This window comes from Natator depressus, chromosome 2, assembly GCF_965152275.1.
Source record: "Natator depressus isolate rNatDep1 chromosome 2, rNatDep2.hap1, whole genome shotgun sequence".
Lineage (NCBI taxonomy): Eukaryota > Metazoa > Chordata > Testudines > Cheloniidae > Natator > Natator depressus.
In genome coordinates, this window is record NC_134235.1 from 75265953 (window position 1) to 75410131 (window position 144179).

A 144179-nucleotide genomic window follows, 5' to 3' on the forward strand; every position below is an offset into this window, starting at 1 on the left:
CAATTTCCCTATTTAAAAAATTAACAATGTAATCACTCTCTTTAAAAATAACTTCACTTAGGCTTTTTTTCAGCTAACCAAAATATTTTGCTGTTTTAGTTAAAATTGTTGCCTACGTTCAAACATAATTGTTTTGGATACTTTAAGTTTTCAGTGAGAAACCTCACCACTGGATGAGGTTCAGCTTTCTCACCAAAGTGGCATGACGCAGCTTGCTGTGCTGAACTCATCATAAACTATACCCCTGAGTGCAACATTCTTACAGCTGGTGTACTACATCTTTACATATCAGTGGGATATATTTGCATCCAGAATATACAGAAGTTTACAAGGTAACATAAGCATATCTAAATGTTTCAAGGAATTAGATATTTAAAAAAGAAACATTTAGTTTTAGCACTTGTAGGCCACATCTACGTTGGAAGCCACTGGTGGTGGCATGTAGGGTATGTGTAGCGACACGCCACAGTGAAAAGCAGATTGCATTCACAATGTGGTGTGTAGCTATATGGTTCCAGAAGTGAGGAGGCAGTGGGACACTACATTGCTAAAAACAGCAGTGTAGACAGGGGAGGCACTGCTTCAGTGTGTAGAGAGCCATGTAGGGTCCATAACTTAAGGGTTCAGACATGTCTTTACTCTCCTCACTTAAGCAGTCTCTCACTGTTTACACTGCTATTTATACCTGTGCTGGGTGTGTGTGCAGTGTATGTACTCTATGTGCCACTGTAAGGCATGTGCAGTATAGACATACGCTTAGTTTTAACAATAGTAGGGTTGTGTGACCCACCGTTATAGCTTTGCACAATCTATCAGATTCACCAGGGTCCATATCCCTTAGGTTCATTTGGAGTTTGGGTCTCTCATGCACCTGAAAATCTTTATGTGAACCCCAAGCAAAGTTATCAGAAAATCTTCAATTTTATAACATAGTTTCCAAGTTTGTTTTTCCAGTCTGGCTCTACAAAAAGTTCTGCGCACACCAGATCTAGGGCACATACACTTTGATTTGTCTTCTGTGGGAAAAGCCAGCAAACCTCCCTGAGCAGCTCCCAGCTCTGCAGCTGCTGAGGCCCAACTGAATTAGGAGTGGGATTGCTGAATCTGCCCTATGGGGTTGCTGAATAATGCTTATGTGGTACTTTAACCCTGCCTGCTACCCAAATGTGGAATCCACAGGCTAGATCCTCCTGTCACTTATATTGGTGTAAAACAGGAGCTGCTCCACTGAACTCAATAGATTGGCACCTGTGTAAAACCAGTGTAAGTGAGAAGAGAATCAAGCCTTGTGACTCCATCTGAGATTTGTTAGGCAGGCCCTGAGGAAGATTTAAAATAAGTCTTTTCAGCAATGTCAGAAATAACTCTGAAAAAAGAAAAGGAGTACTTGTGGCACCTTAGAGACTAACCAATTTATTTGAGCATAAGCTTTTGTGAGCTACAGCTCACTTCATCAGATGCATACTGTGGAAGTGTAGACTTTCCACAGTATGCATCCGATGAAGTGAGCTGTAGCTCACGAAAGCTTATGCTCAAATAAATTGGTTAGTCTCTAAGGTGCCACAAGTACTCCTTTTCTTTTTGCGAATACAGACTAAAACGGCTGTTACTCTGAAACCAGAAATAACTCTGATTTCCTTTTTTCTCTTCTATCTGGTATAGGAAAGAAACACCCTTTCCATTCTTACCATAAAGATGCCTTCCTCATAGCTTTATAAGCACCCACCCTCCACCCTCAGGATGCCATTTTGATGTCAGAACCCTTCCAAAGAAGATGGACTGGATGGCTTCTCTTTAGCGACTGTTAATACCACTCCTTAACTGGCAGGAGATGTTAGCTATTGGATTAAGTGCCGGCACTCCCTTCTCCCCAGGGGCTGAGCACTCAGTCATCCAAACACTCCCAGCTAAGGGAACAATAGATCCTGAGTAGGCACAGAACAGCACAAACACAGAGCAGGCCCAGCCTGCTCTTCTACTCTCCATTTTACCTTTCATCTTCACTTTAAATTTCTTTTCCAGTTTTCCTATGGGAAATGCTATCCTTGCAAGGCCCACAAGCATATTTTGACTCACAATGTTCATAGATTCACAGATTTGAAGGACAGAAGGGACCAGTGTGACCATTTAGTCAAAAATATTCCTAGAGCATTTATTTTAGGAAAAACATGCAATCTTGATTTAAAAATAATCAGTAATGAGAATCCACCATGATCGTTGGTAAGTTGTTCCAATGGCTAATTACTACTTTCACTGTTAAAAATGTATGCCTTATTTTCAGTTTGAATTTGTCTAACTTCAGATTCCAGCTATTGGAACGAGTTATAGCTTTCTCTGCTAGATTGAAGAGCCCATTATTAAATAATCAAGTCAAACCTTAATCTTCTCTTTGTTAAGCTAAATAAATTGAGCTCCAGTCTATCACTATAAGGCATGTTTTCTAATCTTTTAATCATTCTTGTGGCTTTTGCCAAACCCTCAGCAATTTATCAGCATCCTTCTTGAATTGTGGACATTAGAACTGGACACAGCATTCTAGCAGTAATCACACCAGTGCCAAATACAGAGGTAAAATACATTCCTCTATATTCCTACTCAAGAGCCTCCTGTTTATGTATTCCAGGATTTCATTAGCCCTTTCGGCCACCCTGCTGCACTGGCAGGTCATGTTCCACTGATTATGCATGATTATTCAGAGTCACTGCTTTCCAGAACAAAGTTCCCCATTGTGTAAGTATGACATACATTCTTTGTTCCTAGGTGTACACATTTACATTTATCCCTGCTCAAACATATATTGTTCGCTTTATGCTCAGTTCACCAAACGATCCAGATTGCTCTGTATCAGTGACCTGCCCTCCTCATTAGTTAGCACTCCACCAATTCTTGTGTCATCTGCAAACTTTATTACCGATGGTTTTATTTTTTTTTCCCACAGTGTACCATCTATCTCTATGATGAGAGGCTTGATGGAATGGTGCGTCTCTAAATGCTGTAAACATGGCAGAAGACCTTCCTAAAGCCATTGGATGAAGCACATGGGAGGAGGACAGGAAAATGTGAGGACCATACATGTGAAGATATTGCTAGATGTGGATAAGCAATGTGAGGAGCATGAATTGACATCAACAATCAAATAAAGTTGATAATATTTAAACCTAGACCATCCCTAACTGTTGTTTGTCCAACCTGTTCTTAAAAGCCTCTGATTATGGGAATTCCACATCCTCCCTTAGAAACCTATCCCAGAGCTTAACTACCCTAATATTAGTTACATCCAATGCATCCGATGAAGTGAGCTGTAGCTCACGAAAGCTTATGCTCAAATAAATTTGTTAGTCTTTAAGGTGCCACATGTCCTCCTTTTCTTTTTTATTAGTTACAAAGTTTTTCCAAATATCTAACCTAAATCTCCTTTGCTGCACATTAAGCTCATTATTTCAGAGGACATGGAGAACAACTGATCACAGTCTTCTTTAAGAGCCCTTAAAATATGTGAAAACTGCTATTAGGTCTTCCCTCAATCTTCTTTTCTCAAGATGGTCATGGTCATTTTTTAAACTTTTCCTTATAAGTTAGGTTTTCTAAACTTTTGATCATTATTGTTGCTCTCCCATGGACTCACTCCAATTTGTTCACATCTTTCCTAAAGTGTGGTGCTCAGAATTGGACACAGTACTCCAGATGAGGCCTCACCAGTGCCGAGTACAGCAGGACAATTACCTCCTGTGTCTTACATACAACACTCCTATTAATACACCCTAGAATGATATTAGCCTTTTTTCCAGTTGGATCACATTGTTGATTTATCATCAATCTGTGATCCACCCCCAGATCCTTTTCAGCAGTACTAACACCTAGCCAGTTATTCCCCATTTTGTATTTGGGCATTTGATTCCTTTCTTCCGAAGTCTAGTTTCTCATCTCTATTGAATTTAATCTTGTTGATTTTAGATCAGTTCTCCAATCTGTCAAGGTCATTTTGACTTCTAATCCTGTCCTCCAAAGTACTTGCAATTCCTCCCAGCTTGGAGTCATCCACAAATTTTATATGCATGCTCTTAGTCCATTTCCCAAACCATTAATGAAAATATTAAATAGTACCGGATATAAGACTGACCCCTGCAGAAACTAGATAAATTCATGGAGGATAGGTCCATCGGTGGCTATGAGCCAGGATGAGCAGAGATGGTGTCCCTAGCCTCAGTTTGCCAAAAGCTGGGCATGAGTGACAGGGAATGGATCACTTGATGATTACCTGTTCTGTTCATTCCCTCTGGGGCACCTGGCAATTGGCCACTGTCAGAAGACAGGATACTGGGCTAGATGGACCTTTGGTCTGACCCAGTATGGCCATTCTATGTTCTTATGACCTCACGGGATACATCCTCCCAGTCTGACAGCAAACCATCTGTGTGTGGTCTTTCAACCAGTTGCACACCTATCTTATGGTAATTTCATCTAGACCACCTTTCCCTAGTTTGCTTATGAGACTCTCATGTGAAACTGTGTTAAAAGCCTTACTAAAATCAATATTAAAGTATTTGGCCAGATCCTCAGCTGGTATCATAGAATCATAGAATATCAGGGTTGGAAGGGACCTCAGGAGGTCATCTAGTCCAACCCCCTGCTCAAAGCAGGACCAATCCCCAATTAAATCATCCCAGCCAGGGCTTTGTCAAGCCTGACCTTAAAAACTTCTAAGGAAGGAGATTCTACCACCTCCCTAGGTAACGCATTCCAGTGTTTCACCACCCTCCTAGTGAAAAAGTTTTTCCTAATATCCAACCTAAACCTCCCCCACTGCAACTTGAGACCATTACTCCTTGTCCTGTCATCTTCTACCACTGAGAATAGTCTAGAACCATCCTCTTTGGAACCACCTCTCAGGTAGTTGAAAGCAGCTATCAAATCGCCCCTCATTCTTCTCTTCTGCAGACTAAACAATCCCAGTTCCCTCAGCCTCTCCTCATAAGTCATGTGTTCCAGACCCCTAATCATTTTTGTTGCCCTTCGCTGGACTCTCTCCAATTTATCCACATCCTTCTTGTAGTGTGGGGCCCAAAACTGGACACAGTACTCCAGATGAGGCCTCACCAATGTCGAATAGAGGGGAACGATCACGTCCCTCGATCTGCTCGCTATGCCCCTACTTATACATCCCAAAATGCCATTGGCCTTCTTGGCAACAAGGGCACACTGCTGACTCATATCCAGCTTCTCGTCCACTGTAACCCCTAGGTCCTTTTCCGCAGAACTGCTGCCTAGCCATTCGGTCCCTAGTCTGTAGCTGTGCATTGGGTTCTTCCGTCCTAAGTGCAGGACCCTGCACTTATCCTTATTGAACCTCATCAGGTTTCTTTTGGCCCAATCCTCCAATTTGTCTAGGTCCCTCTGTATCCTATCTCTGCCCTCCAACGTATCTACCACTCCTCCCAGTTTAGTATCATCCGCAAATTTGCTAAGAGTGCAATCCACACCATCCTCCAGATCATTTATGAAGATATTGAACAAAACCGGCCCCAGGACCGACCCCTGGGGCACTCCACTTGACACTGGCTGCCAACTAGACATGGAGCCATTGATCACTAAATTGGTCTAACTCCATTGTTTCATTTTCATAGCATTTGACTAAATTAACATTATAAATTCTACTAAGAATGCAAGTTTAAAAATACCTAATAACATTTTCAAATATTTATGAATTAATTTGACTGAGATGCTAGCAAGAATTACTTCTCCTTTTATGGGTATTAGCAACTATGTTTCCATTTCTATTCTATACATCTATCTCCACAGAACTGACTTGAACGCTACTTTCAAATAAAAGCACACAACAATAAAGTAAACTAGCCAGTTAGGCTACATACAGTACAATCAATGCTGCAGTAATTTTGCCCTGTCAGTTCAAACAAGCTTAATTGAAAAGGGAAGATCTTCCATTTAACTGCATAATTTAGAAACTCCCCACTCCAGAGAGTTAAAACACATTGTGGGAGGGAAGATGATGTAACATACCTGAGCTGTACCATACACTAGTACTAGCCCTGCTGCTTCACCTTTGTACTTCAGGAACCTCTAATTACAGAGTTGTAAGTCACAAACTGTGCCAATATTGTAAAATGTTTTCCTAATGTGTTCTTTAATGTTTCTCTTTGTTTTCCTGTTATGATAAAGAAATGGTTTCAGGTAGCCAACTGCAGTCTATACAATAGATTGGCTATGTAGTCAAAGCTAACTTCCTTTGTATCTCTGATTGCCCTGTCATTAGCACATTGTCACAGTGGTCCCTCATGCTCAACTGGAAAGCCAGGATAAATGTGCCCTCCTCTAAGTTCCATTCCTGATGCTGCTCCATTTAGTAATCCACCTGCTGTTGCTTTCAAAGCCATTTGGATAGCAACTTCCACCTGAGGGATGGCCAAATGTACCAACCCTCTGAGCCACATACGATAATCTTCCGAAATTAAAGAGCTGGGTGCATCTGCCGGGGCTCAGGGCTTCAGCCTTGTGGCAGGGTGATGGGTCATGGGGGTTCTCTCCTGCGGGGAGGGATTTTTGGGGGGCTGCAGCCCCGTGGTAGGCACCTGCCAGGGCTCGGGGCTTCTGCCCTGCAGGGAAGGGGGTTTCCTGGCAGGTGCGCCCCATGGGGCTGAAGTGCCAAGCCCTGGCAGGTGCCTACCACGGGGCTAAAGCCCCAAGCCTTGGCATGCACCTTCTGTGGGGCTGAAGCCCCAAGACACCTATCCCCACTGGGCAGAAGCCCTTAGCCCCACCCTCCGCTACAGGGCAGAAGCCCCGAGCTCCCCTGCCCAGTCTGGTAGGTGGAGATTGCGGAGCGCAGGAGTATTGGGCGCTCTGCAAGCTGCACTTTAACTGTAAAAGAGCTGTGATATGGCCAATGATGCATCTTATATTACAATCAGAAGGTAATATTCTTATGCTTTATGTAATGAACATTCAAATGTGTTATGTCTGTATATAATTTGCTAAAGTTTAAGCACGATTTTAATGAGGCGGTCATTTTGGTAACTTTTTTTTAACATTGTGCAAGACCATAATAATGTAGAAATGATAAATATTTTTTAATATCATCCACTTTAAAACACTACAATAGAGTAGGAAATCCACACCCTGTTTTTTACAATTTTAAAATAACGTTAGTGAAAAGAGAGATACTGAAGAAGAGCTGTTTATAAAAAAGGGTATAGATTCACTAGATTAAAAAGTATTTCAGCAATACAAACATCTTTCATGATAATCTCAGAAAACATCTAAATAATAAAAGTTAAAAATGTGCTGAAACTAATGTGCATGCATAAACATGTCTTTGCTTATGAACTGAATAAACTTAATGAACATGGCAAGGGAGTTAGTTATAAAATGAATTCACAACCACACCTATCTCTGAAAGGCTTGTAAAGGTAAATGACAAGAAAGAAATCCACTGGAACAGGAAATAGAATATCTATGACTATAAACTATTTACAATGACATTAATAAAAGGATGGGAGGACCACCTTTTCTTACAAAATTAGAATCAGACCAATGAAGTGATTAAACATACAAATATTTCTTCATTTGTTAATTTCTGTTTGTCACTCATGGAGTCTTTAAATTTCTCCTGGCTGTTGCAGATGTCCTGGCTCCGAATAACACCTGTAAATAAAGACTTTTGCAGTCTTGCAGAACCAGTTAAATTTTGAGGATTCTATGCTTGTGTGATGGAATGAGCAACACAACCAAGTCTATATTTCTGTGATAATGACTTGTTTTTTATGAAAAATTCTCATGAGCTTCAATTGAGGTTGAAGCTGACGTCAGTAGGAACTGTGGGTCCTTAACACCTGAGAAAAATCAGACCCCTTATATAGGTGCCTAAATATGGATTTAGATTCCCAATTTTAGGCAGCTGAGTTTGAATATTTTGCCCTAATTGTCACACAACTCACAAAAGTCTTAGAATAGTACATCTACAGTTACCTTTATCAACCAAACTCAAAGAATTAAATCAGGTTCATTTGACAAAATCTGTAGTCCATAAAACCAAATTGACTGGCATTATCTTCATATTCTTTATCAATTAATTACTGTATCACCTTTTCCACTATTTGTTTGGGATTGATGTCAGGCTAACTAGCCTACAGTTATCTTGGTCATGCCACTTGTCCATTTTGAATATTGGCATAACATTAGCACTCTTCCAGTCTTCTGGAATTTAGGACAAGATGCAACATAGGAGTGTAAGTAACAGTTGGAAGGAATGGAGGAGGGCAGAAAAGGGAAACAATATTAAGAATATGAATTCTCAGTGGCCACTATGTGCACAGCTAGATGATTCACATAAATTTATTTTTCAAAAAATCAATCAATCAATCATCAGGTATTAGTTAAGAAAAGATAATCAAAAGTCTTTAGTAGGCATCTGCCTAGCTATTGGGGCAGCGGTGCTCAATAATTTTCGCAGGGGGGCCACTCTACCCATTTTGGTAAATCATCATGGGTTGCACATTTCTATTACATTAATTGAGAGGTGTGGGTTCTGGGAGGGAGTTTGAGTGCAGGAGGGGGTTCTGGCCTGGGGCAGGGGGTTGGAGTAAGGGAGCAGGTGTGAGGGGCAGGCTTTGGCCAGAAGGCGCTTACCACAGAGGCGTGTGAGGTGCAGGCTCTGGCCCGGCCAGCGGCACAGCAAGGCGCTCAGGCAGGCTGTCTGCCGTGGCCCCACACCACTCCTGGAAGCGGCCGGCTGCTGCTGGTATGTCTCTTTGTGCCCCTTGGGGGGAGGGGAGCAGCGGGTCTCCGTGCGCTGCCCGCGCCCACAAGCACCACCCCTGCAGCTCCCATTGGGCAGTTTCCAGCCAATGGGAGCTGTAAGGACAGTGTTGGGGGTCGGGGCAGCACACGGAGCCACCTCCCACCCACACCAGGGGTGTGCAGAGACATGCCAGCAGCAGCTGGCCACTTCCGGGAGTGGCATGGGGCCATGGCATGCAGGCAGCCTGCCCAAGCGCCCTGCTGCACTGCGGGACTTTTAGCGGCCCAGAGATCATGAGGCGGCAGCCAAAGAGCCTGGTGGGCTGGACAGAAATGTTAGATGGGCCGGATCTGGCCCACGGGCCCTATTTTGCCCACCCCTGTATTAGGGGATGGCAATCTCCCATAAGAATCATAACAGAAACAGCTCACAATGGACATTCTTAACTCTAGACATGAAACCCCCTTTTTTTTAAATAGTGTGTTGGACTATTAAAGCCAAAATTTCTGTTCCACTATGTAACCAATATGGGTAACAGATAGAGACAGCTTACGTAGCAACTAAGGTCAAATTCAGACCTCAAATTCAGTCCTCATTCAATCTTATTGAAAGGATAGGATTGCACAGGTGTCAGTGAGGACATACTCTGGCTTCGAATGTAAACTATGTGTAAACTTACCTGGTACTGATCCTGTCAAGGTTCCTCCCCCACTCTGAACTCTAGGGTACAGATGTGGGGACCTGCATGAAAAACCTCCTAAGCTTATCTTTACCAGCTTAGGTCAAAACTTCCCCAAGGTACAAAATATTCCACCCTTTGTCCTTGGATTGGCCGCTACCACCACCAAACAAATACTGGTTACTGGGGAAGAGCTGTTTGGACACGTCTTTCCCCCCAAAATACTTCCCAAAACCTTGCACCCCACTTTCTGGACAAGGTTTGGTAAAAAGCCTCACCAATTTGCCTAGGTGACTACAGACCCAGACCCTTGGATCCTAAGAACAATGAACAATCCTCCCAACACTTGCACCCCCCCTTTCCTGGGAAATGTTGGATAAAAAGCCTCACCAATTTGCATAGGTGACCACAGACCCAAACCCTTGGATCTGAGAACAATGAAAAAGCATTCAGTTTTCTTACAAGAAGACTTTTAATAAAAATAGAAGTAATTAGAAATAAGAAATCCCCCCTGTAAAATCAGGATGGTAGATACCTTACAGGGTAATTAGATTCAAAACATAGAGAACCCCTCTAGGCAAAACCTTAAGTTACAAAAAAGATACACAGACAGAAATAGTTATTCTATTCAGCACAATTCTTTTCTCAGCCATTTAAAGAAATCATAATCTAACACGTACCTAGCTAGATTACTTACTGAAAGTTCTAAGACTCCATTCCTGATCTATCCCCGGCAAAGACAGAATATAGACAGAGACACAGACCCTTTGTTTCTCTCCCTCCTCCCAGCTTTTGAAAGTATCTTGTCTCCTCATTGGTCATTTTGGTCAGGTGCCAGCGAGGTTACCTTTAGCTTCTTAACCCTTTACAGGTGAGAGGAGATTTCCTCTGGCCAGGAGGGATTTTAAAGGGGTTTACCCTTCCCTTTATATTTATGACAGATCCAGATCACAGCTGGCCCTGGTGAGCACTGCGGTGTGATTGGACTGGTACTCCAGCTGTTGTATTTGGCATTTGGACTGGCAGAGGTTTAGATTCATAGACTCCATCCCTATGAGGAATAAGCATTGGTCATCAGTGTAAGCACAATGCAACCACTGTTGCGTGGGAGGAAAACTCCAGATACTACAGTGTTGGGAGCCACGTATGTAGCTAGATAGATATACACTGAAAGGACCTTAAAATTTCATGTTAACTCCTGCTCCGGAGCTGAGTGGTCACGAGATCTCAGTAGTAGAGAGCTGCTTTGAGCCAGGATTAGGTGCTTAAAAGAAGATACATCAACTGCGTGTTTTTCCTAAACCAACCAAGATGAGCAGTTCCTTTTGTTTAAAATGAAACAAGCCCTCTAACATTTTAATCCTTTTTTCTCTTCACTGACCACAGTGAATTGAGATGAATCCAAATATAAATAATATTCTAAAGAGGAGCCTAAAAGGACTTAATCTGGAAGTAGAACTTGTACATTTCTTTATCGCTACCATGCAGAAAACATTAATTCTTGATAAATCAGAGAGAACCAGATCACTTTTAAAATATTTCTTTCAGAACAAAACACAGTATTTTGACTGAGATTACTGCATTTCGTCAAATTAAATCTGCTTTAAAATAGTAGATTTTAAAATATTAATCTCTTAACCCCTTCCCCCAAAACTTAGAAAGATGGGCTTCTGCATCAGGTGCAGCCAGTTCAGTTAATTGGCCTCTCAGGCCATATGAGAGTCAGGATGGGGAATATTCCCCATGCCATGGACCCACCATCAACATGTTTTTCAACAGAAACAAATAGACAGATTCTGCTTTCAGCCACACCACTGAAATCAATGGAGCTATTCCACACTTACACGGCTATAATTTAGGAGTAGGATCTGACCTTGAAGTAATATCTACATTTATTTTTGCAAATCATTTCCCACCTTTGCTACCATCATTCCAACTCCTCATAAAGAAGTAAGGGTGAAGATACCATTATAGACAGGACACCAAGCAGTCATTTGTATTTTTAACACGGTGTTGCTTCACCTGGTCTAGACAACATGATTAATATGCTGAATGCCACTTGTCTACACTAGACTTTTACCAATGAAGCTGAACCAATGATGGTAACAATGGTACATTTTATAAAAATAAGTCTAGATAAACCATAGACTCCAAAAGACAAAAGTAGAAATAAATAATTTCAATATTTTGTGGCACATGCACAAAGGTCAGTGAAATGAATGGCATGTCGCACTTTTTTTTTTTAGGTTATATCATATCATTTACAAACAATTAGGATTATGTACCACCCTGAGTAACAAATAGCATGACTCTGTTTCAGAAGCAAAATTTCAGAATTTTGATTTCAAAATCGTTGGATCTGTCTCATCCTCTACCTTCTGTTGACTTCAACTGTGCTTCTTAACCTGCAAGAGACACCACTTGGCAATATCTCCTTCACTCCCCACATCCTACTGCACACAGATCTCTCCCATTCTCATGCCATTCAAAACACCCTCAGTTGCTCCCTTTCAAACTACTTTTACTTCATTTCAGAGTTCAACAGGTTTGTTCCTGGATTGGATGGCCTATTAGAGCATACTTTCTTCTGGGACTTCCCTATCAGACACACCCTCATATGCAGATACTTATATGGTGGGGAAGACCAAGGAAAACCTGAGTTTTGTACTGATTGTCCAGTATGAGGCAAGGGGAGAGACTGGAACTTGTTAGGCTTCATGAAGAAATCTTGCCAAAGCTGAAACATTGATTGCAGTGCAATGTGCTCCTGAGGCAGGGCTGTGACCATTCCAATTTATCACATTCATTGGTGGTGTGAAAACAAAGGTTCGTCCTACATACAATGCAATTTAATTTTTTGACATCCTAGTGTTAGTTTAACATTATTTGAGGATCACATTACTGTGCTATCCTCCTTCCTTTTTCTTTATGTTGTTTCCAGATATGATTAAGTCCAACCACCAAGACCAATGCATATGACTAATTGGTACTTTGATAAATGGCACCATCCTTTCCACTAGATATAGTAATAATTTCATAATCTGTTTGAAAGACTTACTCCTTGTGACTGCAATCCAGTCTAGCATCTTTCTGAACTTCTCCTTTCTTGGTGTATAATGCTCACTATGGCCAAGTGTAATACTTCCTAAATAAAATCAAATTGCTTTTCACCTTCCTTATAATAAAACTGAGGTTCTGAACACATACTTCATTGTTTGATCCATGGCTCTATTTATTAATGATCATGACTGGAATCTTTAATAGTTATTGGCCAAGAAAGGGAAAAGATATATAGTGAGGTCTCATAAATGTTCTTACAATAAACAGTAAGGTTTAAATCATCCCTTCACATAGAAGTACTCATGGGACAGAAAAACATACTTGGGCAACTATGCATGGTTTACCTTTCTGTCATGGCATTCCAAAATACATTATCCACTTTGGTGAAGGGTTGTGACTTGTTTCCTTGCTAAGCAACATTGTGAATGCTTTAGAATAACAGCCGTGTTAGTCTGTATTCGCAAAAAGAAAAGGAGTACTTGTGGCACCTTACAGACTAACCAATTTATTTGAGCATGAGCTTTCGTGAGCTACAGCTCACTTCATGAAGTGAGCTGTAGCTCACGAAAGCTCATGCTCAAATAAATTGGTTAGTCTGTAAGGTGCCACAAGTACTCCTTTTCTTATTGTGAGTGCTGTTTTTCTTGCTTTAACTCATCTGTACCAAAGTATTAAATTCCCTTATGATTGTAAAGTTCTTCCACCCTTTTAGAAAAAGCAATTATCTTTGCACTTGATGCTTTCCAGAGGGAGAGAGCATGAATAACATCTCCATGATTCAATGATATGTATGTAGAAGACTGGTATATTTTCCCTGCAGACTGATCTGAAAGGTAATGTAATGCAACAGAAACTCACCCAAACACCTCTTACCAGAAAATCTGAAGTTTGATTATGTCTCCAGACATGCAACATTCGCATTAAAAAGTCCTCCATTTATCTGATTAAATTTCATTCTATTCATAAAACTGGAGTTCTTCTTCAGTTGCTTTGAGGACTGTATAAGACACCAAGCTTTCTATACCAAATTGCCTTTTTAACCTATGCTATGATCCAGCATCTTTTCCTTCTTTATGGTTTTGCTATAACCTTCTCACATGTCCTGATATGATCATCACCTTGATCAACTGGTCCGTCAGCCTTCACAGAGAGAGCGCTGATCACAACACATCATTCATGTTCTTCTAGGCAGTCCTTCAGCCACTCACTGGTTAGGCAGTCAGTAGCACTGGACAGCTGATTGGCATAGCACACCACAACCCAGAACCCCTGAGTGATCTGCCAACCTTAGCCTTCCAAGTAGTTAGGATTACAGGCAAGCGCTACTGCTCCCACTTCCTGATTTGATACCCAGATTAATAAAATAACCAATTTGAGTTTTAGTGTTTAAAATTAAATCCTCTATCAACTTTACACTTCTATGCCAGCCTGTCAATGCCATAATTTCTTCTTTCTACCACTCCTTATATTATTATTCTATGTTAGTTAATATCCTATACTTGGTATAACCAAAGTAAAAGCATTCTAACAGAACTTTGTCACAAGATGAATGTTTCCTGCTTGAAAATATATTACCTAACATTTACTATACTTGTATGAATAAGATGGAAATTATTATCCTGGGAAAATGTCCTGTACTACAAACATTATCTCTTAATTATATATTCAACTTCCTATTAATTGTACATATTGCTCAACTTCAATGGGTTTAAAGATAGATAGATAGATAGATAGAAAGTTTCACCCATAAATGGATTCCCAACTTAATTTTTGCACTGCAGACAACCAAAGAAAGCTCAAGGTCTGATTCCCCTCTTAATTACATGAGCTGTGCACTGGTATAAATTCAGGGGAATAACTCCTGCTTTACATCAGGTTAAGGGAAAGGAGACTCAGTGTTTTGGTCCTCTCGTATGTTAAAGATGTAAATGTGGAACAGAACAAAAAGTGTAGTGGTATAACTACAAGACTCTAAAAATTCTTACAAAAATGTCAACAGTTTATAGCTGATTCCAGCTGATGTGTTAATTAGGGACACACCCAGACACACAATGTCATCCATCAGTGAATCGGAGAGAATATGGAAATAAACATGGAACGGCGGGAAAGAGAAGAAAGGAAAGAAGAGAGAGAGTCAAACAGGAATTATTTGTTGTCAATGAAAATTAACAGATTTACTGCACAAACAGTACAGAAATATTTATTTCATCACAGTAATAGCATTGCGTTCATGCTACTCCAGCACGAACTAACTAATTAACTAACATCAGGCCATTAAGTCTACTAACCTGGCTACAAAGCCCCTTTTTTTCAGCTGAATTACTTCTGCCTAGGGTTTTAAATCCCCTAATTTCAGGATCTTAGGAGACCATCTAGGTTGTTTCTCTGTAGTCAGGTCTTCTTTAGGGAGGATACCTATGGTTATAATTCTGGGATGAAATCTTGGTATTTTGCCATTGACTTCAATGGGGCCAGGTCTTTGCACCTGGAGTCATCCAGCATTCTAACCACAGAGACCCAGCTAATGAGGACTATAACTATAGAGTTGTAAAAGCGGCAAAGAGTCCTATGGCACCTTATAGATTAACAGACGTATTGGAGCATAAGCTTTCGTGGGTGAATACCCACATCGTTGGATGCATGTGACATAGAGTTGTAGTTTATAGCATGATCCTCACCCAGGTGTGGTCACCGGTTTGGAACTGGCAACACTGGCCAGTGCTCCAGCCATCTCTCTGGCCACATGGGCCTGAATGCATTAATCGGGAAGCAACAAACAGGGCCAGAACATCCCCAGCCAGTGAGCAAGCAACAAGCTAGGCACCCAGATAAGGGCCAGCAGGTCAGCCACAACAGGAAGCAACCAAATTCCCTTACTAGCCCAGGTAAATAGCAGCCAGCACCATGGACTAGCCACCCAACCACTGCCCTGCACCCAGTCCAGGACAAGAAGCCACCATTAACAGAGCCTCAAGGAGCTGCAAGAGTAACCTGAACACCAAGCCAGGGATATATCAGAGCCAACCAGGAATATAGCAATTCCTATGTTTCTAAGGACTTTTCCACTCTGTAGCCTTGTCAAGCTTAAATTTTGGTGAGCAGAACATATGCTAATGTTTATGAAAATAAATTAATGCATAATCATCAAATATGCAAACCAGGGCATTAATTCTATTGTGTGACATCTCCAAATTGCTGGAACTTCATCTTTCACTGGTATATATATTTTAGCACTTGATCAGGGAGAGAGACCTACAAAGTACAAGGGGGAAAATATCTATATAACATTTTAAATGAATAAAATGTTGCATTCATCAAATGACACACCTAATCACTGTTCAAATATTTGTAAAATCGGTCAAAATTGTAGTGAAGTATCACTTGAGGGTCAAAAGCAGAGAAGCGTATTGTGACTTAGGCTTCCATCTGCTTCTACTTGTATATCCTTTTCAAAACATTATCTGCCCAATCATGATCTAAAAAAGAAAGAAACACATATTGGTGAAATCCTTCATCCACAATTCCTGTAGTTAAGGCTGCAAGATGGTTTCCCTTATGTCCCTTATAATATACTATTTTCACAGTGTTTTCACTGTTTCATAATAACTTTTAGAATAATTACCAAGGAGGCTGACATTTGCTGTTTCTTCTCTGCCCAAAGGTGATGATTATTTTGTTTTAAGTGTTGGAGTAAAATCCTTTCAATCCTTATTCAGTTATTGGAGAGGGGGAATTGTACATGCATTTTTAGACATGGCCACAGGAAAAATGGCTAGACTTTGAAACTTTGCAGATACATAGAGCCTAATCCTACCCCCATTGAACTCAATGGGAATTAAGGTTTTAGAGTAGCAGCTGTGTTAGTCTGTATCCACAAAAAGAACAGGAGCAGGTTTGGGATCATGGCACACACCAAGGAACATGCTTTTTTCTTAGGTAAAAAAATTATTTTGATTTAAGAAAGTGAGGAGTATTGGAAAACTGCATACTGAGTTAGGAACAATATTGGTATGTACTAATATCTAGAGGTGAAAACTTAAGTATAGACACAGTTAAAAAAGCAAGTTTGTAAAAATTATTCCTTATTAAACAATAGAACTACTCCCATGTGTGTTCTGAATCACAGCTGTTTACTTAAGTGATAACAAAAAGGTTTCATTAATTTTTTCTCTTGTTGGGACTACAAAGCCAATGCAATACAGAGTAGAAACTAACAACTGTTCACTGAACACTCGCTTGCTGTCAATAGTTCTAGTAATGACATTATTGTCATCTTAGGGCTGTTACCTCTCCACCAACCTGACTAGAAGAAAAGTGCTGCATAATTCCATACAGTAGAAGAGGAATGTTAAAAGGGATAAACAGAAAGTGTTTCATTATGAAGGACTGTTGGTTCTTTAACGGGGTGCAACAGCTCGCTCTCTCACACATACACAAACACCATTTTTAGAAGGATTTAACTAGGTCAGAAGTATTTAAAATGCAGGAAAACATTTTCGTGTGATGTCTCTTTAAAAAGAAATGGGGAAAGTATATTAGCCCAAAAGGTTCTGGAAGGCTGAACAGACAGCTATCCTGAGAGGAAGAGAAACAGTAGTATGGCTTAAAGTGAGGTGTTTATTCTTGAGCCCTATACCTTGAGAGCAGCTAATACAAGGAAAACAGCCCTTTGATATTCTGGGAATAAACATTTGTGATAGAGCAAGGAGGAGTAATACTTCAGGAACTGCCAGAGAAACAAGGCCCTGTGAGCAGATGAGAAACTCAGCGTTCATACCTAGAGAGAGGAAGTGTCTGATTGGGGAAGCCCTACTCAGTGACTGAAAAAAGGGACACAAAATTAACAAGTCCGGGTCAATTTATAATTATTTTGGTATAATCTTCAGTAATATGATATGATTATAATGAAAGTCAGTGAGGTTCATGGGATTTACAAGTCTAAATTAGAACAGAATTTGGTCATTTATATTTGAGATAGAATTAGTTTGGGGAATAGTATTTTACTGAAATACATATGAAATTGTTATAAGGATTAGAGATAGAGTAGAGTAGAGTTAACCTACTGTGTATATTTTAAAACAGGGACTACAATAAAAATACTGGTCCAGCCACCTTCTACAATGTATATACTACAAGGAAGAAAACTCTGTGAATTTTCTTTTCCAGGTTACCTCCACATTTTCCTGCTAATGGAGTGGGGTTTACAGCCACACACATATATAGGGCAGAAGCAACTCACAGTTGTGTCACTCATTTCTTTAATGAGTATCAACAGTAACAGCCTGCCCTTCCTACCCTCTATCTAACCTGACAAAATATTATACGCAAGAGAAACAAGATAGAGTTTCAGTGTTGATCTGATGTGAATAAAGAGGTAGATTGTGCCAAACCAACCTGATCTCCTTCTTTGAGAAAGTAACAGATTTTTTAGACAAAGGAAACGCAGTGGATCTAATTTACCTAGATTTCAGTAAGGCGTTTGATACCGTGCCACATGGGTAATTATTAGTTAAATTGGAAAAGATGGGGATCAATATGAAAACTGAAAGGTGGATAAGGATATGGTTAACAGGGAGATTACAGCGGGTCCTACTGAAAGGTGAACTGTCAGGCTGGAGGGAGGTTACCAGTGGAGTTCCTCAGGGATCAGTTTTGGGACCAATCTTATTTAATCTTTTTATTACTGACCTCGGCACAAAAAGTGGAAGTGTGCTAATAAAGTTTGCAGATGATACAAAGCTGGGAGGTATTGCCAATTTAGAGAGAGACCGGGATATCATACAGGAAGATTTGGATGACCTTGTAAACTGGAGTAATAGTAATAGGATGAAATTTAATAGCGAGAAGTGCAAGGTCATGCATTTAGGGATTAATAACAAGAATTTTAGTTATAAGCTGGGGACGCATCAATTAGAAGTAACAGAGGAGGAGAAGGACCTTGGAGTATTGGTTGATCACAGGATGATTTTGAGCCGCCAATGTGATATGGCCGTGAAAAAAGCTAATGCGGTCTTGGGATGCATCAGGAGAGGTATTTCCAGTAGAGATAAGGAGGTTTTAGTACCATTATACAAGGCACTGGTGAGACCTCATCTGGAATACTGTGTGCAGTTCTGGTCTCCCATGTTTAAGAAGGATGAATTCAAACTGGAACAGGTACAGAGAAGGGCTACTAGGATGATCCGAGGAATGGAAAACCTGTCTTATGAAAGGAGACTCAAGGAGTTTGGCTTGTTTAGCCTAACTAAAAGAAGGTTGAGGGGAGATATGATTGCTCTCTATAAATATATCAGAGGGATAAATACTGGAGAGGGAGAGGAATTATTTAAGCTCAGTACCAATGTGGACACAAGAACAAATGGATATAAACTGGTCACTGGAAAGTTTAGACTTGAAATTAGACGACGGTTTCTAACCATCAGAGAAGTGAAGTTTTGGAATAGCCTTCCAAGGGAAGCAGTGGGGACAAAAGACCGATCTGGCTTTAAGATTAAAATCGATAAATTTATGGAGGAGATGGTATGATGGGATAACATGGTTCTGGTAATTAATTGATCCTTAAATATTCATGGTAAATAGGCCCAATGGCCTGTGATGGGATGTTAGATGAGGTGGGATCTGAGTTACTAAAGAAAATTCTTTTCTGGGTATCTGGCTGGTGAATCTTGCCCATATGCTCAGGATTTAACTGATCACCATATTTGGGGTCGGGAAGGAATTTTCCTTCAGGGCAGATTGGAAGAGGCCCTGGAGGTTTTTCACCTTCCTCGGTAGCATGGGGCACGGGTCACTTGCTGGAGGATTCTCTGCTCCTTGAAGTCTTTAAATCACGATTTGAGGACTTCGATAGTTCAGAGATAGGTGAGAAGTTTTTCGCAGGAGTGGGTGGGTGAGATTCTGTGGCCTGCGTTGTGCAAGAGGTCGGACTAGATGATCATAATGGTCCCTTCTGACCTTAATATCTATGAATCTATAAATCTTAAGAGTAATAAATGCAGCATACAAAAGAAATGTTTAGTGAATAATACTGTCACAATTGCAATCACATCAGTCCTTCCCATATAAATTTAATGCCGAAACATATGCAAACTAAAAATTCTACCATTATGAAGTCTGTAACAGAGTGATTTGGATGAAGTTATAATTTAATTCTGCTATTTTATTCTTTTTAAAAAAATAATTACCTTTTAACAATAATTGTCTCAGAATACATGAGTAAAAAAATACATACGTGTATCACTGCACTAAATCCAGACTTTCAAGTATGATTCATTGAGCACAAAAAGTTTAAATCTCCAAGAGTCATAATACATCCAATACAGTAATAACTGAAGATTTCGTTCTTGTTAATACCATTAATTATCATAGCCATCTTTTGTCCTTGCCTATCCATGCAGCGGCTCCTCAATTATTCTCCTTTTACACCATTCTCATGGGTGCACCGATGGCATGCCAAAAAATGAAGCATGGGGAGGCGACGAGAACAATACATATGTGTATCACAGCACTAAATCCAGACTTTCAAGTATGATTCATTGAGCACAAAAAGTTTAAATCTCCAAGAGTCATAATACATCCAATACAGTAATAACTGAAGATTTCGTTCTTGTTAATACCATTAATTATCATAGCCATCTTTTGTCCTTGCCTATCCATGCAGCGGCTCCTCAATTATTCTCCTTTTACACCATTCTCATGGGTGCACCGATGGCATGCCAAAAAATGAAGCATGGGGAGGCGACGAGAACACCAGAGGCAGAAATTGCATAGAGTCTGATATCTTATGCCAAGAAGTTCTTTTGAAATCTTATACGGTAGCTGTAGTGAAAGCAAAGCACGCTTCTTCTCATCCACTAGAATGTCCATGTAAACTTGACCAGAGAACTTGTTCCAAGTGGTAGTCAGCTTGGCAAACCTATGCTATTTCTGCTCAGAAGCAGAACTGAGTGTTTCTCACAGAAAGGAACAGGAATTCAATATGATTCTAGAGGTGCTAAAAGGCCTGCATGGTGGCCTTCATTCCTTAGGTCTAGGAAAATCAAGTATGGAACTATCAGATCTGTTGTTGGGTGAGACTGGTAGTGTCAGGATGTCAACTTTTCTGGGCTGAGTGTGTTAGGCCCAGGCTCAAAAAGATAGGTTTTTATGATGTTATTTAATCACTTACCACCATGTCTTTAATCCTCCTGTTCTTTGAATCAGGTTATTGACAAAATTGTGATGAGGCAGATTTAATATAATTTGAAGTGATAAAAATTCTCTTTCATTCTGGCTTTTGGCCTGAGCATGGCAGAGAGACTTGGCTAGTTTTGCTGGTTGATGATTTCCTTCTAACAATGGACTCATATCTCGAAGAATAAGAAGATACATCTACATACTCAAATGAGATTATACAGTGCTATTGTCTTTCTGACACTACTGTACGCCTTGGAAATGTGGCTGATGGTGGAAGTACTCAACAGGAAATGAAAATATTTCACCAACTTTATTTAATAAGAATCTTGGGAATCCATTGGCGAGATCATCTAACCAATACAAAACTGCTGCACCAACGGGTCAGCAGACTCAATAATCAGATAGCGACGACTATGGTGGTTTGGTCATGTCATCAGGCTACCCTGTGGAAGAAGCAGAAGGTGTCTTAGATTAGATTCCCGCTGGGAAGAGGGAAAGAGAAGGGACTTATTATAGAAGGAACTAAAAGAATGCTGCCATCATGGAGATGAAGTAAAATGGAGTTAGACAGCGATGGAAAAATTGGGTTGCCTCATGTGTCACTAGGCCCAGGAAATTCTAAATCTAAGTAAGTCATATCCAGTTGCTGATTCTTTTAAATGTGTAACTCAGCTCATATGCTTGCTACAAGATGGAGGTGATGCACGTGGCTAGAGGAAGTAGTAAGGAGTTATGGTGGGAATGGAATCTGTTCCAATATTTAGGGGGCCCACTCATCCTTTATCCAAAAGACTCATAATTTAGGGGTGCTTTCCAATCTCTGATTGTTTGGATTCTCAGGTGGCATTAGCAGCTAAAAATGTTTTTTTAAAAAAATACCCGATAAGGCAATTCCAATAATGTATTTCTGACAAAGACCATTCTGTAGTTCCTCATGCCCTTTTAGCCTCCAGATTGGATTACAGCAATGTCCTGTACATAGGCTACCTTTGACAACTGCTCAGAGGCTACAGCTAGTACAGAATAAAGTTCTCATCTGTTTGATGAAGAGCGCTATAGCAAATTAATTTCTGGATAGAACTGACTTTCTGTTTACTTCCAGGTCATATACATCTGTAAAGCCCTAAATAGTGAGGTGCTGACTACCTGAAAAATTGTCTCTCTACTGTATCTGCCACAAGTCAGCATGGGAACTTCTGGTTTCTAGGAATGGGGACAGAGATTTCCAGATGAGGGTCCTTCACTCTGGTATTCACTTCTCCCACTAGTCTAGTAGATTCCAAGTCAGCTGGCTTTCAAAGCATAGTGTAAGATCCATCCATCTTTTTTCTCAGGTTTTGCCTGAAAGGAGCATTTTTGGAGGTAGTATATTGTTCAGTAATGAATAAGGTTCTTCCAGCATTGAAATTGTTGAACAATTTCCACACTGTATGCTATATTCTTCAAGCAATTCAAATATTGTACAGAACCCAGAATCATGTTATAAAGAATGGGTTTCAAATACTGGAAATAAAATAATTTTGATAATAAAGATGTATTCCTTTAAAATACATCTTCTTTAGTTGTTTTAAGTTCTGAAAATATGTATTTTAAATTGTATTGGTAAAAAGACTCAGAGACTTTAAGGCCAGAAGGGTCAATCATGATAATTTAATTTGACCTCCTGCACATTGCAGGCCATAGACTCTCACCCACCCACTACTGTAACAGACACATAACCTCTGTCTGAGTTACTGAAGTCCTCAAATCATGATTTAGACTTCAAGTTACAGAGAAACCACCATTTACACTCATTTAAACCTGCAAGTGACATTATCTATTATTTGAATGACTAGGCACAATGAAGCATGCATCTGTAATGATCTCATAATTCAAAGAGGTTGGGTGAAAATCAGGTTTTGCCATGACAAAAAGTATATTAATGCCTGACATAATACACCTTTTGTCTTGGCAGATGGTGATTTTCATATGAAAATGTTGAGCTAAATCACTAGGTAAAAACAAGAAAAGCTAGTTAAAGTATGCTTGGGTGTACCATTTTATTTAGGGAAGAGACTGATAAAACTTCTAAAAAAATTATTAAACAAACTTTTTAATGAGAATAATTTTAGACATTTAGACAATTAGACATTTTATTTAGACTTTCTGGATGTTTTAGGTGGTTTCTTATGACAAAAAGAAAACATACTGTAAAAGCCATATTCTGCAGTCTTACACAGTCCAAATGTCAACTGGGAATGAGTAAAGTCTGAAGGATTTAAACATTTTTTTAATAGTTATTCTCACAATTAAGACAAGCTGCATATCATTCCCTCTGATGGATTACTAAAGGCAGAGTTTGAAGAGTTATTAGTTTCTTAGGGCCAGTCTCATTTATTTATTATATACCCTTCAGAACTGAGTGCGTGATCTAAATTAATAACATTCACCACATTAGACTCCCCTCAACACATAGAACAGTTAATAGTCTAATGCTTGGCAAAAGTATGTCTTGACCCATATTTTGAAGTTCACTAAATATAGCCTCTGGTGGACCACCAAGGGAATCAGAGTAATAGCCGTGTTAGTCTGTATTCGCAAAAGGAAAAGGAGGACTTGTGGCACCTTAGAGACTAACCAATTTATTTGAGCATGAGCTTTCGTGAGCTACAGCTCACTTCATCAGATGCATACTGTGGAAATTGCAGAAGACATTATATACACAGACACCATGAAACAATACCTCCTCCCACCCCACTCTCCTGCTGGTAATAGCTTATCTAAAGTGATCATCAAGTTGGGCCATTTCCAGCACAAATCCAGGTTTTCTCACCCTCCGCCCCCCCACAGACAAACTCACTCTCTTGCTGGTAATAGCCCATCCAATCCAATAGCCCATCTGCTTCCTGTAGCTGAAAAAGACATGAATGATTGTAGCAAGTTCTACCTGAACACAGAAAGGCAGATGTTCTGAATTTTCCTATTGCTCTGCAGTTGGAATCGTCATTGATATTAATGAAAGTTTTGCAAAACTCTATAGTGACTCTAAGTGAACTAACACAATTACTCTTCTTTCTATTGCCATAATTTTTAGTACATGCTTTTGGTTACAGTTTGCAAGACAAGAAATATCTTAAAATGGTATTAAAACTGTAGTTAATGAAATTTTATTCTAAACTATTGCCCAAACTTAGTGGTTTTAGTTTATTTTAATACAAGTGTCATATCTGAATTTTTGTTTTGATGACAAAATAAACACATACCAGAACAATTCCACTTTTGGACTACTTACTACAGTGATTAGTAAAAGACATTTGAGGAAGTTGTTGTTTGTTTCTTCTAATTTTCTTTAAGAACGTAATGAAAATATACATTAATCCATATATACACTCAAACAAATTCTATAAATCTATTACTGAATCTATACTTAAGGGTACACCTTAAACAACTGTTTTGTTTTCAGGATACTGTTGCTGTAGGGTACACCTGGTATAATAATTTTCTCTCTTTCTTTCTTTCTATTCAAACATCAAGGAATATGTTTTCAGTGAAGGGATGCATCAGAACCTTCTTAAAGCTTTTGTAGAAACTGGAATGGGCAGATTTTTGGTGGGGGGGGGGAATGAGGAGGAGAAAACTGAATAAAATGTAGTAAGAGAAGCAGGCTCCACCTTAGAGGAAAGAAATAGGGGACAGGCAGCAAGCAGAAGTTTAAAATGTGTGAGAAGAACCATGGATGAATTAAAGAGAAGTGAAAGTGAGCAGAAGAAATAAAAATAAAAGAAAATAAGAAACCATTAGAGCCAGGAATAAATTGAGATTATATCCACCTGTAGATATAAATGAGCTCCTAGTTACCTCATGTAGTGCTGAGCATATGAAGGGCATGGTTTACCTGTTTGTGAAATATGAAAATATTTTTCTTCACCAACCCCAATGGAATTTTCTGTTTAAAATTTTTATCTGAGTCCAGTTGGCAAATAGATTTTGGAACAATGAAACAGACCTATTACTTTGCTGGCTCCCAGGAATACTGGCCTGCCAGGAGAAAGCAACCACCAGAAGCCCATAATGATCTGTAGAAATGGAGACCAGTAAAAGTAGTACAATAAAGTATACTGGGATTTCAATTAGGGGAGTATATTCTTATCTTAAAGACAGTACTTTGTTAGCTTTGGTGAAGGGTAAATACATTCAGAGTACAATTCTACAAGAACTGAAATATTTATGTAAATGTGATATGAGAGTTCAGGTTTTTAGCCACTCCTTCAGAATAAGGAGTTTGAATCACCCAACTCTTAACTATACCGCGATGGATTTCTCCAGGCAAATATGCTGACACATAGCTAAGGATTCAAAAGGGCAAAAACTTATTGTTGTGCATAATGCTTACTAATATGAGCAGTCTGATTCACTTGGAGCATTACATTTGAAAATGTGTCATAAGCGGGTCCAAACTGTAGCCATAACCTGGCATTTTACCATGTCTGCAACTCTTTTTGAAATGAATTAAAGTTGTGTAATTTTGATGGTAGGCCATGACCCATTAATATTTTGAAGGTTAGCATGGTACTGTAACTCATTCTAATATAATTACTATGGGACAATTGTGATTTTGCCACAAGCCCTATGTATGGGGCAACACACAGCTATGCTGCCCCAGGAGCTGACACAATCTGTTTCCCTGCTCCAGGGGGTATGTAACCTGTGGCAGCCCTATACCCAGTGCAGTACATACTCCCTCGTGTAATGTGTTGGCTAGTGCAGGGGGATGGAGTATTCCCTGTTCCTGGTCATCCACTCTCCACCCAAATTCAGATATTATGAGGCATGCAATGGTCCCAAGAAAGCATCTCGTCTCTCCATGCTGCCATTCACAGTATGGATAGATGGCACAGAATAGTAAAGAGAGCTTGATGCCGCCATGGGAATTGGCAGGGTGTGTTTATTAAGCAAAAAGGGGGAAAGCTCCCAGTTCCCAAATGTTAACACCCGAATTCCAGTTTCCCGGCGCACATATCTGACAGAAAATATTTCATTAGCAATATCATTAAATACAGAAAAATCAGTAATGAAAATGTATGGTACAGATGACTTCTTTCCTGCTAAGGGGCGTATTCTACAAGCCTGTGCAGAAATCCCATATGTCAGACTTATAATGTACAAGGTGAGGGATAATCAGGGCTTTAACTGAAAGGACAAACTGGAAGCAAAGTAGAGTGAAAGATGGTTAGGCTTGGTCTACACAAGGCACTTATGTCGAAATAACTACATCACTCGGGGTGTGGAAAATCCACACCCTTGAGCGACGTAGTTAGCAACCTAAACCCTGGTGTAGACAGTGGTATGTCAACAGCAGAAATTCTTCTGTAGGCGTAGGTAGCATCTTCACCAAGTGTCACAGCAGTGCAGTAAATGTAGATAAGCCCCTAGGTTCAACAGGACACTACCATGTTAAAAAAGTTTTAGTGAACTTTTTTCAATTAATTTATACCCAGTAGCTCTTTAGAAGATAAATGGAATGTATTTAAAAATAATAATTTACTTTTCACTATTTAAGTAGTTTGTTTACTTTTTGTACCTCACTCAGTTTGGACAACAAAATAAAAAACTCATCTTCACCTTTATTTCTGTTCAGGTTCATTTTCTGTTTAACATTGCAATATTCAGTTTGTGGGGGGAATTTTTTTTTAAACCACTGTCCATTTGAATATTTAAAACCATCACAGAATACTCAGCAATGCCAACTGTTGCTTTTTCTTCACACCCCAGGCTCTGTGAGCTGTAGCTCACAAAAGCTTATGCTCAAATAAATTGGTTAGTCTCTAAGGTGCCACAAGTACTCCTTTTCTTTTTGCGAATACAGACTAACACGGCTGCTACTCTGAAACCTGTAATTAAGTGAGAATCTCAAGTTTGTATGTTTGTTTTTTTAAAGAGAAAAAGAAATCCCGACAGCTCGGTTGCTTGAAAATGTGAACTCTAAATGAAATAAAAATCAGAAGCGACCCCCCCCCCCAAAAAAAGACACCCCCACAAACGTTTTTTTTAAAAAAAATCTCATCATTTTAAAGCTCGCCTTGTGACTTGCGAGGCTTGCTGTGGGAGGTTTAGGGCTGACAACAGCGGCTCAAGCGCTGATCTGCGAACGCCCCCAGGCTTTTCTCTGCAGCGCAGTTGCGGACTTTGTCAACTTCACCAAGCTCACCTGCGAAGCCGCTTCGCACATCCCTGCCTCTCCTTCCCCTCGCAACTAACCCAGAGCCCCCGGCCCCCGCCTTCTCGGCTCCGGCTGCCCACTCGGGCAGCGCCCTTGCCTGCTCCGCAGCGTGCCCGGGGCGGATTTAACTCGCTCTCTAGGGAAATGAATCCAGGGGGCCCCCACCTGGGCAGGGGAAGGCGGAAGGGCGCTGCCAGCGGGGAGGTCGGCGGCCCAAGGGCGCCACCGCCGAGACTGCCCCCAGCCAAGGGGGCGGAAGCCGCAGCCGCCCAGGCAAGCGGGGCTCAGGTGTGGCTGGCGCCGCCCTCTTCGTGCGCCGCTACGCCCAGCGCCGGGGTAGGGCGGGTTCCCCGGCGGGCGGAGGAGGGGAAGCAGCGCCTGGCCCGACCTGGCCGGCGGAGGAAGGGGGCTGGCCGAGAAGGGAGTTTCCTGGCCCAGGCGAGGAGCGGAGCAAACAACTCAAGTCCTTGCGAGGAGCCGCACGGCGCGTCTGCCGCTGCGCCTCGCCCCACCCGCCCCGAAGGAAAAGAGGGAAAAGAAAGTAGCCACCTCCTGCCTCCGCCTTCCCGCTCGCCACCGCACCGGCAGCAGCCTTGCCCCCTGCTCCTTCGCGGGCGCCCTCAGCCAGCGCCTCCGCCGCCCCCAGCCGCCCGGAGATGGCCCCCGCCGCAGCCCGCCAGGGGGGCTCGCTCTGCAGAACCGCCTGTCGCCAGCTCCTCTTCGGCCTCTTGGTGAGTGTGGCCAGCGCTCCCCACCCCGCCGGGGGCGCCGAGCGGCGCCGCGCCTCTTATCCCGGTCCCGCGGTGTGTTCTGCGGACTGGTTCCCGCCGCCGCCGCCGAGAAGACCTTGGCGCCGTCCGCGCAGGATACCGGCCGTAGTCGTTACCGGCAAGGTTTTGGCGAGACTGTCAGCGGCGGCGCGGGGACAGCCGTTGTCTGTGCCAGGGCTAGGTCGGTGGGAGTTGTGCGCGTTCGGAGCAGTTTGTCCCCAGAAGTGGGTTGATTTGGCTTGTCTAGATCAGTCGGAGCAGCCCCTTATTTCTAGTTAGAAGAAACCAAATGTAGTGGGCGTTAGTGAAATGTTAAGACAGTGTGGTGTGCCTGCTAATTATTGATTATTTTTCACTTAAAAACTTTAAAAAAAAGTGCATCTAAACCAAAGTTTCAAAGTCTAGATTCGGAGAGAACCATTTTTCTCCTTTTTTTTTAATTAAAAAAAATCTTTTCTGAAATTTATTTGAACCTTCTTGGGTCCTAGTTGTCAGTGAAGGCTTGTTGAAATTCGTTCCTGGCTTCTCTCTTTTTTTTTTTTAATTTTTTTAGGTAGGGCTTAATAACCGTTTCCCCTTTTACATTAACTTTTTTAAATTAAAGTGTCCGAAGGCACCATTCCATGCCCTGGAAGGACTATCATGTTGTATGGTGAAAAGTATATGTGCCTTTCTAGTATGGAATCCTTAAGTACATGAACTTCAGAAAGGGAAGACTAGATGAGTCAGAAAAATTAAATTGACTTTGGTGCTTTGTCACCTACATTTATAGATCTGTTTAGTCCAACTGCCCAAAATGGTGCTTGGGTGTTTTTTGTTTTGTTTTTTTTGTTTTTTTAAGTGGTGTTCCTTGATTAGGGCTGTGAGACTAGACATGCTTTGAGCAGGGGATTGGACTAGATGCCCTCCTGAGGTCTCTTCCAACCCTAATATTCTATATTCTACTGGTTATTACAGAAGTAAAGGATAATCATTAATACGGATATGTATTATTAGTCAATAAATCAGGTATGAAAAGGAAAGAGTCTTTGTGTCTATATGCTGTATTTCTAAAAATCAAATTCAGTTGTTCATTTGAAGCCAAATCATGCTCTCACAAGTACTCCTATTTACTTCAAAGGGTCCATGCATTGGAGGGTGAACGGCTTTTGGCCCATTTAAATGCAGGGTAACAAATATATTTATTTATACCCATATATAATTATCAGCCGTGACCAATTCTATTTGCCTTCAGGAAAAAAACTCTTTAATGGGTGAGTAAAGTAACATTAGCTTGGCCACCCCCAACTCCCCACTATCATAATCAGACTAAAGAATAGTTTGTCCCTGCATAAGTAAATTTTCAATACTATTGCCAGGCTAAATGGATTATTTTTATATGTAATGCACTCAGTCTTGGATTGTGTCTGGGCAGGTAAGTTTTCGTGAGAATTTTCCATTTACTTACTCTTACTGTAATCTCGATGAGTGGAGGGGGAAAAGCCATGCTAATCGTACTTTACTCACCAATCCAATTAAAGAAAGCAAAATTCCCCTGCCTTCTCTTGCACTCTCCCAACCCCCGCAACAAACAAACAAAACTCAACATAACAAACACTTCTTATATAATGCAAGTTTAGGCATCTGTGTCATATGTACACTCAAAGCATATTGAACCCTTTTATATGTACCAACAGGTCTATTCTTATCTTGTCTCTGTATATATTACTTCATAACTCTTCATGTTAATATCAGACTAAACTCATTGGTTAATGTTTTGAAATTACATTTCATTGGCCTAGAAAAACTCCTAAACTATGCCTGATTATGTTGTGTATTATTTAAAAAAAAAAAAAAAAGCAACTTTTTTTTTTCCCCCACAGAAGAGAGAGGGAAGTTTTGTAAGGATTAATTACTATTACAAATAGCCCAAATGTTAGCTGGGAAATGAATAGAGATTTCAGTTATATGGTTGAGATTCATGAAAGGATGTTAACAACAGAAATAATTTAAATAGGAAAAGCATCTTTTACTGATGCATATATGATATTTTAATTATCTTAAATGCTGTGGTTATCCAGTGTTTCAAAATTAATCAGTTTGAAATTCTAGCCAATCATGATTTTAAAAGACTGTTTGCTTTTTAAAGAATAAAAAATGTATGAGCTAATTTTCACAGGAAAAGCAACTCCTTTCACTTTTCAATTTGCTGTTCTCTTTTTTTTTTTTTTTTTTAATAGTACCTTCAATATCTGGCTAAAAGTTTTCACAAAATAAGGTGTCTCATCTGTTGTTGACTATTAAATTTGTTTTTTTCCTATAAATTGTTTGTTGAGAAGTACTCCCATTCTGTGTGTGCATGTGCACAAAAATCCCTTCTTGATTTTCTGTATTGCATAGTTTGAGTGGCTCTATAACTTTAGATTAGAATATAAATTCATTGAATAAAACCTTGGATAGACACATGGTCTGAGCTCAGGCTGGGAACTAGGAGCCACTCTATGCCTCCACTTAATTTTATAAAATGTGGTGGTTATTTACCAGCTACAGATGGGTGTTCTGAAGTTTGAAGCCCCAATTCTGTAATGCGATATATGTAAGTTGACAGACCTCTGCCCATATTTTAATCAGATACAATTGAAGGATTTGGGGCTTAAGTAGTTGGTTAGTAAAGCACTTTTGAAGATACAAATTAATAAGTATTGTGCCAAGTATTATGACATAAATAAAATATTTGTTCCTTTAAACATTACAAATCAATGCAACCATATGGAAATAAACTTCATGAATTGTTGAGTCTTAATTCTTAGCACACTTCATCCATGGAGCCCAAAGTACTCTTTAAAGAAAGATAAATTTTTATTTTCCCACTTCAAAATGTGGTAAAGTGGGAGGCTGAGTGTAATCCTGACCCTGTTGAAGTCAATAGGAGTTCTGCCATTGACGTCAATGGGCCTAGCATTTCAATCACAGGTTAAATGTCTTTGCCGAAGTAACACAAGTCATAGTGAGAGTCAAGAACAGAACCTGCATCTTCTGAGATCTAACCCTGTACATTATGCCACAGTGCTTTCCTGTCATTTGTAATAAATGATACTTTCTAGGTTGTTTCACTGGACTGTTTAAAAAACAAAACACCTCCCTTTATGTCTCAGTACTCACCTATTTTGGTGACTGATTTCAATTTACGTAATACACATTTCAACTCTACATGTTTGGTGTTTTTTAACATGACTAAAAATCTAGCTACTATATACTTTTTATGCCATGATTTCAAACAATGTTTAAAAATACTTTCACAGCAAGGGTGACTATTCTCTCTTGTTTTCTTTCCTTTTTAGGTATTGAGTTTATTTTGTGAAGCTTGCAAGAAAGTCACTTTTAATGTTCCTTCTAAATTAGAGGCTGGAACATTAGTTGGCAGAGGTGAGAAGCTTCAAGATGCCCTTCAAAACTCTACATCATCATTTCACCATTTCTGTAACTGCTTTTACAATGAAGGGGAGATACTGATTTATTTTGTAATACAATTTATTGCAGTTGGGACAACACCTAGTTAGTTAAATTCAGCTGCATATTGGATTAGCCTTTTACTGAAGGATTTGCTGTGTTTTTTGTTATACATTTTAACGCTGCTTATCGGCAGTGTGTGCATTTTGATTCTTGTTATAACCAATTACTAGCAGATTGAGTGATTGATTCAAGGCAGAAGTTTTGGCCAGCATTTTCAAACTTAGATACCTAAAGATAGTATCTAAATATGTGGTCTAATCCTTGCAAGTGCTGAACGCTCACAGCTTACATAGAAGGGATACATTTTCTATAGCTAGGGCCCTACCAAATTCACGGCCATAAAAAACATGTCTCAGACTGTGAAATCTGGTCTTTTATGTGCTTTTACCCTATACTGTACAGATTTCATGGAGGAGACCAGTGTTTCTCAAACTGGGGGTCCTGACCTAAAATGGAGTTGCAGGGGGGTCATAGTATTGTCTCCCTTACTTCTGTGCTGTCTTCAGAGCTGGGCAGCTGGAGAGTGGCGGCTGCTGACCGAGGGCCCAGCTCTGCAGGCAGCAGCACAGAAGTAAGGGTGGCAATACCATACCATGCCATTCTTTTTTCTGCGCTGCTGCTGGCAGCGGCTCTGCCTTCAGAGCTGGACTCCTGAACAGCAACCACCACTCTCTAGTCGTCCAGCTCTGCAGGCAGCGCCGCTGCCAGCAGCAGTGCAGAAGTAAGGGTAGCAGTAGTGCAACCCCTCCCCCTCAGCCCTACAATAACCTTGAGACCCCCTCCCCCCCCCCCCCCCCCACACATACACACTCTCCTTTTTGGGTCAGGACCCCTACAATTACAACACCATGAAATTTCAGATTTAAATAGATGAAATCATGAAAACTTACGACTTTTAAAATCCTATGACAGTGAAATGGACCGTGCATTTGGTAGAGCCCTATAGTATTTAACTTGGGTTGTTTTTAAAAAAAAAAAACAACCAAAAACAGATTTTTCCTGTGTCACTGACATATAAGCAGTGAATTCACATATGGCCAAATCCTCAGCTGTGGCTATGAAGTATTTAGTACAGTATTCAGGAGAGAAGTTCCTCAATCCTCGGGCTGTTCTGGACTGGGTTGAGCAGCCCACATTTGAGCAATTTGACGGGGATTAGGGAAGTCCAGACAACACCCTCTTTTTCCAGATTAGTCTCCTGTGGCAGCATCTGGGAAGGGTGTGATGTAGGAGTTGCTACAGATACTCTGTGCCACCTGAGGATCTTCCTACACAATGGAGATCCTCTGAGAGCTGAATCTGAGGCTGTCTTATACCAGTATTGGCACAGTTTTGGAGCATGGTCCAGGGTAGTGGCCCTAGTCTCTACTGAAGGAACAGCAGATTTTTATCCCATCACAGTCTGAGAGTTTATTAATCAAGACTACCTTTAAAGTGAGGGTGAATATAAAGGACATGCAATGGAGAAGCTAACCTTAATGTCATTTTTTTTATAATGAAAATCTATGCAGCTGATCATTGTGTATATTGTATGAGGGAGATGGGTATGTATCTTATTTTAACTTGAATGAATATGAAAGTAATTCATTTAATTTCACTTTATTGAAGAAGAATATTTCAAAAAGTTTTAACCATACAGGAAGAATGGAAGAATTTTATACAATGCATCTATTTGTTTGTCTGCAAACATTTATCCATGCCATTGTAGCCTGAATGCTGTTCCAACATTTTATTGAGAAAGGATGCCTTTTTTGTTGTAATACAACTGGTGACTCATAGCACAATAGTAAAATAAGCAAGGATTTTCCCCACAATTGCTAAGTTCTGTATGATTTTAATATCCTACAGGATATAACAATACACTGAGCTGTTCAGTACTAGGAATAATGCTGACTTACCTTGCCTCAGAAGTAGAATTCATATTCAAGTGCTCACTTATGGGAAAGCAGTGCCATAAGCAGACTATTCTCTGAAGAAAAATTCCATGGTGTCTTGAATGCTGACCAATAAGGGGTGATATTTGCTGAAATGCTCTATAATAATGTTTGAACATTCAACAGTAAGGCAGGCTGATTTTAAGAAGAGAAAGGAACACTGTCAAATTACCCCTTCAGTTGTTATACTTAGGAAACACTGAGATGGAATCTGTTTTAATGAATAAGTTTGTCTGCCGTCATCTGCCCATACTGGAAAAAAATCCTGGTCCCTTTGAAGTGTGTCAGAATCTTGCCGGTGACTTCAATGGAGAAAAGATTTCGCCCACTGTTTTGTAGCAGAATTATTTATGTACATGGGTGATGGCACTCTTTTAGGAAAGGTAAGCACTTTGGGGGGCAAAAAATACACAAGAAGAATTATGACTTTGGGAAATATTAGTCACCAAATTAAACTTGTTTTTGCCCCCATTCTGACAGTGCCTGTATAAAGTACTCACTATGGCCACGTATCCTTTGGCAAATGGCTTAATGTGCTTAATGGATGGATGGATGTGCAACATGAATGTAAACTTGTTCAGAAGCTGGGCTCCATATTCTTAAATAAAAGTAGTCTGATCTTTAGAGGTGCTAAGGACATGGACTTGAAATCGGGCCACCTTTTACATAGGTGCATAAATATAAACCAAACTTTAGGCATGTAAGTTTAAAAGCATTTGTCTTGTTGTGACGTGAGAGAATCTCTGAAATTTCTTTCTGACAGTAAATCTGAGAGAGTGCCTTAAGTCTGCAGAACATATCAGTTCAAGCGATCCTGACTTTAGAATTCTAGAAGATGGTTCTGTGTATACAACAAATATCATTTCTTTATCTTCTGAAGAAAAGACTTTTACTATATTACTCAAGGACATTCAAAGACATGAAGAAAAGAAGATACATGTCAATTTGCTAGCTCATCAAGAAAAGGTAGGCTCATAATTGCTACAGACATTTTACTCTTTATTTTTTGGAAACTGTCTTTTTACAGTTTGGCTTCTCATTGTATAAAAGTTGTTGTTTATAACTCTTAAAATGATCAGGCATAGCTATTGTATAGTAGATTGTGTACTTCTAATTTAGCAATACCTAATAAGTGCATAGGTTTTAAATTTTCAGGACTCCTTCTTGAGCTGGCAAAGCCTGGAAATTATGACCTTCATCAAGGGCGTTAAGATTTTATAAAAGCAAATTTTAAGCAATTAAAAAACTTCATGAGCACTGTATATTGATAGGAAGTATTAAAATAATGAGTGTTGCACAGGGCTGAAGAATTCTCAAGACACCAGGATTAAGTGGAATGGTGAAAAAGAGGATTTAAAAGAGCAAAAACTGGTCCTTAAGATTTGGAGGGAGTTCTGAAAAATCTGAGGGGGAAAAATGAGGGGAAGCAAACAAACAAGAATATAAACCTTAAGAAATTATGGGTTGATCTTTTACTTAATGATTTCTTTTGGTCTTCTAAATGCAGACACATAAGACAAGACATACTAGAGATACAGTCCTCAGGCGAACCAAAAGAAGGTGGGCTCCTATCCCATCCTCTATGATGGAGAACTCTCTTGGACCTTTTCCAATGCAAATTCAACAGGTACATTTTATACACCAGCTATTTTTATAATGTAAGTTACTTTCCTATCTGACCAGTACAAAATACTGTAAGCCATTGCCTTTGGATTCAGATGGCATCTTAGCAAAAAAGTGAAGAAAACCAACTAAATTATTGTTTTAGAAAAGCAACGGTAACTTTTAACGGTAATCCTTAGTAACTGCTTTTCAGGAAAAATATCATAAGATACACATAGGAAGTCTGAGGCAGAGGTAAGTCTAGAACACAACTTCTGAATCCCAGTCCTATTTCTCAGAACTTTTTCGTCTCATTCTTTGTCTATACTGGGGTCCCATAGAACAAATAATATGATCATGTCACTGAAGACTGTACCATGCATATACATAAAGAGCTAAATTAAGGGTGCACAGGCAGTTACCCAGTCTGTAAAGGAGAGAGAATGCTACTTGCATGCCTAGTAAAGTAGAAGTGTGAGGTTACGCTCAATAATAAAGGCTGTGAATTGTGCATAGTTATTAACATCAGCCTTGCCCAGCACTACTTCACTGAGGCGAAAGAGGAGAGATCTTGCTGCTGTGTTTATGTTCTGTCTGGAGCACTAGCTCTCTGCCTGCTATGTAGGAGACAGGGTGGGGCCTGAAAACATGTTCATTGCAGTTGCCATGGAGATCTGTGGGGCTGGAGCATGCTTATTGCATTTCTGGAGATTTTAGCAGCATTCCTCTAAAAAGCTCTACTTATGTGTAAATACAACTATTCAGAGGCTTATAACTGGGTGAAATCTGGGTGGATTTTTATGAGGACAAGGAAAAAAGGCATCTCCCTGACCCCAGTGCTATCCCCTTGTCAAATATCAAGTCCCTGCTCCAAAGAAAGAAGGTTCTAGATTTCTTGAAAGAAATTTTAGTAAGAACTAACAATGGCAAAAAAACCCACAAACCACTTCCAGTCGTTAATGGCTGAACCAGTTTTGCCTAAAAAGTCAATCTCAGACATAGAAAATGTTAACCAGAATGGTTGAGTGATTGAAAATAGGGGTTTCTAATGAAAAGCGTTAAGCAACCTTTGCTACACCTGGCAGCTCTGTCTCTAATGATGCTGAGACTAAATATATTTTACTCACATCTTCCCCTTCCCCATGCACTCTACTCCAAGATGGATTTTCTTCCATTGGTATTTGTGAAGGATTAGCAGCCTTTCTCACAAGTGCATTTACTATAAAGGTACTTAAGATTGGCACAGAGCAGACCATTTTTCTGTTCTGTTTAAAAGTTTGAGCTGCTGTAATACCTGAACCTAAGAATAGGATTTTATACATCCTTTCTGAAGTGTGACACTATTTTCTATCCCACACTTACAATAATTCAGAAAACACAGAAATAGAAAGATATTTAATGATGAATTATTTTGTCTGTGTTTAACAAATTACTCTTTATAGGTCCAGTCTGACACAGCCCAAAACTATACCATTTATTACTCTGCAAGTGGTCCTGGAATTGATAAAGATCCAAAGGGTTTGTTTTATATAGAGAGAGAAACTGGGAATATTTTTGCTACTGGCCCAGTAGACCGTGAACAATATCCAAGCTTTAAGGTAAGGGCCTAAATTGTCTACACAATTAAATGTATTAGTATTTTCATTCTATTGCTAAAGTACTTCACTGGTGTGTTCTAACAGGAATGGGAGGAAAATGCGTTTGTGCTCAGACAACTATCCCAAATAGTGTCCATGATATTTACAGGGCAGAAATTGGTGGTGGGAGTGAAGGAAGATCTAGTTTTACAAGACTTTTTTTCTTTTCTGGTGAAAAAGTCCATGTAAAATTAAAATGAGACAAAAAGATAATCATCAAGACAGCTGTATTAGTTCCGCAGCATTTGCTTGTTCTGTTCAGTTTTAATGTTTGTTAAATGGTAAACTGCTCTCTCTGCTGGCTGAGAGGTGTAAGGAGGTGGCAGAAGTGGATAGCTCTGCTTCCAATGGACTGTTGGGAACATGAATATTCCATTGTTTTCCTACACAATAGGGAAATAGTAAAATTAAGACAGTCTAATAATTCCACTGCACATTAGATTGGTTTGTTCATTCTGCTTCTCTCCAGTTTTTCTAAGTGAATATGCTTCCTCCTTTCTCTTAGGCAGTTGGTTAGCCAGTCTTATGCCTTAACTGAAAAGAAAGCAAATAAGAAACACATGGTCAATTATGTCTACTACCATTGCTTCTTCACTTTCTGCACCTCAAACACACGTAATTAGAAGAGTATCAAAGACTCTTGCTATGTTTGGACACCATTTGCCTATATAGTACTGAAAACATGTTGTTTTTACTTGCCTGACTGTATAGTTTTGCTTGTTTCTACCTGAGACAACAAAGTGTTGCCTCTGCTGTTTTTGGCAATGTGTGCTGCTGTGGCACACTCTGGCACACCACCAGTGTGGCATGCTAATGTCAGCCAACGTTTCTTCGTAGGGTGAGGAGGGAGGTATGCCAGAAGGTGAACTTATGGAATTACATAATGTCTCTCCACCTCAGGAATTTGTAGAGAACTGCCAAGTATGTCTGACTTTGACAGTGAGGAGGAAAGTGTCAGACAAGGCAGCTTCAGATTGCCCACCAAGGAGAATATAGAAATAACATTAAGTGTGGAAAGTCTACAAAAAGTGCTGCTGCTACCCGCAGAGGCAGAGGGAACGCACCTTTCAGTAAAACTGAAGCAATCATTCTGTAGCTTGTTGTTCTTGCATCTACGTCTACATAGTCCCCACACACAAAATTGCTGGTATTGCACTGGTTGCTCACTCTTTGTTTCCACTTTAGCCAAAAGCTGCATTCTGCTCAAGTGAGCACCACTAAGTGTGACACTTGGATACAAGATGGGTTGGTTAAGGATGGTCTCTTTGTGACTGACAGTGGGTCAAATGTAAGTTCTTACTCAGTGTATTCAAATCCCAGGATGGAAATCTTTCACGAGTAACTGTGGAAAATAATGCAAATGGTTGTCTTGGGGGCTGGGAAGCAGTTAAATGCATTACTTCTACTACTGCCAGCCTGTAACATCAATCATCTCCTCTTGCATCTGACTGAAGACAAATTTGTTACTGAAATTGGGTCTAGCTCTAGCATGTTGTCCTGAAGCAGAAACCATTAATAACAAAAGGAAAAGAAACCCGGTGGACCAATGGCTAGAAAGAGCTCAGCTTTGTCCTCCGTGGTCAACAAGGAAAGATTAGTATATGCAAATAGCTGCAAAATATCTATTGCAGGCATTAGCCATTCACTTCTATTATGTTCTTTCTGCTTATGAAAAGGGTATATTTGACATACTGTGCTTTGCAGAAATTATTCTGTAGATCATGTTATCCACTGGGCTGAAAAGGAATATTGCACCCTGTTCTAGAACAGTGGGCAACTAAGGTTTTCTCTTTTTTTTTTTTTTTTTTTTTTTTTTTTTTTTATTTTATAGATAATTTGCTTTGCAACCACTGCAGATGGATATTCACCAGAGAAACCACTGCTGCATACAATCAGAATAGAAGATGATAATGATAATGCCCCATGCTTTACACAGGACCTTTTTGAGTTTGTTGTTCCTGAACATTGCAAACCTGGTAAGCATAATTTTATGATTTTTTTTTTAAGCACTATGATTTTTGATCAATAAATATCTAAAATGCTATCATCTTCCAACAGTGACATACCACAGTGAGTGTGTATAATTCTGATGTTTGATCAGTTTTTCAGTAGGAATAACTAATCAATATTTTTATATTGAAACCTACATTTCCAAAGCACTTCCAATTTATTTCAAATTTGCACATGCTCCAATTTGCATGCAATATCCACACCTGTATACGCATGCCAGATAGTTAGTTAGCCAGCCATGTACACATGGACAAATTTATATGCACACTCAAATCAGCAGGCCTTTGGGAAAAGTGGCTTTACTGAGTGTGCTATGGTACTTCATGAAAGGAGGATTTTCATATACTAGAAGTTAAAATAGAGCATAGTCTTGGAAAAAAAGATTCTGTGCACTCAGTACGAGAAGTATATCTAATGTGATACTAGTTCAGACCAATGGCCCTTAGCTTTATATCCAGTCATCCGACAGTGGCAAGTGCTAGATGCTTTAGAGGGAATGAACAGAACAGGGAAATTATCAAGTGATCCATCCCATCATCCAGTCCCAACCTCTGCATCCCTGACCATCTTGGCTAGTAGCCATTGATGGTCCTATCTTCCACAAATCTGTCTAATTCTTTTTTGAACCCAGTTATACTTCTGGCTTTCACAAAATGCCCTGGCAAGCTGTTCCATTCCCCTAATCATTTTTGTTGCCCATCTCTGTATGTTTTTATATATGTAAATAAATTTGGCAACCAGCAGAAAATATTCAAGGTATGGACGTACCATGGACAGTGGCATTATATTTTCTGTCTTATGATCAATCCCTTTCCTAATGGTTCCTAATAGCACTTTTTTGACAGCTGCTCCACATTGAGCAGATGTTTTTAGAGAACGATCTATGGTGACGCCAAGATAACTTTTACCACTCCAGGAGGAGAACTTTAAACCCATCGTTTTGTATGTATTAAATGGCATGTTTTCCAGTATGCATTACTTTGCACATTTCAACATTGAATTTCATCTGTCGTTTTGTTGCCCAGGCACCGAGTTTTGTGAGATCCCTTTGTAACACTTAATTAAGTCCAAAGCTGACAGTTCTCTGGAGTAGTTTTGTATCATCTGCAAACTTTGCCACCTCACTGTTTACCCTTTTTCCCAGATAATTTATGACTATGTTGAACATCACTGGTTCCAGTACAGATCCTTGGGAGAACCAGCTATTTACTTGTCTTCACTCTCAAAACTGGCTGTTTATTCCTACCCCTTGTTTCTTGTCGTTCAACCAGTTACTGATCCAGGAGAGGACTTTCCCTCTAATCCCATGACTGCTTAGTTTGCTTCAGAGCCTGTGGTGAGGAACCTTGCTAAAGGCTTTCTGAAAGTCCAAGTACACTATATCCACCGGATCACCTGTGTCCATGTTTGTTGACCCCCACAAAAAACTCTAATAGATTAGTGAGGCATGATTTCCCTTTACAAAAGCTGTGTTGACTCTTCCCCAACAAATTGTGTTCATCTGTATCTGATGATTGCTCTTTACTATAGTTTAAACCAATTTGCCTGCTACTGAAGTTTGGCTTATAGGCCTGTAATTGCCAGGATCACCTTTGGAGCTTCTTTAAAAATGGTAAAAAGAAAAGGAGTACTTGTGGCACCTTAGAGACTAACCAATTTATTTGAGCATAAGCTTTCGTGAGCTACAGCTCACTTCATTGGATGCATAAAGTGGAAAGTACAGTGAGGAGATTTTATATATACACACAGACCATGAAAAAATATACATTATAAGGAGAGTGATCACTTAAGATGAGCTATTACCAGCAGGAGAGTGGGGTGGGGGGTGAAGTGATAATCAAGGTGGGCCATTTCCAGGAGTTAACAAGAACGTCTGAGGAAAGTGGGGGGAGGAATAGTTTCACTTAGTATAATGACTCAACCGCTCCCAGTCTCTATTCAAGCCTAAGTTAATTGTATCCAATTTGCAAATGAATTCCAATTCAACAGTCTCTCGCTGGAGTCTGGTTTTGAAGTATTTTTGTTGAAGGATACTCACTTTGAGATCAGAAATCGAGTGACCAGAGAGATTGAAGTGTTCTCCGACTGGTTTATGAATGTTATAATTCTTGACATCTGATTTGTGTCAATTTATTCTTTTACGTAGAGACTGTCCAGTTTGCCCAATGTACATGGCAAGAGGGGCATTGCTGGCACATGATGGCATATATCACATTGGTAGAAGTGCAGGTGAACGAGCCTCTGATAGTGTGGCTGATGTGATTAGGCCCTATGATGATGTCCCCTGAATAGATGTGTGGGCACAGTTGGCAACGGGTTTTGTTGCAAGGATAGGTTCCTGGGTTAGTGGTTCTGTTGTGTGATGTGTGTGGTTGCTGGTGAGTATTTGCTTCAGGTTGGGGGGCTGTCTGTAGGCAAGGACTGGCCTGTCTCCCAAGATTTGTGAGAGTGATGGGTCATCCTTCAGGATAGGTTGTAGATCCTTGATAATGCGTTGGAGAGGTTTTAGTTGGGGGCTGAAGGTGACGGCTAGTGGCGTTCTGTTATTTTCTTTGTTGGGCCTGTTCTGTAGTAGGTGACTTCTGGGTACTCTTCTGGCTCTGTGAATCTGTTACTTCACTTCAACAGGTGGGTATTGTAGTTGTAAGAATGCTTGATAGAGATCTTGTAGATGTTTGTCTCTGTCTGAGGGGTTGGAGCAAATGCGGTTGTATCGTAGAGCTTGGCTGTAGCCAACGGATCGTGTGGTGTGGTCTGGATGAAAGCTGGAGGCATGTAGGTAGGCATAGTGGTCAGTAGGTTTCCGGTATAGGGTGGTGTTTATGTGACCATCGCTTATTAGCACTGTAGTGTCCAGGAAGTGGATCTCTTGTGTGGACTGGTCCAGGCTGAGGTTGATGGTGGACCCATGGAAAAGAAGCCCTTGAGGAATTCCACCATGACTTCAACAATTTCCCCCCCACTGTTCCTCAGACGTTCTTGTTAACTGCTGGAAATGGCCCACCTTGATTATCACTTCACCCCCCACCCCACTCTCCTGCTGGTAATAGCTCATCTTAAATGATCACTCTCCTTATAATGTATATTTTTTTCATGGTCTGTGTGTATATATAAAATCTCCTCACTGTACTTTCCACTTTATGCATCCGATGAAGTGAGCTGTAGCTCACGAAAGCTTATGCTCAAATTGGTTAGTCTCTAAGGTGCCACAAGTACTCCTTTTTCTTTTTGCGAATATAGACTAACACGGCTGCTACTCTGAAACCTTTAAAATTGGTGTTACATTTAGCTACGCTTCCAGTCATCTAGTACAGAGACTGATTGATTTAAGTGATAACTTATGTATCACAGTTGGTAGTTTTTGCAATTTCATATTTGAGTTCCTTCAGAACTCTTGGGTGAATATCATCTGTCCTGGTGATTTCTTATTATTTAATCAGTTTGTTCCAAAATCTTCTCTATTGACACCTCAATGTGGGACAGCTTCTTATATTTGTTACTTAAAAAGAATGGCTCACATTCTCTGCAGTGAAGACCAATGGAAAGAATTCTCTGCAATGGCCTTGTCTTGCTAGAGTGCATCTTTAGCACATCAATCATCTAGTGGCCCCATTGGTTGATTGGCAGGCTTCCTGCTTCTGATGTACTTGAATGTTTTTGGTTCGTTCATTCGTTTTTGGTGTCTTTTTTTTCTTTTTTTTTTTTTGCCTACCTGATTTTCCTCTTACACTTGCTGAAGTTTATGGTCTTTTCTATTTTCCTCAGTGGAATTTAACTTTCAATTTTTAAAGGATGTCTTTTTTGTTTGTTTGTAACTGCTACTCTTACTCTGTTTAGCCCTGGTGGTATATTTTTGGTCCTCCTTACTGTTCTTTATTTGTAGTTCACATTTTAAAACCACCACAATAGAGGTTCAAACTAAAAGTTTCCATGTAGGTTGCAGGCCTTTCACTCTTGTGACTGTTCCTTTTAATTTCTGTTTAACTAGCTTCCTCGTTTTTGTGTAGCTCCCCTTTTTGAAGTTAAAAGCTGCTGTGGTGGGTTTCTTTGGTATTTTCTGGCCTACAAGGATGTTAAATGTAATTACATTATGGTCACTATTACTGAGCGTTTCAACTATATTCACTTCTTGGACAAGATCCTGTGCACCACTTAGGACTAAATCAAGAGTTGCCTTTCTTTTTGTGGGCCCCAGGGCTAGCTGTTCCAAGAAGCAAAATGGTGTCTAGAAACTTCATCTCTGCATCCTATCTTGAGGTGATGTGTACCTAGTCAATATGAGGATAGTTTAAGCCCCTATTATTATTGAGGGTGGTGGTGGTGGGGGGGGTTGTTTGTGGGGGTTGTTCTTTTTTTTTTTTTGGTTTTGTAGCTTCTCTAATCTCTCTGAACATTTCAGTCATTGTCACCATTCTGGTCAGATGGGTGGTAGTATATTCCTACTGCTAGAGTCTTCTTATTCAGGCATGGAATTTCTATTCATGGAGATTCTATGGTACATAGTTATATCAATATCCTCACTTAATACCAGACACTCAAGTTCACCCATCTTAGTATTTAGACTTCTAGCATTTGTGTACAAGCACTTATAAAATTTGTCCGTATTTAGTTGTCTGCCTTCATGTGATGTAATTGAATGGGACTCTTTTTTTTTTTTTTGACTGCTTCTTTTCTACCTGTATTTTGTCAACTTCTGTCCTGTCTTCTTTACCAGAATATAGAAAATTCCCTTTAATAAATCCTGCCCTAAGAGACATCTGTCTGAATCATGTGCTCCTCTGCACCGCTCAGCTTTTCCCCAGCCCTTAGCTTAAAAACTGTGCACGTATTTTATGTAAATAGGGCCTTTTAGCCATAATGTGCAAAGATAATTGCTCAAAAACTAAAGAATTGTGAAATACCACCTTTGTTCCTATCACAGGGTCAATGTTTGGAATTGACAATGCAGGTTTACTTTGAAAGCCACAAGTATAAACTTTTGGCCTTGTGTTTTGAAAATTCATTTTGTGGTATCTCCAACTCTTATAGAGACCATTCAATTCATGGGGCGGGGGAATGATGATTTTAAGCAGAAATGTGGAACTGATTTACTAAACTTGATCCACAAATTTGAGCCCTGGATCCTACAAACACTTGGGAGCATGGTTAACTTTAAGCCTGGGAATAGTCATATTGACTTCATTGTGACTAACGTTTAGCCAACATATAAAGACACTGATAACTCAGATTCTTCACCCACAATTCATTTTGAGTATGCAAAATAAGAGTTGTAAACTTTCTTATAGCATTTTTTTCTTCATATTGGTTGATTCTCAGTCCAAGTATTATTGTCCACATTATATCTGATTTAGAAGTGGGTTTTAAAGTCACTTCTGGGCTGAATACCTAGAATGAAGTGCAAGATATATACAAAAATACTTAAATATAGAATGAACACACACAGGAGTACAAAATATATACATTAAACACTGACCATATTTGCCAGAATAATAGATATAGGATCCCTTTTTGCCCTGGGCTGTCTTCTCTCATCCTAAAAAACAAAGCAAAATACATTCTACATTATGCTGCCATTATAGCATAAGATCTATTGATCTTTCTTACCTGTCCTCCTTTTGAAGGGGCAAAATTTTACCCTTAGTTACTGTTAGGTGTGTGTTTTCTTTCTCTCTCTCTCTCACAGAAGTTACATAAAGGCCATGCATCCACAGGGCATGTTCCTTCTCCCACCAACATCCATAGTAACACTTCTGTTGCCTTCAGTGGGAGGAGAATTGGAGCCAAACACGAAGGCAATATTCACTGTTAGTGTAACTTCAGTGGAAGTTACTCTGGGGGTGAATTTGTGAAAATTGCTGTTTTCTTGAACAGGAAAGTAAGGGTTAGATTCTGACACCTGTATTCACAATTTAGGATCTCACTGTGTTAGATTATTTAAGGCCCAGTCATAAGGAGAGCAGGGACCTAATTATCTGCAACAGTCTACTTCAAGCGAATGGACAGGAAGGGACAAGGAATGGAAAGAACCCTGGCTCTGCCGCCTCTCCTTTTCCTTACTGGCCAGGAGCACAGGGTAGGGGTGTAAATTGCTTCACAAAAAGGGGATGAATTAACTTACTCTCTGCCCAGAATAATAGTGGGGAAGGGGTGGAGTTGTGACTGAGTCATGTTTCATTCTCCACTCTGCTCCTGAGGCAGTGCAGCTTCCTCTATTCTTACATCAGGCAGATTTATGGGGTTACAGTCTAGACCTTCGAATATCAGCAGGACTGTGCATGGAGTACAGTGCTACTCATTGTATCAGAATTTAATCCTCAGTAAATGGATAAATCAAATTACAGTATTCCATGGGAGAAATAATTTGGATATATTTAAAGCTTTTCAGGAATGTTTGTGTTTGGGCTGTTCAGATACAAATCATTCATTGAAATCTGATCCTTTGTATTTCTGTTAAAGACCCTATTTACCTATTTTTTGTGTCTTCTCTGTCTGACGGCAATCATCAATAGAGATTTAAAAATAATTAGGCAAATGCTCAGAAATAGAAAATACGAATTTACACTTTTTACTAGGTTTTCAATATGATTCAGGTCTTGTTTTTTATAGTAAACAGATGTGGTCAAGCTTCTCCCTACTGGATGCTTGCCACACTGCTGGGAGGGTATCCAAATGTTGAATCTCATGTGCCCCCTACTGTGCTGGTGCTGGGGAGAGTTTAGGTATCGTCCTGGGCTTTGGACCTCTCGGCATGCACTCTCAGATATAGACCTTTTTGTGTCTGATACCTCTCTTGGCAGTCCAGTTGCCTCGGCCTGAAACTAGTGCTCTGTCTTCCAACCGTCACTAGTGGCTCAGGCACATTTCCCAGAATTCCACCGAAGGGGTGAGCATTCTGGTTTACAGTTTACGACTTCAGGGATATGTGATAGTCAAAACAGACTGACAGCCTTTGCACAGATTTCTAAACGTTATTACTCTTTCTATATAGCCTGGGAGAGATACACAAATTTAGACAAAATACAGTAGAACCCCATTTAATTGAGCATCCGTTACCTGGTTCTCCTTATTAACTGAGTCACACAGGGCTGTCATCCACCCCAGGCAGCTGGGACTCGCACTGTTGTCTACCCTAGGATGACAGCAGAAGCCCTGGCCATCCATTCTCCTGTTTATCTGGATTTTTGGTTATCCGATCTGGCCCCGGTTCCAGTTAGATAATTGGGTTCCCACTGTAATAAACATTTGTATGCATTTTTCCTTGCCTCAGTTTCCTTACTACTCTGGTGAGTGCTTTGGCTTTGGGCAGAATATTCTACGGAGTCTAGGATCCTTCCTCTTCCTTCCCCCTCCCCTCCACTTTCCTGCACATGGCTTCTCATCCAGAATATGGAGTCTCTGGTCTCTTCTCCTTTGTCCCTGCTCTCCCTTTGATAGGTGACTCCCTGATCAGCCTCCAATGACCACAGACTTGATTAAAGCAGTTGTCCAGGGTAGGAACTAGCCTATTGTCTAGAAGGCTTCCTTTTGATTAGTGGACCATATAGACTTAATGTGTCTCTGTTTTAGCCCTATACCACTACCCCCCCTTGGAATTCCAGCCCAACATGGAGGTAAAAGTATAAAAGAGAAGGCAAATAAGCAACACATTCAAAATGAAGTCTGTAGCTGGATAAAGATGCACGCGCACACACACACAATAGAAATAGTACACGGATTCCCCCAACTTGTCATGTCATGTTGCTTCTTTACATTTGTGTGTTTCTATCTTATGTACAAATAAGTACCAAATAATTAATTTGAAACTGTTACTTGGGGGATTTTTGGAATTTAAAATTGATAATGTTGTGTATATACAGGTACTGTAGTTGGAAAAGTCATTGCAGAAGACAGAGATGAACCTTATACTCTGCACACTACCCTGAGATATCAAATTGTATCAGAACAACCGCCATTACCCAAAATGTTTTCTGTTCACCGTGAATCAGGTGTAATTACCACACTAACATCACAACTGGATAGAGAGGTAACCTTTATCTACAGCATTATATTTAGCTTCACTTCACAATTCTGTGAGCAGATATATACAGAGAAGTATGCAAGATTTTAATGAGACTAGAGAGGCACCATATATGGTTTCAAATGGTCTCTAATGATTTAGAAGCGAGACTCTCCCATAACTTGGGGAAAACACAGATGAACTGGAATCTGAACTCTTTTCTGCTTCCCTGACCCAATGTGAGAGTGTCAGTTTTGCTTTTCTGCTCCAATCTCTGAAGTACCTTGTCAGCATCACTTGACTGTGCTACTTGCAAATGGAGCAGCGGGTTCCTAGGCAAGCAACAAAGAGTGAAGAAACAGAGCAGTGGGGCTTAGGAGTGGACTATATTAAAGAAGGCTGCAACATCCATACAGAGGGATATTGTGAAATAGCTATGCCCATCAATTTTCCCGGTGTAGACAAAGCCTTAGAAAAAGAATAATGTTGAGATTGTGGGTATTGTGAATGAGAAATATTGGGGTGATGGCCATGTAAAGTGAATCTTGAGAGTAGAGTACCATCACTTATTTCCTACAGATGAATTTGAAGAGTTTATGAAGCAAAGTTATCCCCTCTTCCCAATAAACCAAATTTAGCCCAGCAATTCTAGGGAGCCCTAATCTACCAGAGCCACTCTCTCTCAGGTGGTGTTCGGCATCTTCCTGCTGTGACTCAAATTATTGTCCAGTTGAATGCTTTTTTCCCCTCCCCTCAATGATCCTATCTGGATGTGTAAGAAGACCCAGGAAGAGACAGCATAGTATATGGGAAACTTTCGCACTACCACCCTACAATAGTGTATCAGACTATGTAGAACTCCTTGCTGCTTTTCCCAGCAGACAGGTGTGTGTGTGATGGGGAAGGCCTGGCTGCCACCTCTGTGTGTGTGTGTGTGTGTGTGTGTGTGTAGGGAAGAGGAGACAATTGTGAGTGTAGGACATTATAGAGATCCTTCTCTGGCGTTCAACATGACTAATAGGTTTCTAGTAAAACTTTCTGAGCTCTGTGTGCTGCTTAGCCGCTGAAAAATATTTTACTTGTGTGTTTCACTGTTTTTTCTATTAAAAAAGCTGGTTGTCTTATTTCTTTTATCCTAGAAAATAATTACATGTTTAACATATCTTTAGAAAGAAGGGGGAGGGAAGTAAAGCATTTAATTCTACAATAAAAGTGACATACTATTACATGAATGTGAAAGTTTTATCTGTAACCATTTTTTTTATGTTTGTTTTTCAGATAATAGACAAACATATAGTGCTAATTGAAGTACGAGATATGGCAGGTCAGCCTTTCGGTTTGTGCAATACGGGAACAGTTGTCATTAACGTTGGAGATATAAATGACCATGCCCCATATTGTGGCCATTCATCTGTAAGTGTGTTTGTTATTATGCTGCTGTCACAATTGTGGGGTTGATTGCACCTCTGTCCCTTTCTGGATTCTGAGTGCACCCCTTGAGGGGTTAGGCCTCATACCCTTACCTGTTTTGGAGTGGAATCTTGCAATTTTCCCCACTCTTAGAGCAGAATCTGGTACAATACCCTGTCTTTGCCAACAGGCCCGATGAGAGTTCAGGCACCTGCTTGATCCTTTCTTCGAACAGCCTGTTGATCAGTGATGTATGTTGACCAACAGCCTTTTTACAAGAAGTATATTCATTAGCAAATGGAACAAAGCATTAGATAAAACTGTTTCAAAACAATAAATAGTATACATGCATATTTACTCTCCTCTAATCTTATGCTTCATTACAAACTAAATTTAGATGGGTTTTTCTATGGAATTACAGGAAAAGAACAGACCCAATATACATTTTTTCCAAGGAAACCAAGTTGCTCTTAGGATCCAGTCGGGACCCTGCTTGTTTCTCCGAGAGTGACTCTCCCAGACTGTTTATCCCTTTCCCTGGTCTCCAAATACCATATTTCTCAACTATCTTTATTACAGGGCCTAGATGGGAAGTCTTTTTTTTTTTTTATCATCTCTGACTGGATTCTCCCAGTCATCCAAGCAGACCATCTAAGGGCTTGCCTACATAGGAAGTTATACTGGTATAAGGAAAAGAGCGAATTTAAGCTGCTATAATTATACTGGTATAACTCCTCACAAAGGACACTCTTATTCTGGTACAAGAGGGCCTTTTTCTGGTTTATCTCATGTCACTTTGGTAGCAGTTTAAACTATAAAGCTGCTGTAGTGAGGTTTTATGTTTTTGTTTGTTCTCTAAGCAATGCATTAAGTATTCCTTTTTCGGGAAGGTGAAATTCTCTGGTTGAAATCTTATTTCCATTGACTTCACTTGGGCCAAGATTTCATCCAGAGAATTTCACCTACAATCACAGAAAGGGATGCTTAATGTTTCACTTATAGAAAAACAAATAAACCCAAGAACCAAAACCTCATGACCAAAGCTTTACACTGGCCATTGGATTTAAGGCCTTGCATTTAAACACAATATAACTTTCTTTCCTGAACTATGTAATACTGTATTTTATATTTATTTAATTTAAACAATAGATCATATTTTATTTCAGTATGAAACAAAAGTACAGGAAAACCAAGTGAATGTGGAAATAATGAGAATTCCTTGTTTGGACAAGGATGAGCCTAACTCACCTGCCTGGAACTGTAGATTCAGCATTGTAAAAGGAAATGAAGATAATCATTTTGCTATTACAACAGATGGAAGAACAAATGAAGGGGTATTATGTGTTGTTAAGGTAAGCAAAGATGAAAACATCAGCCAAAAGTCTGGGTTGTTTTTTTTTTTTAAAAAAACAAATCTAGTTTTCACTTTTTTGTTGTAGCTATAAATTCTGGTTAGTTAATAACACTTAATTATCTGTTGGATTTTGGCTCTGCTTCCTTCCCAAATTGAACAAACAAATTCACCTGATATTTCTCTCGGGGGTAGAATTTTTCTGGAAAATGTGTAGCAAATTGGACAACATGTTTAGTGAGATTTGATAAAATGTTTAGATGTATTTCCTTTTTTTTTGAGTTTTCCTAATGTGTTTTGGGGAGGGAGTGGAGTAATTCATTTTAATTCTGTAATAGCTAGGCCAAAATTCCACATTTTGGCTTAATCTAGTTTTGACAAGGAATGGTGCCTTTCACTAATTGAAACAGGACTACATCAGCATGAACTAAGTACCTTTTTTAGTTCACACCTGCAGGGTCTACATGGAGCAGTTAGAGCACAATGCTTGTGAGTGCCCTGCAATTCACATCCTGCCCCCCACCCCTATAGTCCAGATTGTGGTGTCATGTAGACAAGCCTGTAAAGTGTACATTGAGACTAAGTACCTAAAGAATGTATAATACTAATGTATAGGTTTGCAGGTTCACATCCAGTTTTCTTAAGTGCTGATCTTTCTTCCATATAAGTCAATGGGGGCTAGCTCAAGTTCTTAAGAGGTTCTCCTTTAAAAGATCATATAGTTTAATGGATTAAGTGAGGGCTTAAAACCAGGCAGTCCTGAGTTCTTATACTATCTCTGCCAATGACTACCCTTAATAACAACACTTCGGTCTTATCTAGCATAGTTCTTTACAAATGTTTCACTACAGTTCATAAAATTACTGTGAAGGAAGGAAATATTATCCTCCCATATTTTACAAATGGGAAACAGAAGCTTACGGAGTTTAAGTAACCCATTCAAAGCAGTCACTTAACCTTTGTTTCTTAACTATCTGTGTAATTTGGAGTGTGTAGGTAAATGATTCTTGCCTTTCTACCTCTCTGTGGCTGTATACACCTTAGTTCCTGTATATGCTTAGGTCTGTAAAATAATCTCTATAGGTATTATTTTACAGATAGGCAATACGAGACAAAGGGAGGATCACAGTTTCTCCCAGGCAAGACCCTTAACCTCTCTATCTCTCTGTATCTGGAAAATGTAAAGCTCTTATTACGTGCAGATAACTATGGGTATGGCTAGCTTTCTGCTTAAAATGACACTTTTGAAATACACAGCACGCTGCTATGACCAAAGTGCACCAACTCACTTGAAATTTCTCAAAGTAGTAGACTGTTACCTTCTACTCGCTGGCCCACACATGTTAACAATTCTGCTACAGCTAGTGAGGATTCTGTTTTAGCTTAAGAGTTAACACTATGCTTTCCTCATAATGTCCATACTTGCTGTATGGAACATGGCTTCATCATATTTGTCCTCTTAAAGAGGAGAATTTTATATTGGAAAGTGTGAGGTAATCAAAGCATTTCAAGAATGTGTGTTTTTTTTAATCAGTGTTTATCAGTATTTCTGCATGTGTAAAAGCAACCTGATATCTCTATTAGTGTTTATAAATGGGAGGCTTACAAGGTGAGAAATCCGCCATTAAAGACAGCCTAGATGCCATGTACAAAAAAAAAAAAAAACTTGTCATGCCAGCTGCACTATAGGTTCAGAGGCTCTTACTGTTGTTGAATTCTCACTAAGCACCTATATGCATTTCTAATAGGAAAAGATTCTTGACTTGTGGCAACAGACAGGAAAGGTAGCAAGTATTCTAGGAAGAAAGTCAGGGCATGTCTACGCTTCAGCGGCATAGCTATGATGCAGCAGCTATGCCACCATAGCGTAGACGCTTTGTACATCAATGAAAGGTGTGTTTCTACCAATGTAGGTAATCCACCCCTTCAAGAGGCTAGGTCGATGGAAGAATTCTTTGGAATTAAGTCAACCTAAACACAGCACTCAGGGTGCAAAATTGTCCACAGCCCTGAGTGGTATAGCTAGGGCAATCTAATTGTTAAACGTAGACCAACCAGGCCTCGGTTACAGAAATAAACATACTTAGTTTTCAACGTAGCCCTTGAGGTGGAGAGAAACCCAATAGAGTTACAAATATAACCTTGTTTTTTGGTGCTGCTTATGCCATGCTAGGGATGCCACTTCTTTTTCTTAAATAAGCTGGTATTTAGCACTTCCTGAAAATCAAGCCCTTTTAAGGTTTCTCAGGTGGGACACCCAAGAATTGAGCACCCAGAATAATTAGTCCTTTTCTAAAATCATGACCATGTATGACTTGGTCTCTTTTTTTATTATTAAAAACTGTGATGAGAAAATTTATAGCAGGTTTTGGTTAATTTAATAGACCTAAATTTATTTTACAGGGATTGGACTACGAAACCGCCAATCTGAGGATGCTTGAGATTACTGTAGTTAATGAGATACCTTATGCAGTAGTACCATATTCAAGTGCACTTCCCCAGGGCATCTGTACTGTTAGAGTTATCGTACTAGATGTTGATGAGGGACCAGTATTCAAACCTTGTTTGTTAAATATAAGAATTGACGGATGCGGGACAGTTGGAACAGTGGTTGGCAAATACCTAGCAGAGGATCCAGAAACAGGAAATAGTGAAGGCATAAGGTATAAATAATTTTATTATGCTAGTTTATTAAATGTACAACATTTTGGGGGATATGGGGAGATAAGCATTGTACAATTATTTTTTAAACATTTTTATTTTTACTAGCTATCGGATAGCATCTGGCCAATGCAGCTGGATCACCATTGATGAAAACTCAGGCGAGCTCAGAACTACTACACTTTTTGACAAAGATATGGCAGTCAGGCAGTGCAATATTACTGTCCTTGCAACAGACCGAAGTGAGTACAAATGTTATATGTATAATCTATTTGGTGTATAAATGAATCGCACATGCTCGTGTGCGCACACAAATATTCACGGAACTGTGTCACATTAAACTATTTTTCCTCTAAACCTGCAGTTGATTGTAATGGAGACAGGCTTTTTACCATTGCATTTTTTTTGGGAGCGGTAATTCCCGTTCTCCAATAGGAGGAAAAGAATAACAATTGTTCACAGGGACTGGGAGTAGCTGTTCTAGTTTGAGCAACTGCATACAGCTTTCAGGGCCAGATTTTCAAAAGTATTCATCACTTACAATTGGGGCCAGATTTCCACAAGAGCTCAGTTCTCATTTAAAATGCTTTGATATTTTATTTTGAAATATATTAAATCTGATACTTTCATTGGTGAACACTTTTTTTTCTTTTGATTTTGTTTCCTTCTCTATTCCCAAATAACCCTCCTCCCCACCAATCCCCTTGATGGTACAACAGACAGCCATGAGGTTGGCTGGAGGGGGCAGGGTGGAATCAGGATGTCATTCTGTAAATACAAAATCCCTGTAAAGCTTATTTTTAATCTTCTGTTTGATCCCTTGCAGTCTATCTAGGAAGCATATAAATTAAGAGCACTTTTAAGAGTAATTTTGCTTTATGTCCCCCCCCCCCCCACCCCCCAATAATATATTTGTTTTCTCTTCTCCAGTACCCTACTTAAGGCTAGATTCTCCAACGTTTCTCACAATAAGTAGTACTTACTCAGATTAGTAGTCCCTATTTTATCTGGGATTACTCAGACAGATAAGTACTACTCATCATCATGCTTAAGGGTTGCTGAATCAGGTTCTCACTCTAAAACTGATTTTGGTGTTGAAAATTAACATTAAATTAAAAGATTACATGTTCTCTGTTTCTGATTACACAATTTATGTGTACTCATCTGTATCCTTTTGTTATCCTAGGAAAAGACATCATTGAGATAAGCTAATGAAGTACCCTTTTTGTTTCCCAAATGCTTGGTGTAGCTAGTAGAAAAGGAGGACTTGTGGCACCTTAGAGACTAACACATTTATTTGAGCATTAGCTTTCGTGAGCTACAGCTCACTTGATCCTCAAGGTAAATTTAGTGATTGCAGCCCAAAGACTTAAATATTTTGGTGTGACAATATGAGTACTATTAGAGGCATTAGAACATGCATTTCATATTGAAAGCAAAAATGCATGGAACACGGTGTCAGGATCTAGCCCTTATCTGTTAAAATCTGAATGGGAATAAATTTAAAGTTCTTCAAATTACTTTGTAAGCAGAACCTCTACTTAAAAAGTTTAACTAACTTTGATGCAATTGGATTACTCAAATTTTACAATATAAGTTGCTAACTGTAAATGCAGTATATAACAGTGAGCAGATATATCTATAAAAGGAAGCAGTAAGAAATAATTTGACTTCAGCATATGTAAGTCCTAGTCATTTCTGTGGAGGTTACTAGATAACTTCAGGTGTTGACAGTGGGTCAGTTCAGCTAAGAGGAGGATTTTACTGGTGTTGGTGGCTGTTGTCATAGGTCTGTTGTATGGTGATGTGGCATTGCTGCATCCCATCACTGAAAGATGATGCAAGGGAAAGAGGAGGGACAATAGAAGAATTGTATGTGAAAGGAATTCACATTCCCAAGCAGGACCATAGCCAGCCAAACAAAGTGTGTATACATCAGCATGTGGAACTGTTTGACCCCTGCATCCTGGTGCACCAGTCTCCCACTTTTGTAAATACCATCGTTTAGGTTTGATCAGGATGGAGAATCTGTAATGATGTAAAAACAGATATTGGAGACTGGGGACAAAGGCAGAATTCTTTCCTACATGATTTTGAAATACGCTGTGGAATAGCCTGCATTTTTAAAGATCTCATGACGATTCGAGACAGGGATTTATCATACAATCTATTATGAATGATTCCTCTGTCTTTCTTCCCTAAAGTGGAGATAAAGCTCCCAGTTGTAGGTCTCCCTGCTCCTTGCAGCTTTGTTTTTGGAAAGATGGGTGTGGGGGCAGCAAGAGGCAGATTTTTCTTTAGAGGAGCTGAGTAAGAGAATACCAATTGGAACACCTTTTCCCCTCCTATCAGATGCTGCTATACCTGCTCCCAGAAATACTGGGTCGTCTTCCCCCCCACCCCCTCACCCAGCAAGGCATCAGCTTCTGATTTCATTTCACAGTCCTCTGGCTATTGAGCCCTTGCATCAGCAGCCAAGGGGAAATCAGTGCTCCTATAAGCTAGGGGAGAGGTTGGGAAACTCCCTCTCTGCTTTTACTTTTAAATCCTGGGTACTAGCTTGGATCAGATGAAACCACAGAGTTTTAAAACTTGGAGAGCATTAAAAGTTAAACAGCACTGAAATTATTATTTCTGTCTCCTAGGTGGTAAAACAGGTACTGGAACGGTGTTGGCTACTGTAGATGCTTGCAACAGATATTACCCCATCTTGACTCCAAGAGACTTTATAATATGCAGAGACCGAAAACCAGTTTGTATTACTGCAGTCAATCCTAATGAGTATCCCTATTCTGCACCTTTTAGATTTGATATTTCTGACAGGAGTGTGGGTTCAGGATGGCAAACAACACAACATGATGGTATGCAATATTGTGTATTCTTTTTAAAAACAAGAATATTAATAGTATTAATTGCCAGATTTATTGTATCTTTTTCATTAAGCAGACTTGTGCTACTTTTTTGTATTTTTTGACATACTTACAATAAGTATTTGGAGATTATTCATAGCATACCAGAGTTGCAGAAAGCATGCAAACATTCAGGAAGTAGCAAAACAAGAAAGAAACCAGAATGATCAAATAGAAAGGTAGTTTTTTTAACCTAAAAGATATCCTTCAGAAAATGGAAGTCCGAGCAATAAAAAGGAACAATGCAGGCAAAAAGTATGTAAGTTAGGAGGACTAAAAGCAATTTTGAAACTACTCCAAACTAGGGCCAGATTCAAGTTTCCTTTGTAACCCCCTAAACAGAACCCTCTATACAGTCCAGCATTGCCCCTGACGTGCAGCCCAGTGCTGCCCTCTTGCACAGTCCCCATCTGAGGGTACCTGGAATAGAAAAGAGATAGAGAGGAGCTCCAGAGAGCTCTGTACTCCAGCTATTCTGGCTTTGGAGTAGCCCATTTGCAACAGTGGGGAAACACCTGTAAGTTACAGCAGATACAGGGGCTGCTCTAACTACTCTGAGAGCCACGCTGGCACCTTGACCAACCCAGAAATAGGAAGGTGCAGAGGTGGATGGTGTCTTCTGAGAGGCACAGCACAGAATCTGAATCCCACTCTTTTCAGATAATAAAGATGAGATTAAAGTGTCAAAAGAGGAGGTGATGGAATAAACTGAAAAACACAACAACAAAAGTCACCAGAAACGGATGGTTTTTAAGAATGACATGGCCAAGCTGCTAACACAAATATACACTATCTCTTTAAAATGAACGGTTATGCTGGACGATTAGAAGGTACAGCATGTTATACTGGAACTAGTCAAAAACAGATGGGAAAAAATTGCAGACCTGTGTTTTTGCCCTGATTATTTCCTGTATTTCAACATCTGTAAGATCCAGCCTTTTTTCTCTCTCTCCCCCCCCCCCCCCGACATCTATAATTCTTGTTCAGGCCCTCACCACATTCTTTCTTAAGTACTACAACCTCCTCCTCTCCAGTCTTCACAAATGTCACATTGCCCTACTTATATGCATTCAAAATGCTGTCCCAATGATCATTTTCCTAGTTTGTCATTTCAGCCATTCCCCCCTCTTCCCCTTTTCTCATCTCTCTCCTTCTCCAGTAAGTCAGACACAAAAATTACTTGTCTTCACTTAAGACCTTTTACTTTAGATCCTTTCTGGTCTATCTCACCCTACCTATAAATCTTATTCATTTATTGAGATGTCTCTTTCTGCCTCCATTCTCCCAATAAGGAAGCGTTGCCCATTTTTGTCAGATTTTCCAACAAACACATTTGTGGATTTGGAATTAATTGAGAAACTTAACAGTAGCAAGTCACCGGGACCAGAAGGCATTCACCCAAGAGTTCTGAAAGAACTCAACTGTGAAATTGCGGAACTATTAACTATGGTTTGTAACCTGTCCTTTAAATCAGTTACTGTACCCAGTGACTGGAAGGTAGCTAATGTAACGCCAATATTTAAGAAGAGGTGATCCTAGAGGTGATCCTGGCAATTACAGACCGGTAAGTCTAATGTCAGTACCGGGCAAATTAGTTGAAACAACAGTAAAGAATAAAATTGTCAGACACATAGAAGAACATAAATTGTTGCGCAAAAGTCAACATTGTTTCTGTAAAGGGAGATCATGTCTTACTAATCGTAGAATATCAGGGTTGGGAGGGACCTCAGGAGGTCATTTAGTCCAACCCCCTGCTCAAAGCAGGACCAATCCCCAATTTTTGCCCCAGATCCCTAAATGGCCCCCTCAAGGATTGACCTCACAACGCTGGGTTTAGGAGGCCAATGCTCAAACCACTGAGCTGTCCCTCCCACCTAATCTATTAAAGTTCTTTGAGGGGGTCAACAAACCTGTGGACAAGGGGGATCCAGTTCATATAGTGTACTTAGATTTCCAGAAAGCCTTTGACAAGTCCATCACCAAAGGCTCTTACGTAAATTAAGTTGTCATGGGATAAGAGGGAAGATCCTTTCATGGATTGAGAACTGGTTAAAAGACAGGGAACAAAAGGTAGGAATAAATGGTAAATTTTCAGAATGGAGAGGGGTAACTAGTGGTGTTTCCCAAGGGTCAGTTCTAGGACCAATCCTATTCAGCCTATTCATAAATGATCTGGGGAAAGGGGTAAACAGTGAGGTGGCAAAGTTTGCAGATGATACTAAACTGCTCAAGATAGTTAAGACCAAAGCAGACTGAAGAACTTCAAAAAGATCTCTCAAAAAAGTGATTGGGCAACAAAATGGCAAATGAATTTTAATGTGGATAAATGTAAAGTAATACACATTTGGAAAAAATAACCCCAGCTATATATACAATATGATGGGGGCTAATTTAGCTACAACTAATCAGGAGAAAGATCTTGGAGTCATGCGTGGATCATTCTCTGAAGATGTCCGTGCAGTGGCAGTCAAAGCAAACGGGATGTTAGGAATCATTTAAAAAAGGGATGGAGAATATCTTATTGCCCTTATATAAATCCATGGTATGCCCACATCTTGAATACTCCGTACAGATGTGGTCCCCTCATCTCAAAAAAGATATATTGGCATTAGAAAAGGTTCAGAAAAGGGCAACTAAAATGATTAAGGGTTTGGAACGGGTCCCATATGAGGAGAGATTAAAGAGGCTAGGACTTTTCAGCTTGGAAAAGAGGAGACTAAGGGGGGATATGATAGAGGTATATAAAATCATGAGTAGTGTGGAGAAGGTGAATAAGGAAAAGTTATTTACTTGTTCCCATAATATAAGAACTAGGGGCCACCAAATTAATGGGTAGCACGCTTAAAACAAATAAAAGGAAGTTCTTCTTCACTCAGCGCACAGTCAACCTGTGGAACTCCTTGCCTGAGGAGGTTGTGAAGGCTAGGACTATAGCAGGGTTTAAAAGAGAACTGGATAAATTCATGGAGGTTAAGTCCATTAATGACTATTAGCCAGGATGGTAAGAAATGGTGTCCCTATCCTCTGTTTGTCAGAGAGTGGAGATGGATTGCAGGAGGGAGATCACTAGATCGTTACCTGTTAGGTTCACTCCCTCTGGGGCACCTGGCATTGGCCACTGTCAGTAGACAGGATACTGGGCTGGATGGACCTTTGGTCTGACCCAGTATGGCCATTCTTATGTTCTTTCTCCAGTGCCTACAAGGAACTCCCCGTAAACATTCTCAAAGCCATTTCACGTTTCCTCCTTCAAACTCTCCTGTACCATGATAACTACAAAAATTTGACTGTGGTTAGGCACACCTTTTGATGTTGTTCCCAATCATCGCATTGTTACCTTGAGGGGCATCAAATTTAAAACTAACAACTTTGTATTGTGTGTGTGTATATTTCCTTTTAACATGTGAAACTCACTGCCACAAGGTATTAATGAGACCAAGAGCTTGGAGGGATTAAAAAGTGATTAGAAATTTATATTAAAAAAAAAATTCAGAGTTTCATTAGACAAACTGAAATATTTTAGAAGGGATATACATTTTCATGTCTCGGGGTAAAGCCATCCAGTAACCGATGGGAGTTAGGAAGAAACTTCTCTAGTGGGCATCTTCCTCGTTGTTGTCCAATATTGGTTTCTTGCATCTTGTTGTAAGGCACGTAAGACATCTTTCTGTAAGACCACTCATTACCAGAAAAAAGATACTGAACTAGGACAGCTCATCTGATTGATTGTGGCAGTTCCCATGTTAAGGAATGGAGGAAGAATTAATTAGCTTCTGTTTCTTTAATAGAAAAAGACAACAGAATGTTGCACAGGAGCACAGGCTGGCATCTTCACTATGAAAACAAATATCATTTTAAATCGGTAAAACTGAAAACAAACAGTAACAAAACCTACCAAAGTTTCATACTAGGGACCTTCAGAAGAGGACAATTCAGCTCTCACTTTTCATTTTCTGTTCTTAATCATCAACAAAGTATACTTAGAGAAGGGGTGTAAATCTTAGAAATATTTTTTGTTGTCCATGTCAGTGATAAAACTTAACTGTATGGTACAGCACAGAATAACTGCTTTCCTATCCACTAACTGAAAGCTAGAGAATTAAGCTCCGATCCTGCAGTGAGGTTTCTGTGGGCAGACCCTTACCCCTGTACAGTGTCTCACCTACTTCATTTAATACACCAGTGGCTTCAGCGGGACTTTATGTATTTAGGTGATATAGTCCACCCACATGGATTCCTTTGCAGGGCTGGAGCCTTTAGAAATTTCTTTTGCATCAGTTACAAAGAAAAGGTAACAATTGTTTTAACAGTCAACATTAGATTTGTTTTGTCTTTTTTGCAGCTAAATCTATGTATCTTTCACCAAAGAATGGTATTCCATTTGGAATGTATACAATTCCTATCAGCGTGAAGGATAATGCAGGAAGACAAGGAACAAGTGTGGTTACAGTTAACTATTGTGATTGTATTACTCCAAGTGATTGTGGTGTTATCCGACAAAGGGCACCAGCTGTTACTCTTGGTGTATGGGCCATCCTTGCAATGATTCTGGGATCACTATTACTGCTATGTAAGTGTGTTGGTACTTTTATATGAAATGCAAAATATTATCTTTTTAAAATTAGATTCTAGAGTCTGTTTCAAAATTGATACTGCCTCTTCTATTAAGATTCTTACATAGCCTGCGTCACCATAGTATCTGAGCAACTTCCAGAACGGTGTTAAATGATGTGACTAATATTTGTCATTTGTGGTTCTTTTCTTTTCTTCCCTCGGGGGGGAGTTAATGTTGGGATTTTGTATAGTTATTTTTAGGGCTGTCAAGCAATTAAAAAAATTAATCACGATTAATCACGCTGTTAATAGAATACCATTTATTTAAATATTTTTGGATGTTTTTCTATGTTTTCAAATATATTGATTTAATTACAAAACAGGATACAAAGTGTACAGTGCTCACTTTATATTTTTTATTACAAATATTTGCACTGTAATAAACCAAAAGAAATAGTATTTTTCAATTCCCTCATTACAAGTGCTGTAGTGCACTCTCTCTTGATCATGAAAGTTGAACTTGTGGGAGATAGTGTTGCCTCCTTCTTGTTTACAATGTCACGTGAAAGTCAGAAAAGGCATTCGCATGGCACAGTTGTAGCCAGTGTCGCAAGATATTTACGTGCCAGATGCACTAAAGATTCATATGTCCCTTCTTGTTTCAACCACCATTCCGAGGACATGCGTCGATGTTATCCAGCAGAACCTATGATAAGCAATCCAAAGCAGTGCGGACTGGCGCATGTTCATTTTCATCATCTGAGTCAGATGCCACCAGCAGATGGTTGATTTTCTTTTTTGGTGGTTTGGGTTCTGTAGTTTCCTCATCAGAGTGTTGCTCTTTTAAGACTTCTAAGACCATGCTCCACACCTTGTCCTGCTCAGATTTTGGAAGGCACTTCAGATTCTTAAACCTTGGGTCGAGTGCTGTAGCTATTTTTAGAAATTTCACATTGGTAACTTCTTTGAGTTTTATGAAATCTGAAGCGAAAGTGTTCTTAAAACAAACAACATGTGCTGGGTCATCATCCAAGACTGCTATAACATGAAATATATGGCAGAATGCGGGTAAAACAGAGCAGGAGACATACAGTTCTCCTCCCAGGAGTTCAGTCACAAATTTAATTAACACATTACTTTTTTAACTAGCGTCATCAGGATGGAAGCATGTTCTCTGGAATGGTGGCTGAAGCATGAAGGGGCATTCAAATGTTTAGCATATGTGACATGTAAATACCTTGCAGTGCTGGCTACAAAAGTGTAATGCAAATGCCTGGTCTCACTTTCAGGTGATATTGTAAATAAGAAGCGGGCAGCATTATCTCCTGTAAACAAACTTGTTTCTTAGCAATTGGCTGAACAAGAAGTAGGACCGAGTGGACTTGTAGGCTCTAAAATTTTACTTTGTTTTGTTTTTGAGTGCAGTTATGTAACCAAAAAATCTACATTTGTAAGCTGCACTTTCATGATAAAGAGAGTGCACTACAGGACTTGTATGAGATGAACTGAAAAGTAGTATTTCTTTTAGCATTTTTACAGTGTAAACATTTGTAATAAAAATAATATAAAGTGAGAACTGTACACTCTATATACTGTTATTGAAATCAATATATTTGAAAATGTAGAAAAACATCCACAAATATTTAATAAATTTCAATTGGTATTCTATTGTTTAACAGTGCGATTGAAGCTGCGATTAATCGTGATTGATTTTTTTTGAGTTAATCGTGTGATTTAAGTGCAATTAATCGACAGCCCTAGTTTTTGCACACCAGAATATTTAGAGGTTTCAAATTTGCCAGTCACTAATCACACTTAGTATTTTATCAATACGGGACTGTGCACATATTCCTCTCAGACATATACAAAAATCCAGTACCTTATACTCAAGATGCTTTTTCATTTTATTTTCCCTTATGTAGTAATCCTGATTACACTTTGTGGCTGTTATGGCACGGGGGCAGTGAGTAAACATGTGACTGATGATTTAGCTAATCAGAACTTAATTATATCAAACACAGAAGCACCAGGAGAAGAGGTGATGGTGAGTTGTGTGTGTATTTATTTAACTGTAGGAACATGTAATGAAGATATTGTAGTTAACACAGTATGACATGGAGACGCTTTGCAAATTTGTGAATCAGCGAGTAGGTGAAATAATAAAAAGCTAGGATAATGCATTAGTAAATGTATTGTTCATTTGAAAAGCATTGGTTTAATTTTTAAATAGAGGGATGGGTTAAATAGGAAAAGGAGCAGGGGGTTCAACTCTTGATGAGGTGGGGGGTGTAGCAGAGGGAGACCCGGACAGGCTGTGAGGACATGGACAGAAGAGTCTCATAACTAGGACACACTCTCCTCCATAACCTGGAATTAAATCCAGAAATCCTGAGTCCTTACACATTCCCCTGCTGTAAGCAAGTATATGAGAAATGCACTGGCAAATTCTCCCTCTCCCCCACCTTTGGTGGCTGGTCCGTACAGGGGATAACGGCGTGTAACTATCAGTTACTCTGTCAGCTCAGATGGTTAAAAGAACATTAAAGTTGTAAAATCAAGCACTCAAGTTTGGAAATGCCAGAATTGCAAGGGGAACATTCATTTGGCAAAATGGCAAAGTCACTAAACACCTGAAGCGTCTCAAAGCTGGGCTCATGCTGCTGTAGCAGCACGGCTACCACCATGGGAACACCTAGCAGCTGCCAGAGCAGTTGTGCCATTGGAGATAGGAAAAAAGAGCCAAGTCTCATCCCTGACCTGACACCATTTCAGTAATCTGCAACACCCGCACTTTCCAGGAGGCCGGGAGGGGAGGGGCGCAGAGAGGAGAAGAAAAACCTGACCCGGTTCTCCTCTTCCCGCTCCAGAAAAAATCAAAAACAAACCCTAAACTGCCATGGCTTAGCCTAGTTCCCCTTCTTGGGACACTATGCAGGGAAGGAGCTCCCCAAACTGATTGTGTGAGTGGAGGGATGAGGTGGAAGGGAGGTGAACTGAGCCAGGGCTCTCCACATCCAGCCACCCTCAGACTCAGTCTATCCCCCTCTGTGGAATAACAGTCTTCTGCTGCTACCTAATGTTTGCTCAAGTAATATCAGTCCATGCTGAAGGCTCTGGATTCAAATCATAATCATGCATTATTAGGGTGTATGGGGAGGTGTTACAGTAGCAGTTTTTTCCTATTAAAAATTTAATGACATTAAAAATGTTAAAATGTTACTTAGGTTTCAAAAAGTTAGGAAATGTCAGATTTATGATTGCCTGTGTAACTTTAAATTGGCCTCCTTGTGCCTAGGCATTGCAAAAGTCTTTAATTATGTGATCATATACAATTTTTTTCTACAGGACTCCAGCCTCATTCAGTGCAAAGACTGAAATGCCCAAGGGAACAGAATGAAGGTTGCACAAGCAACTATAAATTTGGCTTTGCAACTTTTTAGTGCTTGACTTTACAACCTAAATAACATTATTTTATTTATGTATATTTTATTTATGTAACTTTATAGTATACTAGCAAATGATCTATAATATGAAAGTATCTGAGTGCTTTTTGCTTCCCAAAGTAGGCCTTGTAAGAGGGGCTCTAAATTATGTGCATATAAAGGCCATCAACTGCCCATGATTTATGCACAAACTTCTTTTAGACATCAGTGAGAGTGCTGAGCATGGATTCAGTACAATACTGTATGCACACAGAATGAGACATTTCAGTTTAAGCACTGACCGTTTCCAAGTCTTGTATCCTTTTGAAGTGATATGTCCAAAAGCAAAGGTGATAAAGAAAAGGAATATTTCTTTGTTAGAAAAATTTACACCTGGAGTATTTTGGTAAGATTTTTCCCCCCCCCCACCCCCACTATTATCTTTGCTTTTAGGATCCAAATATAATTCCTCTACAACCTGCAACTGTAAATTCTTGTGAGCAAGGGGTTGGCATAGGCACAATAAGACATGAAGTAAAAACTGGGGTACAGAGTTTTGAAATGTCCAAAGGAGGACATCAGACCGTGGAATCAGTCAGGGAATATGGACAGTCCACGATGGAACAAGGCAGATACTCATGCTCAGAATGGCAGAATTTCATGCATTCTCGTCTAGGTGAAGTAAGTATTTTTAATATTTGTCTCCGGTATCCTGCTGTTTGAAATTACGACAGTTCCCATTCCTCCCCCCCATCCCCACCCCCGATGATTGTTAGACCACTTTTTGAGCAAAACGAAGACAATCATTTAACTATCTCCAATTACCTCCAAAGAGAAACACACCAAAACGGTTTTTAAGCAGAACTATTACTTTCCATTTAGAATGAGACTGCTGTGTGTGTGTGTGTGTGCACAGATGTACATGCTTTTGGTCTAACTGTCCATTGTACTGATTTTATCTAAATGCTTCCAAGTGATAAAATTTAAGGCCTGATGTACGTGCTGGATGTGGTGCACGTATTGCTGTGCAGCATTAGAAAATGTAGGTACACCATGAACTGAAAACCCAAGTTTTATTTATAGGGCCCTACCAGTTTCCCGGCTGTGAAAAATGTGTCACAGATGCTGAAATAAGCCCTTCCCTGTGACTCTGATCTTTCCATGCTACTGGGAGTGCCCAGGCTGGGGAGTGACAGGACTTGTCCATCCCCTGCATGGCTGCTCAGGGAAGGGGGAAATGAGATCAGACCCACCTCCTGGGTACCTTTTGGGTTGGGACCCCCATGGTTACAACACCATGAAATTTCAGATGTAAACATCTGAAAACATAAAATTGACCAATTTTAAAATTCTCTGGCTGTGAAATTGATCAAAATGGACTGTGAATTTGGTAGGGCCGTATTTGTGTAAATCATGCTTTTAATCTTGTTTTCAAATGGATTTAATTGTTTAACAGGTTTCTTCACATTTTATTATGTGTGTGATCACTAGAAAATGATTTTTGTTAAATACTTATTTTATAGTATGAATGATATAGACCAATCATGTGCATTTTTTGTATGTAGGAACCCATTAGAGGACACACTCTGATTAAAAATTAAACAATGAAAGGTAAATCAAAAATTATTTTTATGCCATATGTTTAGGATAACAGTTTAAGAAAACTAATAGTATGTTTTTTCTTTTTATGCAGAAGGTGTATATGTGCAGACAGGATGAAGAAAATAAGCATTCTGAAGACTATGTCCTTCCATATAACTATGAAGGAAGAGGATCATTGGCTGGTTCTGTAGGCTGCTGCAGTGATCAGCAAGAAGAGGAGGTGCTTGACTTTTTAGATCAGCTGGAACCCAAGTTTAGGACATTAGCAGAAACATGTGTAAAGAGATAAATGTGCCTGTCAGAGTACTGAAATCTGTAAATAAATGGTATTGTCGTGCTTCTCAGAGGATAGATATTTTTAAACTTGAATGTAGCCGATTCTGTGTGTTTTTTTTTCTTCCTTCTTGCTAAGGGAAGTGGCTTACAAAATATATTTAGGGTTGTTATAAGGATGTAAATCCTGCATTAATTCAGCAGTATATAATAGATTTTTGACCTGTACTCATTACCTATGCTTTAAAGTTTATATCTTAGGTGTTTCTTTTAAAATGATGTGAATACAATAATATTGCGTTCTACTTAGCATTATATTTTCTATTGTGTTTACTTTTAATACAAGACATAGTGTATTCCTTATTTTAAGTATTAACCTTCAAATTTTTTCTTCTGTTTGGCTTGAGAGGTGGAAAGCTTTATTTCATTCATCCTTTTTCTTAGGAAAAAATAGTGTATATCAAAATAACTAGTTTCAATGTCTTAGCTGTACAAATTGAGATCCAAGACTAATTTTACAAGTAAAATTTCAGACTAAGATACTAGAGGATTACATTGGAAGAAATTTTGTTGGATGGAAAACAAAAAAAAAAAAAAATGAAAAACCAGTATGTACTGTATATATGTTACAATATTCAAAAATATATTTCCTCCTATTGGACTAATGCCCACCAAATGTACTATCCCAAGGGATGTAGATAAGTATTGTATGTAAGCACTTTAAGTAATATACTTGGAGATCATGAATTCAGCATATAGGGATAACTATTGTAATGCAAATGAAGTACAATAGACACCATATCTTGAACTCCAAGAGTATAACTTATCGTCTTGTTCTAGATATAATTTGTTCCTCAGCTGTTTGAGCTTCAGTACAACCACATCAGAGATGGTGAATATTTCCTAAAGTTTTATACAATGTGGCTACTCATGCCTACTGTAAAATTCAGGTTAGGTCTGTGTTGCTGGAGAAAAAAGGACCCCAAGGCAAAGGAGGCAGTGACAGCTTTATTTTTAATCGTATTATGGAATCAGTCATTTCTTTCTGTGAGCAGAACTGACAAAATATAGCATAAAACTGGACACAGACGGCATTGACGAATTTTTCTTTAAAAAAAATTCAAGTATGATGCCCACTGTTGTGGACGGTAAATATCCTACTATTTATTAATATGAGGAGTTTACAAATATAGACCCCTTAGGAAAATGAACAAGTATATTGCACAAGCATAATTAAAGTTGACCTATTAATATACTTTTACACTGTTTATAAGATTGTGACCTCATGATTGTGATAGTAAGATATAAACCACCAGTTCCTGAATTCAGTAAGTCTTCAGCTGGTTAATATTTGCTATCCTGGGTAAATTATTCATCTTTTCTGTGCTCCCAAGATTGTTTTGTGCATTAAATAAATTTCCCTTCTATTTTTTAAAAAAAAAGAGAAACTTAAGGGTCTTCTGTTTTTGTTTGGTTTTTTTTTTCCCTAATGCTGCTTTTAGGAATTGCTCTGTAAACACGTGCCTTAGGATGGAAATTGTTTTTAACCTGTATTATATTATTTTTTTTTTTTTAAACAAGTTATCCATGACAAAGGGTCATGTTGCTCTGAGTCTGTATGGAGAACTGCCATTGATGACCATGAGAATTCCACACATGAATTCAAGTCAGTGCAAAACCCTAATTGTCTAAAGAATTGCAAAAGGTAGATACAAAGCTTTACACTTAAAGTAATATTTTATCTATCAGACTGTAAGTAGACTTCAGAATATTTCCAAAAGACCTAATTGTGATAGTCTTCACAAAGATGAAAATGTTCAAGGTATTCTAGATTATCAGTAGTGTGTCTGTCAGTGCAGCTGAACTTACACTGAGCAATGTCTGCTGCCAACACTAAAGGCAAGACTATCACTGACATCAAAGATTTTAATAAGATCGAAGGTATTCTGAACTAATCTTGTTACAGTAAAAGTAAATCCTGATGGCATTGCTACTCACCCACACCAGTGAGTTTCTTTGTATATTAAGGGCCAGGTCTTCAGCCAGTATAAATTTGGCATATCTCTATTGATGCAAATGGAGCTCTGAGCCTCACACCAACTGAAGATGAGGCCCTAAGGGACTTAGTATTAGCCTCTCTGTTTTCATATACAGTATCTTCAATGTTAGGTGTAGATATTTTAAGATGACTTGATTTCCTCCCCCCTTTAGAATCTTTTTTGTAGCTATAAGAAACCTTTGACTCATGAGGGTCCATGGTAAATGTAACCACAAACAAAAATCCCAACCCACCAGTCTTTTATAAACACTGGATATAAAAAGTAAAATTCCAGAACTATGTTTTCATTATTCAAGAAGACACCAGAACAGTACTCTGTTTAAAAATCAGGGTCCAAAAATATTCATCCTTGGTGTGACTTAACTGAGTGTATTGGAGCCAAAAGCATGTTACCAATCTAATTTACATTCACCATTTATCCTGTTTGATTATTTTGTACATTTTTACTCAGCTTGGACAATTCAATTAAAATGAGTCAGTTTCACTTGTACATTGCTGCATGCATTGCTTGAATAGCAGGTGAATGTTTAAATCCAAATAAACCATTTTCCATTGACATTACTATTCATTTTTGTCAAGTATTTTTGTTACTACCAAGCCTAAATGGTGCCATCGCTACCTAGTAGTGTTCCCATTACATTTGGTAACCTTATGCTAAAAAAGGTAATAGCCTACACTAGGAAAATAATATTAAAATAGATTGTCTAATCTAATTTGAGAATTTGTATAAACCGTAAGATTTATAAATCTTAAAACACTTAACTATTAAAAAAAAATTGCACTAAGCGCACATTATTTGAAAATGTATACTTCACTGATTGTTACTGTCTTGGATGACTTGTTCTCTCCAACTAGGTAATTTCAAAAACTGTCTAGTTGTGTAAACATTATCTTGTTTAATGTCGTCATTTTTTAAAAAAATTGTACAACAGTGAGTAATAAAATGGATTTTTGGAAAATAAAAAGACTGCAAAAGTAGTTCATTTCTTGTATACAAGAAAAAGAACAGATGTAGACCTGAAGTTGCTATAGATTTTAAGCCTTGTCCACACTCTGAACTAAGGACAGTGTTGCTAGAACCTTTTCTGTAACCACTGTGTCCAAGTGATATTTTTCCTGCGGAGATCTGCTCTAGTCAAACAATGCTATTTACTACTCCCTGGGATATTCTGTGCTAGATGTTTTTTTCTTTTTTATAATTGTGACAAATAATTTCCCACAACTGTGAAATTAAATTGATGACAGTAGATGTTGAGATTCAAAAAGTTAAAGCTTTGTAACTGTTCAAACACAAATTGTCAGCATCATGTAAACATATACACAGTCAACAGACTTAAAGGTCTCAAGCAACTTTTTTCTTAATTCTGTGAATTTTGATGATTATCGATAGAAATATTTTTTAATCAGGTGTGTGTATGGGTAAATTGACATTTACTGATAAAAATCTAATCCTTCCAAGTATCTGTAGCATAGATTGTGCTAGCCTGTAATATGGTCGTGTGTGGGAGGGGGGAATGAAACTCAGTTCACACTCATAAGGGAAGTGGAGATAGCAGCATGCCAGCAGCAACTGTATTTAAACATGGTGGTTGTTAGTACTACACTCCAAGGCTGTACGCATTTATACAGTAGGTGACTTCATATGTGAACAGGCTATTGATTGCTGAAAGTATCAGATGGTACATAACACCTGATCATCCATAACCATTCTCACTAAAATCATTTAATTTCATTTTTCTTCATTTCATTTTTTCCCACATATCCTTTGAGAATATCTCTTTGCACTTACCTTGTTTAATTAGAATATATTATATAAAACAAAAAATTAAAGGTCAAAATATGACTCAGAGCCCCTGGCTTGGGAAGAGCACCAACTGCTCTAATGGCAGTGGAAGGATACATTACAGTTATGTCTATGTAAGGCATAATACCCTAGGGATATTTTTAAGTAAGTGTGGCCTGCCCTACTCCCAGTACTCACCTTCTAGTACTTACCTCTCCCCACCTCTGTAGAGATAAGGTCCCGGCCACACTACTCTACTCATGTAGGCCCTCTCTGGAACGGTGATTTCTGCTGGCAACACTAGCTGGCCCATTCCGGGCACTCCTGATTGGAGCACACGCATTATGGCATGGATATGCTGGGTGGAGGGGACTCTCCACATCTTCTCTTGCACCTGCACAAAACCAGATATAATTTGGCTTTAAATTTACAATTTGGGTCATATGCCGTTCATTTGAGGGAACTGAGCAGTGGCAACGCTACAGCCTGGACTAGACAGAAAAAACTGCACAAGGAGCTTGTAATTCATATTCTAGAATTGTAACATAGCTAGACATTTTGCCGGAAACATAACTCATTTTAAAAGGGGAGGAGGAACACGTGAAGAGAGAAAGAAGAACTGGTTTGATTTGATTTTAATAGGGCAAGCCATTGACCACAGTCCGATAGTTCAAATGAAGTTGTTTTTGCTAGAAAGATAAGAGATAATTTAATTTGTCAACAAAGCCAGAGTAGGCTTTGTAGTAAAATAAACTACAGTTTGATTACATGTTGCTGTTACAAATTTCACTTTGATTTGATTTCGGAGGGAGATATTTTCAGTCCAATATTTTGTTATAGCTCTGCAGTTGCAAACATAGCTGCTGCTACCAGAACCAGCCAGTTTAATTCACACGCAGGAAGCATTAAAACATATTTTTATATAAACTATACAGACAGACTTGGTTGACTTAAAAAAATCCATTTGAAAAATGCCTTGAACACAAAACACCCTGTTGCTTTTTCTAAAGCAGGGTCTTACAAATGCATACAGAATCTGCTAGCTTTCTTACTCTGGATCCACTGTCAGGTCTGGAGCTGAGCTAGATGTGGTAAACATCAAGTCTGAGCAGGTTGAGAACCTGTGTACTCTTTGCTGACACAGTTGATTTAGAATCTAGGGCACCTGATAGCATCACACTGGGAAGAAAGAGTTCCCATTAAGAGTTGTGGGGATGAAGGCAGAGCACTCATATCAGAACTGGGTGGCCCAAATTTAGATAACACAGTAATGAGCAAGTGTTGCTCAAAGCACTGTAAAGTCAGCTTTAGACAAGCCATGTTGTGTATCCACTAGCTACAGCTCTGAGCGTGAGAGTCTCATAAAAAGTCTTTTAAAATATCCAAATTTATTTTTAAAATGTTTTCAGATTTGATTATCTAAATCAAAAAAAGACAATGGCAACTTTGCTGAGGCCTCTGAAAAAGCATTTTCCATCTCCAATTAAGTCTTTCTGCTTCCTTTGACTTAAATGAGACTTGGATCAATCCCCCATACCAGACAAACAGAAATAGGGTAAAGGCTTTGAGAACGGAACTGGGACTGAGCAGAGCGTGGCTCTATCATAATCTTCCTTTATGTGCTAATATCTGTAGCACCTGCCAAAGTAAAGGAAGCACTCAAAAAGTGCAACGATGAGTGAGGAAGGGGAATCTCAGAGGATGGCTTTCTGCGTTTAAGTTCACCAGTGAATGCACAGAAATCAGATTTATCTCTACTTGTTTCTCAGTCTCCATTTCAGAGTCATGCAACCTGTTTCAAAAAGTGATTTGAGATTCCAGCATCAGTACATGATGATTTCTGCTTGATGAGATTCAACACTTGTCCTGAACATTGTTTTGCTGCTACAGGGAAGCCGCCTCTTGCTGTCCAAACATGTTTTACTAACATGATTTAACTGGCTCTATTCAGAATGGTTATACTACTAAAATTCCTAAGGAACAGTGATTGCAAAATTTCTTTCAACATGACTAATTCACGAACAAGATAGAACATAAATGTAATAGAACAAACTAGGGATACATTGCGCAACTGATGTTGACTATTGTCATGTGTTAATTAATTAATTTAAAGTAATTACAAGGGTGGTTAGCCAAGACAGAGAAGAATAAAGAGGGAGAGATGAGATTGTTTGAGACGAAACATGCCAATCAAGAAATATGCAGGAAAGCTGAACTAGCCTGCACACATCGTGGTGAAGGCTTCCTCACGCAAACACTCAGTAAGAGGCAAATTGACAGTGTTTCCCGAAATAAGTAAGTTTTGAGAGGATAGGAGGGACTGAATTATTCAATGCCACTCTCTCGGTCAATTCACTTAAAAGCTCTCTCTCTCTTTGATTAAATAAACGTGTTTTATCTTTTATTCTAAAACAATCTATTACTGTGTTCGACTTGAAGTGATTATTAATGCCAGTTAAAGCAAGAAGTTGTGCTTTTGTCTCTTTATAGGAGCAATGGACCTTAATACTCCTCTGAATATTCCAGGAGGGGGTTGGGCATTTCAAGGAAGATAGTTTTGGGAAAATTTGGGACTGGGGGTGTGTTGGGATCACTTGGCCAGTAGTAACTCAGGCTGGTGGAGATGAGAGTGTTACTGTAGCTTCTGGCATCAGCGTTGCTGCACGATGGCTGCTCAACACACAGACATTGAGTGCGTGCTTGCGTGCTAGCTGGGAACATCCAGACAGGGAGCTACAGCAGCAGAGCACTGTAAGGCACTCAGAGTTACAGGACAAGCAGTGACACAACCTCTCACTGATTTGAATTGCACCCTGGCATGTAACCGTATCAGTCCAGTTCCGAATAGAAAATAGCCATACAATAACACCACACTGTGGGTAGCTTTGTTGACAGTTCCAGCCCAGAACCCAAGCACTGAATGTACATAGAGACAGCATTACCTTCACACCCTAAAAGTAGTTCTTTCAGATTGGGGCTGAGCCACATTTGTGGGATGAGATAGCATGGCTTATCTTCCCTGACAGCCTGAGCTGTACCTGTTCTGTGGAGAAATACTAGATTAATTTCATCTTCAGGGCTGTCAGTCAACGCCTTTACATAAGCCCATACAAATTTAAAAGAACGAAAACATGGAGCAATAGAGTGCCTGCATGTAGTTCCCTTTTACACTGTCACTGATTTGTTATCTATTCATTCACTCTAAGTAAGAATAAATCTGTAGCTCATGACTGATACAATTCCCATATTCAAAACAAGAGATATTCTTACATTACTGTTTTAGTATAAAAACATAAGAATGACCATACTGGGTCAAACCAATGGTCGATATAGCCCAGTATCCTGTCATCCGACAGTGGCCAATGCCAGGTGCCCCAGAGGGAATCATCAAGTGATCCATCCCCTGTCACCCATTCCCAGCTTCTGGCAAACAGAGGCTAGGGACACCATCCCTGCCCAACCTGACTAATAGCCATTGATGGACCTATTCTCCATGTACTTATCTAGTTTGTTTTTGTAACCCTGTTATAGTCTTGGCCTTCACAACATCCTCTGGCAAAGAGTTGCACAGGTTGACTGTGTGTTGTGGGAAGAAATACTTCCTTTGTTCGCTTTTTATACTTAAAACAATGCTTGATTATATACACATGTATGGCTATGGGATTATTTGTTTATTATTTCCCTCAAGGAAAGACCTAACATTTCTTGTAGGGCTTTAAAAAAAGAAAGACAGAAAAGGCAAAAAGAGAAAAGAAAAAGAAGGGAGAAAGAAAAGGAGCAAAGAGAAAAGGAAAGAAAAAAAGAAGCGAGAAAAGAGATATGAAATGGGTAGTTTAAACCTCTTCTTTGAGAGCTTGTTGCCTACTCTGAAATTGTTTCAGGTAGCTCAGGACAGATTTATATTAAAGATAATCAAAACTGGAAGTCAATTGACGGGGGCTCTGAGACTTGGTGCCATAAGTTTTCTTTGCAGTATAATATCCCCTTAGGAACCTTATTTTTATACACACACACACACACACACACACACTAGACACTCGTTAGGAGCAACATATCAGTGCCCTTTTGCTATGTTGCTCCTAAGAGGTGTCGCTGTTATGCGGAATCTTGTCTGATCAAAGGTATATGAAGCTTTTAAGGGCATTTCAGAAGGGGTGGGGCAGCCATGTTGGGGGGGGGTAGGAGGGGATGGTGGACCCCCAAGTTTGGGGGGAATGGGGAACCTTAAGTTTGGTAGGAGAGGCCCCAGGCCACAAAATGCCTGAGCAAGCCCGACTGCCAGGGACAAGCTGAGGATGCTCCCACTGGCAGGGTCATGCTCCACTCTGGTGAGGGATGGATGGATGGCTGGGGAAGGCACCATGCACAGCATCCAGTGGAGAGGGCGGGTGGCTTCTAGCACAGACAGTGGAGACAGGAGGAGGGAAGGGGGACAGGTCAGTGCCCTGAGGAGGGGGGTTCCCCGACCTCTCCCCCTCCACTGAAAAAGAGCACACCCACACCCCGCCCCTGGCAACCGAGATGGACGGGGCACTCAGTGCATGGTGGGAGTCCCTGATACTCCCCACTGCAAAATAGCAACCCCCACCCTGCTGCCTGTAAGCCAGACACCAATGAAGGGAGGAGGAAACCTTCCAGCTGCACCTCTGCTGCTTCCCCTACCCCAACATCTCCCTCCCCCCGAGAAAAATCCCTCTCTTCCAGACCCTCCCCTCAAAATTCCCCCTTCACAAGATCTTCCCACAGGTTCTGTCAGGCAGGGCAAGTGGATGGGGCTGTGTGCCCTGGAGATGTGTTGAAGATCCAGGAAGGGAGTGGAAAGACGCTGTTGCAGAGGGCAACGGTCCTACATGCCCCCCTCCAGTATCTACCTCTGGCTATGATGTCACAAATGTTGCTCTTATGTGGCAGCTTTGTTGTTGTTACCGAGTGGACAATTCATGGTAGGGGAAAGTGTTTCCAGGGGAAATGTTGCTTAAGGGTATCATTATGTATAAATGATCTGAAAAAAAGGGGGTAAACAGTGAGGTGGAAAAATTTGAAGATGATACAAAATTGTTCAAGTTAGTTAAGTCCAAAACAGACAGTGAAGAGTTACAAAGGGACTTCACAAGACTGGGTGACTGGGCAACAATATGGCAGATGAAATTCAGTGTTGATGAATGCCAAGAAATGCACATTGGAAAACATAATCCCAACTCCACATACAAAATGATGGGTCTAAATTAGCTGTTGCCACTCAGGAAAGAGATCTTGGAGTCATTGTGGATAGTTCTCTGAAAACATCCACACGACGTGCAGCAGCAGCTAAAAAAGCAAACAGAATGTTAGGAACCATTAGGAAAGGGATAGATAATAAGACAGAAAATATCATAATGCCACAATATAAATCTACGGTACATCAACAACTTGAATACTGCGTGCATTTCTGGTCACCTCATCTCAAAAAAGATATATTAGAAATGGAAAAGGTTCAGAAAAGGGCAACAAAAATTATTATGGGGGTGGAACAGCTTCTATATAAGGAGAGATTAAAAAGACTGGGACTTTCAGCTTGGAAGAGAGATGACTAAGAGAGGATATGATAAAGGTAAATAAAATTGTGACCAGTGTGAAGAAAGTGAATCAGAAGTTTTATTTAGTCCTTCCCATAACACAAGCAATAGGGAGCATCCAATTATTTTAAAAGGCAGCAGGTTTAAAACAAACAAAAGGAAGTACATCCTCACACAATGCACAGTCAGTCAACCTGTGGAACTCGTTGGCAGTGGATGTTGTGAAGGCCAAAACTATAAAGAAAAAAGAACTAGATAAATTCATGGAGGCTAGGTCCATCAATGGCTACTAGCCAAGATGTACAGGGATGCAACCCCATGCTCTGACTGTCCTTAGCTTCTGATTTCCAGAAGCTGGGAATGAGTGACAGGGAATGGATGATTGCCTGTTCTGTTCATTCCCTCTGGGGCACCTGGCATTGGCCACAGTCAGAAGGCAGGATACTGGGCTAGATGGAGCATTGGTCTGACCCAGTATGGCCGTTCTTACGTATGTTCTTACCCATCTCTCCCCATACACTGCACAGGGAGCCTAGGTACCTAGCTCAGGTGTGGATCATAGTGTTGTTCCTTTGATTTTCTATGCACCTCAGCGTTAGGTGCTGTGATGCTCAGTGTTGCAATGCCTAAGTCCCTTCATGGATCCCCCCTTTCTGCCTTTACCTTATATACTCAGAGAGGCACAATCTTACCCTTAATTTGTATTCAACTTACATGGCAAACACACATGCTGGGTTTTCATAAATGATAATTACATACATATCCAGTTATTGCAAAAAGGCTTAAATCAATATTGACAAACTGCACGGTTCTTATTTTACTTTCATGTTATTTTTCTCCAAAGGCAAGGATTTTCCCCCCTCCACATCAGTTGGATTCATTTATACTTTTTTCCTTTTCTAATATTTATATACGGTAACTGTGAGCCTTCATGGTATTAATTTTCATAATTACGTGGCTTTCAAACAACTCCATTAATGTTTTAATTATTAAATGTTCTCACAAGTCAATTACAAAGTTGATTTTTTTCCCGAAATTCACTTCTCAATTAATTAACTGAGAAAATTTTATGTGCAGCAACTGAACCAACTGAATTTGTTTTAAAGAAGAAAAACATCCATTATTAAGAATAAAAAAACTCTACTACCATAAAGACAACACAATAACCATAATACATAACTAGGGGAACATCAAAGGCTCATATCAATTAAGGCTTGAGAAGAAGCTAGCGTCTCCATAAGCAACATCCATTGAATCTACATGAAGAACTCCTGCTGAAGGCTAGATGGAGAGCTTAAAAGATCATAATACCACTTCCTTTATTTATATTTATGCAAGTGCTAAACCCGGTGTCTATCTATACGCTCTAGGCATCCTTGAGTGAGCTTAAAATATATCACAATCTCTGAGTGCAACAGTACAATTTAATATAACCCACCACTAATAAGTCACACAACCAAGGACCTCAACTCCCCTTCCCCTTTCCACAATTCCCAACTCACACAATCCTCACCACTCTACCCTAAATTTTCAAATGTTTGGGGAGGACGTATGACTATCTCAGTATGCCTTGAAGATCCCCAGATTCAGGCAATTTCAGACCAGTGGGAAATGAGGTATTCTAACCCTAAAGGGTCTCTCACGGAGAACACCTGACCACCAGTCCCTTCTCCTTTGTAATAATGGGGCTCCACCCTGAGTACCTCTGTTGATCTCAACTCTGCTAAGATGGTGTGATAAATGAAGTGGGAGGTAGCTCCCTTTGATGGACACCCAGCCAGCCAGCTAGCTGTAAAATCCCTCTTGGTAGCGGTTCTCCGCTTGCTTTACCTGTAAAGGGTTAAAAAGTCCCCCAGGTTTAAAAAAAAAAAAAGAAAGTGGGCACCTGACCAAAAGAGCCAATGGGAAGGCTAGAACTTTTTAAAATTGGAAAAGAAGCTGTTCCTTTGTTGTCTGTTGTTCTCTCTAGGCTGCAGGGACATGGAGCAGCAATGCTATAAGCAGGAATGCTGTGTAAGGTTTGAACCAGGTATGAAAAATTATTTTCCATACCTAGCAGGATTCATTGGGACAGTGAATGTTTAGATAGATGCGATCAGGTTATTTCTTTATTTTGGCTTGTGGAGCTCCTCTGTGTTAACCCCGGATGCTTTTGTTTGCTTGTAACCTTTAAGCTGAACCCCCAAGAAAGTTATTTTGGGAGCTTAATTTTTTGGAATTGCTCTTTTAAAATCTAGCAAAAGCCTAAGTTCCAGATGTATTTTCTTCCTTTTTGCTTTTAATAAAATGTACATTTTTAAGAACAGGATTGCATTTTTGGTGTCCTAAGAGGTTTGTGCATATGCTGTTGGATTAGCTGGCGGCAACAGCTAAATTCCTTTGTTTTCTTTCTCAGCTCTTCCCCAGAGGGAGGGTGGGTTGAAAGGACTTGAGGGTTCCCCACAGGGAGGAATTCCCAAGTGCTCCTTCCTGGGTCCTGGCTGCATTTGGGTGGTGGCAGCATTTACCAAGCCAAAGTCATAGAAAAGCTGTAACCTTCGGAGTTTAATACAAGCCTGGAGTGGCCAGTATTAAGTTTTAGAATCCTTGCGGGCCCCCACCTTCTGCACTCGAAGTGCCAGAGTGGGGATTCAGCTGTGACAGATGCCATGGGGCAAGAGGTAGTCTCCCAGATCATTAGGTTCTAAGCCATTCAGGTTTTATATGTCAAAGCCCACACCTAAAACTTTGTCCTGAAACCCATAGGCAGCTAGTGTAGAACAGGGATCACAGGTTTGATGAGCTCACAACAAGTTCAACAGAGATATGCAGTGTCAAACCAGATAACATGTAGGTGTGCAAAGGCGTGGAGGGGGCAGAACACTTGCCTTGAGGGCTGAACAGAATGATAAGTCCTGTAAGTGCAAAGTTTGCCCCCCGGGGTACATGGTGTCACAAAAACTGGGGCAGGAGGCAATAGAGAGAGAGCCCTGAGAGAAAGGAGAAGGGAGTCATGGTGGAACGTTGATATCAAGCCAAGGGCTTACTGGAATTCAAAGAGACCATCCATTTAGATGGGAACCTTCACATTTACATTAAAATAGCCTATAGAAAATGTAGAAGGGATAAACCCCTCATGTTCCAGACTATAAGCCAAATTCTAACTGACATGTGCTGGAGAGAAACTTCTCCTATTGGCAAATTATGCCACAACTGACCATGGGAGGCGTGTGTGTGTGTGTGTGTGGGGGAGTTCTACATCTTCCCCTAAAGCAGGGGTGGCCAACCTGTGGCTCCGGCTCTTCAGAAGTTAATATGCGGCTCCTTGTAGAAGCACCGACTCCAGGGCTGGAGCTACAGGCACCAACTTTCCAATCTGCCAGGGAGGGGAGTGCTCATTGCTCAACCCCTGGCTCTGCCACAGACCCTGCCCCGACTCCACCCCTTCCCGTCTCCTCCCCTGAGCTTGCCATGCCCTCACTCTCCCCTCCCCCCAGAGCCTCCTGCATGCCATGAAACTGCTGATCGGGAGGTGTGGGGAGGGATGGGGAGGTGCTGATAGGCGGGACTGCCGGTGGGTGGGAGGCGCTGGGAGCAGGGGGAGAGGGGAGCTCGTGGGGGGCTGCTGACGTATTACTGTGGCTCTTTGGCAATGTACATTGGTAAATTCTGGCTCCTTCTCAGGCTCAGGTTGGCAACCCCTGCCCTAAAGTATCTGATACTGGTCACTTTTGGAAATGTGATCCTGGAACCAGTCTAAATGATCATTCCATTGTTAACTGCATACAATGCTAGAACTACAAAATTAATGAAGGAAATGCAGTAGTTAAAATATAACTGGTAAAACATTTGATACACAGTTTAAGGTAACAAAGGTGCATGGCACTTCAGAGATATGTAAAACTGTCTAAAGGCGAGATTAGACACACTACAGCAAGTGATCACAACAGACAAATGTGATTTTGGTGTTGATGGAGAAGGGCAACAATTAGAGATCATGTGATTTGTTTTATGTCATACAATGGTCACCATTAAAAAGTCAACTCTTTCAAACAGTTAGCATGCAACAATTTCCTGAGATACCACAGTTATTTGCTATTGTAAGTAAATGGGAAAAGTTCAGTATTTCAGTTTTCACTGTATGGTAACTGTTGTCATAAACTGGGAAAAGCCTGGCTCCTAGCTTGCCTCTTTGCACTGCTCTGGCAGTGCAAAAGGGCCATAAAACCAGCCCACCCAGTTGAGGATTCCCCTGGCATGGGGGATCCCCAAATAGCAAAGGCTGGCATAGTTGTTCTATGTCCTCCATCTTTCACAGCCTCCACCATATTGAGGTGGATGTTCCTAGACCAGTGGTTTTCAACTTTTTTTTTTCATTTCAGGACCCCTAAAAATTTCAAATTTAAAAAATTTGAAAAAAACCCCTTTAAAAATCTTAGATATAGTCTGTGGACGGCCAGGAATCCACAGACCACAGGTTGAAAACCACTGTTCTATGGGAATAACAACCTTTCGTGAACCCCTTAGACATAGTTTGCGGAACCCCAAGGGTCCATGGACCACAGGTTGAAAAACACTGTGCTAGAACATCTCTGCTATGGATCTCTCTATAGCAGCAGAGGGAAAATTAGCACAATCACTAGCCCAGGGGGACTCCTGGTTGCCACCTTAAAATTAAAAAAAGACTGGCTGTTGGAATGGGTAGCAGGATAAAGGTTTACATGAAGAAGAAATGGCATACAGATGGTGTTGCCTGATCTTTTGATTGTGTATAAATTATATTAATTATTTAATAATTCTTATTAACACTCTGAGGTTTGATAGGTTCTTGTTCCATGATCAGGCCCATTATTATTAGAATTACTGTTCAGCTGGGAACCCCAACATGCGTGGTTGCAACACTCAGACTTAGGACACACCTTCTGTATTTGTAATAGTTTTACTAATATAGTTAGCAAAGTGACAAACGCTCCAACCCAGCAAGGCAGATAGAGATAATAGAGAGTGTGCATCAGAGCATCCGTGTACTCACACAATCCCTTGCAAAGCAACCTGAAGTGTTAGCCATTACCATCAGTATCATCCTCGTCACCATAACCCTGGCTTTTCCCAAGAGCTACATCTCCCAAGGCACACATGCCGGGATAAAACTTTTATAACGTGTAATGTCAATGCCATTATGCCTATTGCATATTCAGTAAAGGGTTTCATCCCCTTTTCCTTATTTGTAGTTCCTCACTCTATTAATGTTGTTATGCCCTTCTCCCACGAGCTACTACTCCTTTTATCTTAGGTTCATTAACATATGTGTCTATTAGCTACCATGGTATCCTTGTGGCTGGACATCTACTGATGTTCCTAACTTGAAAATATCTTAAGCTGGTATAAACTGGTATCCTGTGGTTATATGTCAGCAGTTTCATCATTACAGCATTTCTTGATATCTTATGATCTAGGGTTACTCCTGGTAAACTGCTTATGCTAAGGCTTTTTGGGACTTACGCCTTGGTTAGCTAAGGCTTGTAGGCTCATTGCATTACTACCTGTGCCTTACCTATAGGCTAAAAAGGGAGTGGGGTGTAGCTGAAACCCATGGAGGGGAGGTGGGAGAAGAGTAGCATTGTGTACATCCTAGTGGGGGACAGGACCTGCTAAGACTTCATATCATTTGGTTATATAGCTAAGCTTTTGAATGTTTATCTATGTTAAAATGAAGCTGAGCATTTCTTGTTTTGCTCTGCCTTTGTCTCCTTACTGTCTTACTATGTTTTTAATGTTCTCCTTCATCATATGGTTGTGATGCATTGCTAAATTTAATTACAGCCAGTCATTTGCAGGTTCAAAACAGCTGACCCAAAGATGGAGAGATATTATGCTGTTCTGGAGATAATTGAGGACCCACAAAGCCTGGGCAATATTTGGTAATTGTGGTTAGTATTATACTATCGCCACTTAGAGGCAATCTAAAATTCATAAACTTGGTATTCAAGGAAAAGACACGGTTTAATGGTATCTTAGAGAGTCAGGCACTTTTAGTCAATGAGCAGGTAATGTAGACTAAACTTCAACCATAAAAATAGCAATTAGCATAGTTTCAAAACTAAAATACGATAGACATTTGAGAGCTCACTAAAAATAAGAGTTGATTTACCTGCTTAGAATGACAATAACAAATTGATCCCATACTGAAATTGTAATATTTTAACAGGCTTGAGTGATGATCTATTTCACAATGCAATTACAATATGGCACATTCATTCAGCAAAGGCAGTACAACACAGCTTGCCATCAATCTGTACTATCACAACGTGTAGTATGCAGCACGGATTGGCCACAGGATGGCAGTACACAACGTAAAACTGAAAGGTTCCAATTTCTTGCCCAAATTAAACTCAGATCCGAGAGTGCAGCCTCAAATCTTGCAGAAAGATGGAACTTATAGGAAGTAATGTGGTGATTTGTGAACTGCAAGTCTGAAATTCTTTTACAAATCACTGATGGGCCGAGTAAAACTGAAAAAAGACCTGTAAAATATCTAGACAGGCTGATTGGTCACTGCCTATTTAAACTGTAACTTCAGCTTTACAATGGTATGGTTTTAGTAGACTTGCTGCCTAATATATACTCCTGCTGCTCACTCAGCCACAGATTAGAGGAAAGGGAGAAGAGCAGAGGGCCTGAAGAGATACAAGGGCATAGAGCTAGAAAAGATGCAGGGATTAAAAACCAGGACACGGAGACAGGCAAAGAGAGAGGGGTGCGAAGGGACAAGGAGGAAGACTAGGGCAGAGACAAAGGCACATGGGTTTCTCTGGTCAGGCTTTCATCACCACCTCTCCCCTCACGTGATTCTCCATGCCTACCCTGTTTTCCAGGGCAGCTGCTCTTCCAGCTGGGCTGGATGTTTCCTGACCATTTCCCCCCATGCCCACACTGACGGTTCCTTCTGCTGGCATTTCTTAAGATGCTCCCTCACTCTCTGCAGCTGTGTCTGTCACACTGAGATCTCTGACCAGGGTCCCCACTTCCTTTTCAACACATTCCCTGCTTCATTGACCTGGCTTCCTCCAGACCCCAGTGAGTGGCATTCCCTCTTCTACCACTTTCAGAGATAGCAGGCCCATGAAGAGAGAGATCTGGCCTGGGAAGGAGGATAGGTGTGGCTTGTGCTGAGAAACCACAGGCTGCCTATTGCAAAGAAAGGCTGGCAAAGGGAGCCTAGCAGCAGAGAGCAGGAAATAGGCAACCAGAGAAGACTACCCCTGGTCAGAGTGAGAGTTGGAAATGAATGGTGCTGCTATGAAAATAGTTCTATAACTTGGAGGTGGGGAATCTCTCTGGGAAAAGTGCTTCCCATCTTCCCATTATTGTTATTTGGGGGAAGTTTCTCTCTGCATTTAGCAGAGGAAGAGGAGGAACTGTGATGTCCTGTACTCCCTTCTGCTTTAACCCCTCGTCAGATATGTGATCAAACCATTCCACCCCCAGATTTGTCTGCCAGGCAGAACATTCAGAATCAATTTGTCTTGTTTACAGAGTTTGTCCATATGGCCTGATTAATAGGAGCAGCCTTTTTCATTTCATAGCTTATGGTGCCATCAAGTGGCTATTTCATGAGTTCACTCATTTTGAGCCACAGAAAGTTTTTCAGAGATTTCCCAGTTTCTCCCTCTTTCTCCTATTTACTGTGGGCCAGATAGTGCCTGCCCATGAGAAGATGTTCCAGTCATTTGACTTGTCTACATAGCACATTACTCTGCACTAGCTTGGGTTTATATTCTAGTGCACACAAGTGTGTTGCACACTAACTGGCCCATGTGGACCCTGCTGGAACACACTAAAAGTTCCCTAGTACACATTGACATCATACTGGTTCAAACAGTGTTCACCAGGGAACTTTTAGCGCACACCTCAGGAGTCCACACAGACCAGTTAACGCAGGACACACTCATGCATGCCAGAATTTACACCCCTCTGGAACAGACTAACACACTGTGTAGACAAGCCCACTAAGTTTCCTTCAAATTCTTTATTGGGTGGGAAGACAGAATCTGCACATTTCCTGCAGAAGCAGCAGGCAATACAGCCCCCAAGCCTTGTAAATCCCTAGGATCCTTGTAGGCCTCTGGGAGTCACTGAAGGCACAGAGTCATCTGTGACAGGCAGTAGTCCTATGCCTCCATACCAGTTCTGGAACCACTTGCAGCCCTCTGACACTCCCAGCTTCACTGGAAGGGGGGTTTCTTACTCTGGTTACTAGAGGTTAAAGCAAGGAGGAGTGCAGGAAAGAGCAAAACTCTTCCCCACCAACCAGAGGGAGAATTTTCCCTTATCTCCCTGGCTTCAGTAAACACAACTGCTCTTCCTCCCTGATGCAGGGAGAGCTTCCATTCCTGTTTCAATTTTTAACCACTGCTGCTCCATGCCACCAGGATTCAGATCTGAAGGAGATTTCCACTGTGGAGAGGAGAGACATGGAAAAAGTACCCTAGTTTTGTATTACCTTTTTAGCTGAGTTCTCACTGGGGATTTATTCCCAAATGCAAAGACATGGACTCAGAGAGCATGTACACCTATGGCTCTGAAGCAGGGATGGCTGGTGCCCCAGTGGCAGCTGACCCACACCTCCAGGTGGAAGTGCAATCACGTACAGTGTTTCATGTACCACATGCTGGGTTAACATGAGAGGACTGTCTGCTTGTAAAACTAAACTAGCTCTTTATTATTAGAACTATTTACAGAGATGCTCCAGCTACAACTAGCATTCTTCCATCCTGCAACCCCTGCTCCTCCTTTCAAGCTCCTCACAGATTGTTACATACAGCGTCTGAGCAAACCATACTGAAAACAATGGAAAGACTCCCATTAACTTAGTAGGCTCTTAGATAATGTCCACAGCAGTTCTTCTCTGCACACAAATATAAGAAATGAATTCCCTCTTTGACAGTCAGATAACAGTAATTGCTGTTTCTATTTAAGAAAATAATTACTACCAATGGTGATGTAAAGCTTACTGAGTAATCTCTCATCAACTGCCTTGATTGTCCCAAAAGCTTTAAGTGTTCATGATTATTAACGTGCAGAGAAATCAGTAGGAAAAACCTGTCAAATTCAAAACAAACAGCAGCCACATGGCAGTGAAAGGTTAAAACACTTGGCAGAAAACTTCATGCATGATTTATTTCGTACAGATGGGATCGACAGAGGTACTTAGGCCCTTAAGTTGCATTTTTAGGCACCAGCACAATCCAAAAAACTCTCACTCAGCTGCCGCCTAAACCTGTAGGCTTAAACTAACGAAGCACCTGAGTTTTGCAGTAGAAGTTCCTTATGTATCTTGTTTCTGTCTCTTAGCATGCACATTGCAGCCTACCTGTAGGCACCTACTATGCCCCAGAGTGATTCACAAACTGGGGGGAGAGAGACAGATGTTGCACGTGGGACACTATCTGCCAGGCATGCTCAGAGGTTGCCTAACTCCCCAAAAACATCCAGGCAGGGATAAAGGTCTTCCTTCTAATCACTAGGCTAAAGGTTATGGTATTCAGCCAAGATGTGGGAGACCCTCAGTTCAAGTCTCAACTCTTACTCATAAGGAGAAGGGATTTGAACAGGAATCTATCACTGCTCATGTTGAGTGCCCTCATGACTGGGCTATAGAGTCATTCTCTTCCTCTAGTCCCATTAATATCTAATTATTGAATTAAAGTAGTACAGCTTCAACAGGAGAGTGTGGGGAAGAATATTCCATAGCCTATTGGCTAGGGCACACTTGAGAGGTGAATCCTGTTCAAATCCCTTCTCTCCCTCCGGAGGAGGGGGGACTTGAATCAGGGGCCTTACACATCCCAGGTGACTATCCTAACCCACTAGGTTCAAAGTTATAAGGGAGTTTTTCCTACTCCCCCTGCCCCTGTTCTTTTGTGCTGAGTTAGGCGTCCTCTAAGCAGGCCCCGCACGTGACTTAGGCAGCTGAATGTCTATAGTCCCCTGGTTTGTGAATCACATGCAGCTATACGGACCCTGGACTTCAGAAAAGCAGACTTAGACTCCCTTAGGGAACTGATGGGCAGGATCCCCTGGGAGGCTAATATGAGGGGGCAAGGATTCCAGGAGATCTGGCTGTATTTTAAAGAAGCCTTGTTGAGGGCGCAGGAACAAACCATCCCGAAGTGCAGAAAGAATAGCAAATATGGCAGGCGACCAGCTTGGCTTAACAGAGAAATCTTGGGTGAGCTTAAACTCAAAAAGGAAGCTTACAAGAAGTGGAAATTTGGACAGATGACTAGGGAGGAGTATAAAAATATTGCTAGAGCATGCAGGGGAGTAATCAGGAAGGCCAAGGCACGATTAGAGTTACAGCTAGCTAGGGATGTGAAGGGTAACAAGAAGGGTTTCTACAGGTATGTTAGTAACAAGAAGAATGGGGAAGGCAACATAGTGACAGATGTGGAAAAAGCTGAAGTACTCAATGCTTTTTTTGCCTCGGTCTTCACAGACAAGGGCAGCTCCAAGACTGCTGCACTGGGCAACACAGCATGGAGAGTAGGTGAGCAGCCCTCAGTGGCGAAAGAACAGGTTAAGGACTATTTAGAAAAGCTGGACATGCACAAGTCCATGGGTCCAGATCTAATGCATCCAAAGGTGCTGAGGGAGTTGGCTGATGTGATTGCAGAGTCATTGGCCATTATTTTTGAAAATTTGTGGTGATCGGGGGAGTCCTGGGTGACTGGAAAAAGGAAAATATAGTGCCCATATTTAAAAAAGGGAATAAAGAGAACCCAGGGAACTACAGACTGGTCAGCCTCACTTCAGTCCCCAGAAAAATCATGGAGCAGGTCCTCCAGGAATCCATTTTGAAACACTTGGAGGAGAGGAAGGTGATCAGGAACAGTCAACATGGATTCACCAAGGGCAAATCATGCCTGACCAACCTGATTACCTTCTATGATGAGATAACTGGCTCTTTGGATATGGGGAAAGTGGTGGATGTGATATATCTTGACTTTAGCAAAGCTTTTGATATGGTCTCCCACAGTATTCTTGCCAGCAAGTTAAAAAAGTATGGATTGGATGAATGGACTATAAGGTGGATAGAAAGCTAGCTAGATTGTCAGGCTCAATGGGTAGTGGTGATCAATGGCTTGATATCTAGTTGGCAGCTGGTATCAAGTGGAGTGTCCCAGGGGTCGCTCCTGGGGCCGATTTTGCTCAACATTTTTATTAATGATCTGGATGATGGGATTAATTACACCCTCAGCAAGTTCGCAGATGACACTAAGCTGAGGGGAGAGGTAGACATGATGGAGGGTAGGGATAGGGTCCAGAGTGACTAGACAAATTGGAGGATTGGGCCAAAAGAAATCTGATGAGGTTCAACAAGGACAAGTGCAGAGTTCTGCACTTAGAATGGAAGAATCCCAGCACTGCTACAGGCTGGGGACCAACTGGCTAAGCAGCAGTTCTACAGAAAAGGACCTGGGGATTACAGTGGACAAGAAGCTGGACATGAGTCTGCAGGGTGCCCTTGTTGCCAAGAAGGCCAATGGCATATTGGGCTGTATTAGTAGGAGCATTGCCAGCAGATAGAGGGGAATAATCACTTCCCTCGATTTGGCACTGGTGAGGCCACACCTGGAGTATTGCATCCAGTTTTGGTCTCCCCACTACAGAACGAATGTGGACAAATTGGAGAGAACCCAGTGGAGGGCAACGAAAATGATTAAGGGGCTGGGGCACATGACTTACGAGGAAGGCTGAGGGAACTGGGGTTATTTAGTCTTCAGAAGAGAAGAGTGAGGGGGGATTTGATAGCAGCCTTCAATTACCTGAAGGGGGGTTCCAAAGAGGATGGAGCTAGGCTGTTCTCAGTGGTGGCAGATGACAGAACAAGAAGCAATGGTCTCAAGTTGCATTGGGGGAGGTCTAGTTTGGATATTAGGAAACACTATTTCACTAGGAGGGTGGTGAAGCACTGGAATGGGTTACCTAGGGAGGTGGTGGAATTTCCATCCTTAGAGGTTTTTAAGGCCCAGCTTGAAAAAAGCCTTGGCTGGGATGATTTAGCTGGTGTTGGTCCTGCTTTGAGCAGGGGAATGGACTAATAGTCTATGATTATTCCAACCCTAATATTCTATGATTCAATAGGCACCTCCCTGAAGCCTGGTCCTCTGCTCCAAACACAGAGAGGGAAGGGGCTTAGAACACAATCCCTCTCATTGACATCTCCCACTGGCAAGCTTAGGTGGCTCCCTGCCTAGCATGTTGGCATTGCTGATTGCATTCTACAGCACCTCTCTCTCCCCATGCATTGTATAGGGAGCCTAGGTGTCTAACGCAGCTTTCTTGATCATACGGTTGTTCCTGTGATTTCCAAAGTGACTAAAAGTTAGACACTGTGATCAGTGTCACAATGCCTGAGTCCTTTTTGTAGGTCCAGACTTACATGACTACTTTATTTTGTTTTCATTGCACTGAGATATGTTCCCATTTTGCAGCAAGAGTCTGCAGCTTTATTTCTATAAGGTGAATGAAGTGCTCTGTGCTTCTAGGAAGCCTGTTCAAGCAGGTCAGAGCAGAATTATAATCATTCATTAATTTCAGATGAGTTATCTTCTGCTTTAAGGTGGTATCATGTTGATAATCTCTTTTCCACTGAGGACACACACACACACACACACACACACAGAATAACTTGTTTCATTAGTACACCTAGAAGAGAGATAATTAAAAGGGACGTGCTTTTGAGGAATTCCCTGTTTGCCCATCATTAGTAGTTAAAGGTATTATACTCAAAATACCACTTAACTACTTGGCAGTAGGTGAATGTATCCCTTTAAGTAGAATTCGTGTTTATACAGCAATCATCATAATTCATTATAAGGTTAAAATCACTTCCCTACCAGTTATTCCACTGAAGTGAATATTCCCAGTTAAGTGGAGAAGGTGCAACTCAGTTGAGATAACTGATGTTGTCCCATTTCTGCCAGCGGTGAAATCTGTCAGTGAACTTTCACCACATTCTTTCCAGTTTTAATAGCATTTCAGAGACTAAGGGCTTGTCTTCACTATGGGGGTAAGTCGAGCTAACTTACGCTACTCCAGCTACGTGAATAATGTAGCTGGAGTCCCAGCTACGTGAATAATATAGCTAGAGTAGACATAGCTTAGGTCAACTTACCCTGGTGTCCTCACCATGCTTTGTCAACAGGAAACGCTCTCCGGTTGACTTCCCTTATTCTTCTTAGAGAGCTGGAGTGCCGTGGTCGACCGGAGAGCGCTCTCGATCCCTGCTGTATTGATTGCAGCAGTGTTGGTCTCCCCGTAATGAAGACCAGCCTTAGACAAGCTTCTTATCTTTTCAGTAGATTTTGAATTTAGTAAACATCATGTTAACAGCCTAAGTATAAAAATCCAGTCACCCTATCAATTGTAAATATGTAGTTACAATAATTTCAAAGTGTTCTTAATTTCCTTCTGCAAGAGAAATAAGACTATCTGCATAACCAGATCAATGTGAAATGAAAAGGATAAACAACAGCTTGCAAAATAAATATCATGAAGCAATTCTGCAGCAAAGCTTCAGTAACTACAACATGGAGTGGGCTGCCCTTAATACAACAATTAATTAATTTTTCCAAATGAATTATGCAAGCCAATATTTTTTCTTCATTAATGTTTTGTTGGAGTCATTAAATTTCATTAACGAATTACAAAGAAGCAATTGGAATTTTATTCTAGCTGATATGTGTTAATATACTTAACTTGAACTAAATGTGTTTCCAGTATGTAATCAAATTTGAATCGATCAAATCAATTTTCCACTCAATGTCCTTTTGGAGTTGCAGCAGTTTTAAATGAATGTCTCTTCTCAGAGCAAATTCAGACAAGACCCAGAAGACTACATGGCTCTGGAACATACCATTGTAATTAGGAACCAATCTGTCTGATTTTCATTAGGAGAGCATCACTTCAAGCTACATTGTAAGTAAACTAGTTAAAGTATTCCCTGTGAATAAGTTAGCCAATGAATTAAACCCTCGTTTCTGTTTCTGAAAGATTCATGATCTGTAGCTGAATTTCTTTGAATGTATTTATTATTCACACATATATGTCAGGTAGTTTATGTGAACAAATTGTAATTTATGGGGTATTCATGAGCTGTTCACGATGACCCAGATCCACAAAGGGACTTGGGTTTTGTAACATTCACATAGAAATATCACTAGAATCCACCAGGTCTGAGGTGGGAGCCCTGGCTCCTCCTATGACTGGGGAGAGAGAGGTGGCCAAATAGTGCAGTCTACAAAAGCCATCACACAAGACAATTGCGTCAGATAGCCAATAGGAGTTACTGACAAAAGGGGTGTATCCTAAGTCCCATCCGTCTCTAGGACTTAGGCACGTCTCTGTGCTTGGGACTCACAGCCATGAACCCTCTCCTACAGTTAGGCTTGTAAGACATTACTTTCAAGAAATGTTAGAGTAGAGGAGGAGCTGCCTCCCTTGCAACTTTTAGCCCAGTGGTTAGAGCATTTGTCCAAGTTTCGGAAGACCCAGATCCAGTTTCCCCTTCTGCCTGGTGGAGAGAAATGATTTCAATATGTTCTCAAACCACTGGGCTATCGGACATTTTTATAGGAGTCTCAGTCTCTCCTGTTGAAGCTGCTCCACTTTGGATAACTACTTAAATAGTCATTGGGACAAAGAGAGAGAGAGAGTGAGAATGACTCAAGCCTGCTGGTAAGGGCACTCACATGGGAGGACCAGACTCACTGCTCTAATAACTATTTATCCAAAGTGGAACAGCTTCAGCAAAAGAGATGGAGAGAGAGACTCCTAACATCATTTCCAATAGCCCAAAAGTCAGTAAACATCTCCCAAGCAGTAGAAGACTCCATGTCAAATCCTTCCTCCCTATCAGGGAGGTGGAGGAATTGAACCGGGGTCACCCACATTTTGGGTGAGTGCTCTAGCCAGTGGGCTAAAAGTTGGAAGGGAACTAATGGCACCTCCTTCTCTAGCTGGATTGTGAATGGGTCCTGATCCAGTAGGCGGGCTCTGAGGACACCTACTGGATCAGGCACCACAGGTGAAGGAATGTCAATCTGCACCTGGTTTGAGAATTGTGTTGGGGCTTAGAGTGAGCCATTGTGTGCATGCCAAGAGGCAGACTTGGGTGCCTAGTGAAAGTTTAGGTGTCAAGGGAGTTTTGGCAACAGCTGAGCCAGGGTTTTGTGGATTGCACTGGCACCTAAATCTGTGATTTAATTACCAAAGTCCGTTTCTGGATCTGGGCCTATGACTGTCCACTGTTCTTGGCATGGCTTTGCTCATTTATCTTAGTCACAAAGGTTTGTGCACATGGAAGAAAAACATTTTAATAATTTTCTCATGTCAATATGGCCACTGTAAGAACAGTCAATTCCCAAACAATTGTGAGATTGGGTATATGTTTAAACAAATTTTCACTCAGAAGCACTACTAATTAATACACACAAGGTCAAACTGAACAGTCATTCTGAATCCAAACATTAACACTGTTTTTGCAGATTTTGCCCTTCTCTTATTGTAGCACCATATTATGATGTATGTGACCAAAAGGTGAAAATTGCCCCAATGTTAAACACTCTCTGTAGAGTGGCAGTATTTCTTCATACACTGAACATTGTCCTCACAACCAGAAACTCCTGAATTCCAATGCCAGCTCTTCTACCAAAAAGAAAACTACAGCATATTGAAGCACACTCTTGATTATCTGATTAGATGGGGGACACGGATTTTATTTGGGTAATTGTGAGTTGATAATCAAGAGGGCAGGGGCCATTCAGCAGCAGGATGGCCTCCACCCATGGCCAGGAGCTCATATTCCTCCTACTCGTAGTCATGGCCACAGGTCTCTGCTTGGCCCTGCTCACTCGCTCCTGTGACAGCAGAGCTGCACAGCACTCCTGTGCTGCCACAGGGCTGATGATATCCAATCCCTGCAGGTGCAAGGCGCCGGGAGGCGGGGGAGGCCCAGGCCTTGGCCCCGGCCCTGCAAGAGGCAGCAGTAGCAAACACTTCAGAGCTGCCTACCACTTACTTTTTCAGGCCAGGACATGGTCAAAAGACATCCACTAGAAGTTAGAATGAAGGGTTCCTCAGTCCTGGTGGATCATATTAAAGAAGTTCTGTATTAAAATCACAAATGAGTTTGATTCCCCATAGTTTAAATTCCAGGGTATTACTAATTAAGAGGTCTCTTGGTTTTTGGTATTGTTTCTCTCCCTCTATGTGTGAAACTTGCCAGCTGCTAATTGCGTTAGTACATTCTAAGACAGAGTCTGTTCTCAAAGCAATTCACACAGAGAGAGACTCAAAGCAACACTCTGTAACAACAGAAACAGCACCCAGAGTCAGAGTCAGAGACTCAGAGAGTCAGAGACTCCCCGCCCTTTTGTTGTATTAACAATTGTGATTAAAATAGAGATAGAGGATGTATGTGGATGGATGCTTGGTGTGGATAATAACTGAATGATCAGGGAGGTGCCAGCCTAAGAATCCAGTGTCCATCGGCTGAAGAAGGCGTCAAGTGGAAATAACCAGAGGACCCCCGGAGGGCAGACTGGAATCCACCCAACAGCCTCAAGAATGGGAGAACCAAAGAACAAGATAATATCTAGCAGCACGGAGCCGTCAGGAATGTGACATCTGCTGATTGATTCAGCAACAGCATGATGAAGCAATTCCCATAGGCTGACATAGGAAGAATTTCCTATAAAAATGGACTCTAGAAAGTGAGAACTTTGGGGTCTGATTCTGCAAACCAAGTTCCAGGAGCATCAGATGTGGATCTGACAAGGCCCTGCTCCCTCCTCATGTCCAGGCCATCTGGCCAGTGGCTTGGCATGAGCAACTCTAAGGCTGGTAACTATGATAACAACCTTGCAGAACCTGTGTGTGTGTGTGTATGAATGAATGTGTGAATAAATATGAAATTGAATGGAATGTTATAGCTATAACTAACTGCTTACTATGATTCTTTTCTGTATTCACCATAAATGTGGCATTTTGCCTTTTCCCCTTTAATAAGTTCCTGCTGGTTTTTATTTTATTGGTATAACATCCTAGGGAAAGGCTAATCCCTTCTCTAGGGCCTGAGGTAGCTGCCACTTGCAGACCTTTCCCCTGTAGCCAGGACTGTTGCTGCACCCTTACTCCAGGGATTTCTCAAGATAGGTCTTTCCTTCTCTCAGCTTCTGAACTGTCTGGCTCTTTTAAGCTCCTTCTCCAGCTGCAGCAGGCTCTGCAGGTGCAGCATGGCCCAGAACTGCTCCTTATCCCTTTCTAGCCCTGCGTGGGGTTTATACATTCCATAAAAGGGTTTCTCTACTGGAGACTTGAATATTGTGTAGATGGTTTTACGTACAGAACTGCAAGATTTTCATTTTGGATAGTGTGCCTTTTAATGTTTAAGGAATAGATTCACAGATTCCTAGGCCAGCAGGAACCATTGTGATAATCTAGTCTTACCTCCCCTATAACACAGGCCATAGAATTTTCCCAAAACTTCCAGCTTTGAATTAAAAACTGCCAGTGATGGAGAATGGTATGATGAGACTGCGTACCATGGCATGAAGCAGATCTGTGACTGCTAGTGGCAAACATCTCCAAAGGCTGGTGATGGGACACTAGATGGGGAAGGCTCTGAGTTACTACAGAGAATTCTTTCCCAGGTGTTAGACTCTGAGCAAGACCCAGCAGCCAAACTGGTCACCATATTTGGGATCTGGAAGGAATTTTCCCCTGAGTCAGAACGGCAGAAACCCTCAGTTTTTCGCCTTCCTCTGCAGCATGGGACACAGATCACTTACAAATTTAAACTTGTGTAAATGGTGGATTCTCTGTAACTTGCAGTCTTTAAATCATGCTTTGAGGACTTCAGTTACTCAGCCAGAGGCTAGGTGTCTATTTTAGGAGTGGGTGGGTGGCCTGCAATGTGTAGGTGCGACTAGATGATCATGATGGTCCCCTCTGGCCTTGACATCTCTGATATTTCTAATTTTTTCCAGTAGTCAATATCCCTCACTGTTAAAAATTCATGCCTTATTTCCAATCTGTATGTGTCTAGCTTCAGCTTCTAGCCATTGGATCATGTTAGAACTTTCCCCGCTAGACTGAAGAGCCCATTTTCAAATGTTTATTCTCCTTGTAGGTGCTTATAGAGTGTGATGAAGTTATCCCTTAACATTCTATTGGTTAAGCTAAATAGATTGAGCTCCTTGAGTTTATCACTATAATGTGTTTTCAAATCGTTTAATCATTCACTGAGCTCTTCTCAGAACCCTCTCCAATTATTCAGTATCCTTCTTGAACTGTGGACACCAGACCTGGACAAAGTCTTCCAGTGGTGGTTGCACCCGTGCCAGATACAGAGGTAAAATAACCTCTTTTCTTCTACTTGAGATTACTCTGTTTATGCATCTAAAGTTTGGGTTAGCCCTTTTGGCCACGGCATTGCAGTGGGTGTTCATGTTCAGCTGATTATCCACCATGACATACAAATCTTTTTTTAATCAGTGCTTCCCAGGATAGAATCCTCCATCCTGTAAGTATGGCCTACAATTTCTTGTTCCTATATTATTTATACATTCAGCTCTATTAACATATGTTGTTTGCTTGTTCCCAGATTACCAAGTGATCCAGATCGTTCTGTAGCAGTGACCTGTCCTCTTCATTATTTACCACTCCCCAATTTTTATGTCATCTGCAAACTTTGACAATGGTGATTTTATGTTTTCTTCCAGATCATTGATCAAAACGTTAAATAGTGCAGGGCCAAGCACCAAACCCTGTGGGACCCCTCTAGAAACATACCTATTGAATGATCATTCCCCATTTACAATTGCATTTCAAGACCCTATCAGTTAGCCATCTTTTAACCCATTTATTGTGTGCCATTTTATTATATTATTCTAGTTTTTTTTTAGATCAAAATGTCACATGGTACTAAATCAAATGCCTTACAGAAATCTAAGTAAATTACAAGAACACTATCATCTTTACCAGCAAACTTGTTATGTCGTCAAAAAGGATATCAAGTTAGTTTGTCAGGATCTGTTTTCTATAAACCCATGTTGATTGGCATTAATTATATTACCTTCCTTTAATTCTTTATTAATTGAATCTCCTATCAGCTGCTCCATTATCTTGCCCAGGATCGATGTCAGACTGACAGACCTATAATTACCTGGAACATTCCATTTACCCCTTTAAAATATTGACACAATATTAGCTTTCTTCCAGTCTTCAAGAACTTCCCCATTGTTCAAGACTTATTGAAAATCAACATTAATGGCCCAAAGAGCTCCTGGGGTCTACTCGGGCTCACATAGTATAATTAGATTAAGAAGAGTAATTAATGAGCAAAGAAAGGCAAAGTAATAATGGGTTAAATAACCATTAAATGTGCTCCCTAAATTCCTTACTATTCCAAATTGATTGGTGTTCTGTATTTTTTTTAAACACAAACTAGCAGCATTTATTTTTAATTAGTGCAAAATTGTACATGTGAATCTAAAATTATTCTTACTTCAATTGGGGAGGGGAGGGACATAGTTTAAGATACTTTGTAGATTGGCATGGAAAAATCCAATCTTGGGGAAGAAATGTTCTCTGAGGCCACACAGTACTAAACTAAGACCAACATTCTTTGTTTCTATAGCTACCTAATGTACTGAAACTACGTTTTAGCAATGTACAGTCTTTTAAAAAAATATAATGTAAAGATATAGAAAATGTTTCAATCCACTTTAAGATCCACTAAGAGCCATTTTAGACTATATTAAGGACGTACACTCTTAGCTTTGACAATTAGTTCACATTAATCACAGTAATTATACAGTTATTATTGTGTTTACTGTGGTATTAATTTGATTATAAATGCTAGACACTATTGTAATAAAATATTTATTTGTTGATAATGGCACATTTAGTACAAAGTAATTATACCAGAACTTCATAATTTGTTACAATGCTAACAATCATTGCAAAGGAAAACTTGGCATTGTAGTAAACATCCTTTGGCATAGACTTGTTAGTGGCTAGGAAAATCTGATTGTAATATCTTGCATCACAATCCAAGAATTAAGGTCTGAAATTGACACTGTCTTGTTGAAAAAGTGACATACAATGGGCGTTGATGCAAGGCTAGAGTGCCCATTTCTGAAGTTTGACAGATCAGCAATCAGTGCAAGACTTGAGAAGGAACACTTCCCTGATGCTGTCTGAATTCTGAATGTGGCCATGGGCTCGGGGAGGTCAGAGCATTGGTTTTGAGACCCCTAGATGGAAGGTGATGCACTGTTGCCATGTAATGAATAACCACATCTCTGGGGTTTGACATGCCAGCCATTCTTGTCCCGAGCCCCCTCCACACAAACAAATTTGTTGCCAAATTCAAAGAAAAAAAGACCCCAACACTTATTTTGTCTCAGAGTCAGTCACAACCCACATCATTAATCCATTTTCCCTCCCCAGTTAAAACAGGCCACTTTGTCTGCTCTTGGGTGGGTAGCACCTCTTTGGGAGATGGCCAAGCTGTCTGCATTCCCTGTACAAGTAGAAGGAACCCTCTGTATACAACCAGAAGACTTGCAACTCATTCCTTTTGCTAAAAGGTCATCTCAGGGAGTAGCTGAACAGCTTGCTTCCCACACCCAGTCTCAGGTACCTTTTGCGGAAAGACCTGATGAGGTGTCAGTGAGTCAAATGCCTGTTCTGCTGAGTTGCACTGCTGTAGTTTTGCAATGTTAGTGGCAGAGTGCTCAGGATTTCTTAAGTGCACAGTGCTCTCTGTGGCTCAGAACGAAGGGAGTTTCAAAATCCCATTACATTAAAAAGGAACTGCGTCTGTGACTCCCAATGCTCCACCATTCCGTTGCTGCTACCAGAGGGAGAGGAGTATTATTAAGGGCCTGGGTAGTATGTGAGTTGAGTAACTCCCCGCAAAGCTTCTCTACCAGGGGCAAGTCTGGGTGGTAGCACTCTGCAGCTGCTCTTATAACCCTCTTTTAAAGGAATTCTCAAACATGGAGAAAGCCCACAAGAAAGTTAAGACAGATCCTGGCTGTATTAACTTTGCTGAATAGTAGCTGGTTTGTCATGTGTGTCTTCTCAAGTCACCGTGGGCCTGCAGATCTCTCTGCGTTGCAGCCAATTCTGTGGCAGTGAGTGACACCATATGCAGAAGGTTAGGTCTGTGCACAGCTGGCCCCCTGCACATGAAGATCCATGTGAGATTACTTGTGTCTATGTATTCATGTGATCTCTACTAGATTAATCACTAATTACATCATGTAATGGCAGACAGCTGAAAAGTGACTTTTTTAAGTTCTTATATATGAATGCTAGAAGTCTAAATAATAAGATGGGTGAATGAGAGTGCCTCATATTAAATGAGGATATTGATTTAATAGGCATCACAGAAACTTGATGGAATGGGACACGGTAATTCCAGGGTACAAAATATATTGGAAGGACAGAACAGGTCATGCTGGTGGGGGAGTGGCACTATATGTGAAAGAAAGCATAGAATCAAATAAAGTAACCAAACTGTACCATTGAATCTCTATGGATAGCAATTCCATGCTCAAATAATAAGAATATAGCAGCAGGGATATACTACCAACCGCCTGACCAGGATGGTGATAGTGGTTGTGGAATGCTCAGGGAAATTAGAAAGACTGTATAAATAACAAAACTCAATAGTAATAATGGGGGATTTCAACTATCCCCATATTAACTGGGTACATGTCACCTGAGGATGGGATGCAGAGATAAACTTTCTTGACACCTTAAATGACTGCTTCTTGGAGCAGCTAGTCTTGGAACCCACAAGAGGAGAGGCAATTCTTGATTTAGTCCTAAGTGGAGTACAGGATCTGGTCCAAGAGGTGAATATAGCTGGACGCTTGGTAATAGTGACCATAGTATAATTAAATTCAACATCATTGTGGCAGGGAAAACATCACAGCAGCCCAACACGGTAGCATTTTAATTAAAAAAATTTAATACACAAAAATGAAGAAGTTAGTTAAACAGAAATTAAAAGATATAGTTCTAAAAGTGAAATCCCTGCCAGCTGCATGGAAACTTTTTAAAAACACCATAATAGAGGCTCAACTTAAATGTATACCCCAAATTAAAAAACATAGTAAGAGAACCAAAAAAGTGCCACCATGGCTAAACAACAAAGTAAAAGAAGCAGTGAGAGGCAAAAAGACATCTTTTAAAAAGTGGAAGTTAAATTCTAGCGAGGAAAATAGAAAGGAGCATAAACTCTGGCAAGTGAAGTGTAAAAATATAATTAGGAAGGCCAAAAAAGAATTTGAAGAACAGTTGGCCAAAGACTCAAAAAGTAATAGCAAAATTTTTTTAAGTACACTAGTAGCAGGAAGCCTGCTAAACAAACAGTGTGGCCACTGGATGATCATAGAATAGAATATCAGGGTTGGAAGGGACCTCAGGAGGTCATCTAGTCCAACCCCCTGCTCAAAGCAGGACCAATCCCCAACTAAATCATCCCAGCCAGGGCTTTGTCAAGCCTGACCTTAAAAACTTCTAAGGAAGGAGATTCCACCACCTCCCTAGGTAACGCATTCCAGTGTTTCACCACCCTCCTAGTGAAAAAGTTTTTCCTAATATCCAACCTAAACCTCCCCCATTGCAACTTGAGACCATTACTCCTTGTTCTGTCATCAGCTACCACTGAGAACAGTCTAGATCCATTCTCTTTGGAACCCCCTTTCAGATAGTTGAAAGCAGCTATCAAATCCCCCCTCATTCTTCTCTTCCGCAGACTAAACAATCCCAGTTCCCTCAGCTTCTCCTCATAAGTCATGTGTTCCAGTCCCCTAATCATTTTTGTTGCCCTCCGCTGGACTCTTTCCAATTTGTCCACATCCTTCTTGTAGTGTGGGGTCCAAAACTGGACACAGTACTCCAGATGAGGCCTCACCAATGTCGAATAGAGGGGAACGATCACGTCCCTCGATTTGCTGGCAATGTCCCTACTTATACATCCCAAAATGCCATGGCAACAACAGCACACTGTTGACTCATATCCAGCTTCTCGTCCACTGTAACCCCTAGGTCCTTTTCTGCAGAACTGCTGCCGAGCCATTCGGTCCCTAGTCTGTAGCGATGCATGGGATTCTTCTGTCCTAAGTACACGACGCTGCACTTGTCCTTGTAGAACCTCATCAGATTTCTTTTGGCCCAATCCTCTAATTTGTCTAGGGCCCTCTGTATCCTATCCCTACCCTCCAGCATATCTACCTCTCCTCCCAGTTTAGTGTCATCTGCAAACTTGCTGAGGGTGCAATCCACACCATCCTCCATATCATTTATGAAGATATTGAACAAAACCAGCCCCAGGACCGACCCTTGGGGCACTCCACTTGATACCGGCTGCCAACTAGACATGGAGCCATTGATCACTACCCATTGAGCCCGACGATCTAGCCAGCTTTCTGTCTACCTTATAGTCCATTCATCCAGCCCATACTTCTTTAACTTGCTGGCAAGAATACTGTGGGAGACCATGTCAAAAGCTTTGCTAAAGTCAAGGAACAACACGTCCACTGCTTTCCCCTCATCCTCAGAGCCACTTATCTCATCATAGAAGGCAATTAGATTAGTCCGTCATGACTTGCCCTTGGTGAATCCATGCTGACTGTTCCTGATCACTTTCCTCTCCTCTAAGTACTTCAGAATTGATTCCTTGAGGACCTGCTCCATGATTTTTCCAGGGACTGAGGTGAGGCTGACTGGCCTGTAGTTCCCAGGATCCTCCTTCTTCCCTTTTTTAAAGATGGGCACTACATTAGCCTTTTTCCAGTCGTCCGGGACTTCCCCGGATCGCCATGAGTTTTCAAAGATAATGGCCAAGGGCTCTGCAATCACATCCGCCAACTCCTTTAGCTCTCTCGGATCGAGATGCTAAAGGAGCACTCAAGGACAATAAGGCCATTGCAGAGAAACTAAATGAATTCTTTGCATCGGTTTTCACGGCTGATGATGTGAGGGAGATTCCTAAATCTGAGCCATTCTTTTTAGGTGACAAATCTGAGGAACTGTCCCAGACTGAGGTTCATTAGAGGAGGTTTTTGAACAAATTGATAAACTAAACAGTAATAAATCACCAGGACCAGATTGTATTCACCCAAGAGTTCTGAAGGAACTCAAATGTGAAATTGCAGAATTACTAACTGTGATTTGTAACCTATCATTTAAATCAGCTTCTGTAGCAAATGACTGGAGGATAGCTAATGTGATGCCAATTTTTAAAAAGGGCTCCAGAGGAGAGTCCTGCAATTAAAGGCCGGTAAGCCTGACTTCAGTACCGAGCAAACTGGTTGAAACTATAGTAAAGAACAAAATTGTCAGATACAAAGTTGAATATAATTTGTTGGGGGAGAGTCAACATGGTTTTAGTAAACGGAAATCAGGCCTCACCAATCTACTAGAATTCTTTGAGGGGGTCAACAAGCATGTGGACAAGGGGGATCCAGTGGATATAGTGTACTTAGCTTTTTAGAAAACCTTTGACAAGGTCCCTCACCAAAGACTCTTAAGGAAAGTAAGCTGTCATGGGATAAGAGGGAAGGTCCTATCATGGATCAGTAACTGGTTAAAGGATAGGAAACAAAGAGTAGGAATAAATGATCAGTTTTCAGAATGAAGAGAGGTAAATAGTAGTGTCCACCAGGACACTGTACTGGGACCAGTCCTATTCAACATATTCATAAATTATCTGGAAAAAGGGGTAAACAGTGAGGTGGCAAAATTTGCAGATGATACAAAACTACTGATACAAACAAGATAGTTAAGTCCAAAGCAGACTGCAAAGAGCAAAAAAGAGATCTCTCAAAACTGGGTGACTGGGTAACAAAATGACAGATGAAATTCAATGTTGATAAATGCAAAGTAATGCACATTGGAAAACATAATCCAAACTATACATATAAAATGATGGGGTCTAAATTAGCTGTTACCACTCAAGAAAGAGATCTTGGAGTCATTGTGGATAGTTCTCTGAAAACATCCACTCAATGTGCAGCGGCAGTCAAAAAAGCGAACAGAATGCTGGGAATCCTTAAGAAAGGAATCGATAATAAGTCAGAAAATATCATATTGCCTCTATATAAATCCATGGTACGCCCACATCTTGAATACTACGTGCAAATATGGTTACCACAACTCAAAAAAGATATATTGGAATTGGAAAAGGTTCAGAAAAGAGCAACAAAAATGATGAGGGTTATGGAAGAGCTTCCGTATGAGGAGAGATTAAAAAGACTGGGATTTTTCAGTTTGGAAAACAGATGACTAAGGGGGGATATGATAGAGGGCTATAAAATCATGACGGGTGTGGAGAAAGTAAATAAGGAGGTGTTATTTACTCCTTCTCATAACCCAAGAACTAGGGGACACCAAATGAAATTAATAGCAGCAGGTTTAAAACAAACAAAAGGAAGTATTTCTTCACACAACGCACAGTCAAACTGTGGAACTCTTTGCCAGAGGATGTTGTGAAGGCCAAGACTATAACAGGGTTCAAAAAAGAACTAGACAAATTCATGGAGGATAGGTCCATCAATGGCTATTAACCAGGATGGGCAGGGATGGTGTCCCTAGCATCTGTTTGCCAGAAGCTGAGAATTAGTGACAGCGGATGGATCACTTGATGATTACCTGTTCTGTTTATTCCCTCTGGGGCACTTGGCATTGGCCACTGTCGGAAGACAAGATATTGGGCTAGATGGACTTTTGGTCTGACCCAGTATGGCCATTCTTATGTTCTTAGAGAGACTTTGCCTTGGAAATGAAGTAATATCCAACACACTTACCTTTCCCAGGTGTACGTTCAGTGTCTAAATGCTAGCTGGAAAGTGACTGAAATAGTGAAATGAGTTATAAAGGCTCAATCTGTTTGTGGCTGGAAGTGGGGACATTAAAACATCATAAAACAGTCCAACCCCCCCTCCCCAGCAATGATTTCCATGAAAAATCATTTCCTTCTGCAACATGCAAGTCAACATCTCAGGCATGTCTGAAGGCATTGCATTGGCTTCATAACATAGTGGCCCAGATCCCCTAGAGATATGGATTCCAGGCCCTTTGTGCCATGTGTTGACACAAAGGGCATGGCTACACTTGCAGATGTAGAGCACTGGGAGTTAAACCAGCCTTTGGAGACCGCAGCAGGGAAAACGCTGCCGTGTGTTTACACTGTCAGCTGCAAGCGCATTGGCGTGGCCACATTAGCAGCTCTTGAAACATCAGAAAGAGCAGTGCATCATGGTAGCTATCCCAGTGTGCAAGTGGCTGCAACGTGCTTTTCAAATGGGGTGTGTGGGGAGTGTGTTGTGTGTATGTGGGGGGAGAGAGAGAGTGGGTTTTTGGGGGGCTGAGAGCGTGTCAGCATGCTGTCTTGTAAGTTCAGACAGCAGCAGACCTCCAACTCCCCCCGCCATACACAGTCACAACAGCAGCATTCCACACTAATGGTTTGCTTTGTCCCGGCGCAGATAAGCATGCCGGCTGTCAGAAATGGAGCTTTGAAAGGGCATACCCGCATTCCTGTAGCTGATTTCAAAACAATGAGAAGAGTGGCCACTTGACTTCAGGGGATTATGGGACATTTCCGGAGGCCAATCACCACGCAGTAATGCAAACCTCGTTCACACTGATGCCTGGGTGTTTCAGCTGGGGCACAGCAAGCTTTATTGTTCTCGTGGAGTGCTCCAGCTGCAGAGTCCAGGCGCCCTATGTGCCTTGACAGTGTGGACACATCGGGAGTTAGAGCGCCCGGGGATGCTTTAATGCACTCTAACTTGCAAGTGTAGCCAAGCCCAAAGATGGAAAAGACTAGAGACAACTGGCCAGCAGAGAATTGCTCTGGTGTGTAGGGATGGGGGCAGGTGTATTGGAGTTCTGCTATGCTAATCCTCCACTTTTGTATTTTAAAGTAGCCCAGCAGCTGATCTAAGTGTCTTCAGGGCAGGGGCCGATGTAGACTGGCCCTCAGGCTCAGGGAGCTGTAAAGGTATGAAGAATTCCAGGCTATACACAACTATTAAAAATCTCTTTAAGTCTGAAGAGTGCCCCAGAACTCAAGTCTAGTATATTGCAATGCAGTGTGAATGGTGTAACACAGGATGTACGTACAATGTAATAAATGCATGGTCACTCATATCATTTTAGGGGTTCTCTTTTTAGTGGCCACAGCTATCAACTTTGGATCCTGATTCCCAGCACATGCTCACTTACCTTCTCCAGTTTCCTTGGCTAAAACCCATGAAACAAACAAGTGACCACCTGCACTCTCCTGCATGATTCCCAGATCAGAACACTTTCCCCTCTAACATTACAGTTAATGCCTCAATTTTAAGCCAATCTCTATTAAGAATCATACTTTTTCTTTTAGTTTTATGTTAAAGTTTTCCTACCATACCTTATCTAGACTGGAGCTGTGCATTAATTGATATAAAATCTCCTGGAAAAGTAGATTCCTCCAAGGATTCTCTTTGAACATTCTTGTTTAAAGATGCCCACAGGGAGACAGGCTAGAAACTTTCTTACAGAACCACCCACAATACCAGCTGCCTCTGGGAATCTCACTTGGTCTGTATGTAGCCTCATGGTGTGAACAATCATTTAATCTTGCCTCCCAGTACCCTCAGGGTTGCAAACTGTTTCAACAAATTCAGCTGGGACAGCAGACTAATTTATGGAGCTCCTGAGGACTGGGAAATGCATTTTCATGTTTCCTAGTGACTAGAGATTTTTTCACTGAGGCCCGCCTGAAGCTATCCACAACTACTAAAAATCTCCTTAAGTCTGAAGATTGCCTTAGAGGGGAGAGCCGCTGGAATGGAAAAAGTGCCTTAGAGAAGATCACTTCTTTTTGAGCTTGGAAACTGCATCACAAAAGGAGACTCAAATAATTCTTTGTACTCTCTCTTGCCATCCAAATGGGATAGAATGCCTCATGGAGCCCACTTAGGAACAAGCCCTTTATGGAGAAAACTTGTCTGCATCATGTAGGTTGCTTAGTGTTCGGTCAAGAAACATATATATTGCTTCATATTATTTTGCATTACAGTCATTCATGGGATTTATCTGAGACTCTGGACATATCCATGGAAGGAGGAAGATTGAAGGGGAGGGGACAAAAACAGGGAGCCATATACCTGGTTATGGATGAGGTGCACACACAGGTCCCCCTAGCTCACCTTTGCATTTGCTCAATCCTGGGTTCATTGTGCCCAAGGCTAACAGATCTGAGGCTCTGCATGGCAGCTCCAGATCTTATAGCATCAGGTGTTCCTGCTACAACCCTGGGGTTCCAGCCTCACCCCTGCCTGTAGGCAGGAGGGAGATGGGGTAGGAACCGCCACTCTGACTCTATACCAGAGGGTTTTCCCTTGGTACTGGGGTTATCCTCCTGAGGCCAGATATGACAGCTTTATAGGTAGAATGTACCAGAGGATCTGGCTCAGAAGTGTCTCTTCAAGTTTTGCCATTTGCTAAGGTTCTAAGAATTCTAGGGGGAAGCTCATCAACCAACCTGTGATTTAGATTCATATCCCTTCTGGTGAGGGAGAAGCAGAAGGAAGGGTGTGGGACCATTTTTGAAGCTAATGGTTAGCACGTCCCTTAAGGATGGAAAAATGAAACCATTATTAGATCTTTGCTCAAAAAGCCACACATTTCTTGCACTAACCAACCCAGGAGCTATTGCCATGCCTTGAGCCTTCTATTTTTAGTGCAGACTGTTTAAAAGAGAAGGCAGCTTCACCAATACCCGGCAGCCTCCAGGGTCCTTAATAGCAGTGAATTTGGGTTTAAGCTTGAGTGTGTTAGAGACTAAGCTGATTGAACAGATTGATGGCTATAAACCAAGGTCAAGTGCCATGATAATCCTTTCAGATCTGTCAGTACTGCCATCCATGACATGCTAACGATGTGCCTGCAGACTCTACCATTGTAGATGGAACTGCTGTTAGGTGGGTCTGCTATCTTCTTTGAGAGATCCCACAAGGTATTATTGGGAAATTGTTCATTGGCCAAAGAGCTCTCTCACACAGGGTTCCACATGATTGTGTTTCCATCACTCTTTTTATTTCACAAATAAGTGGGGGCACTAGGGGGGGGTCAGTAAAAAATATGAGCTTTGGTATGCCCACTATATGAATGACACCTGCATCTGAATTTCCATCTCATTCATGGTCCACTTGGTGCAATTGAGTGCCTTACAGAGTGAGGTAAGGATGAGGGCAAACGGGCTGATACTCAGTTTAGATAAAACAGAGGATATACTTGTACAGAGTTGCCATGGGAAGAACTGGGAAAGGTTATTTCAGCTACCTTCGGTGGGGGAGCTTGCCTCATTCTGGTCACATACATAGCAACAGTACTCAAGAGCACGGTTTTCCCCATCTACACATGGTTAGAAGGTTGCAACCTTCTTCTTAGGTGTAGTCCATTCTACAGTTATCCATACCTTTTCACTTTGACACTGAATTACTGTAATATGCTCCATCCGGCACTGTAGCCATAGCCCATTCGGAAACCAACTAATGCAGAATGAGGCTTCACCACTGCTTAAAGGAAATTTTCCCTATGCTGTAATCAGCACTGGCTGCCACATTATTTCTAGAGTGACATTTATGGTATTGGTTTAAATTTGTAAAGTGCTAAATAATCTAGGCCCTGCCTCACTTCTCTTCATGAAGTACCATGAAATCAGCTGAGGTGCTCAAGCTGATAAACCTCTAATTTTATCATAAAGTTTTTAGTGGTGGATTCTTGATTTTGGAATTCACTTTTCCTCTTGTTCTGTTAGAACCCAAGATCCAGATCCCCAAATATATTAAGGCACCTAACTTCCACTGAAATCAATAGCAATTAGGTGCCTAAATTACCTTTATGGTTCTGGGTCTACCATGGCTTGAACTGTGCATGCTGCAAGTTGGGTGGAGTATTTTTGAGAAAGAAGTAGGTTAGAGGCTGTAAGGTGAATGGCTTTTATTACTGTGAAAAAGCTGAGGAGAGTTCCGAGATTGTTAATGATTTGTTTGTAAGATTTATTATTTTTAATTATATAATCCAGTTTTTGGATGGCTGCATTTTTTCTACTAGCATTCAGAGATAAAGTGGGACATGTGTTACAGTACAGGGCTGAGAGATTTTGCTTAACCTGATTGTTTAGTGATGCACAAGGAGTGCTTACTGTACTTTGGTTTATGTATAATTGTTCATTATAATAGTAAGAGTACCCAGATTGGATTGGGCATATTATAAATTAGACTAGATAAAACAGTTTTTAAATACTGATCCAGTGTCCACCGAGAATTGTAAATCTTTCTGGGAAAACCACATGAGCCTAAGTCTGATCTCAATACTAATTTGACTCCACTGACTTCATAGAGGTATCCCCAATTTACCTTAATATGACCAAGAGCAGCATTGGGGCCCATAGATCTGTTTGTCCAGTGCTTCAGAGTGCCATGAAGCCTTTCTGTCTAGTTTATAGAGTCATCCTGAAGCTTAACAGTATGTGGCTAGTTTTGTATCAGGATGAACACTAATAAAGGAACATGTTCCAACTAGTTCCCAGTTCATGAACTTCATACAAGACTGCTAGCTTTAGTGTAGAAGTGCTATAGCTTGCCCCCGGGATGCTTCAAGGTGTATGTGACACTAGCCTGAATTTCAGGACAATAACTGCCTTGTTTATGATCTTTTAAAGTAAATTCTCAGAAATGCCTGTGTAATTCTCTCTGAAGTTTACCATGTTCCTCCCCATTGTTAGCCCATCATTAGAAACAGCAGTATCTAGATTTATTCCTGGTATAATTCTGACTTCAATAGAGTTTGTCAGGGATGGAGATGGTCCATTAACCCCATGTGCCAAGGCTCAGATCAGTTCCTGTGATTATTATTGTGCATTATCTTCAAGACAGATTTTTACAACATGAACATAATGCAGTAATGTTAATTGGCAAATTAATAGCAAGTTCTAGTATTCACACCCCCGTATAAGCTTCTGGTAAATTATCAGTTACTTTATTGAAAATGCCTGGTAGGTTCATGGAGTAACAGTTGCATGATACAAGCATATGTGTACAAGTAATGTGTCATCTTTAATTCATTCACCTCTGTTATTTCTGCATATATTCCTTCCCCCGTCTTTTACTGGAGAATCTACTGTATACTTTTTGAAAACAAGTCTCACCTCTTTGTATCTGTGTCCAATACCTGTGAAGAAGAGAAGTCCTTCCCTCTTCATTTAAATGGAAAAGTCCCTCAGACACATAGAATTTCACGCACAGTAGCATATCATTTTTACATAATTTAGCAGAATGCCAGTTAAAATGAATGGAAGCTGGAGATATGTGATGTCAACGAGAAGCAAATATTCACCTGAAAAAAGAACAATTATTTGGGCCTTGTTTGATAAGAGCTCTGACCTATCCGTCACACGACCCTAAAGGAGAAGGATTAAAATCCTACAGGAAACGGATTCGATGATCCCTGCTTTGGTAGCAGCAGCAGCACCACCACGCGTTACCAAAGCACTGCACGTGTGCACGTTAGCACGGCTGAAGTCTTTGTTCAGGAAAGGCACAGACTTCATATTGTTTCTGGAGGGAATGAGAGTATGGGTGGAAATGCTGAAAGAATTTCACAGGAAAAATGGCTGCATGATAGCTAGTCTGCTATTAGACAGAAAGCTGCCGCTTGCAGGAGCAAAGGTGATTCAGAGTAGTACATCATTAATCTTCATGAGCACAATGATTACAAAAAATCTACAAGGGAGAAAATGTAATTATTTAATTATATGGGGGGAAAAACCAACCCTTTAGTTTTACATTTCTGAAGGCACTGCATATGTGCCCAAGGCTTTTGAATAGAGACAATAGCCCAACCAGTGATGCACTTTTTAAAATTAAAAAAAAAAAAAAAAAGCTGGATTTTTCCTTTGTACCTCAGTCACTGTTTAACATTCCCTCTTCATGTACTGTCTACTTTGTTAAATTGCCTGCAATTGCAAAGCAGTCAGGCAGTACACAAATTAAGTCACAAAGTAATCGGATTTCAATCACTGAATATTCACAGCTCAATTAAGTTATTTACTGAGATGTTTGTCTTAGCTGTTGAATTCTTCGCATATTTATTGCCCCTCCTCACAAACCTTTTAAAAATATCCTGATGTGAAAATAAAAAGCAGCATTTGTTTTATAATGTAGGTTAAATTACTCCTCCAGGTATTTAAAAAGGAACAAAAAGTCAATTACCTTCAAGTTTGTCGAGGGTGTGATTGAAGACATAAAATATAAATAAATAAACAAACTGCACTATTTTTCTCGGGGAAGCAATATTAAAAAATATTTTGGACAATCATCCACTTCACGGCTTCTTTTTAACCCACTTTGATACCAAAATAAAAAATCCCCCCTTGTGTGTATAATAAAAAGTACTGATCGGTGTCAGTCTAATTCAATGTACAAAAGAGTCAGAAAATACGGCATTATTCCTTTATTGGCCAGGTAACTTATTACTAGATTCTATTGCCCAAACTCCAGAGAAAATACAGAAAGATTACTTTTTGGCAAGGGTATGATACAGAGTTCAGTCCATGCACGTTGTTTCCTACTTTTCTATGGGTGCTGGAGCCTATAAACATAACGATAAATGAGGTGGTATGAACTAGTAGTATTTAAAATGCTACTGAATTGAGAATGTTACCTGAAATCTCATTAAATCTACTACGCACCTCAATAGTAAAAGGTGATGAATATTTAAATAAATGGGCCTGATCGTCCCCTCACTTACTGGCTTTAGCCCAATTCAACTCCACTGAAGTCAGTGGAGTTACTCTTGATTTACACAAGTGTGAACTCTATATATCTATGGTATTCATTTGGCTCCCATTACCATAGTATCCAAGTATCACAGTCTTTAAAGTACGTATCCGCACACCATCCCTATAAGGTAGAAGTTACTATGATTCCCATTTTACAGATGGGAAACTGAACCACAGAGAAACCACTGGTGGGATTCACAAAGGTATTTAAGCAGTTACACCTCACACTTGGGTGCCTAAGTCTGGGTTTAGTCACCTAAGTCCCAAATTTAGGCTCCACTGGGATTCACAAAACTCCCATCGAAGCTTATAGTTGCCTAAACTTGTTACATCCCAGGACAATCTAGTCTTTATTGAGAGTGTCTTTAAATAGTCCAGTTTTAAGACTACGACAGACTTCTCTATTGTTTCCCCTTCATTCTGTGTTCTCATCCTGAGCATGCATCTAAATCTAATCCTCTCACTCACATTATATATATATATATATATATATATATATATATATATATATATATATATATATATAAAAGAGAGAGAGTAACTTTTTTTCCTAGGGACACTATGCACCTCAAATGTTTTCATTATTTCTGAAAACTCTTTTCCCTCCACCATCTGTAGAGAATTTATTGTCCACATCTACAACTTCGGTGCCTGCCTCTGTTAAGAACACAGCAAGATTGCTCATCCTTGAGTTTATTTGCCCCTGTGGTTTCATATACAGTTCAAATTCCTCTTTGAACTTTACCAAGCTCATTCAGTGTTTCCCCTGATTCTCAGGGCTGGCAGGGGTATTGCTATAAAGCCTGTGCAACAGCAAGTAATCATTGTAATGTTCTCTCTCTCACTGGGTCTTCCAGAACTTCAGGTCTTCCACTTCTGGTACCACACAGTATATTAAGATAAACCCTTTATTTGGAAAGAAGGTATGTACAGAAATAAAGGAACAAAATGCCCTACTATTATCTAGCTGCAGCATGTGACTAAGCCTGTCCATGCTACTTTGTTGTTTCTATTACCCAGCAAACATTGCCTCGCAGGAATGCCCCCCTCACAAACAACTGCATAAACAGTGTACAAGTAATATGGCATCTCTACACTTCCTGGAGGACTTACTCTATAGCACACTAACAACTGGACCATTCTTCTTCTCCAGGAAAGGAAAAATCAGGTCCAATACTTCCTGTAAGATCTAAAAAAAGATGCACAAAAATCACTGATATCAAACTTTCTACCAATTCCTGTATTTCAGTGTTCAATTGCATGAATAGCTGTAGCTCACGAAAGCTTATGCTCAAATAAATTTGTTAGTCTCTAAGGTGCCACAAGTACTCCTGTTCTTTTTGCGAATACAGACTAACACGGCTGCTACTCTGAAACCTGTTGTGAAATCAACATTCTCACTGCGTTTTGGCAGAATATTTTTTCAGTGTCAGTGTTATGCTCTTTATGATTAATTTAATGGCAGATTAAATTAAAAATCCCATCTTTTTATATAGCAAAATACAATTGTCTTTCCAGGTGTAGGTTTTTCCTCCTCAACTAAGTGGTTAAATCAGTTCACTTGAACTTTAATCAGGTTAAATCTAGAATAGTTTTAAAAAATAGATTTATAGTAGTATCAGACATCGTTTGGAGGAGCTCTGATAAGCCAAAATGTTGCAGGAACTTAATGCTTAATTAAACAGACCCATGAGCTTCTGTGCCATAGCAAGCCTTGGAATCTGGAAAAGGTTAGATTACAAAATTGTGGCTTATTTCACAATGTTGACAATGCAGTAGTCAGAGGCTTCTCTACTGTTAGAAGCAACATCCTTCAGCTGTGACAGTCAGGTTTGGCACTTTGGCCTATACTTAAAAGTGAGGTCGATACAGCGACACTGGTCAGGGTGTGAAAAACCCACACCCTTGACCAACAGAGCTATGATGACCTCTCCTCAGCGTTGACACGGCTATGCTGACAAAGAGTGTTTCCGTTGATATTGTTACTGTTGTTCAGGGAGGTGGTGGTCCTACACTGATGGAAAAACCCCTTCCATTGGCAGAAGCTGTGTCTACACTACAGGGTTTTATGCTAGCATAGCTACATTGCAATAGCTATGCCAATATATTCTCCATAGGGTAGACATACCTTCAGATATATTAGCCACCCATCGGGGGGAGTAGGAGGGGTTAAACCGTGTACAAATTAAAGGTCCACTGGTCCTATCATAAGTCCTGATCTGTTGGCCAAAATTATTCTGTAAAATAGATTCTAATGTCCAACAGAACCTAATGTGAGTTATGGCTGAAAATAAGACAGTTTCTGTGTTTATACACATAACTTACCAGCATAGTGAGATCTTTGTAGTACTAGGATATCTTCACTTACCACTAAGAATATCTAGACAAATTTACTCCGCAGCAACTTTAGCCCTAGGTGAAAGCAAATTACTCAGGGACAGAGATGGGCCTGAGCCAAAATACTGAGACTGAGTCTTTTTTTCCTTCTACCTGCTACTCTGGTGGCATGAAGGGACTAGGTAGTGGGTACAACTGACCTGAGGGAAATGTGTACAAGAGGGCTATCCGTTTGGTCAAAAATAGTGGACCTCTCCCACACACCGTTTTTGTAGCCAGTAGCACCAGAGAAGAGCAAGGAAAAAGGGACACACTTGGGAGGAAAGGGGCATGGCTGGAAAACACAGCAATCCAGCTATTCCCACCTCAGAGGATGGCCCGTAGTGGGTTAGCAGCAGTAAGGGGTAAGCTAGAGCAGTCTCCACAGATTCCACTAATACTTGTGGATTGCAGGGAGGAGTCATTGGCTTTTTCCACGGGGTAGAGGGCGAACTAGGTCTGTTCCTACTGTCACTGTCCCTCAGTGGGTCACAGCTGAGAATATCAGATTCAGGGCAAACTGCTGAGAAATAGCGCAGACTCACCCCAAACTGGTGGTTAGTCCATTATTAGATATAGTAAGCCAAATACAAAATTAAATGTTGTCTCACCACACTGGTTAACAAAAAGTCAGAACTGCAGTCTCCATAGGCACCCCTGCCCTTGTTTCACTGCTGAGACACTAGACTTTATGATGAGTGGCTATTGAAAAACAATGTAATCAAACAAAGAGTTCCTTTGATCTCAAAAGATCAGCCAAATACCCAGGTCAATATATAACTCAGATCTTACCCAATAATCAAGTTATTGCCAATCTTTAAGTGACTAATAACTAAAAGTTTTACTTATAAGAGAAAAGAAGAGGAGAGAGTTTAAACGGCCAAAGAAATCATATACATAAAATCATTGCAAAATTCTTGGATCAGGTTTGTAGCAGTGATGGTACAGACTGTGGGCTTGTAAAGTCCCTGGTAACTTCCAAAAGATTGGAAGGTCCTCAGTCCATTGGTTGGATCACTCCTTTCAGTGTAAGTCCAGAGATCAGAGCAGGAAAGAGGCCAAAATGGAGATGCTTCCAAGGTGCTTTCTACCTTCTCCCATGTGGAGGGGATGCTCTGAGTCTTAGTTTGTGGGAAATTACAGGCACAAGATAGAGTCCATTATCACATGAGCAAGTCACATGCCCTTACATGGCTTGATGACTTATAGGAGCAGCCATTACCCATATTCTGGCTGAAGCGTCCACAGGCAGACTCACCTATCGGGGACAAGCTTCTTCTATGAGCCAATCTGAGAACTAAATGTTCTTTAATGGGCCATCAACTTGAATAGCTCATTCACCATGTGGTGGCCAGACTGGATGTACATTACCCGGTGGTGTTACCCCAGGACATACACATTTGAAGCACTGGTACATAGTTAACATTCATAACTTTAGATACAAAGATGATATATGCATATAAACAGGATAATCATACTCAGCAAATCATAACTTTTCCACTGACACCTTACATGACATACTTTGTACAAGATTTGTTGCAATTATCTAACTTGCCATATCAGTGATATAAATGGTCATGTTCCAGTCATATAGCATCACACCTACCAACAGAGAATTTAACTCAGTGAGTTGGATTATTTCATTGTAAGGGAGAATGGGGCTCAATGCCTTTAGGTAACAACATACTGAATGCCTCTCTCAGTCTGCCTACTGCAGACCTACGGATATATTGGAGTTTGGTTCTTTACTTTAGAGATGACCTGGAAATGTAAAGAAAAGAATCCTTGTATTATTTCAGGTCTTATGCCCACATTTTCCCTAGTAATTTAAGACAAGAACTGATTTAGTCCAACATTAATCCAGTCTGGTAATTATAAGAAAACAGATACATGTTCCAATCATCAACTTTGCTATTTAGGCTGCTTAAATAATAATTGTAAAAATGATGAATATCATGCAAATTACACAATACAGCCTATCAAAAGGCTACATCTGAAATATAAGAGAGACAATGATATTAAAGGCCATATTTGCATTATGAGTACTGCAGTAATGGTTTTGAATTAGTAAGTGAATGGTTCTCCTTTTTCTTGGATTGTAATTAGTAATATAATTCATTGTGACGAATGAATTTAGGGAAGTGATTACTCTGTATATTCAATATGGGTTTATTCCTTCCATTTCCTCCTCCCCCCCATAGTTTCACCTATACATTAGTTAATTTCAGATTTTAAAAAAATGGCATGTGACAAGGAACTGGTTTTATTTTGCTACTGTCATTGTATGTCTGCCTGGGCGTTCTGCATAGTGAAGTGCATTTAAGACCAGGTCCTTAGTCCCAACACAACACTTTTAGTCTACAGGCCCACTGAGGATTCCCCTAGCATGGAGGACATGTATACAGGTGGTATACATCTGGCATAGCCCACTCCACCTAATCCACACCCCCCGTCCTCCCAATCACAGCCATTGGGGTAGAAAGTGCATAGAGCTGGGGCTGGAGCACCCTTTCACTCTGTAGAAAGAACAGGAGTACGTGTGGCACCTTAGAGACTAACAAATTTATTTAAGCATAAGCTTTTGTGAGCTACAGCTCACTTCATCGGATGCATGCAGTGGAAGTCATCTTTGCAGGGGGGGAGAGGGAAAAAATAATTTATACAGACTTTAAGTATGTAAGAAACTTTTCCACTGCATGCATCCGATGAAGTGAGCTGTAGCTCACAAAAGCTTATGCTCAAATAAATTTGTTAGTCTCTAAGGTGCCACAAGTACTCCTGTTCTTTTTGCTGATACAGACTAACACGGCTGCTACTCTGAAACCTGTCATTTCACTCTGTCAATCTCCAGCTGCGATAAGCACCTGGCATACAAAATGCATAGCTGGCTTTAGGACCTTAATAGACACAGATTCAAAAGGCTGATTATTCAGAATTGCTGCTGATGGGAAGACAGTCTTTCAGAAAGCTAGAAATGAAAACAAGGGCTTCTTGTGGTGGGCAGGGGGGATGTAAGAGCGTTCTTTACGAGATGCTGTTTTTAAAAAAAAAAAAAAAGCCTACTTTTTCTGAACTTCAGACAATCTCCAGCTTAGATTGAACTTTCAAGTTTTCTACAGGCTGCGACCGACTTTCTGGCATAAACCCGTAGAGAGTATATACTCAGTACAAATAAAATGAATGCCAATTAAATGATAAGATATATTTTTTTAAATGAATGGACTGAAAAAAATGATAGCAAAGCATATATGAAAATACAACACATGGACAGTATCAAGAGATGTTGGGCCAAAAATTAGACTCACAGCCTTGAAGTTTCTTACATACTTAAAGTCTGTATAAATTATTTTTTTCCCTCTCCCCCCTCTGCAAAGATGACTTCATGCTTTTAAAAAATGCCAGCAAATTAGCAACTCAACAGCACACACAATACCTGTGTTTATGTCTGCACATGCATGATAGAGGGAAAGAAAACTGGCAAAGAAATTTATTTCCGTTTCCAGTTTCCAAGGGGTTATAGATTTTAGTTTACAATAATGTCTTTCATACTTTATGAATCTGAAAGTATTTCACAGAATAAATGGTTTAAATGCTAGCAAGTGATTGTGTGGACAAATGTGGCCATCATTTTGTGCTCAACAATAGCTCATATACAATCCTTGAAATCAGGGTCTATTGTATTGTGAGTGTCAAAGCTGACTATGGCAAGTAAGAGTAAGAAAGTTAGAATACGAGTAGAAAGTTAGAGTAAGAAAGAGACAGGGAGAAGGAATTTCAGCTACCACCACCTTCAAAGGGTAACTCCAATTGTGCTGTACCTTCTTTTACTACTTTTAATACTGTAATGTATTGGGTTTGAGCCTAAATCTTAGTCTGGGACTTGAGTCCATGATCTTTCAGCTTAAAGGTATTTTATCTACACAAAAAACTTAAATTATATTGCACTATAGTATCATTCAGTCCAGTGGATGAAAAAAATAAATAGCAGAAGAGATTAGCTTACAGCAGTTCAAGTGGAACAGCATATTCAGGAAAAAAAAGTGTAAGAGGGATTCCCTCCCCCACGCTCAAAAAATGTGAATTAGAGCAAGTAGACGAAGACTGCAAATATAAGGAAAGTATTAAAAGAATAAGACAAGGGACCAGATTCTGATAGCCTTAGTCATGCTGACTGGTACCTTCCCTCAAAAGTAGTCCCAATGAAGCCATTGAAAGCACCAGCAGCAGCCAGTCTGTACAAGTGCTCTGTTACTACTACCAGGGGGGACACACCCTGGTGGTAACAATGGTAAATTTAAGGGAATAAATTTTTTAAAAAAAGTCTAGGGTGGAACAGGCCCCAGAGGTTTTGTTTAAAAAAAATTAAAGTGCAGAAATGAACACAAGAAGTTCTGCAAACAGTGTTTATAGGGTGTGACCCTACAGACACCTGTGTTCACACTCTACACTACTGCAATGATATTTTTACAATATATGTCTTGTGAAGTGGTATATGGAAGCTAACAACATTCTGGTCATTGTAAAATGCGTGTGTTAACCTTATATGTGAATTCCCTCTGTATGATGTGACTAGAACATGTTTAGGATAAAACAGCCTAGCGTAGGTAAAGGTGATAAATAGGTCTCTCCTAGACAAAGAAATGTGGATTTCCCTTAATTTTACATACTAGCATTAAACAAAGCTATCTAGCTAAACCAGCAGAGGTTAACCTGTTTTTGAGAGCAAATTAACATGGCTCCTGCACCCCAGAGAGACACAGGAGACTGAATGCCAGAAGACCTTTCTGACTTGTAAGACAAAGACATCCCTTTGAGAGGCAGAAGCAGAGACAGAAACGCAGTCATTTTGCCATCTTTCACCTAGTAAGACAAGGGAAACTAGCACCTTGTACTTTTCTGGACTGTCCTCACAGAGAGACAGTCAGTTATTGCTGGAAAAGAGAAAGATTGGTAAGAAATCAACCCTGAAGAAAGACTGTAGGATGTTAAGTTGGGTTTCAGCCATTAGAAAGTGTATTTTTACTTTTATTTGCTTAATACCATTTTGGCTTTATGCCTTGTACTTGAACTCATTTAAAATCTCTGTCTTTGACTGAATAAACTTATTTTACTTTTACCCTGAATCAACCCAGTGCTGTATTTGAACTGAAGTGATTGTCAACTCCATTTAAAGTAATCAGCTATACCGGGGTGGCCAACCTGAGCCTGAAGGAGACTGAATTTACCAATGTACATTGCCAAAGAGCCACATTAATACATCAGCAGACCCCCATCAGCTCCCCCCACTCCCAGTGCCCCCCGCCCACTGGTAGCCCCGCCAATCAATGCCTCCCCATCCCTCCCGATCAGCTGTTTTGTGGCATGCAGGAGGCTCAGAGGGGGAGGGGGAAGAGTGAGGGCATGGTAGGCTCAGGGGAGGGGGAGAGAAGGGGTGGAGTGGGGACAGAGCCAGGGACTGAGCAGTGAGCACTCCCAGCACATTGGAAAGTTGGCTCCTGTAGCTCCAGCCCTGGAGTCTGTGCCTATACAAGGAGCCGCATATTAACTTCTGTAAAGCCGCATGTGGCTCCGGAGCCATAGGTTGGTCACCCCTGAGCTATACTTTTGTTTCTTTAAAGGAGCTATGAAAAATAATTACTTCTGAGAGTTCCAGGCAAGGGCTGGATACTTCAGGGCAGATGGTTTTGGTGAAATTAAGGACTGGGGTGTGTTGGGCTCACCCTGCAAGTAGTAACCAAGGTTGGTGGAGTTCAGAGTGGGGCTGCTGTGTTGTAGGCGGGCTGCTGGGGTCAGAGTGCTGAACCAGAGCCGCACAGCACACAGACACTCAGGGAACTGCATGCTTGTCTGCTGGCTGTTGTTGAGTGGGCTGTGAGCCTCAACAGCAGAGCATTTAAGGCACCCAGGATTTTCAGGGCAGGTGTGGACACAACCCCCCTTAGTGCTGGGTGTTGATCCCCAAAACATTACACAGGGTGAAAAAACACACAGAAAGGAGAGGTGTAGATAGTGAGGTATGAATCACAAAGTGATTTGGTTTTGATATTTGAAACTTCACCCCTTTGTGGAAAGCTCGTGAGACATCCATCATGTTGTCCTCTGAACCAGTTCAAAAATACTACCAAAATAGACTGGGTCTGTCTTTCTGTTTCTGGTTTTTTTTTTCTGCAAAAGGTTTGTGTATATTTTTTTTAAAGACCAATTTTTTTTGAGTCATAAAACAGCTTTTGAGCTCACTTTGAGATCTGTGTGACTTCTTCTTTCAACAACCGTTTCACCAATCTCAATTACAATGCAAGCTTGGTGAACACAGTGTATTACTGTAATTTAGTATGTGCAGGTGGAGCCATTTTGGGACTCTGGGCATATTAGAGTATCTAAGGCATATTGTGCAGTTAATTAACCTCACAGAAAGATGAAAGGAAACTACCCAGCAGCATAAACTTGACTTATGCTTATTTTTGTATTTGTGTGTTCTTTATCACTCAAGTTTCCTCTACTTGCCCACTGCCATATGCTACTGTTCTCTGCTGGGAATTTACTGTAATTATCTAACTCACAAAAGAAATGAAGTGAAAAAGAAAAAAAACCCATAGCAGATAATGTTTTGGCCTGTTATTTTCTCCTTAACTGACCAAAAACTGTTTCCCGTTTCTTACAGAGGAAAAAATTGTTATCTATTGCAACAGCTTATGTGATGCTGTCTCAGATGGTCATTAAAGCAGCCATTTAAGTCCCAGAAACAAAATAGTTATATGGCTCAAACTCCATTCTTAAACCTAGTGAAGCTAAGGATTTTATTCTTACTTCCAAATTCCTGCTCCTCTTTTATTTTGCCCTTTAAAATAAACATACTGAAAAGCCAAGTAAACTGGAAATAATGAAACTGAATTTTGGCTTTAAAGAGAGAAAGGGACTGTATGCTAGTTTTGACAATTTATGAGCTACAGACATATTATGGCTACAGACTTTTCAGGCCTCTATCATTCAAAGATTCTAGTAAAATTTGTAGACTTTCATCTTGGATTTATTTTACTCTTATTTGTTTGGAAGATGTGCCTTAGTGAGTACATGGACAAAACTTTCATCTTTTTACAAAAAATAGAACAATAGATATAAGATCTATTAGTTCATGTTCCTCTTTATTCCCCTGAAGTAAAAAAGCCGGTACTGAGCCCTTTACTTTTCATTTATTAAAAGAAATTATCTATAATACATGCTGCTTATAAATCCCCAGAAGCCTGTCTCTACGCTGGTAAACAGAACTTACATTGACTTCAATGGGGTTTTTCTATTAGGCTCAGAATGATGCTACTGGTACAGTTGTTCTATTCTGAAGTAGTCTACCCAACTACAATTTGGTTTAACAACAAGAAAACTGATTCAAAGTTGTGTGAATTATCTGCATTTGACAAACAGCTACTGAAAACCACCAGACATTTTAAGGAGAGGTGTTACAATTGGAACCGCACATTGAAAGCCCGGAGAACAGCACTAAGTAGTCTCTTCCCAGCTCACTGCCTCATCTGGAGGGAGCAGGGGCACAGTGAGCGGCCCCCTTGGCCCCAGACCAGAGCTAGAAATTTGGTCCAGCCACCCCTCTCATGTCAGAGGGGTGACTGGGCACAATTTGAGTGGTATTGAAACCCCATGCACCTGCTTGCCTCCTTCCCATCTTTGGGGTCCTTCTGGTGCCCCTGGGCACCAAGAGCCCTCATATCCCAGAAGGATGGGAAGATTGGATGTAGGCTTTTAGTGCTTCCTGGGGAAGTGGAGATGCAGAAGGAGGATTGGGTTTGAACTGCCTGGCCCTTGGTGGGGATGGTACTCTTCAGCCTGAGCACTGCTCTGGGGAAGAGCTCAGGGCTGGGTGTGGCATGGGAAGACCATGGGGGAGAGTTTGGAGCTGGATGCAAGGAAATGTGTGAGGGGGCTGGGTATGGGGCAGCGGGAGGGGAACAGTCTGCATGGAGGGAGTGGGGGAAAATGTGTGCAGGACAAGGGAGGGAGAGCGAGCTCTGGGCCCCTTCCTGAGGAAAATTCTGGTTGTGCCCCTGTGAGGGAGCACATGCTGTGCTCCTTCTCTCCTCCGTAACTCCCAATGCAGCTGATTAAACAGACACAACTCTTTGAAGAAGCCTTCCTCTGGCACACCAGTGAACATTCATTCACACAACCCTCTTCATCGAAGAATGGAGAGAAAACACATTTTTGTTACGGACTCCAACACCACTGCATCTTTATTTGGTATGTTGCTTAGATACCAGATTGATAGGTGCCTTAGAAATAAAATACATCACTCAGTAGATGAGCTTGTCTGCTCAGTCCTCAAGGAATAGCACTCACAGCCTATAGGTACAGCCATTGAGGCCTTAGGCAGAGAGAAGGCTGGATTGTTCCAGCTGCAATATATAAAAATACTGAAACAAAGCCTCTTATTATACTGTTGACATATGACCCTGTTTTATGCTAGGACTATTATTGGGATATTCTATGATTCTATGGGATGTAATATTGACAGCTTTATAAGACTTATTAGATTGATATATATTAGGAGGCAAGTAGGAAAATACAATTAATTACATTGTTAGGCTTTATGTTAGTTAGAGACCTGTGTTACTAATGTGAGCTCTTGTGTGAGCAGTTATACTAAAGCTGAGTTTTCGGCTAAAAGATTGCAGGCCCAAGATATTAACTGCAGATCATGATTCTGCATTCTTATTTTGAGAGGCAAAGTGACCATGAGAATATGAGTATAAAGCAGAATCACAGAAGTAATTCTCCAATAAGGGTTTCCTGGGGGACAACATGGTAACTAGGCAGTTCATATGCATTAGTGCATATGAATTGTTAAGAATGATTGATACAGATAATAAATATTAATGACCAGAAGGGTAATTAAGGGCACCTGGAATATGACATATGGATAATGGGCACATATTAGTATAGTTATGATCACAGAAAATGATCAAATATTGTTGTGTATACAATGGGTTACATAAAGACAGGATATAAGATTCAGTCTAGTGTCTAATTTTCAGGTTTCTTGGGCTCCTGAATTGGTGCCAACTGATTTGTCATCTTCTGCAGTTCTCTACTGATTATACATTCCTTTGTTTATTTCTTCTAATTGTTGTGAATATGCTATGATACCTTATGCTTAAAAGTATTTGCTACATGCAAGGCTTTTTGCTATTTCGTCATATCGATGAGTGAAATTTTAGGAAAGAGTATAATTGAATATCTATCTTACTCGCAAATCATCCCAATCTCACAGTGAAAGAGAAACATTTGTAAGGGAAACTTCTGTGTAGCCCACTTTGGGAAATAACCGGTGATTATTAATAAAGAGTATGATTATTAACAAACGTAAGCATGGAAAGTTTATAATTTCATTACATGGACAGGTTACAATACATATAAAGAAGAAAACAAGTTGGTCTTTTTCTCTTTAAAAGAACAGAACTCTATATCAGCACATTACTGTACATGCCAGTATCATATCGCCGGTTGAACATGACACTGCTAATCCTGAGGCAAGAGCTGATGATTGTTATAGTAGGTGTCACCAGCTGGTGCTGTTACTCATAGCCTTCTTCTTCTTGATGTACGAGCAAATGTTCAGACTTGAGGAGATGTGCTGTGCGTGTTAGTTTTGGCTATGCAAGGTTTTGAGTAGAGAGAGCTGTGCAAGCAGCAGAAGAGTTTGTGTTCTGCCTTGGTCTCTGATTGAATACAGTTCTCCAGCAGAGCAATGGTGATGGGCTGAGATTCCCGAAACAAAGGATTGCCATCAAGGCCCTGGACATCCGCTAGCGCTCAGCAGAGGAACAATATTCCTAATTCATGGTTTACATTTGTTACTGTGTCATTTCAGTTCTCAAGTTGCCCCAGCCTGGAATTCTCATGTGCTAGTTACAAGCACTACTGTTAGTTGTGCATGATTTAAAAGCTTTTAGAGCCACATTTTTTGGTTTGAATAGAATCTAACTTCTAAATGGGTGGAAATGTACCTATGGACTCACACTTGCAAGTGCATGTTGGTTTGTACAAATGTGTCTAAGTAGGGCTGCAGAGCCAAATCTTAACTTTTTTGAAAGCATACCCAAATTTCTAACCACCTAACATTCCATTATCCCTGCTTAAAATACCACCTGCTATTTAATGTTGATCAAAATAAACTTGTCAAAAAGGCTATAAACAGTGTAATATTTAACATACAAAGCATAGCTCCTGTGCTGACTTTTCAAATCCCGATAGTGATAAAAATTGCTGGATCTAAACTATATTTTTGCATTTAGTCAATGTCCCCCTCCAACCTCCACCCCCCAACTAGTGTTCCTCTAGTTTATACAGGTTTGTCTCCCACCGGACATGACACTGATCCTTCTAATCCAGGGGTTCCGAAACTTGGTTCGCAGTTTGTTCAGGGTAAGCCCCTGGCAGGCTGCGAGACACTTTGTTTACCTGAGCCACCACTTCCTGCAGCTCCCATTGGCCAGGACCAGCGAACAGCGGCCACTGGGAGATGCAAGCAGCCAAACCTGCGGCCACTCAAGTAAACAAAGCATCTCGCGGCCTGCCGGGGCTTACTTTGAACAAGCCATGAATTACGTTTGGGAACCCCTGTAATCTAATCCAGACTTGTGTGAGCATTGTAACACAGTAACTAAAATGAATGACTAAATGAGCTTCTGCAGTAATTTAACTGACACGTATACAATAGGTAAAAAAATCAGATAATTAACTGACCCTCTTATTTTCCTGCAATAGACCAGGCAAAAATAGACTCTACCCACATATGCCTTCATTCTGTCCAATCTGTTCATCACCCGTTTTACATAGTGCAGCAAATGTATGTAAATTCTCATAGGTTGTGAAAAAAAGACAACCATGCATGGTCATCCTGTTCGATCTGTAAGCAGCATTTGACACTGTTGATCATGAGTCACCAAAGATACCTTGTAGAAGTTGGTGGAGATAGGATCAGAGACAGCTCAGTGTTTCTCCAAATCACAAAGCTCATAGACAACTGCTCTTCATTTTCAAGAACTGTCATCTGTGGAGTCCTGCACTGGCTCAGTTCTATCGCTCACCTTAGTCAATGTCTATTTCTAATCCATAGATGCAATCATGAGACTACAGGGACTCCAACACCAGCATTATGCAGCTAACACCCAGCTCTATTTTATTTATAGCAAACACTGATTACACTATAATCTAACTTTGCCCATGTGAGATGCATACCTGGATGAAGAGCAGCTTGCTGGAACTAAGTCAGTAAAGCATAGGTGATGCTGACTGAAAGAGGAAAACATTGGCCAAAACCAGAGCTTGACTCTCACTCAGTGGTATTTGCACTCCAATTTCCATACTGATTTAATTTATAGTATTGGCATATTTTTTCTCAATCTTTTATTGCTCCTGATCACCCACATGGTGAAAGCAGCTGAAATGCCCTTCTCCATCTTCAGCTGGTCAGGAGGCTGTCCTATCACCTCACACCTCCAGTCAGATAAGCACCTGGCCACGATGATCCAAGTGTTTGGCACCTCTCCCGTCAAATAGGACAAAACACCATGCTCAGGCCCTACAGCTCCTTTTATTTGAGCCTGCTGGGCTCTGATTGGCTGTTTCCACAAGGACCCTTGAGGCAGGCCTGGAGGATCCAACTTGCTCCTTTTTGGGTGGGGTGTAGTAGGACCACAAGGCCCCCAGCAGAGGACCACGAAGGGCCAGATACACCCCATCTCAGGGGTGATTAAGGTGAATCACTTAGGTTGTAAACAGCTCATAGAATCATAGAATATCAGGGTTGGAAGGGACCTCAGGAGGCCATCGAGTCCAACCCCCTGCTCAAAGCAGGACCAAGCCCCAACTTTTGTGGAGGGATAGCTCACTGGTTTGAGCATTGGCCTGCTAAACCCAGGGTTGTGAGTTCAATCCTTGAGGGGGCCATTTAGGGATCTGGGGAAAAAACTGGGGACTGGTCCTGCTTTGAGCAGGGGGTTGGACTAGACGACCTCCTGAGGTCCCTTCCAACCCTGCTATTCTATGATTCTATGAAAGCTTCATCTCCTGAGAGGTACTATTCCTAAGGAAGATTGCATATTTAGTTTGGCATAAAAAGGTTGGATTTAAACTGACTCAGGGTCTTCTTTCTGATCCAACAGATCTGTCAAAGGGGGGCCCAACCCACGCAGAAGGGTTGGAAAGATTTTTACCTACTAGGGCTCCAAAAGACTGAAAGGTGACGTTTAGTAAGCTTTTAGCATGTGTGTAGGTTCTTTTATTGTTTTTATGTGCCTTCTCTGTAATGCTTCAACCTTAAATAAAGGTGCTTGCTTAGAAAGAGCTGTGTGGTAATAATAACTATGGGCAATACACTGTTTATAGCCATTGGAAAGAAAGCAAAGCACTGGCCTTTTGGCGGATTGACTTGCTCGAGATATAGTGTAAGACAGGGAGCTGTGCAGCCTTAAAACCCCTGGGCAGGACAGAGAGAGACACGGGTCTCCACATCAAGAGAGGTGACAGATGGAACCCTAAGCCTTAAGTGGTTGCCCCAAAAACCACCGAGGGGAAATACAAATACAGTTACCCTGAAACTGGCCCATGTCCTAAAATTTCCTTTCATTAGATGTCTGACAATGGGTCTCACCACATTCGGAGCCAGATAGAAGATCTCTGTCTCTCTGCAATAGCTTTTTCCACATCCAGTAGCAGCCTGATTTCTCATCAAAATGTGTTTACCAAGGAGAACGATTGAAAGATAGTTGTTCTGACTGCTTTTATATGCTACCATGTAATAGGCATATTATAGATAAATAGCTTTAAAGCCAATATCTATATCTATATCTATATATCTATATTACTCTATATGACTGGTTGAACATGTTTGCATGTGCATTTTTTGAATGTAGTTATGCTTATAATGCCCAAAGTTTTGAAAATGTAATCCACAGTCTTAAGTGCAGTTTAGTGCTTGAGCATTGAATAAAAGCCTCTGATTGTGGCCCACATGGGCTCTATCCTCAAGATAGTCTCTGCAAAAGATCATAATAGTATAAAAATAGATTTGTAGTTTGTATGTCTATTTGTTTATCAGCAACCACAGATTAAATATTTTGATCTCTTAGATGAAGATTAACAGTTTCAGATGTGCATATTAAAAGAATATAGAAATACACTGATGACCTGAGATAGAACTAAGGGTTTTAAAATTGGATGCATTTTACAGGAGACACAGAACTTACCTGCACAGTCCAGATAATTTGTAAAATAAAAAATGAATTTTCAAAATGCTACTCCACCTGACATCCCTGTTTTTTGCCACTTGTTCAAAGTTTGTAACATATAATCTGATTGAACCCAAAACTAAGCAGCCAAATTGCATCGCTTGCATTAGGATAGGCTATGAGGAGTAAACATTGGTGGTCCACTCCAAATTTTTGCTGGCGAACCGTCTACAAATAGGTGCAGTTAGAAACTCCAGGTGGTGTAAAATAGTGGCAGGCCTCAATATTCCTTGGGCAGGAAACACCATAAAACACAATGGTGATCAGCACACTCCACTGGCCCCCATTCTTTACGAGATCCAACTCAAGATCCAGGGCCTCATTCTCAAAGGCTGCAGTGTGTACAGCCATCTTTCCTTTTGTAACCCTGATCCTCTGCATTAGCTAAGGATGATGAAGGTGACAGTGCCTAATTTGAAATTCTCAAGAGCAGGAGCACAGCATTTGCCATCACAGACCTATCTCTGAAGAACCTTAATGGAGAACAAATGAAGCCTGAACGCAACCATTTTCACAAAAACCAACCTTCTCAAAAGTTTTCTTGTAACAAAGGCTAAAGAATAAATCTTTAGTATATATGCACACAGCTACATAGAGATTACACAATGGTATAAAGGTGCCAGTGGCATGCCCTGGGAATGGATACATTACTCAGGAATGGCAAAACCATATGAGAGTTACACAGGTCACCCTAAATAAATACTACTAACCTTTCTGCCATGTCACGTCATCACGTATCACTATTCTGTATATGCAACCTATGCTACAGGGAAAAAAAATAGGGAAGTTTTCAGGAGTTTAATTCAATATGCAGGGACTGTTTTTCAGATTCCTCTGCCTGTAAAGTTATATACGTTAGCTACTTATGTACGAATCTTGGAGTTGTGAAGGGTAGGCTCATTTATGGACAATTTTTACGCTTCAATACTTTTGTATTGTGCTAATGGAGAGAGAAGCTTAATGTCGTTCACACACATTAGGTAACCTTTATTTTTTCTTCTAAAAGACCCCAAACACAGGAAAACAAAACAAAGCAGTAGTACAAGAGAAGAAATAGGTTAGTTGACAAAATGCAAAGCTCCATAGACAATATGCAACTGATGTTTTTAGAAGCACTGTTTGTTATTTGACAAATAATTTGCTATAGACTTTTTTTTTAAATGTCATTTATACTTTATGCCTAAACATTCTCCTTAATATAAATTTCCCTGGGATGTAATTTTAAGTTAATTACATGGCAAATTAATTTATGCCTGGCATATTTAGGAAACCTCAGGACAGGCTTTTTCAGTGATCAATAGATATTTGACGTGCAATGGCTGCACTTTATAATCTAATTAGAGGATTATTTGATTTACTTATTGCTGAGGTATCTGGAGTCAAGATTTCCTGACAGCATGCCAATACTAAGTGATTTCCTATGTACTACAGTATTTCCTAACACCAACGGCTACAATTATTTCTCAATGAATGGCGTCCAACTATGATTTAAAACTTGCCTCACTAGAATCAGGAGATAATGGCTCCTGCCATGTGACAGAGTATTAAGGTTTGTAACCTTGACCCATGTCCTAGGCAGAGGTTCTCAACCTGTGAGTCAGGACCCCAAAGTGGGTTGAAAACACATTTTAATGGGGTGGCCAGGGCTGGTGTTAGACTTGCTGAAGTTCGTGGCTGAGGCCAAAGTCTGAGCCTCACCACCCAGGGTTGAAGCCATCAAGCTTTGGTGCCCCCCAGGGCGGCAGGGCTTGGGCCCTCCCTGCCCGGGGCAATGGAGCTTGGGTTTCAATCCTCCTTCCTGGGGTCGTGTAGTAATTTTTGTTGTCAGAAGGGGGTAGTGGTGCAATGAAGTTTGAGAAACCCTGTCCTAGAGTCAGGAACTGAAGCTCAGTTTCTTACTAGCATGTGAGTGTGTCATAGCTTTATTACATGGTGTTAGAAGAAAATGGAGTAAATGAATGGAGACACCTGAGAACCAACCAATCTGAGAACCAACCCAAAAAGGAAGGATGGTCCAGTGGCCAGGGTGTTATCCTGCAACTTGGGAGAGCTGGCCCAGTAACCTCTGTACTGTCACCAGCCTGTTGCAACCAGAGTTGTATATGCTTCTAAACCAATTGGGTAGTCTAGTCACTGTTAAGTATCTCTGGGTCTATAGGGGACTCTCCCAGGCTCAGACATCTTATTTGTGCCTGTCATAAACATACAGCTAAGGGTAGCATAAAATAACCCCTTACAGGTGAAGGAGGGAAGAAGCTCAAATAACCTGGCTGGCACCTGACCAAAAGGACCAATAAGGGAAGAAGATACTTTCAAATCTGTGGGGGAAGGTTTTGTTTGTGCTCTCTTTGTTGTGCTCTCTAGGAACAGAGAGAGTGACCGGGCAGGAAAAAAACCTCCCCTAGAACTCTACCTGAAATAAGCATCTAAGATTACAAAAATTGTAAGTAAAGTAAGGAGATACATTCGATTATCTTTTGTTTTAGCTTGTGAATTTCCCCAGTGCTAAGAGGGAGGTTTTATTCCTGTTTTTGTAACTTTGTAGTTGACCCTAGAGGGGAATCCTCTGTGTTTTAAATCTTATTACCCTGTAAAATTACCTTCCATCCTGATTTTACAGAGGTGTTTCTTTTACTTTTTTCTTTATAATAAAGTTCTTGTTTTAAGAACCTGATTGATTTTTAGTGTTCTAAAAACCCAAGGGTCTGGTCTGTGCTCACTTGGTTAACCTATTGGTTGGTAGATTATTCTCAAGCCTCCCCAGAAAAGGGGGTGGAGGAGCTTGGGGGGATATTTTGGGGAAATAGGAACTCGAAGTGGTCCTTTTCCTGAATCTTTGTTTAACTCACTTGGTGGTGGCAGCAATACAGTCCAAGGACAAGGAAAGGATTTGTGCCTTAGGGAAGTTTTTAACCTAATCTGGTAGAAATAAGCCTAGGGGGTCTTAGTTCAGAGTGGGGAGGGAACCCTGACAGTGCCCTTCTTTGGGACATCAGACTGGAATTGAGCAATTAATTGATATTTTGGCCAAATGGTTAGACCAGAATATCTGGAAAAATGTTTTGTTCAACCCATAACAATTATTTTTTATTTTTCTTTTGTTTCATGAGTTTTCAGGTACAAGCATTTTGTGTGTTTTCAAATATGCCTAGCTAAATTTCAAAACAAAAATATTGTGAAAAGAAACTATTTTGAAAATATTGAAATTAAATGGCTGAAACCATTTGCCAGATTTGACCAAATTTGTGAATAGTTTTGGTTGACTCAAAACTGCATTTTATGCAAATAAACTATTTGTCTGAAAATTTTTGCTCATCTCTTCATGGGATTCTGCAGTCCAGCAGCCCCAGACCCAGAAAGTAAACCCTCAGACCTCCAAGAGACCTCTGTGCCTCTGTTCTTCATCTGTAAAATGAGAACAGTAGCACTTCCCTAACTGATAGGAATGTGAGGATAAATACATTAAAGATTGTGAGACACTCAGATACTATGGTGATATTGGCCACCTAGAGTACGTCTACACAGCCCATAGAAACAAGCCTCCCAGCCCAGGTTGAAGAACATGGGCTCTCAGGGCTTGCACTACCATGCTAAAAGTAGCTGTGTAGACAACATAACTTGGGCTCCAGCTTGCACTCTGAACTCAGGGTGCGCTTCAGATCCAAAGCTCCAGCCTAAGCCACAACTTCAAAGCACTGTCTACACAGCTATTTTTAGCAAGGTAGCATAAACCCAAGTCTGTCAACCAAGGCTGGGAGGCTCACTACTGTGGGTTGTGTAGACATGCCCATAAGTACCTTAGAGAACTGCATAAGTTAGTTGCAGTTGCCTGGAAGGAAAGGGTTGTGCAACAAAACACAAAACAAAACGCATTCATGACTATACAGGAGGAGGACAAAATTCTGATCACAATGATGTCAAAAAAGAGATCTCAGTTGGACCACTTTCAAAAATTACAAAGCCAGGCTCTATAGCACTGAATATTATTGTCTGAATAATGGGATATTGTTCTTTAACTCTTCTGCTCCAAATCTTAACATTTTCATTGTCTGATCAAGATGAGCAACTCAGAAGCTTACAGAAACCCCTTACCTTTACCACCTAAAATGTTGATTTACACTGAAGAAATAAGCCAGGTTTGAAAGTTAAATGACTGTAGTTGTCTCAGAGCAGATAAAACATTTGTCCTCCACAACAAACATACCCTAATGTGTGGCCTGGCTGTTGATCTTAGTTGACTGGAGACATAAAAAGACTTCCATATGAGGAAAGGTTTAAAAGTTGATGATATGCGTTTTAGAGAGAGGACACAAACAACAAGTTATATGCAATAATGAACGATTTAGAGAAGGTAAAGCAGCAGGACCTGTTCACCCTTTTATTCATAAAAGTAGAACAAGGGAAGACCAAGTGAAATGAAAAAAACTGAACATTTAAGACAAATTAAAAACTATTTTAGAGAATGCATTATTAATGCTGCTTGAAGATACTATTCAGGTCAAGAGCTTAATAGGATTCAGAAAAGGATTAGCCATGTATACCAACATCATCAGTTTCATTAGGAAGGATAAAAGTGGAATATAAACCGGCAATGAATCAAGGCATATACCAAGATGTTTGGGATTACTAAAACACTTCCCATGTTAGCAGGGAATTTATAAATATCTATGATAAGGCTTCATGCATCTTCCTCCAAGGCATCTGATACTATACTGGCTACTTCCTAAAACAGGATATGGGCTAGATAAATCAGCATAGCAATCCTATGTTCCTATCTGCTTCAGGTTGAAATAGAAGGGAGGGATTGAGATTCACAGTCAACTGGGGAAAGGGTTGAAGGAGATGGTGAGGTGGAAATTGTTGAAATCCACCATCAACCTCAGCCTGGACCAGTCCACACAAGAGATCCGCTTCCTAGACACTACAGTGCTAATAAGTGACGGTCACATAAACCCCACCCACCCAGAAACCTACTGACCGCTATACTTACCTACATGCCTCCAGCTTTCATCCAAACCACATCATACAATCCATTGTCTACAGCCAAGCTCTAAGATACAACCGCATTTGCTCCAATCCCTCAGACAGAGACAAACACCTATAGGATCTCTGTCAAGCATTCCTAAAACTACAATACCCACCTGGTGAAGTTAAGAAACAGATTGACAGAGCCAGAAGGGTACCCAGAAGTCACCTACTACAAGACAGGCCCAACAAAGAAAGTAACAGAATGCCACTAGCCATCATCTACAGACCTCAACTAAAACCTCTCCAGCGCATCATCAAGGATCTACAACCTATCCTGAAGGACGATCCATCACACTCACAGACCTTGGGAGACAGGCCAGTCCTCGCTTACAGACAGCCCCCCAACCTGAAGCAAATACTCACCAGAAACTACACACCACACAACAAAAACACCAACCCAGGAACCAAACCCTGCTACAAACCCTAGTGCCAACTCTGTCCACGTATCTATTCAAGGGACACCATCATAGGACCTAACCACATCAGCCACACCATCAAGGGCTCATTCACCTGCACATCTGCCAATGCGATATATATGCCCATCATGTGCCAGCAATGCCCCTCTGCCATGTACATTGGCCAAACCGGACAGCCTCTACGCAAAAGAATAAATGGACACAAATCTGACATCAGGAATTACAACATTCAAAAACCAGTAGGAGAACACTTCAACCTCCCTGGTCACTCAATAACAGACTTAACAGTGGCAATTCTTCAACAAAAAAACTTCAAAAACCGATTCCAATGTGAAACTGCAGAACCAGAATTAATTTGCAAACTGGACACCATCAAATGAGGCCTGAATAAAGACTGGGAGTGGATGAGTCATTACAAAAGCTAATTTTACCATACTAATTTCCCCCTAGTGTTAATCACACCTTCTTGTCAACCATCTGAAATGGGCCACCCTCATTACCACTACAAAAGTGATTTTTCCTCCCTTGGTATTCTACTGTTAATTGAATTGTCTTGTTAGACTGACCCCTCCTCCCCCAGTTGGTATGGCAACTCCCATCTTTTCATGTACTATGTATAAATATACCTGCTACTGTATTTTCCACTCCATGCATCTGATGAAGTGGGTTCTAGCCCACAAAAGCTTATGCCCAAATAAATTTGTTAGTCTCTAAGGTGCCACAAGGACTCCTCGTTGTTTTTGCTGATACAGACTAACACGGCTACTCCTCTGAAACCTGTCATATTTATTTTGTGATCCACTATAACTTCCACCTCCTTTTCAGCAGAATTACCACCTACCCAAAAGAAAGACTTTGGGAGACCTGGATAATGTTTCCGGATCTGAGTCCTAGTCCTATGCATTAACCTCCTCCCTCAAAAAACTATATGGAAGAGAATCAATTTTCCATTCCACCTGGATTTTTCTTTACAACTGATACTTTATCTTATCCATCAGAATGGCTACTTTGCTCTCCCCATCATTATAGTATTTGAGTGCCTGGGCTTCAATACAGACCTTGAACAGCTTTTCATAGCTCTCTAAATGCAGTGCAGAAAAGGACCATGTTATGTTTTTAGCTTTCAGTCTAGAAACCTGTACTTTTGTAATAAGGATTTCTTAAGAAATCTTTTAATGTACTGCAAATGGGGTGCTTGTACTTTACTATTTTATTTTTTGTGGGTGCCGTTTTGTGTTAAGTATCTCCCATTCTCTTCTGTTTGGTTTGTTTACTGTTCCATATTGAACATTTCAGCTCTAAAATATTAACCTTCATACAGCAGTGTGAAAGCAAATTGGTTTTTGTAAACATGCTGCTTGTCATGCATTGCTCTTACTTCTGTTCATGAATTTGTTCTTGGAAGCAAAGGCCAACATTTTCACAAGGCCAACAATGACTTTTAATTTGAACTAGCTTAGTATGAAGATAGCTACATAGAGAAGCACTACTTGGGTGCCTAAAGTTAGGCTCTTTGTGTAGGATTCTCAAAAGCACCTAAATGCTACTGAAAGTTACTGGGATTTGTGCTCTGAAGTTAAAGAAGTTTTTGAAAATCCCACCCTTTATTTCCATATTTAAGCAATTTAATATCCTAATTGGGTGCCTAAGTATGGATTTATAAGCTCAATATTGGTCTCTTGTTCAAAAAAAATTGCCTGCAATGTAAGGCAAAATACTTCACCTGAATTTTTAGCAGAAAGAAAGGTCATATTATTGGAGTACTATTCCCTTACTAGGATAATGTCTTCCTTCCCAGAAAAAAGCAAGCCACTATCCTGCTGTGGAAAAGTAATACCTTTAGGTGATTGTGATTATATGTGAGAGATGAAAATGAATGCAGGATTGACAGACTCCTGAAATCCCATATTTTATGGTAGAGTGACAGTGACACGAACACAGTAGTTGAGAATGTCAAAGTGTAAAGGGGAAGATATGTGACCTAAATGCTCTGCTTCTGGGAAAGACTGACATTTAGCCAAGCCTCGGCAACATTTACTGCTGAATGCAGGCCATCAATTGCTATAACTTCAAGCAAATAAAAGTATACATTCAAATGAATTTTACCTTTGAAAAAATTACAGCTGCTGAAGCAGTTTGGCTGTCTTGGAAAAGAAAGCTGCTGCTTGGCAGACGTAGCGCTGCGAAAGGGAGCATCGGTGCAGCATGAGGTAAAATACAGATTTAAGTTTTGCCTTTAGGACTAAATGGACGTGTGTTCATTTACCAGAAATAGAGCAAAACATAGGAAGGTTTAGTGTGGCATATAAACAATTATCCATCAAGATCAGTACCAAAATCCAGTAGGCCTTAGGGGGAAAATAAATGACTTGCATTGAATACAATATTTAAACTGAACATCAGAAGAAAACCCTGTCATAATGTTACAAATCATGTTTCTTTTTTTTTTTTTAACTGAAATATCCATAGTGAAGCTACAGCTCTCTGTTCTAATTGGATTGGTTAATCCAGTAGTGCTAACTGAACTAAACCTTGCACGGTGTTGGAGCAGAAGTAGAATTGGGGGCGAGGCGGCGGGTGGGGGTGGGGAGAGTGAAGGGAATATTCAAAATATTCAGCCAAGCTCCAGGCACAAACCTCAAAACATTTTGAGTCTCATCAGTCACTATTGTGCTAACTGACAAGTTATAATAGAGAGACTGGAATAGAGTGTGAGGCAAATGTTAGGCTCCCAAATAAGTAGTAAGCCATGCTGGACATCATAAGGTGCAAGTAATGTCTCTCCCTCAAAAACAATCGTCATGCTTAGCTAGTTCATTCCTTTGGCTCCTGCTTAGGCACCTATCTTGCATAGGGAACCTAGGTGCCTAACTCAGGCTTTGTGGATCCCATTGTTGTTCTACCAGGGATCTTCTAGGCGTTTAAAAGTTAGACAATGCAATGCTCATCATTGCACTGCCCAAGAACTTCCTTACATGTGTGGTGGCACATAGGGTATGTCACATCACAGTGAAAGGCAGGCTGTGTCCATACTTGTCACTGCGGTGTGTAGCTACACACGGGAAGGAAGGCTGCACTAGCGGGGAGGCAGCCAGGAAAGGCTCTGGCCCAAGGAAGGCAGCTAGGACACAACACTACTAAAAAACAGCAGTGTAGACATCTTGCTTGGGTGTGTAGACATACCCATTCGGGGTGCAGGGACCTCTACTCTACTCCACCTAAGCCATGCACGACTGTCTGTACTGCTGTTTGTACCTGTGCTAGCTGGGTGTGCGGTGTCTGCATCCAGAAGTGTAGAAGTACCTTAAGACCATTCGTGGATCTGGATCTTTGTTTTCTCCATATTTTCAGTATAATTTTTTTCTATTTATTTACTGTCAAGCAATTTAGTGCAGGTTGGGACCAAGTTGTTTGTAAAGCTTCTGTTACAGAGTGGAAATTTCAGTTATTTTCTTTTGGACAGGGATCAATAGATGTTTTAAGTACTTGCCAATGGCCCTTTAAGGAAATTATCTTAAACAGCATCTGGACAATGAACCTCGCAGCGTGTAGTGGAGTTCAGATACACTCAGAGGTCACTCTTTTGTCTATCAATTCTACCTTGCTGAGAAAAATCCTAAGCGGCACAATGCAGCAAACACCAAATACTCCTCCAATAAATTCTATTTTTCTTTTGAGCTACTGGCACATATTGCTACAGTTAAGCCACCACTGGATGCTAAATTACAATCATGCACTTACATTATTGTAGAAATGAAAGGATTACTTCAAAATAAATGTTATTCAAACACCCTGGCAACCTGAATTGTTTGAGAGACATACTTTAAGACCATTTTAAAGGAGTATTTTGTCATACACATTCTTTTCATTGAAGTAGCTATAATATAAAGTTTTGTAAAGGGTCTTTCAGACAGTAATGAAGTTGACTTTGTCAAACTTTACCAAATAAATATTTTTAAAATATATTGATATGGCAAAATGTTGCCTTTTTGGATATAGAATCTGCAAACAAACTACAAATATATTTAGATAGGAAGGAAAGTAGTTTGGAGTTAGGTAGGTCATTGCTTTAGGCCTTCATCCAAAGTCCATTTAATTCAATAGAAAGATTCTCATTAGTGCCAGTTGGCTTTGGATCAGATCTCCAACACTAGCCTTTTCACCTCTGAGGACCTGGGTTCAACATAAGTGAAGATGTGTTTGGGGATCTCTCCTCCTCCCAAAGTACTGCAGTTTAGAACTAATGGGCTAAATTCACAAAGGGATGTTGGCACTGTGATGATGAGTGTTGCCATGCCTAACATCTTAGGCACCTACAAAACCACTGGGAATCACAAAGCCTGAGTGAGGCCCTCCGGCTTCCTATACAATGGATAGAGGGAGAGAGGTGCCTAAGAATGGGATTCACAAAAAGCAGCATGCTAGGCAGACCCTCACCTAAACTAGCCAATGGAAGAGGCCAGGGAGAAGGATGTAAGCTCTACCCCTTTCAGAAAATTCAGTGTTTATCTCTGCTTGGAATTCTCAGCTATGAATCCTCTCTTGGAACTAGATGGTTAACACATTTCTTGTGCAGAGGGTTAGGGCACCCACCTGGAATGCAGGAGATCCCAGGTTCAAGTCCCCCATGTCTGATGGGGATGAAGGGTGAGGAACAATGATCTTGCACCTCTCAGGAGTGTGCTCTAAACCTTGGGCTATTGGGCTTTCTGTTGTGGATCTCCCACCATTCCTGTTGTTGCACTTTGAATAAAGAAAGAGTCAGTGAGAGAGAGAGAGAGAGAGAGAGAGAGAGAGAGAAAGTGTGGATGCATGAGACTAACTCCAGATAGACTAACTCCATATCCTGTTGGACAGAGCACTCACCTAGAATTTGTGAGACCCAAGTTCCAGCCCCCCTGCTCCAATGACTGCTTAGTTAGTTATACAAAGTGGAACAGCTTCATCAGGAGAGACTAAGGAAGCTCCTCATTAGAATAGCTCCCAGCCCAGGGATGAAGATATGCACCTGAGAGGTGACAGAATCCTGCTCAAGTCCCTTCACTTCCTCAGCTGAGAGGAGGTGAGTAACCTAACCACTGGTCTAAAAAGTTATGAGGGAGGTCCTCCTCCCACCCCTACCTGTTTTGTGTTTATATGGATGTGCTCAGATCATGATTACCAAATTGGACCCCACAGGTGAGTTAGGCCGAGGAACTCTATCTGGCCCCGGTTCATGAATTGCACTGGGCTTTAGGTATCTGGTTGCCTAGAATGATGTTGCAGATGCTCAGATGGCAGAAACATATGTGTCAAGTGAGATTAGGCACCTCGGGAGTTCAGTGGCAGCTGAGTGGGGTTTTTTGTGAATACCCGGGGTGCCTGAATTCTGGAATTCAGGCACCTAATGTGCTAATTGGGCACGAACTCCCTTTTTGAATCTATCCTGAAGTGTATTAGCAGAGCTGAAAGAAGCAGAATAGAGACTTATTTTGTATATATCAACCTCTAATCTAAGAAACTAGTGCAGTGGTTTTCAACCTTTTTTTTAATTTGCCAACCCCTAAAAAATGTCAAATGGAGGTGCGGACCCTTTTGGAAATCTTAGACACTGTCTGCAGACCCCTAGTGGACCACAGGTTGAAAACCACTGCCCTAGCGTATAAAGAACTGACTGCCTTTTCATTTTGGAACAGCATAGTGCCCTTGATCTAGTTAGACTTAACTGTGTGTGACACCTTTTAATGTTGTTTTGGAGGTTACTTCCCCAGCTCTCTGTCAGCCAATCTCTCTGTTTAGGGTGACCATACATCCAGTTTTGGCTGGGACAATCCCTTTAAACCCTGTCCTGGCAAGAGCAAGTGGGACAAATCTCCACTTTTGTCAAAAAGTCGGGTGCAGAAGAACATGCGAGGGGATGGTGATGGTGGTGTTGAGTGGGGGCATGAGCCCCGTGTGGGGGAGGGGAGGAGGAAGAGGGCAAAGGCAGGGCTTGGGCAGGAGGCAGGCAAGGCTCCAGTGAGCAGTGACATCAGGCCCATCCTTGTGGTTGGGGACGGTGGGGAGTGGCAGGGCTCTGGCAACTGCAGTGATGCCAGCTCCAGCCTCACGTGGGGAGGGGGACTTGGGCAAGTGGCTCTGGCCAGCCCTGTACAGGGTGGTGGTGGGGTTGGGGAGGGCTCAGGCTAGCCCAACACAATGTCCCATTTTCCCTTTGGGAAATATGGTCATCCTATAATTAACTCTGCTGAAATGTCACTTTCACAGCAAACATGACCTCATCTGATCCTAGGAACAAGAACCTGTATGTTGTTTCCAGATTTTCACTGGACACAGGAATCTTGTGCACACGCCCCCAATAAATGAATAAATAAATCCATCTGTAAAATTTGTGCTCTTTTCTTAAATATTTAAAAAGTGACAGCATGCAACTTCTCATTCTCATCATCACTGTCCCTTAAGATACATGCTACATTCAATATTATTGCCCTTGAAATTCAACTGTGATAGACATCCCCAAGTTTAACACTGAAAGCTTGCTTTGGATTGTCTGTCTGTTTATGCATAAACTAAATGACTGGAAAAGCCCATTAGAGAATTCAAGCATCACAAAGCTCATACTGCTTTAATACTATTGTGGCTTTGGGTTACCTTGTTTCAAAGTGACCCTGAGTTTTCAGAGGCACTGTTAGGAATATCTCGTCCCTCTCCATTGCATGGGTGGTCATTTATATTATTAGGGTAATAAGTGGAATGGATTTAACAGGATACAAAACACTAGATTTGAGTAAGCTTCTGGGAAACCTCTGCAAATTCACAAAGTTAATGGCTTAACCTTACAATTCTCCAATGGAAAATACATTTTAATGATTTTGCATACTCACTCTGCACTTCAGGAAATGAACTCCCCGTAACTCCATACTGCTTGACTCCTCTCATCACCTAATCTTAAACAAATACCCCCTTATTTATCTTCTAATAGGATTCATGGAAGTGCCTTGACATGGTTTCCTCCTCCATGGCTGAAGAATAGAACATTACTCTCCAGATACTCAAGGAAAGCTGTCATAAAGGTTTGGTATTTATAACATTACAAAGGGTGTTTCAAAGTGGCAGCTCATATGTTTGAGCAGATAACCAAGGAGGAGATGTAATAAATGCATTTGATACTTAGACTAAATAGGGGGCTAAGTAGAAAAGGGTGTAGGAATATTATTGGATGTGGTGTGTGTTTAAAGGCATGGGGGGAATAAGAGGGGTTGGGTTTGTCACTGAAATCACTGAAAGTCTGTTTGAACAGAAGAAGCCTTTTTCACAGCTGTGGTAGGTTACAAAAGCCAGAATCAATGGATATGGTCTCAAATAAGCAATTACCTGCTTTGTAGCCAATAATCTTATATGCCTATGCCAGCCAAAGGAGGGCATTGTTTACAGTGAGGGCAGCCAGATCTGCATTGTGTGCAGCCCCAGTTAGTGCGATTAGACAGTTGGTAGGATGAAAACAAGATTTCATACAAGAGAGTGAATTTTTAACATGCACTTATTCTCTAGAACTTGACATGAGCAGAAACAATATTTTGTTGTTAAAATTCCAAATGGAGCTAAGAGCAGTTGACATACTAGCAAAGCTATTAATTGTGGTAACAAATGCCTACAAAGTGATGGGGGATAGTCTGATTTTCATGTTCAGAATCTGGTAAAACAAGTCTCTAGTTCATAGCTGCTTAGCTGTGACAAAAGCATTTTCCAACCAATTGGGGTACAGGACATGCTTTGATGGGTGTCTAATCTGTTTTTTTCTCTTGTTCTCTGAACTTGCTGAACGACATGCATTGTATTAGCAAAGCAATGAATATTGATGTTTCCTGGCATTACAGTGAAAAGGGAATACTGATCTTCTTGCTCCCATTATGTGTTAGTGTTATCTCCCTTCAATGGATTACTTGGATTTTATACACTTGCCCCAGAGTGATTTGTAATCACCATCTTTAGTTTCCTTGTCCTTGTCAGAAGAGATGCTCAGTAACTTAAAATATTTGCCATGGGTTTGAATCTTACTTATGTTAATTATAAAGGGATAGATTCTGCTACCCCTGCTCATGTCAACCATCGGTGGAATCCTTGTGAGAGAGTTACTGCTCCATGTGAGTAAAAGAGGTGGTATCTGACTCCCAAATCAACAACAACAACAACAAAAACTGTAGAATTGTTTTGGGAGAGACCTTAGATTTTTGTGTGTGTGTAATGAGGCCACTAGCTCAACTCTTTCCCATCACTATAAATAGTCAACCCAGGCATTGGCAATTATACACCTTTAAGCCATAGCCCAGTTTGGGAATGCGGGTAAAGAGGGGCCATACATAGAATCCATGAAAACATTATAGCTAACAAGAGCCAGAATTTGTCTTTGTGAGTGCACATCTTACAAGACATTCTGCCACCCTTTTAAAGAGAGTCTGTGCTATCCCCTGCATTGGCTAATCTTTGCTTGATGGTACAGAGGGCGGGATAGGTCCATCACCCACCACAACACTTATCCTGCCTTGTTGGGGAGCTTAGCATCACTCCCAGTGGTTGCATCATTCTTGTTCTTTGCATTGCATTTGTGGCTGGCCCTGCTAAAGCCACAAGGTGGTAAAAAAGGCTTTGTGCGCTTTTTCTCCATTGCACATCCACGCTACAGCTTGCCCCTAAGCATCCTATTCCACTCTCATTATTGTAAGTACGGGTAGGTCTTCATTACAGGGCCTGATTAGAAATCTTAAAGCTAATAATTGGAAGTCTTTGCATGGCCATTCTATGCCCCAACCCACACCAGGTCCTTTGGCATGTGACTTTTGGTGAGAACAACAGGCAATGGAGAGACTCTGAGGCCCTGGTTACAAAATATTATCTCAGAGACAGCAAGAGGTACTTTAGTAAACTGCTACGGGCCTGCTACATAGCAGAGGTCACTAGGGGCTGATGAAAGATTCACTTTAATGTGTAGATTATAGGCATCCATTTTGGATCATACTAGTTCAGATATGAACTGTGGAAAAAGATAGTCTCTTTCTCTTCCAAGTCATCTTTTATAAGGGTAGCAGGCTGTATGAAAGAATTCTGGTTATTTAGAAATCTAAATAATACATTCCACTCCACTCCCATTAACACCATACTAGAAAGCTAGACTTCAGAAAGCAGGATTGACAATGTGAATAATTAAAGTGGGTGTTAACGTAAGTAGAGAGCCAGGAAACAATAGTATTGTGAATGTTATTCTAGAAAAATTTATTATGAGAGTTGAGTGCAGAGTGTGACAGATGAAAAAAGGTTAGAAATCATAACATGAACTCTAATGCTCCAAACCTGAAGGCTAATATTAAATGGCTGTATAGCCACCTCTCCATTTGTTGGCAGAGCTGCCATTAAGTGGGAGGGCTTACATGGTAGACATTTAGGCCATGTCTACACGAGCACGTCTGTCGGCAAAACTTGTTGCTCAACGGTGTGAAAAAGCACCCCTCCCTCGAGCGACATAAGTTTTGTCAGCATAAGCGCTTGTGTGCACAGCGCTATGTCAGAGGAATACGCTTTCCCGCCAACATAGCTTCCGCCACTCGTTGAGCTGGATTTATTATGTCGGCGGGGGAGCTCTCTCCCATTGGCATAATGTGGCTACATGGGCTCTCTCCCATTGGCATAATGTGGCTACTGGTACAACTGCCGCTGGAAGCATAGACAAACTACATACAGACACACATAGAGAGAGAGAGAGAGAGACCGATCAGATTATCAGAAAATAGAACATGGTTGAACACATCTATTCGAGACCATGTTCCACAGACATTGGCATTGCAACTGCTGTCATGACCCCTGTATTCTTAGGCTTATGCTACTGTTGTGGTGGATTAACAATGTGCAATGTTATTGCTGATTTGCAAAAAAGCTATTTCTTTGTTTTCCCCTTTCCCTACCCACTGCTTATTATTAAAGCATTCCACTTTTCATAGATCCATATTGTGTATAGGTTTATGAATCACTTGCATCTCATTTCCTTATTGCACAGATTCCTATGTACTGAATGGCAATTTAAAGGACACTGAATTTCTCAGTTTTCTTAAGCGCATGAAATTTCCATAATATTTCATTTGCTACATCTGAAGCTTAAGAAACATGTCAAAAATAACTCAGAAATGCTTAAAATATAAACCTAGCGTACACAGTTTTGTTCAACAGAACTGGGGTCTAGACGGTGACTTCACGAGCTGTCAAGGAAGGTGTTTTCTGAGCTCTAACCGTTATCCATTTTCCCTTAAGGTATTGATAAGTATTTTTTAAAATATCTGCTGCTGGGTTCAGACATATATAGCCCTGCATGACTTCACCAGCACATTTGTCTAATTCACACAGTGATTAGGAAATGACAAAAATAATTCAGTCTACCTAATATTTTCTTTTTTTCAGATATCACATAATTTTCATAATCTGTTGGATCACTAATGTTTGGTTGTGGTGAATAAAGGGAAACATCCCCCAGGAACCAGACTGGTCTAACAAAAATCTATCTTTACACTTGATAGTCTAGGTTGGATTTTTCTGGAGATGTCTTTCCTGGAATGTAGTTTGTATTACTTAATGATAAAATTTCCTACACCGAGAGGGAGGTTTTGAGAAAATGGGATTTGGGATTTGCATAAAGCCTCTGGAGTGAGGCTGTAATAATACACAGCAAGACATCCTTTCACTGGCTGCTTGGTGCTCTGCAGACAGAAGGTGGTGCTGTTGCTTAGTCACAACATATGATACCATATTTTTCCAACAAAGAGATGATCAATTTGCCATCGCTGCAGTCATTCTTTATTGAATTTAAAAGAAGCAGCCATCTGCAACTTAGTCCAGTATTTGACTTCAGTTACTTTACTGCATAACAGTGACCTACAGATTTCTTTAACCATGTTCTTCTTCCTTTTTTTAAAACAAATGCAAATCAGAGAAAACAGCCTGAGAAAATAAGCAATATAATGTAGCACATAATGTTTCATTACATGCATTAAGGCATAGCACACTCTGCTACAAAAATATCATTTTGGGAAGCCAGAAAAAGGCTATTCAGTCACTGAGAAAAATACTCAGGAATTTTTCCTTCTTGATATTCGTAGACTTTCAAAAAGACGTAAATGTACCACATTTTTACTTGGGAAATGTCCTTCTGAGTTCCATTGCCCTCTGGGAGCACCTCTTATGGTAGTGCAGTTAACGCACCACACCTTGTTCAGGGCTGTGCCAAAAAGTCGCAAACTAGCCTTGAGGATATATAAAGGAAAATGAAGCAGTAATTACTGATAACATTTAGTACCTGCACAGAGCTTTACATCATCAAAACTCCATGCATACATTAACTACATAAGCTTCACAACGTCCCTCTGTGGCAGGAAGATATTTTTATTCTGAATTTACAAATGGAGAAATTGAGATGCAGATACGTTACCCAAAGGCACAGAGTATATCAGTAGTTGGGACTAGAATTTACAAGTTGCCAGTCCAGTAGAAGACACTGCCTGTCAATATGCCAAACAACATCTGACTGTTCTCTGTCTTAGATATTTGTATGTTCCTTCAATACAGATGTGTGTATTTGATTACAGGGTAATCAGTTGGAATATAATGGCAGATAGTCAATTTTGCCATTGCAATAACAATCCTGGTTCTTGGACATGAGTGAATCTATAAGGGAATCTTTGTTTTTTCTTGAACTATCAAGTTCACTTTTTCAGGTGCAAAAAGGTGTGCAGTTTAGTCTCCAGGGGATCCCCAGATGCTTAGTTGGATACTCACTAGAGGGATTAGAGATGAAAAATGGTGATGTTTCAAGACTCTGCACATATCAGAGAGCCTTCATTGCAAATTACCGAAAGTGAGACTGCTCCATCAGGAATCCTCAGAGACTGCTGTTATTTTTCCAAGTGCTTTAAAGTGCTTTCACAAAACAGGATCACCTAATATTTCTGTTACAACTGCTTCTTCTGTTTCTTCACTCGTTGCCACTTCTTCCCGTAACCTATATCTTTGCTTCTCAAATTGGTTTCCGTTTTTTTCTTAGCAAAAATAAAAATTGTATAGCTATTTTTCAAGGTACCCTATTTCTGTGAGGTACTTTTAAAGTGTACAGCAAAGCTAATCAGTTGCCTTATTTTTAAACTTCATAATGTGCTTTCTGAAGTAATATTAGGCTGATAGTTTCACATGGTTAAATAGAATCCCTAGAGTGTATATTGTGCATTAGCTTGTTCTGGCTCCTACACACCCGCACACAAAGGCCAAGGCTCCCAGAAGAAATGATGGTGTTTATGGCAGCATCTTTGATTGAAGGGGTGCACAGGTTCATGATTTTCAGTTTATATTAGATCTTGGGCACTTGCCTGATGCTTAGGTGGCAGATCTGGCCAAGAATGCTTTTCCCTCCAGTTGCACTTGCTGAGAATGATGCACATTTTTCTTCTGGCTGTGGATCAGGCTATAGTTATCCCTGCCTTTGTCAGGTCAGGGTTAGGCGACTGCACTGTGGGCTACAGCTTGAGAAGATTCAGGAATTCAAGTGAATGAAAATGGTTGCTCCTCACTTATTAGCATGAGTGGCGGCTATCATAGGCCAGGGAAGGCTGGGCCTCACCAAACAGCCTCGTGTGGCCCTGCCCACACTCTAGCCCCAAGCCAGCCCCCCTCCTGCAGTTCCCAGAGCTCTGCCCTGGCTGGCCTGCCTGCCTTCTGCAGGGACTCAGGGCGGCTGGTGCTGGACTGTGCCGCCCGGTGCACCAGGGCTGGGGGTGCTGCAGCCGCACCACCCGGCTGTCTGGTGCTGGAGCCAGATGCCATGGTGGGGGTGCTCTGGGCTCCTGTAGGGGAGAGGGGCAGAAGAAGAAGGGCACAAGAGGAGGGGACGGTGGCTAGCCTTCCCTAATGGCCGGGTCACTGGCCGCCCATGCTTATTAGCTATATACTGTTAGAGAACACTGATGCTCCATAGCTTGCATTCACTTTCAATTAGTCATGGGTGGAATTTGTGGTGTTGGGTTTGCTCTGTAAATCTCTGGATGGTTTGGAACTAGCTGCCTGAAAGACATCCCCTTCTCCTCCTGTGTTATCACTGCAGCTGTGGTAAGTAGAGGTGCTTGAAACTTGCTTTAAATGGGAATTTAAACTGATAATTTTCCATGAAGGATCCTTGTCTCTGGAACGCAAAATTCCAATTCCAAAACAGCCCAGAGTTGGTGACCTTCAGGCCATGCCGCAAGGCTCAAGTAATGCCTCTGTCTTTTTCCTGGTGGGGCTGAATTGAGAGATTATGTACGGTTGGTGGGGAAAGTTATTTTATGATGTATGGATTGTATGGTGACTTATTATGAGAAGGCTGGACAAGTGTATGTACTACATATTGATATTTTCTTTGTCTTCATTCACATCTTGTGCAGTGCTGCTCACATTGTTGGTGCTTAACAAATAATAATAATGTGTCATACTAGTGCTTACAAGTTAGAATTGGCACTTTAAATCAGACTGTGTACTGTAAGAAGATCAAAAGCTATTATGGCAGTTAGCATCAGCTGGGATGTTCTTGCTCACAGGTAAGTCCCCAGTCATAAGGCATTCTCAGTGGAGGGTCTCTTGCTATGGAACTTACTTTGCCTCTTGTTTTGGCAAGATCTGTGCTTGACTTTCAGGCTGGTTGCAAGAGGCATTCATTGACTTGAACATTCCCTGAATTGAGAGTGTAGTGAGGGGTATTTGTTTTGTTGGTGGTTGGGAATGTCAAAAGAGGAAGATTATTGTGGGTAGCTGCCAACTGTTTGCTAAAAACTCATGTCAGTTTCTTGAAATGTGCACAGCTGTTATGGTGACAAGAGCAATAAAACATTTAAGGTAAATAAATAGAAACCTTAAGGGCCTGGGGAAGTTTATTTAGTCCATAAAGATCACTTCTGGTTCTTTTTTATTTTTCCTATTACATCAGAAATTCTGTGAATGGCAAGTATTTTATCAGTAGCATATAGTGTTGTAACAAATCTGTGATTTTTGTACTTGACACTCTGTGGCACATCCAGAACAACCAAGTGGTTATTGGGGCTAGAAAACAGGTCTGCCCAGCCTGTAAACATTGGCCCCTCCCATCCCTGTAAATAAGAATCTAGTGTATCACCTGACACAGCCATTAGCAGTGTTGGCTCTAAGCAGCAGAGGACAGAAATACAGCGTAGCCAGTTTGTTACTACATAGATTCATTTGGACTTGCTGAAGTTTTAAGGAAGCCTTACTGTTTGTGAAAGTGCTTGAAAGGAAGGTCTTCACCAGATGTATAAGAAATATTTGGAATGTTTGCCTCACCATTTTTAAGGCTTCCACTAAAACGGAGCTCTTAATCTTTCCCATCCAAGCCCTCTGTGCTACCTCCTTTCTCAGTCATTGTGGACAACATCACCATTCTGCCTCTGACTGAGGCCCATAACCTAAGCCCCATCTTCAACTCAGGCTTCTCTCTAGGCCTTAAGTCTTGCAGATTAATTCTGGATAACATCTATGTTGCAACCTTTCCTGTCCATCCACACAGCTAAAACTCTTGGCTAAGCTCTCACCCTAGCACTTATTGCCCATGGGGTAGTTGAGTCAGAAAGCACTGGAAAGCTATTCCAGTACTATTGGAGCAGCCCTGCTTCCCACCCAGCTGCACTCCCCACTGCTGCTTCTGTCAGTGTTTCTGCCAGCTGGCAATGGCTTGGATGCTCCCAGGTGCTGGAGACTGCTACACCTTGGCTGGGAGCACTGAACAGCAGCAGCACAGTCCCAGTCCCCACCTCTTCAAGCCTCTGGCCAGGAAACTTGGCGATGGCCCCATCTCTCAGCTCCAAACACAGAGACAGGGATGAAGGAGCTGCTGTGCCAGCTGGGCTGCTCAGGGCCCCGGAGCCAGAGCTGACACTTGGGGACTGCCCTGCCCCTCAGAAACCCCTTCCCAGAAAGGAGTTCAGGGACCTCCCCCCACTCCCTCGGGCAGGCACCCCAGACATGTGGTATCTGCAGTGCTCATCCAAGCAGTTCCAAGCCCCACCCCTGTCAACAAGTGACTTTTTTCCCCCGAACAATTTCAGTTTATACTGGAAGCCTTCTGCAAAGTGAAAAATTGGGACTTCTCATTCAGGTCTAATCACCAACAGACATTTTCTCCACATTTAAAAAACAAACCAAAAACCAAAAACTGATTTACATCAGCGGACAGTCCGGACCATTGAGATTTTTAAAAAAACCTTTCCTTCAGAATTTTTGGGAAAAAATTAATGCAATTACTAGGTTTGCTTCCAGCTTTTAGAAAGGATTTTGCCTTCAGTATCCTGCTTTCTGGCAAAAACTTTCAGGTATCTACTACTGGATCTCCATTTAAGCACACTTCCCTGGTAAGTTGCTTTAGGATTTGCTGCTTATGACATAAATAGGAAATGTTTCTAGAGCCTGCATACTCATCTGCTTATTGTCTCTTTTTGAAGCAGAAAAAGAGAACCTTCACTGCCAAAGAGTCAATCTGGTTGCAATATTTTCCCATGATATATATCTCTTCCTTTTTTTCAGCCCTGCAAAGAATGTTTGTCCTTTATTTGCCACTAATGCTTATGATAAAAATTAAATTACTGTTCATCCTTTCAATAAGCTCCCCTCAGAGAATCTCTGCTAAAGGACAAACATTTAAAAGGAATACAGAAGCTTTAGTTTTATACACAACCCGACTATATTATTCATTGCAATGCATTTTTAATGTCACCAAAAAAAAAGTTAAATATATTTTGATTTCTGGGGCTAGGCAGCCAAGTGATCCAGGGAATCATAAATTCACAAAGTCTGTAGACAAATGCACATTAAAAAAAAATGCTTCTTACCCTCCAGTAAACATAGGGTTTTCGTGAGAAATTCGCGAAAGCTCTTATTAGTTGGAATTCTCCAGAGACCGTCGCCATGGTGCACAGACACTAGGAACCTTTGACCTACATGCATTCAATGTGGTTCAGACACATTCCTTTTTCAGGAGAGAAGTAGGTCACCAAGAGTGAGCTAATAAAAAAAAAAAATCTCAAAACAAAGCTATAGCTATTAACATAGCTTTTGGGATTACAGTGAGGTAGGTTTTTTTCTCCCTCCTCTTTCCCTTTAATTCTTATAAAGAAACCCATCTTTTTGGGTACATTTGTTCATCAATTCATTTTGACTAAATAATTGCAATGATTGAGCATCCTTTTTAGTGTTTGAAACCTGGGTATTATTTTACAAGAACAAAG

At 40.7% G+C, this 144179-nt stretch overlaps 1 protein-coding gene and 1 long non-coding RNA gene across 3 annotated transcripts; one reads left to right on the plus strand and one right to left on the minus strand.

The window, feature by feature from the left end:
* Positions 1-27571: 27571 nt before the first annotated feature.
* Positions 27572-67501, plus strand: LOC141982414 (desmocollin-2-like). 2 transcript variants are annotated; one of them, XM_074944455.1, is made up of 16 exons: positions 27572-27599; positions 30959-31043; positions 33828-34030; positions 34572-34691; positions 36109-36264; positions 38135-38279; positions 46170-46336; positions 47588-47722; positions 48886-49071; positions 51474-51733; positions 51840-51973; positions 54377-54592; positions 58983-59210; positions 61117-61238; positions 63070-63297; positions 64310-67501. In XM_074944455.1, exons 4-16 carry the CDS (start codon positions 34647-34649, stop codon positions 64505-64507), a joined length of 2220 nt encoding a protein of 739 aa, XP_074800556.1. In that variant the 5' UTR covers positions 27572-27599; positions 30959-31043; positions 33828-34030; positions 34572-34646; the 3' UTR covers positions 64508-67501. The 2 variants fall into 2 exon arrangements, with proteins under 2 accessions (XP_074800556.1, XP_074800557.1); XM_074944456.1 differs by lacking the exons at positions 27572-27599; positions 30959-31043 and adding an exon at positions 64182-64227 and having other exon boundaries at positions 33898-34030; positions 64310-64436.
* LOC141982415 (uncharacterized) lies at positions 36605-68587 on the minus strand. The gene is made up of 6 exons (XR_012638066.1): positions 68546-68587; positions 62919-62937; positions 47833-47987; positions 45367-45542; positions 43787-43846; positions 36605-36837 (listed from the first exon to the last, which is right to left on the minus strand). It is a non-coding gene; the product is annotated as an uncharacterized LOC141982415 (long non-coding RNA).
* Positions 68588-144179: the final 75592 nt, after the last annotated feature.

Coding starts and splice junctions, on each gene's coding strand:
- LOC141982414 (XM_074944455.1), top strand. CDS start 34,647: ATGATGGAGAACTCTCTTGGACCTTTTCCAATGCAAATTCAACAG. Junction 51,974..54,376: donor TGTCCTTGCAACAGACCGAA/GTGAGTACAAAT, acceptor TCTGTCTCCTAG/GTGGTAAAACAGGTACTGGA. Junction 59,211..61,116: donor GGGATCACTATTACTGCTAT/GTAAGTGTGTTG, acceptor TCCCTTATGTAG/TAATCCTGATTACACTTTGT.